This window comes from Blennius ocellaris (genome assembly GCF_963422515.1).
Source record: "Blennius ocellaris genome assembly, chromosome: 1".
Lineage (NCBI taxonomy): Eukaryota > Metazoa > Chordata > Actinopteri > Blenniiformes > Blenniidae > Blennius > Blennius ocellaris.
In genome coordinates, this window is record NC_137650.1 from 19,523,430 (window position 1) to 19,650,187 (window position 126,758).

Below are 126,758 nucleotides of genomic sequence, written 5' to 3' on the forward strand. Positions count from 1 at the left end.
GGAGAGACGAAAGCTGCGGAGCCGATGCACGGTTGTTGATAGAAGCTGTGAAGACTTTTTTGTGGGCGTGAGAAGAACGAGAGGCAGCGGGAGAGAAGGAATGGACAAGACAAGGCAGGGGACACCTGACCCAATGAGCCCATGAGCAATATCCTTTACAAGTATGAGGCTCTCACCCTCCGTGCCTGAATTCAAAGGTGATCATTCAGGCGCTGAATGAGGATCAGTCAACAACAAGTCATGACGCCCCCAAGTTCCTGACTTTCCTCCTGTTAGGCGGGAGGAATTTTAGAATTAATTTGAACAAAGGACTGCTGATAACGTGCGAGTTCCGACTGGGTGGGGGGGGGGGGGGGGGGGGGGGGGGGCAAGGAAGCAAATCAAAAAAAAAAAAATAGGGGGGAGAAGGAGAGGCACAGTGAAGATGAAGCAGGCGGGAGACGGAGTAAAAATGCTGAATCATCTCAGTGTTTGTCAGCAGATGAGGGGGAAAGTAGGTCAGGGTGGTGGGGGTGCACTGGGCTGGGATGTTGAAATCCCCAGTTCACTTGTACAAACCCTTTCATCAACCACTTGCTTCCTCTCTTTTCCTTCCATTTACCCCCTCTCATCTTCCTTTCAGCTTTCTTTGATCCCCCCCCCCCCCCCCCCCCCCCCCCCCCCCCCCCCCCCCCCACCACTCACCCCCTTCCTCCATGCTAACAGTAATTGATTGTTCTTTCCCAACCAGCAGTAGTGGACTGTGATTACTTCCACCAAAGAAAAAAAAAAAAAAAGGTTTCACATGCTTTCAGGCAGTCTACTTGGAGGAAAACACTTTCATTATGATATTCATTTCATTAAAACTGCTGTCATCTGTGAACATCACAGCTTCTGGTGTTTTTTTAAAGAGATAATAGGGCAGACAATTAAAGGTCTGAGTTTTTAAAAAAAAAAGAATGATAAAAGTTGTTAATAGCATTTGCAAACGTTGGCTGATTTACACTAACATCCCCAGGTCAACAGTGTTACAGTGCTGGTAGTAAAACAGTACGTTACCTCATACCAGGCGTGTGTGTGTGTGTGTGTGTGTGTGTTGAGAAGGTCTGTAAATGTTTTCTTTCCCATAGAAGGAAAAATGTTTCCTTTAACTTGGCGGAAGGTGTGTTTTTTTCTCTCAATGGGAATCCCATATGGATGTGTAGTCGGAGCAAACGCTGTATATTTAGGCTGAACTGAAGTTGTATGGATTCATGTATACATTATAAGAAACCTGCCCTGCCAATTGTACAAGTCGATGCAAGCTCAAACATAGAAAAGTGGCATATAGAGCTGAAAAAAAGCCTAAAATATAATGCCCCCGTTATTCTTCTCAAAAACTCATTCTCCGCCGTCATGTGGAAAGTAGAAAATGTAAACCATTCAATGCGGTCTGAACAGGAATTTAATGCCCTAAAGGTTTTTGATGCATTTTACCACTGGTGTGTTTATCTGTCTGCACATTGCAAAGCATATCGTGTCATGACGTGAAATGATCAAACTGCACAAACCTTTTAAGAGACGTGCATTACAACAAGCACCGTTATTCATGCTGTTGAGAAAGCAGCCCTTCTCCCAACTGAGGCACATTTGGCAATTGACAAATAAAGAGCAATATGTCGTCCCAATAATTAATAAGTGTTTTCACTATGATTTGGCAAAATGCTTGAGATGTGATTAATGAGGATAAGCTAGAAATCATGAGAAAATGAAAAGTATCCAATAATACAAGACAGATTTGAGGATTAATTGGGCACTCACAATGTTCCAGTTTCTCTCTCTCTCTCTCATAATCTATGAGAGAGAGAGAGAGAGAGAAGAGAGAGAGAGAGAGAGAGAGAGAGAGAGAGAGAGAGAGAGAGAGAGATATCATTTTAAGATATTTGGTGATTCCTTCCTTCCAGTTTCTTAGAAGCATGACTTGGGGTTAGCATGGATATACTCAAGATGTAAAAGGACTTAAAGATAAGCATATAGTATTTCCTATGATCTAGGTTCTGGGGGGGTTCCTGCCTTTTTTCTCTCTCAACCGTTGTCCAGGATTGCTAATGTGGAATTGCTGGGATATTTGAAACATTTTATCAGTATGCTGAATACCCCGAAGAAGTGGAGGAAATATATGTGCGACATGAGACATTGGATATTGACAACTGAGGCTGTGAAAACGTTGGACGTGACAAAGCCGTTAATGTCTTTCAATAGTTAAGACCACATTACATTACAGTGTCGTGATTTTCCGACTGAATCAAACTGCTCTCTTATTTATCTACTAAGTCATCATACCCATACTGTGAAATACTCCAAAGTTAGCAAAAGAGTCATCCGTTAGTATATATACATTTTAAAACACTGTCACTGATATACCAAAATAAGCACTGTATTAGTTACTTATTTTTAAAAAAAAAGTAGTGCTTTAAAACTTACAGTTTATTGTTGAATTAGTTAGTAGGAAAAGTAACCTATGAATTACTTTTAAATGTCCTCCTCAAGTTGGAATATCTGAATAATGGAACAACACTTGCCTGTGATACCTCAGCTGAGCTGTCAGCACCTTGTGGTTATTCCAGTGACTGATTCACTCATTGTGTTCAGCTGAAGTTATATCACTTACCCAGAAGTCAAATGGCGGTGCAGACATGTTATTTTTGGTCTCTTCCCGATAATAAGTCACTGTTTAAAATCCAATATTTTCTGCTGGAAGTGCAAGGCGGGTACATTCTTTAGTCAGCATTAAGACCCGTTTCCTGAAAAGAAACTGATTAATGATCAAATAACGCCAAGAGGCAGCAGCAAAACAGGTGAGATAAACTACCAAGATGCGGACAGCTTTTATTAATGTAAGCTGAGGATAATTTTGGGGGGACTGCAAATAAATCACAACGACCATGAAAAAAAAAAAGGGGGGGAAAAAAGGAAAACGGACTAAAAGCTAACAGCCAGAGAGAGACAGCAGCTCTGCAACGGGTTTCATCTACAACAAAAGTAACGTCTTTTAGAACAAACTTCTGTCAAAGTGAGCCATGGAAAGAAACAACAGATCCAGTCGGATTACAGAAGTCAAAGTTTTGGTGTGTAACGTGGGCACATGCCTTCTTTTTGGATATGACACATCTGGTTCTGTGTGGCTTCTCTCTAATGAACACACACACACACACACACACACACACACACACACACACACACACACACACCACACACACACACACACACACACACACACACACACACACACACACACACACACACACACACACACACACACACACACACACACACACACACACACACACACACACACACACACACACACACACACACACACACACACGACAACTAATGTGTCTCCAGCACGCCCGGATCACAGGAGCTCAGTTTTTTTTTGTGACGTTGAACTTCACAGACGTGTGCCGGAGTCGCAGCAGAGGAACAGACACAGGGACTTTTAATGAAATCTAATTACACCGTTTGGCTCTCGTTTCTTTTGCTTTTCTGCCAAGACAAAAGCCTCTTTTTTTTTTTCTTTTTTTTTGTAATTGGATATGAGCCATTTGAAATAAATTGCTACCTCTTCATCATTGCAGCTTGTCCCCAGAGACAAACAGAAGTCTTATTTTGAGTTACAACCGACAGTTTCACTTACCAGACACTGACATATTAGAGACCTTTATCATGATCAGGAGGGGCGCGTGCTGGATTCTCTCGCATATTCCTCACACTTTGGTTCGGGATCATTAGAGAAGGATTTTATGTTTCATATGCAAGCAAGAGCTACCCGTTTAATATTTCAAAGTAAAAATAATCACTGCTGAAGTAGAAAACTACTTTTTACTTAAGCAACTTAGGCCTGTCGTTTGAACCTGAGCCGACAACTATCTAACAGCAGAAGTAAAATGTCCACATATAAACACCACTTAATATAGTCTCGGATTACGTCAATGAAAACAGAGACGGTGGCAAAACTAATGAAAATGTTAAGAGTTTTTGCCTCGGGTGACGTAAAATAAGTCATTGTTTGAATATGGCCGATGAAGTTTTATTTTGGACACTCCCTCCACACACACACCACACACACACAGGCAGTGTGTTTGAGGATTACTGTATGCCCCTCACTTACGTTTTGTTTTTCTTACCTGTGCTTATTTCTGAGATAGATCCAGACTGTCCTGCTCCGAAGCTGAAGTTCAAATCGCAACTGAATTATTCAGGGCGGGTGGGCAAAGTCACAGCGAGGACACAAACATACACCTTCAGCACCATTTTCCAACAGAAGACATCAAACCAAGTTTGATGCTTACTCCTGGTACACTACTATGGGAAGAGCCATGAGTTGATTTTTGAGAGCAAGCGCCGAGACATCTGCCGACGGCAGAATGCAAAACAAGGACTTCCGCAGGAACATAAACACTCTAATGCCACAATTTAACTCGATCCTGCCATTATAGTTTTGAGGGTGTAATTTCATTTAGCTGCATTCATAGATTTTAATCAGTCCTCTGACAGCAGCGGGCCACACAGACGTCGCTGCTGGCTGTTTAAAGGCTGCAGGTCCACATGCCGACGTATTTCACACGGTGTTTGGGTCAGTAAATTCCAGGCAGAGAGCGACTGCGCGACCTGCGAGGGGCACCGCGCACTCTGAAGCCGCCCTGTCGTTAATGGACGGCGGTGGAAAGAAGAGTGACGGTATGGAGGAGAGACGTGACAGGCAGGTGAGGCAGGGTGTGTCAGGAACAAACAAAGCTGACAGCCAGCAGACTGAGCTGTTACGGAGCAACGGTTCAAATGTCCACAGAGAGTAGCAGGATGCAAGGGCTCACGGGAGACAGGGATACCGACCACGATACAATCCCCCCCCAAAAAAGTCACATTATAGCTCAGGTCCATTGGGATGAACCTGCATCTGCAGAGAGCACGTCATCAGTCGACTTGGCTTCACCTCTAACATGATATTTAGGCTCCAGATTCGAGATGACGCACGGCATGGCAAGGAGAGAAAGCATTGCCAGCTATTCCAGGCCAATCCAGCTAAACTTGTTAGATTGCTTGAGCTATTCTTAGCTCATCTGTTTGAGATACAACCCAATCAAATCTGCTCTGCCCCCACTGGAAGTACATATAAATCAAACCTACCTTTTAAGGCAGAACTGCATAAGAGACACAGAAACGGGCAGAGCGCCTGCTGGCTCAAAGAGCTCACGGTATTCAGCTACTTTCTTTACAACTTCAGTGGGCTAGAGCCCCAAAGTGGGTCACTGGCATGCTTTTTTTTTTTTTGGGGGGGGGGGGGGGGGGGGGGGGGGTCCGTACATGGCAACAGTATTGTGTTATCTAATTGGTTCCCGGAGTGGCCCGATACAAAAAAACTAAAGAATGGGATTTTTTTTTCCTTCTTCTTCTTTTACTAAGACCCAATACAAATACTACAAAAAGGCAGGTTTCTGTGTGAACAGGGAAAAGAGTATTTGTGAGAAAAAGAAAGCAAATATCCAGGAGAGAGGGGGGGAAAAAAGTAGAGGGACAACAGGGAAGAGGGAGAGACCGAAGGAAATCATTGCATTACAATATGGTTTATTGGAGGCAAAGTGAAATATGGATGGAGTTAGAAGTCCCGGCAAATTCAACACACGCTTATACACAGAGTGACGTGTCAAACAGTGACAGACTGACGCTGTGTGACACGTCAGGGGAAAAGGACTACTTCTACATTTACAATTCTAATCAACATGCATTTGTTTCCTTGAAGTAAGTAAAATTTCAATTTACACCTGGTTCGAATTCAAACAGCACAATGTTCTGTAAACATCCAACGTACGGTAAATATTGTGACAACCGTATTATGCATTTGTGCTTCAAGATAATAGTGCTTTTTTTTTCTCCTGTGTTTGATTAACAACAATACTGACTTTTTGGTTATGTTCTTCTTTTAATTACTATTCCCTTTGTATCTATAGTCCCACCAGTAGTGTTTTAGTTGTGAGCTGGATGCTCATTTATTTTGGTGAATTGCCAACAATAGAACTGTTCTTTCGTATTAAAATTTTTTTTAAATCGGTCATACTGAATGTGCAGAGTGTGAATGCACAGTCCATGGTAATATAATTGATGGCAGTTCTGTGAGTCCTTATGTAAGTCCTCTCTGAAGATACTGCACTGATAAAGGTGCAATATATTGTGAATCCCTCGTTCAATTATACTTGCAAACAGCCATCACGCTAAAATTCAGGATCAAATCCGTAATTAATCATTTTTGGGGGGGAAATTGGCTCGCTGGTTGCCCATGTATGCTGTATCTGTTTAATAAAAGACTCATAAACTTACTCCTCTGATTTGTAGTGACTGTTCTTCTCAAATTTGTTCCAAGTATGTTTTCTAACAAAAGCAAAGTTAATCATAGTCACATGGTTGAGTCAGAATTTTATTGTTAACTTACAAATAAACAGGTTTTGTTGCCTCTGTGTGGGGGGAAAAAAATGCTTTTGTTGGGGATCTTGATGGGAATAGTCCTCGTTCTTCTGGTTTCGTACTTTAGTCACACAGAGAAATGTCAAGCAACGTGTCCAACAGCTTCACTGCCAGTTTTACGAGCGCTGACCTGCTGTACTCACACATGGGATCAGTCGGACATATGTAAACTTTGCACTGGGTGATAAAGTTTGCTTTACATGTGGTTGAGCTCAGTTCTGGATTTCCACACACTTCTCCCAGGTAAATGTCTCGAGAGCGTGAGTGAGAGCAACCCCGGTGACATGATTGTGAACTAAAGTCTACATCCTGTCAGGACCCCACCTTTCTTTGATGAGCACAGCCACAAAACTTTCTTGCCTCGGGGGTTTTTGCGTTTGTCGTGCCTGGCCAACCGCACCCGCCCCGCCCATAGATTTCCTTTTGGCTCTTAGACTTTACGTTGGGACAATTAAAATTTTTGCAATCACATGGTTAAACCTCAGCGTCTGCAGTGGAGTGTGCCACGTCAACAGTTCCACGGGCCTCTCTTTAACTCCTCTGGTACAACCATCACCCGCAACAGGTCTTTTCAGAGGCACCAGGCTTACTTCTGTAGATAATGAACTAATTAGCTGATAATCCCAACACAAATGCAGACCAATGCGAGATTTAATCTATTCGTCATACTTTTGTTGTTATAGCGGAGGGAATGTTAAAACAGGGGTGAATACTTGCCGTCCAACTACCAACTGTGTTCAGGCAGCATTGGTATTTTTGACATGAACTGATGGGCACAGCAGGTTTTTAAAGAGACAAAAGTATTTCCTCCTATAAATCACTGTGCACTCCTTCAATTACAACTGGGCGGCAGAGTCCTGAGGCAGCAGAACCAGTCTACCGTTGGGGAGACGTTGGCGCGCGGAAACCTCGGCTGACAGGATCTTTGTGTGGAGCTTCAGATAAAATAGAGGGTTTCTGGTAAAGCGGGCGCATACTTTACCAATGCTCAGAGTGTATTTTTATACAGGTCCGCGGTTTCTGTCACCAGAGGAATCTACCATACAGTAGCAGTCTGTTTTTAACTCCAGAGTAGCAGTGCTGTCTCGGGAGTCTTTTTTTTTTTTTTCTTTAAATGTGATGCAATTTTCAGGTTTTTTTTTTTTTTTTTTTTCGCCTTCGGTTCTTTAACTACTTGAACAGTAACCTCCCACTCCTGCCACTTTGAAGCGTTTCAGGTCAGACACAGCAACTCAACTCTGAAGGCATGTGTGGAAAAAAAAACTTCTAAGATGCCAACTGGTGTAATAAGTGAGTAAACGCAAAAAAAAATGCTGACATGTCCCTTGGAAGAGAATAACCACACATCCAACCTATCCTCATCTTTCACGTCTAGCCATTCAGTCATGAGGCATTGTGTACTAAAATAGGAATTTCTACCGGGCTGAAAATGTAGGAATGAAGCTGTAGATGGTGAGAAATGTCTTTCCAAGAGTTGTCTTCTATTTATTTTTTTCCCTTCTTCAGATTTTCAGATTCCTCTTTTTTTCTTACAGTTGGTGCCGAGTCAGCACCTCTGTTTCCTGAAAACCATTTCAGCATATCGTAAAAGCAAACTTTACAAGCACCTACTTTACAAGTATTGGCCGGTAGCATCACAAACTTCACTGTGGAATCTGGACCTGGGTTTTTCCAAGAATTTCTACATTGCGCAGCTGCCTGCGTGATCGGCGTACGAGGTCACATGAGGCAGTAGCGACAGCACTTCTGACAGTGTTGTAATTTACTCCAGCTGTTCCCAGTCGAAGAGAAACTTACAGAAAATGCTGCAGCAACTGTGGCCTCATCTATTGAAGCTGCTGTCAGTGAAGAAATTGCTTGACAGCCACTGAAAAATGGTTGGTGTGACAATATAGAAAGCCTGGTTCATTCATCCTGTCAGGCAGATATCAAAACCCAAAGATAGCAGCAGCGACCAGGTGCTTCACAAATCGCCACACAGAGAACCATTACAGCTTTGGGGTTTTTCTTTTTTTCTTCAAATATAATAGCTCTTCTTAGTGAAGCTAAAAAGAAATGCCAGTTTATTATTGAATGGCCACAATGTGGTACACAAAGACAAATTAACACCTCCTACAAACCTCAGTTGCAAAAGGGAAAAAAAAAAAATCGAAAAACCTACCACTTTTTACAGAGCCAGATAACCTTAGGACTTTTTTCCATATAAAAAAAAAAAAAAAATGTTTTAACACAGCAGGAGCTTTGCTGTGTTGTTCCGACAGCCACTTGACATATAAAGCATAAAAAAAAACCTGGACTTGATTCATATTTTCTCTCTTAAATGATACCGTCCTTATAAATAAGGAGAAAGCACGAGACAGTGTTACAAGATCGTGTTAAATGAATCACGCCGTTATTAATACTGCATATGACGAACAGCACATATAAACTAATGAGCATAATTCATAGTTTAACAAACTAATCTTAAATACATCAACAGATGTAGTTAAGGGGAAATTTGTTAAAACTATTTCATTCTTATTCTGGGTGTCAATAATGCAAAAACATGAAATACTTTTTTTGAGGGGAAAATGATGAGTAACCAACAGCGTGCGCCTCATTCAAGGCCGTGGCTGATGAGAGCCGTCAGCCTCAGCCTCCTGTGACCCAAATGTGACGGGCGCTCAACACGGCTACTGTGAATGTTTCGGGATGAGGAAGAGGTGGGCGGCCATGGTGAGTGTTTGCACGTTCAACACATGCTCTGTTAAACGTGATGATTGAGCGAGCAGTGGTAAGTAGCTCAAAGCCCTGCAGAAGGAGCAGATCTCAAAAAGGAAGCCCGGCATAAAAAAAAAAACATCTACAGGCTTGATCCGGTACACCTTGGCTTGTCTTCTTTTAGCCTGAATTCATAATACGTCTGCGGTAAAATCACGAAGCAATTACTGCTTCAGATCAGATACAGTTCTTTTCACCCTTTAGTAGCCAATTATAATGTGAAAAGTAGATCCAAAAATTAAAGGCAACGTTTTCAAAACATCGGGCAACAACTTCCCCAAGACAGATTCTCAGTTTACTTTCAAGAGTTTTATATGGGGAATGCAAACAACTTGTATTCTGCAACTGTGTCTGAAAACTAGTCTTTTGAAGTAACACTGATTTGGGAAATCATGTAGATTAAATAATGTAACCGACAAAAAAAAAAAAAAAATGTCATCATATGAATGTATACGTGTATATTTGTACATACTTAATGATGTTTGGCAATTTGCTTTATTTATTTTTGTTGTTTTGATATGATTTGATGTTCTTCTTCTTCCATTTACGAACCTCCTTGTTTTCTTTATTTGTTATTGTATAAATAAATTAAAAAAACCACACGAGCACATGCCTTCCCCCACGAGGCCTACAGTATGTGAACGCCCGAGTGAGGCCTCATAAACGGGAGCACAGATCACTGCTGACCCGACTTGACGAGCTCTGAATAGTTTGCCTATCAGTGACAAATTGAATAAAAGAGGGCTGCTGTGTTTTCTCCTGATGGTAAACTAGAAAACAGCTCTTTGAAAAGCGTTCGTCTCGGCGCCCGTCCCGGGAACAATGGGTCTTCCTCGTCTCTTTCAAGCTCTCCGTGAATGCTCGTCAACTGGCAGAGAAGAAAACCCTTTAGAAGGGGGGGGAAAAAAATAATCCACTTTAGAGGCACGCATGGATGCAACATGCTGCTGTGTTGAGCCACAAGGACTCTTCTAATAACCGAGAGGCGACACAGAAGAAAAGAAACACGCCATTAAAGAAGTGAATAAATGATGTTCTCACTCGGCGGATCAGGACGCAGTCAAACTGGTTGCCAGCAGCAAAGGGAGAAAACCGCTTTGACTTCCACAGACTGAACACTTGCGCTCCCCTCTCTGGGGCTCCGTCTATTTAGAAAACTATTTGTCGTCTTTCTCGGCCATGTGTCAACGCTTATCTCCTGCCATCGACACAGCTGTCCGTCAGTCCGGCCGTCGCGAGGTTCCAGAGCTGGCAAGGCAGGCAAAACCCGCTCCGACTGCTGGAAATAAAACCTGCCAAACACACAAAACACCCCAATCTGGTTTTGGACGCCGTGGCGGGCTTTTCCCCCCTGACTCAACATTTAGTTTCTCTCCATTTCCATGACTGCTCATTTTCGCTTGTCTTTTCTCATAGGAAATCATTAAAGTAACTAAATGACTGTCGGCCAAGTCCTTTACTTATTCACCTATTAAGCGTTTTCGTCTGGCAGCATAAAACTAAAGGTGTAGCAGATTTTCTACTCAAATGTTTCGCTCATTTCGATACGACTGCTCACTAATGACAGACAGAAGCACAAAAAAAGGAGGAGGATTTTCATTTGAAACCGACGTCAGTGATATTTTATAATTGAAATCACAATGGGCCCCCCGGGGAGATCTCAAGTTGCTGCTTCACAGCCAATTATGTGCGTGTTAGATCTGTGCTTGGGTCTAAATTACACTTCCCTCACCAAATTTAATTCAATTTGATTTCCAGCTGACCAGATGATACTTCTCAAACAGAAGATCTGCACTGAAAGGCAACAACATACATGATGCCATTCCAGCAGAGCGATACACGCTAACGCTATCAGGTCATAAGCAGCATCATTATCACTTAATGATCCATGAATAAAAGATAAAAAAATAAAGTGTTTCTTATTTGCTGAGCAGAGCCACTCGTGTGGTGACAGACAATGTAAGAGCAGATTGCAATTTCATTGAAACACCATCTGGTTGGGCTGTTAAGCTTATTCCTTTCGAAAAACAAAGACGCCATTAGATTCGCATTTAGAGAGGAAGCTCAAGTCAAGCTGAACCTTCAGGACCGGAAAATAAGAAATGTCTGTAAAAGAGCAGCATATAATCAACACTAAACCTTAAAAAAAATGACTTAAAAAAACAAGGGTCTCTGACAACAACACTGTGTTTCACTAAACATTTTCACAAAGTGTTTTTTTTTAGATTCATGGCACAATTCAGTTGTACCATGCTCATTTGTACCGCCCAAACATCGACACCAAGTCGGTTTAAAAGACGGGTCTTGGTCTGTTTCGAAACTCTGAATAAAGTTTGATTGAAGCGTGAACATAGCAAACTTACCAAAGAGCTCCAAAGTAACAGGCTGTTGCTTTTTGCTTGTTTTTTTGTTTTTTTTGTGACAATGCATTTAATAACATAATTGTTATAGTCTTAGCTGAGCTGAAAAAAAAAAGACCCAACACGCATTTAAGCACTCAGAATTGTCGTGGAAGTAAAATCACAGCATGCTCATAACAACTGCTGCCTCGTGTGTTTCCTTCATTGTTTCTAATCCGTGAAACGGGCAATACAGAGAAACAGCAAGTACGAACACCATCTACTATCGGCACGTGGACTCGTTCAGAAATGTATCAGACATTCAACAGCGATCAAAGACTTCAAATTTGAGAAACTTGCCGTCGTTTACATCTTCAATGTCAGTTGAATTGCGTCAGCCATCTATAAAAGTCATCGGCACATTGCGTAGTGAGACTGGTACAAAGAATCCGTGCGTGCGAACAATTTTGTCGACTCCTTTTCAAATATTCAAGAGGCACGGTGGAAAGAAATTCACACACTCAAAATTCAAGCGTTTAAAAAAAGAGGCGAACATAAATACAGCTCATACAACTGGAAGATGAGCAATGACGAGAGGAAAAATCTAACCCAAAATCATTCTCACTGTTTGCAAATCTGCAGTTTTCCCTGACAAGGACCTGTAGTTTTGTCTGACTTGGTCTTACAGATCGTTTTAACCAAATAAGAAAATCAAAGGGTGCCCATTGAAACACATCTGTGCTTTCATAGTGCTGTCAGGTAACTGTAGGTGACTCTGATCTCTCACACAAACACAGTACCAGTTTTCCCCCCCCGCCCCCAGAAAAATGCACTGCCAGCGGTCCCTCGAGCAAGGCACCCGTCTGCCCCGCACGCACATCTGTGGAGCTGTTGAACCAAAACAACACAGTCTCTCTCTCTCCCGAGACTCTCGGTTTACGAAGTCATGTGTGAACCCAGATGTGACTGCGAGGCAGCTTCTGGGTTCAAAGGGATCTTTTTTATTTTTTTTTATCATCGTCCCCACAGAAAAACAACAGTGACACAACTTATTCTTTCGCATCTGAGTTCAGACCCCCCCGATTCTGTCAAGCATCTGTCACGAGTGATTATTATTTAATGGAGTGCGAGCGCACATAGAACAACGGAGGAACACAGACGCACGAGCACAAAGCATCAATGCTTCAGACAAAATCCGTATCTCCGAGACGGGTTCAGTGCCCGGTGATTCCCCCAGATTAATTTAAGCCTTTTATCGATTCAGCGTTTGCTCTATGGAACTGCATTTAGTTAGTTAGCAATAATGGATCTGCACGCTGGCTGAAATTACATTGTATTTTTGGCATTACGAACGTATCGAGCTGCCGAGGCCTGAAGTGGATCCAACGCCAGAGGTCTATAAGCCCGATGATTATGCTGCAGTTACAAAAACAACGGGAACTGAACACATGTCATCAGTGTTATGGGCAAATCTCTGTCTCTGTGCATTTTAGTGGAACTGTTCACCAGCCTATGAAATTGGAATGTTTCATTTATTTAAGACTTTTTTTTTTTTTCAAAGGGTTTTTCCCCCAATCCGATGCTCAACTCCAAAAGGGATCTTCAAGTTTCTTGGCAGAGATATTGAAGGCTTGGTGTGACGCTCCGACACAATTCAACAGTAAAGAGAACATCTGATTATTAAAACGGATTTTTCCTTCCCGATATCACAGACAAATTGTTTCCGTTTGAGGAGAACGGTTTTTATTTGTTGGTCACGTTTCAGAGATGGTTTTGATTCTGAATCGAGTGTAAGTTGTTTATATTTCACATACCTGCAGTGAACACCGAACAGCTAGAACTTTACGACCAAAGACAACTGCAGTGACCAAGACGCCACCAGCTGAACAGATTCAGGAGAGTTGGACAATTTTGATGGTGAATGAGTCAAAACAAAAAAAAAAAAAAAAAAACAGCTCATATAGAGGTTTCTCAAGTCAGCACGGGAAAATATTTGGTCCAAGAAAGGAAACGCAAATCAATCAAGTGGAATTGTCACGGGCAGCCATGCACACATCTTGGTACAAGATATCAGACACCTTCACAGGTCTTGTGCAGCTGAACATACACACACATTACACCCATTATTACAGCTGATGGGTTTATCCTGCATTGTGTGCTGGAGTCAACTGACTTTTTTCATTGTGTATTGTGTCGTACCTGGTGCATTTCCAGATCCAACTTGTACACTAAATAACAGGCCAACGATCCATCCAGCAAAATGACAATCTCATAAAACAACACTGTCACCCCTTCCCCGGCTGTGTGATTTGCAACTGCACCATTTTTTTCCACCCTTTTTTGGGGGGTTTCCAGCCTTGCAAACAGAGAAAGTCTCCAAGCCAACGAGTTCAACGCCTCCCGGATGAAAGAGGGATGTATTGATAAAGCCGACGTTGGAGACGCGCACAGACGTGCAAAAGCCGAATGCCTGAAGCTCCAGATAACACAAGGCTGTAAGTCACTCGCAACGTTTAGCCCAGTCAAGAGTCCCCCGCTGAGCCTCCTCTCCCCTCGCCTGATAGCTGGGAGAAGAAGTCACTCCACAGCCCTCCACCAAAACAACAGTCAGTCAAAGCTCCAGCTACAACATTGAGAAATACACACACCTCTGGTTCTGTTGCACTTTTAGGTGAAAGCCGAGTCCGTCAGTATGAACTGACTGCTTGCTGATTTGTTCTGGACTTTTTCACACTTGGAATTGTTTTGGGGCCAATTTGGGGTTATTTTTCTTGGTGAGAGAAAAGTTGCACATAAGGGGGTTGCGTGTGACGTGCCTCAGCTTGAGAAAGAAAACACACTTACTCGACAAATGCAGTTTGAGTCCTTGGTGTTCACAGACGACGACTTGCTGAGTGAAGCTCGAGTTTGGTGTTGCTTTTTTTTTTTTTTGACTCAACGCCAATGTCATTTATCTATTGTTTTACTACAACCCCCCCCCACACACACACCCGAGATGACCGTCTGATAAAGCAGGAGGGCAGACTCAACGTTAAGTGCTGGCAGGAAAATACCTCTAAGGTCTGGAGAATGAGGAAGCTCTTAATGGGGCGCCCTGGCGAGGCCGCAGGCTCATGTTTGCAACATTATCCTCCTGTGTACGATGGGGCACCGACAGATATGTGGGTTTGTATCGAGTCCGGCCACTGGGAGTCTCCAAAAGTTTCTGGTCATTTTACACACCGTACGTCGAGTATGACACAAGGAAGAAGAAAGATTCACCTTCGGTCCACCAGCTGAGCACCATGGAATTTTATGATAGGAATAGATATTAAAAGTTCTCATTATTAAAAAGGAGAAATGCATTTCCAATTTCCAACTGCAGGAGTGTGATAACAACAAAATGAAGGCTTTCACATAAAATGTTTCAAGAACCACCTAAGTATTTAAATAAACTCAATAGATGTATCAGTTGTCGCTTAAATCGATGTTTATACTAAAATGAGGTTATTTGGTTTGCATTTATAACTCATGCAAAACACACCGAGTCAATGTGGTTGAGGGCAGTCAACTTTAAAAATTTGGAATTCAAGATGATCTCTGGGTAAATTCATAACTGAAAGACAAATTGCACTTTGAAATCTATGAATCCAAGACACAGGGAACATTCTGTGCAAACATTTGTTCTTGACCTTCGGAAACAAATGATGAGGTTTCTTTTGCAAAAGCAAAGTCTGTCAGAAACGGAAATACTTGATTATTTATTTAGACAGAAAGTATATGTATTGGAAAAAGTGTCCTTAAATGAGACTTTTCAGCTGATAACAGTGGGAAAAGCCATTTGTTGGGCACTTTGATCAAAGAGCTTCAGTAACACCAGAGTGTGACAAAGCTCAAGAAGCAAATTGAACTTGCTGATCGGGAAGAAAGACTGGTTTGTTGTGTTTTTTTTCTCACTTTATTTATAAGAGGGTACTTCGCCTTCGGTGTGGAGACTGAGCTGCAGGACTCGAGGCTCGGGCTACACCACATGTCCGTGATCGGCAATGACACTACAACTTGTAGTTTTGTGAGGCGTCGCATCGGATTGGGACACCAGAGTGTGACCAGTGAGAGGAGGAGGAGGAGGTGGTGGAGTCTTGACTGAAGCGTGGGGATGCAAAGAAAAATACCCTCTGTGTTGAATGACGCTTCAAGGTTTTTGAATCAGGTAATGTTCTCATAGAGCCACTGCTCGGTACTTCCAGATACAATCGTTATCAACGGAATTGTTGTGGTGAAACACCCGGTGAGGAAGAGTTTCGTTACACGGCAGAGGAGGAAAACCTAAATCTGTTGCTGATGTTCAAATTGTTAAGTTTATTTCGGAAACCTTTGGCTTTTGAACTGCAGCATAACTGGGCAGTTTTATCAATGTTGGAACATTCATGAACGGCAAAGTGGAACGAACGGCAGAAACATTAAAAGAGCAGAGAAAACCCTCCTGTAACACTGAACGTCTCCAACACAAGCTGGAACAAATGCAAAACTTCCCAATCATCAGGAAGACTGAAAACTTTGTATTTGATTCTGAATGTGTCTCTCAGGTCCATCACATCCAGTCCATCTGTTCAGAGGTTTTATATGCAAAGTGTTGAGTGCCTCTATAAAAAAAAAAAAAATTCACAAAATGAGACTTACAAAGTTTGTTTCAAGATGGCAGAGAGAAATTATTATATGCCTGTTCTTTTGAACGTGGGGGCGGACATGAAGGGGAAAACAACACTTTACCTGTCTGCACTGCACTTGTGTAAACAGATTAAATGTCCCTTTGTATGGCGACGGCGGCCGGGTACAGCCCATCATCCATATTAATGCTCCTGGCAATCCTACTCCAGAGAAAGTTGCTTATCAAGGCATGTCAATTTGACCCCTTTAAGGACCTCAAACACACACACACACACACAGGCGGAGTGGAGCTATCGGACTAATGGAAAAGTAAAAGGGCTGCTCTGGTTGACTGGAGCAAAGCAAACACAGTGAGACAGATACGACAAGACAAGAGACAGGTGGAATACACATGGGGCGTTCACACACACACACACAGTCAGTCAGTCACTCTACTAAATCCAGCAGGGCAATAGAAGCAGTGCAGTGTGCACAAACCACCCACGCAGTGCACTTCATCCATACACAGTCCGATAGGCTGCCCTACATTACGCAGGCCCACACATCGGGTTGGGACTGGATTCTTTCCCCCCAACATCTAAATGAGAGGGTTTCTCACACACACCAACACGGGACGTCGACGTGTTAACAGCAGCGCCATGCCTTAACTCTACATGTGACCACCTGGAGGATGTTGGAACTTTCACGCATGGCGTCCCCCTGCATGTACAGGCTGGGTGCATCATGAATGGAATCCCAACCTCGGGTTAACACAGAGAGTTCACCTCTGCTGTCGGCCAATGTGACACACACACACAGCAGAGACACACAAAAAGTGGACCGACTGTCAGTTCATTTAGAGAAGATTGGCTAAAACCTAATCCACACGGATACCACATCCCTGTGATGAACCCTGTCGAGGTTATAGGGGTGTTTTGTTTTTTTTATAAACCATTTCATAGGCGTGTCTATTCAAGTTCTTTGCTTTGCTTTTTACTGTGAGATGATTCTTACTGGTCTTAAAACACAGATTGTTCTTTGTTTTGTTATGTGGGTTTTTTTTTAAGGAGAGGAGGTCTAGTCCTCCACCATTTCATCTTTAAAAGAGTAGAAATAATTGTTAGACCATCTTCTTTTGCCGAGCAGTCAGTCCTCAAATACTGTTCAGCTTTATACCTTTTGGACAAGGAAATGTCTTGAATTCTAACATTGAGCTCTAAGGAGGACAGGCACTAAAGATTATGTCCATTAATGATCAGTCTGCAGCAGATTATGACTTCCCAGAATCGAATGCCATGCTTGAGATGTCTTATTTTATCCAGACGTCAGACCAAAAGCAGGAGATGCTTTATAGGGGAAGAGAAGCTTCAAGATGCTTCAACTTGAACAGTGTTGTGACTATAAGTAATGACAAAACAATACATGCTTATTTATAAAAAAGGAATAATAAAAAGTCCTGTCTGTGAATAAAATATGTTGCTTATTACTGGTCCATGCTGCAAAAAAAAAAAAAGGTTGGGGATGACTGCTTTCGATTGTACCTGGGGATAGTGCAGCCTGTAGGACTTACAGTCTGAGTAACTATTACTAAATAAAACTTATAGGCATTTCAACATTGACAGAGCAGGAGCTGATCAAAACTATTTAACAAACTGCTTCCTGGAAAGTCGTGGCCCAAGGTTATCATGCACCCTCTTAAAAAAAACACGTGTCTTCATTACAATATTGTAGTTGGACAAATCTGAGAACACTGGATGACCTTAGTGTCTGAAATGGGTGTGAAACACTGGTAGGGACAACATATTCAGCTCAAACTGACAGAAATCACTGCAACACAAATCTGAATCTCAATGAATAAAAATAAAAAATTAATAAAAATAAAACCTGCAGATTATGTGAGGATTTGCTCCATGGATGTTACACCAGACTACAGTCACTTGAGCTCATCAAATAACAGGAGGAATGTTTTCAGACGACAGGAGGAGACAGGGGGGGTCTGGAGTCTGAGATAAACCGGGGCTGTTCTCACTGCCACAACACAAACAAATAAACACTGTCAAAGGGCTACATTTTAAGATAAAGCCCAGGCAGACAGCAGAGGGTGGATGAGTGGTCGAGCCCGTTGTTAATCTGTACACTTCCTGATCTGGGTTGATGTCTCCGGGCAGCGGCAGCAGCTCGCGCTGACGTGATCTAGCGGCTCCAACCCCCCCCCCCCCCCCTAACCTCCTCCACCCCCCCAGGCCCTCACAGCCAGGCCGGCAGCCTCCTATCAATAATAACAATCACAATCCCTGCTAAAAAATCTCTAGCGCGCTCTCACATCATTCCACGCGGCCACCGTAGGCAGTGGTGAACGGCAGCTGGCCGGTGTCGGCTCCGCGGTGCCACAGGAAGGCAGTCACCGGCGCGACGGGAGGTCCGTGCGCAGAGACCGGCCGGCCGGACACCACTCACCCCCCCCCCCCCCCCCCCCGTCCACACTCATCCGCACCAAATCGATGCCTGCACACTGACACTAGCAGGCCTTTTTATTACATTCCTCTCAACGTCGCAAAACACCAGCGATCCGCGGAGGAGGTGGTGGGGGGGGGGGGGGGTAACAAAAAAAGAAAAAGAAAAAAAAACCCGATCAAAATCACACCGCTCCATCTTCGCTTTGTCCTGGAGGAAAACATCCACAGCGACACTGAAACCGGAGCGATCGAGCCCGAAACGAGCAGCCGAGGAACGGGAAGTCCTACCTTTCGGCTCAGCGCTGTCCCCGAGTAGAAGTAGTAGGCTATCCCCAGCACCCACAGCACCGCGAAACACAACATTATCCTTGATTTCCTCCGCATGGCTGCCTGCTTTTTTTCCCGACCGACCGCCCGACCGCCCGCCCGCCTCCGTGTGTCGCGGCTCTCCGCTCGGCTCTCCGGTCCCGGTCGGCTGTGTGTCCGCGCAGGGCGCTTCAAGACTTCGTCAGTCGGTCAGGGGGAGCAGCGGAGGGAGCAGGAAGCAGCAAGCCAACATCAGCGGGGTTAGAGGGCAAAGGCGAGCCCGACTCTAATCCAATCAAACACCGGCACAGGCAAAAAAAAAAAAAAAAAAAGCCCAGGGAGGAGGGCTCGGGGGCTGGCCGCGAGTCGAGCCGTGCCGTGCCGCGCCGGTTTCCCTTGTCCGATCGGGAGTCCCGGCAGGAGCGCTGCGGTTGTAAACGCTCAGTGGCGTGTTTCGTGGCTGCTGGAGTGAGGGGAGCTCTGCTCATCACGCTCCGCTTGTTGTCGGTGTTGCAGCCGCGTTGCGCCCCAAAGGAGCCGCCAGGGGCGCCAGAAACACCGGAGCGGCGCGTGAAACGGCTCACGACAAAAGCTCTCGTGTGTCAAGCTTCCACTGGCGTGATAAGAACCAGATTACACACTGCCAGGGGGGAACGATCTGACCCTATAACCCTTTACCTTATCCTTATTCTACTAACCCCCCCCCCAATGTGACGTGATTCTACTTTGAGAAAGATAAAGTCCTCACTTGGTATACAAAGTCTGACACACTCTTCTACCCCCCTATATGTGCCTTCCAGTTATTATTAGTTCTGTATTGTATGTTCTAAACACAAATCTGGAAAAAATGACAGACCACCTGTTCCTACTTGTTCAATTTTTCTTTTCATTGTTCTGCTGCAAACTCAGAGTTTCCTTGCTGGTTTATGCTGGATGTGCACCAGAGAAACTAACCAGCGTGAACCCACAAGGAAACGATATTTCTGTTTGAACAGGTGACCTGTGTTGATATTTCACCTGATCGTTCAGGTTCCCTTCTGAATACAAGGATGCACAACTGACTGAACAAATGCCAGATATGAAAATCAGGATCAAAATAAAGATTAAGCTTCGATTTCTATCAAATCTCCCTTTAAAATTGATATTATTGCTTCCATGCTTCGTGTAAAAGCAGGTTATTTTTTTCTTTCTTCTTAAGGTTGATGTCATTCGTGGTTTTCAGAACTCTGGACATTTCACATACACTTCAACAATTTCTTATTTTTTTCTTCTTCAAATGTTCACATTGATAGAGCCAGTGGGAGCTCATCATAAATCGTGGCTAAAAATTAGGTTTGAAGTTCATTCTTGACTATCGCAAAGCAAACTCCCCTCAAGGTCCATCTGATATTTTTAGGCTTTGGATTGCAGCCAAATAAGCAATCTGATGGCATTGCCCCAGAGTTCTGTTTTTACTACTTAAATCATCAATCAAGAAACTAATCTGATGATTAATCAATGAAGACATTAATCAGGAGTCTGCAGCTTTAAGCAGAATGTCAAACCTAATAATCGGCCATATAGAGGTCATTATAACCTTCCCACTGCATAGGGCTGGAAACTAAAGGCTTATAAAGGAAGTTTAAAAGAAGTTTAAATTATTTCTCATCATCAATATTTTCATGTTGCAATGATGCAGTTATGAAGACAGGTGTAGATTTTGGCCATAATTTCTCTTTCTCAGACAAACTTTGACAAAAAGTTGTGTCTTATAGGCTCATTCTGAGAAACTTTCAGGTTTGGCTTTTTTTCTTCTTTTTTTTTTAACAGGAAATTCTTTATTTTCTAATTCTTTATTTCAGAAATTCTTGAAATATTCACTAGGAATATTGTGGGCAGTGCAGCATTCGCATCGACTCTCAGCTCTCGCCAGAGCTCAGCTGGAGCGCCGCAGGCTAAACTCAAAGGTCCAGTTCATGTTGTGGATGGCTCATTCAGCCTTGGACTTTTTTTTTTTCATTTTAATGGTGACAAAATTAGATTTTAACTGGAAAGCAAAATGCCCCACAGTCAAATTGGAAAAAAAAGTATCAATACACGCGTTGTGCCGTACCTCCAAGAAGCTCCCAGTAGTATTACACACTCTATATATATATATATATACACACACACACACACAGACTCTTTCATTGCTGCTCTTGCTGCAGTGTCTGAGAAGAGACTTTGTGTGTTTGTGTTACCTACAGTAGTGTTAGAGCATGGATGGATAGAAGTCAAAACTTTGAGGGAGAGGGCTGGCAGAGAGAAGCAGAGAAACAGATGTGCAAATCTGGACTCGCAGGGGTAGAAGAGCTGTGCCGTTTGCTCTTTGCCTTGTACGGCTGTTAGGAAGGCCTCAAATTATCTCTAAAGAAGGTCAGTTTGGCTTTTACAGGATTTTACTTGTCTTCCAGATGTATAGTTTAGAGACATACGTACATGGCCTAACTTTCCGCAATAATATCACCAATATATGCCCATGTATTAAGGTTATCATTTAAGTTTATAGTCACCAATGAAAATTAATTGTAAATCTTTAGGTTATTGGAGGAAGTCGCAGTAACCCTGAGTAAACTCACATTCACACAAAGGACATAGCAAGGTTGGGGTTTGTAAGTAGAGTAATGAAAGTGAACAGTGCTATGCCATGTTAAATATACTGTTCAAAAAAAATAATTAAAGAAACACTTTCGGTGTCATTAGAACATCGAGTCAGTTTAACCTCTGGGATATTGATCTTGTAAGTTTAGCAGTATAAACAACCCCCCAAAACAGAAACGATTTGATGAAGGCCACCGGCTGATTGACTTGATTGAGCTGTCGTGCTTCATGCAAAAGTATCTGACTTCACAAAATGTCACAGATGACTGAAAAATGCCATCACTGACATGTCAGACTCAAAGCCTTTCACACTGACATGCTGCATTTATGCTCCATCTAAACAGCAAGCTCCTTTTTTTTTAATCTTCAAAAGAGGGTCTCTCTTCAGTTTTCAAAGACCACTTGTGAAGGAAAGGTTAAAAAAACAAGTTACATATCCGTCTCAACAAATCTCCAACTTCTATGATGCCTGCCGTGGAAGAAATGTGTCAATGTTTCCAACACCATTATGTATGAACTGTCAACTATATTCTCATCTTTTAAAAAGTCACTAAACAATATTAAGATTTAAATTAATAAACAGTGAAATACTATGGCCCTCCACTTTCAGTCCATGTCAGTAAAGGGATATTGACTATCGTATGTTCCTATAAAAAAAGGCAGTTTTGGAACAATGCCCATTTAAATGATCATTTCAAAGCATGAAAACCTGAGCCGTCTTTCGCAGCCTGACTTTGGCATTTACAGTTTCCTCGTTGTTTCCAGAGTAAATTAAAACAATTGCCAGCTCAGTTTATCTGTACTATAAACCTTCTCAGGGGTGAAGCACAGTGACAGTGTTGAGTTTCTGTGCCTTCATTAATAAAAAAAAAACCAAACTCTGCAGGTACACCGTTTCTGCAGCTGTACACACGCTGCATGTACCACTAAGCCAGTCAATGGGGTTGCAAGATAAGAGTATGTTTAATTGGGGATTATGATAACAGTGATGGGAGCAATTCACATCCTCACAACCTCATAAAATATCAGATTGTCAATTTAAATGTGATTACTTGTTTATTACACCATTTGGCATTTTGGGCTTCTCCTTTTCCGAAACGCTGACAACAACGTTGAGAATAATCATCTCTTTTACAAGTGTGTCCTGGAGAGCTGGAGAGCGTATCAAAGATGGCTGGATATCCGGCCTGATCCCCGACCGTACTCATCTGAATGAAACCATGAAATGTATGCAAACTTGAGGAAATTAAGCTGCAGCTGTGGAAATGCCTCTATTAACCAAAGGACTAAAATAACAAACAAACAAAAGGATTTACAAAACAAAATGAAATCACACACGGAGGCACAGAGAATATATTTAAATCATTGTGTTCCGCTAGAAAAACGTTTGAAAACATAGTTCTTGCACGTCGACAACTGTCAGCGAATGTTAATATTTTCTATTGATTCTGATGATTAAATCAATATTTTATTGAAAACAAAAATATTTAAGTGCGAAGTCTTTCAATGTTTCCATCAGTCAGTTCTGTACAGACTGCATCAGTGCAGCACAGTAGCTGATCCGCCAGTCAGACATGCTCTGCTGTGAATCTTACCTGTATTTGTACAACGTGGTGCAATAGTCCTTGAAATGCAAGTCTGTTTACAAAAAATCCTCAACACATTATGAAGCAACTGACATCAGTTCAACAAGGTGAAGTTGAAGGTAGAAAAAAACAAACCCCAGCCTTTGTTTGAATGTCGCTGCTGATGACTGGAGATTTATTGCTGTGCTTCACTGCTCAATTCAAAGAGCTCAATTCAAAGAAATCCTTTACCGACAACTAAATTCATACAAACAAGTAAATACGGTCCCTTCGACGTAAAAACAAATCCAACGGTGAACCTTGACAGGAGCAACTGTGTTTACACTCTTATGTACATCATCCACAAGCTGTTACACAAGGTTCTCTACTCGAAAGCAGAAATGAACACAGGAAGAAAATGTATTCTTGTTTAATCAAAGTGACGGTCTCCAGGCAGTTCAAACGGTGTACTTGTCCTCTCCTTGCCTCTGTGTTTTGTGGTAATGGGTGTAGCTGCTGTACAGCTCATTAAACACTTCTCTGACTCCCGTCTGCAGCCCGGCCATCAGAAACTTGATATCTTGCTCCTTACACAGGTCCAGTATGTAATAGACACCCTCGGTCAGATGCAGCTTCACATCTGGGCGTAGGGTAACCTAGGAGGCCAAAAACAAAAGAAGAAAATAAGAGGGCTAATATGAAAGCTGAAGGCATCAGAGGAGATAATTGGGGAACAGAGAACTGTGTTTTTCACCTCGCGGAAGAATACGAGGTCAAAGCACTTTTTATGATATCGGTGTTTGGCTTTTTGAAAATCTATCTATTGGCTCAAAGGCCGTGGTTTTCTGGGTCAGAGTAAACCCATTAACCTGCCTTATTGTTATGGTAGGATAGCTCTTTATTTGGCAATACGTGAAGGGAAACATATCAACTGATGCAATGTTTCACAGAATTTTGGCTTTTCACTTATCCTTAAGTTTCCACATACAGAAGGATCAAAGGGTTTATAAACACAATTTAAGGTGAAATACGTGAGGTTGAGATTATGAACTCGATATAGTATTTTTTACAACAGAATGTGTAGAAACTGTTGCAGAGGGTTGTTCACTTCTTAGAAATCAGCCTTGCTACTTTTTACTTCTGCTTTCAACAAGTTGGAAATCGTCAACTTGTAAGTATACTTTAATGTAATGGCTATTTTGCACACAATCCATGTTCTATGTCTGAATTACTAGGGGGGGGTGGATTTACATAGAAAAAGATACAGACTGTTATGGCATTCAGTCATGCAGTGGCATATCTCAACAAAGGATAATACATTTGGATATGAAGAGCAGAACCCCTTTGTGGTCGAGGCCAAGATAACAACATTAATCATTGTTCTGCATAAATCTGAACAACTTCTCTTTAATCTGTTCAAATCCGATTGAAGAGTGAAAGATTAACTCAATTCTCAAATGTCTAACTTGAACTCTAACTTCATCAATACAGCCAAACTCTACTGGACGCTTTAACTGTAGTTCCTTTCATGTCTAATAACACCTGGGTGATAAATGAAGAGTTCAATTCCAGCAAAGAGCCATTAGACTCAGACACAAAGAATTTCCTCCGACTTAGAGCGTGGGCCATGTGTTTGGAAAGCTCCATTAAAAGCCAATGCAAACCCAATTGCAGTATTATATGACTCACAAAGGGATCAAAGACTCCAAGCCACCTACTTCACACCAGTTCTCTCCGTCTGAATTCATGTCTTCTTCTCAGTGCGTAACTCTACTGGAAAGTGCTGACTCAGGCTGGTGGCGTCATGTTAAATACAGTCTGGCAGTAGAAAGGAGCCACACTCAGGAGCCAGACGTGACTCATTGTACTGGGGTAACATCCAGCCCAAAGCTTTACTCCAGCACATGGAGTTAAAGTAATCCGGGACCTGTTCGCTGAGATTTGAGAACATCTACGGTTGGCTAATGGAAATGCCTCCCATCTCCCCTTCGGAGCGTCAGCGTCTCCGTCACTGAGCTCAAACGGGTATCAGACAAACCAGGCTGGATGAAGGGATCAGCTGAGATTCTGCTACCTCATCCACACAGTGTGTGTGTGTGAGAGAGAGAGAGAACGCATGTGTGTGTCAGCTGTATAAAATCACAGGGGATGACAGACAGGTTTGGAAAAGGAACTGTATTGACTTCATGGTGCAATGACCATCTGTGATTGTGTATGTGAGGTGGTGTGTCGACTGCTCCGTCATCACATCGTAAAACCATAAGAATAATTTTCCTGTACGTGTGTGTGTGCGCGTACCTTCTGCAGTTCTGTGACGTACTGAGCCACCATAAAAGCTGACAGCATGGTGAAGCTCTCGGCTGCAGTGGCAATGTGAGAATACATTCTCTCGATCAGTCTGGCGCACTGCACGTACACACCGGTGCCTGAGCAAAACGGAGGACAAAGTTCACTTATCAAGGTGTTGAGAGGTGCACCATCACATATTATGAAATGAAACGTGATAACAAACAAAGAGAAAATAGCAAATCACAGAAAAAACAATTAAAAAAAAAAAAAAAAACTAATCCAAAAATTAACAATACTTCCAACACTATGCTCCCACAGCACTCTTATTATATATAAACAGTTTCCTCAATAATAAAGTATTTCTGTCCTTAAAGAGGCCTACTTTTTAGATCGTTTAACCTGAAATATGTGTCAACATCATGGGGATTGTTTTATTTATTTTTTTCTACTTCAGGGACGCTGCTGCTACTGCTGCTGCTGCTGTGGAGTCAATATCAGATGCTGCCAACAGAGCTGAAATATCACTGGGCACAACTCAGGAGTGTCTGTCAACTCCACTTTGCACAATGCAGTCTTGCTATAATGCTATTGTTGTCAAGCATCAAACCAGAAGCCAAACCTGTTTAGGCAGCAAATGCAAGTCATTTACCAACAAATGTTTTATACGATATGAAGAGACTTTTCTTGGGAGGTTTTAAAAACATGCCTTGATAACATGACCAAAGTGAAGGAGCAATCAGTCGCACAAACTATGGCACAAAATGTCCTCTTGTTTCAACACCTCTTATTTCCATGGTAATTCTAGCCAATAGGACAAGACCCTGTGAGTGTTACCTGGGTCTCCATCTCCCCTCTGCCGACCCTCCTGCATGATGGACGCCAAGAGGCGGTGGAATACATTCAAGAACGACGGGGCTGCGTTCAACACCACCTGGAAGCACGGGGAAAACTGTATGGTCAAAACAATCAAACGAATCTTCGACATATTAGTTCATACTAATGAAGATGGGTAAACTCCTGACTGCCCGGAAACATAAAAATGTGAAGTTTTGAGTTGATACTGAAAAATATTTAAAGAGTTTAAGTCCCGCATGTTGAAAACAGAACTACAGTATAAAATCTGCCCGACATGCTCCTAAAATCAATTACACCATTTTAACTGTTCAATTGGTGCAATCACTAAACACACACACACATACACACACACACAGAGCTCACAATATGTGAAACTTGGGACGCCCACGAGTTGCATTTCTGTTTATATACCTCCCTCCTCTCCGGCCGCTGTCGAAGGCCTGCAGGAGACCGAGGGTGGGCCGGAGAGGCGTGCAGAATACAAACGAGCGGGGGATGATCTCACCCACTCTGGTTACCATTTGGCAATGGTTTCCATCAACCTAAACCACCTCAATGCCAGCCTACTCTGCATGCCAACTTCTCCTCTCCCATCTCCAGCTCACAAACTCTTTTCCCACTTTGCTGGAGGAATTTCCCTCAAAACAGCACATTCCAATAAAAAAAAAATCTTTATCACCAAATTCTTCTCTCACCGCCGTCTCGATTGTCATTCCTCGCTTCCTCCATAAAAGTCCTCCAATTTCCTTTCTCGACCTGTTGTCTGTTTCTGGGTTTGTGGCCCCCCCCTCCCTCCCTCACTCTCTTTGAGACTTCTTGTGTCCTTACAAACATCTGATATCAGTTAACTGGAGCTCGGCCTGTTTAACTCAGTGCAGTTGTGCTCTTTCTGTACTGCTCCGCCACTGTCACTTCTTTACAAAAGAATAGTCACATTATGCAAAGGAATTATCACAACACCACCAGCAAGAAGCCAACTCTCGACTGTAAACGTTGATATCAGCTTATAAAACTTGTATGATAGCACATACTTGAGAACTTGATTATCATATGGAAACAATTCAAGAGAGATGTTATGAGGTTTTCAAGCAGCTGCAGCATGACTGCAGAGCTACAATATCCATTGGATGAATGATACATTCCTGTGGAGCATCCTACAAGCTCTGCAGGAGTATAAACACACACACACACACACCACATTTTCCTCTAACCATGGACTGAAACAAACACGGATAAGCTACAAGATTCTTCTTTACAAATGAGCAGCAAGCTTGCGTCACAGGAAAGTCGTTAGCGATCTTTTTTAAGAGGTGTTAACATTTCCTTACTCAGAAGCACTGTGAAACAGAACACAAATTCAATAATCGCCAGCAGGTTGTCTTATGTCTCCAGTTGCAATTACTCAACAGGAATACCTCGATGTGACTTATTCACATCTTTAAATGATTTAAAAACAAACAGGAAAGCCTAGTATATGCTGTGTAATACTCATACTGTGTGACACTATAAAGTGAGTACACTCTGGGATTCAACAGTCATAAGGGGCTTTTAAACGATTGAGTAACAAGCGAATAAACTCTTAACTCTCCTCAACTCTTATCTGGAAGTGTGTAGGGAGTCTGTCAATAGTTTTTTTCATCGATAAATTTGGACTCTAGCGCCATCGTAAAAGCAGAGTTTGACCCCTCCATTGTTACTCTCAAAGTTTGCCTCCTCGTTATTTCACCTCTTTAGACACTAGTCTATTCATTTGTGTGTCCATACCTGCGGGTGACACTGGAGGATGGCAAAGAGCGCCTCATGAACAGCCAGGAAGGCCGACTCATAGACCCGCGGGGTCGTGTGGTTGAGGGGCACCGACTGCAGCGCTCCGAGCACCAAAACCACATGGTGAAGGTTGGGAATGAGCCCCTCCCCCTGTCGAAGCAGCGTCGTCGCTGATGTCACGGTGGGGAGAGTGAAGGGAAGAGTCAGCGAGACGTCCTGACTGGATGTTCTTACAAGAGACTGCAACACAGAAAAACACAAGTACTGACTGAAAGAAATAAACAGTCATGCTTTTAGGGTAATTGCTTTTAAGTTTATGGCTGGAGAACTCATTTTCCAAGATAATTTAAACTTTCAAGATCTACTTTGTGATTGTCTAATATTATTATAACTAGTCCTGCATTCGAACAACATGAGGCCTGAGACAGAAACAGGAGGTATGTGCTGGATGCCATCTGCGGAAGCCTGAGCCAGCCAAATGTGAAATGTGCATCTCAGGTGACTTGTTGATCATATAGCGGTTACGACAAGCCAGTAACAGGTGGTGGACGCTGTTATTTGCAAGCCCCTAACAGTTTTTTTTTTTTTTTTAATGAATTTCAAATGCTTTGGATGGCACTGGGGATGATGGGAGTCCAGGAGCCGGTAGAACCACCAGAGCACGAGAATGACAATAGATAGAAAATAAAATAATGTCAGCACAGCAGCACACAAGAAGACCCACATCAAGGAGCTGAATTCATTTGAACCATCATAAAGATGCCTCAGATAGTACATCAATAAAGATTACCATGTGTATTGTCTCAAAGAATAAAATATAGAATTAAAGTATAATAATAATAATAATAATAAAAGTAAATAAAAAAACCTCACATATTAAACTGCTGATAGCTGCTTCATATAATAGTTGTTGACAAGTTAAGCCTCAGCATTTACTGTCAAATATTCCCAGCATGGCTCTGCCCCCTGCTTGTCTTCACATTGATGTGCAAGTGGGAAGTGTCAGTTTATGATTTTACTGTAACTCCGGGAAATGTCTACAATATTATGATAGCCATTTCGCAAGGAGTACAGAAGATCTTACTCGGAGAGGGCACTTTAGTTTATCAAGATAAATTTTATACAAAATTCGGTTTCTTTGGCAGCTAAACCAGTGAATCAATACATCGTTTAAAGTCAGCAGCTACAATTTCAGCATGTCTTTAAACACTGGGTGAGAAACCACAATCATGAACTACTTTCCCCCATTCTAAAATATAGTCAACACCCCTTGAGTCTAAATATATAGACGATTTACTGATCAAATATTTAACTTTAATAACAATCAAATACCCGAGTCCATTCAGACACAGGTGTGTTCATCTATGAGTGTGCATGTCTGTTGTGAAATCGATGCCTTTACTCGCTGTCTGTAATTCAGTACGTGTCTGTGCATGAATGGGATTGTGCAGCTTTCTCACCACCATGGCAGATATGATCTGGGGTGCAATGAGCCACAGTGCTTTAGAGCAGCTCTCCGGTAGCTGACAACAGGACAGCAGCTTTATGATGATTACTGCAGATAACACCTCCTGAAAGACAAGTCGGCAGGGGAAGAGTTACAAAACAGTTCATCGTAATATTTCACGTCACAGCTTTTTAATTGATATAAATTAACTTTGCATTTAAAACGTGACCATAGTCTTACCAAAAAAACTACATAAATTCTGTGAATTGGATTTGGCCCTCACCCTGTAGTTTCCTGCTCCCAGCTTGCTGATGTCCAGTCCATCTCTGACCATCAGCAGCAGCACGGTCAACTTATCTGCTGAGCTCTTCTCCAACAGTTGGCACAACAGCTCCTGCACAACTGGCTCCAGCTTACAAACATCCTCCTCAGAGAGCCAAGGAGCTAAAATCAAACATGTTTAAAGGGTTAGGGTTAGGTTAACCCTAACAGAACAGACACAAATGTTACAATATCAGAATTTTTTTTTTTTAATAATATTAATGCAAGAACATTTGATTCTAGAGAACCTTTTATTAAACTAAACAGCAGTCACCGCAAACTTGAGCGATGCACTTCGAATTATATGTTCAACACAAAACATCAGTTCATTTTTTTTTATGTTTACTTCTCTTAAATTCTGTTTTTCTATCACTATGTTGCAGAAATGCCAGATCTACTTCAACCAGACCAAAAGCATCTATAAACTTAATAGTCCATGTGCTATGCAAGACAATTGAAAAAAAGAAAATGACAAGACGGGAGATTGCACAAGTTCAAGTGATTTTCTTCTCAATGTAAACACATTTACCTTTCAGCAGTCTGTGCACATTCTGCAGGATCTGAACGTACGCTTCCTCCTTCCCTGCCTTCTTCACCTCTTCTTGCTCCTCCATTGGTCCTCCTTCCGTCTCCTCCACTGCTTTATAAAACGCCGACAGAAAATGGAGAGAGGAGACAAGGAAATCCATGGGTCTAGGAGCGGAGCTGATTTCTCTGAAGATCTGGTGGCAGAAGCCTTGATAAAGGCTCATGTGAGACAAAGTGGCACATTCCTTGTTCTCCTCCACTGCCAGTGAGGACAGCTCACAATGAAGCATGACCGTCACAACGTCCACTATAAAGGCTTGACCAAAGATGCAGGCTGGCTGAGGGGCAGCTTGTTGCTTAAGTACAAACTCCACAGTCGGTCCGAGTGAAACATTGGTTCTTGCGAGCATTTGGGTTAAAGTTTGATCCACTTGCTTGTATCGTCCCAGGTTTGAGGTCATTGCCTGGGAGAAAGAAGCCATACACGCCAGAAGAAGATGAACAGACGATATGGATGCTCCTGAACTGGGTACTGTACTTTTTCTACTTGCCACTACCGCACTGGACAGGTAGGTGGTAAACTGGTCCAGGTTGAGTCGAACACTGCTGTTTCTGGTTATGATCAACTGAACCAAAGACTTTATGAAGTCTTGTATTGCCTTGATTAAGTCCAACCAGTCGGCAGGACACGCGGCTTCAAACTTTGCACCGTTGCTATGCCAAAGGAGAGACGCCACAGATGCCTGCAGTAGAGTGGCGCCATGGATAACCTTCAAAACACTATGGATGTTTCTACCCCCCAGAAGATAGGCCAGAGTCCTGAGCAACCGTCTCGGGAACAGAGTACCACCGTCAGATTCAGGAGTGCCATCATCCATCTGGTCAGGCTGGCTGGAAGTGAAGGTGAGCAAGGAAAAAAGGAGGAGGAAAATTGAGGAGAGATCCTCCGAGCTCATTCCGTCGGGATTTAACTTGGTCAGGACTTGGAGAATGTTTAGCAGCTCCTTGATGTTTGTGTCACTCAGCCGTAGAGACGCCTCTCCAGTTTTACTGGCTGCTTGCACGTCCTCCACCAGGGTCTCATTGTTCACCAGTGTCGACAAAGAGTGACTGACGTTCCTCTCTGAAACGCCAGTTGCTATCTCCTGAAACATCTGGAGGGTCCGGCAAACCTTCAATGGATGTGCTGCCTTGACCTCGTGGATAATCCTTAGTGCTAAGGACTTGACTACGGCAGAGAACAGTGAGGGCAACTCGGGAAGAACTGAACTTTGGAGTAACTCTGAAGATATGAGGGACACAGTGAGACTGCCGGGCTGTTGATCTTCAGATTGGTGGATTTCTCTCCCCAGTAGGGAGCGAACCAGCACATCTGCTATGCAGTCTATGTCTTCTGCACTGAGGTGGGAAATGATCAAAGGCAAGTTGGATAAGACATGATACCAGTGTGCTACAGGGTAGGAGCTTATATTTAAGCTACCCATCTGCAAATCCCACTCCTGCTTTCCATCCAGACGCATCTCAAACTCTGGTTTAGCTAAAACGAATTGAGCTGCTCTCTGCAGCAGTGCTGCAGTGCTGGGTTCACCGAATGTGGCGCTATCCATTAATATCTTCTTTATCTGTTGTAAAGTGAGGAGCTTAAGGAGCAGACAGCTCATAGGGCTGCTGCTGGGGGAGGGATGAAGGTGTGCTGGCGAGATTTCCCCGGATAAAAGGCACTCTATGCGAGTTACGGGAAGAGAACTGGGGCAACTTTGGTCTCTGGTTGTTACTGCCGAGTGGGCTGAGTCAAGAGACGAGTATTTGCTGCAGTGGATTACAAAGAGAGTGTCCACTTCTATCAAGGTGTATCTGAGTAGGAGGGCAGCCTCCTGAGTCTGCTGTTCCCATAGAGATCCTTTTTTAGATTGTGAAATCTTCAACACTTCTTGGTTCAGGCACTTTTTGTCATTTCTTGTTGCATCGTTGGCTGAACTTGCGTCTGCTTCCTTCGACTTCTTTTCTGTCACCAAGTGTAACTCCTGGACTAACTGCTGCATGCTCTCCATCATGCCTTGACTCTGTCTGACCAAGGGGACTGGAGAGGAATTGTCTAAAGTCTTCAGATTGAATAAAACCGCATGAAGCAGCTGACTAAGGGAGGAGAGTTTCAGAGATGCATCAGTCTTCTCTTGGTCGTTTGGTTCTCCATCAATCTCCATCTTCTCAGCATCGGTTCCCTCCTTCAACAGGTCCGGCAGTATAAATTGCCTGATGCTCGTCAGCACTAATGAGCAGATCTCTAAGACCTGGGATTGGGGTATGCCAAGAAGACAAGTCCTAAGTGATGTGGAAATGCCTTCAGGTAGCAGAGGAGGTCGAAGGTCGTCGAGAGCAGGCTGACAGATCACAGACACGAGCTCGGAGAAGAGACGAGACAGCTGACGGAGCTTTGCGTACGTCTGGAGGAGGCTGCACACCATGAGCTGTCGGTTAAAAGAAATACATTTTTATTTTACTTACTGATTTATCATTTGTTGATTTTCGGAAACATTTAAACTGCAACATATGATGTGATTGATGAAAATCCGACCTGTCTGGCTCGCTGCACTCGTGGCTCCATGCATTCAGCATTGACCCAAGCTGAGGATAAAAGCTGGTCCAGGTCCGGTTCCAGAATGAGATGATTGAGATTTAAGAGCACCTTTAAACAGCGGTACCACGATGGTATGCTGAAAATTAGAACAGGAAATATGTCAAAACCACTGCAAGGCCACTTAAATTATTTGTCAACATTATCTTGTGCGAATGGAAATTTTAATGAGACAATAACTTCCAAACAGGAAAAGTCGTTTGTTACCTTGGCTGGGCTTCGTCGAAGAGCAGTTGTGTCAAGGACCTGTAAAAGCCGAGTTGAACCTCTCCGTGTCGTATTCTGTCTGCAGCGACATTGTAAATATCAGCTGACAGAGTCTGGCTCAGCAAGGACTCCACAGCCAGCAGAGCCAGACTCCAGCTCTCTGGGGAACTGAGAGAGAGCGAAGGTGACTTCTGCTGAGGGCAAACCGAGGCCAGTGGCTCTGCTGCTGCGGTTGAGGCTGAGTGCTGTGTAAGACGGAGATCTAAAACCGGGACCAGTCTGGTGAGAAAATAGAAACACAGCATCTTGTTCTCGTCCTCACCTTCCCCCTTCACTTTCCCATAACTTTCCAGAAAGAACTTAAACAGCAGAGACAAGCTGTTGGACTTCACGGGGTAGTGAAGGGATGGCTCACAATAGCCGTGGGCACCGAGTTTGCAAAGTGCTGCACCGACTGGCTTCAAAGGCCCTTTAGCACTTCCAGTAGGCCGTTTGCCAGAAACCTCTTTGGCTGGAAGAAGCTCATCCTTGTATAAGTTCAGGAGCTCAAAGGGAAAGAGAGCTAACTGGAGGATCGAGTCGATCTTGGTGCGCATGTCTCTGCACAGCTGCTGATGGAGGCGCAGGTGAGTGTGAGCAGCTGTAAATTCCCCAGAGGTCAGCAAGTGGCGGAGCAGCGCCAGTGGTTGCATCAGTTGGTTGGTGACCATAGTGAACACTCGGTTCGGGTTTGCTTGTTGTCGCTGCACTGACAAATAACACGACAACACTTGAAGCAGCACGCCAAACAAATTTGGGGATTGGAGGTTTTTCTTTGGCTTGGAAGGGGCAGAGATTAGCTCAGCTTGGGAATTTTCCAAATTAACATCAGGTTCAGCTTGAACAAACTCAGAAACGAGTTCATCTTGATTCATCTTCGGCTCGTTTGTCTTCTGGCGTCCTGTCAGCGATGGCTGCTGCAGCTCTCGGCAAGCCAATGAGCAGACCTTGGCCAACAGATCGACCATAAGTTCATACTTGGTCGTAAAAACAGCCGACAGTGCAGGAGAAGAGACAATGCCTTGACATACACTCAGTATGGTGGTCACAGACACCAAGTGCTTAGAGTCAGCGTTTGTACAGTCCCGCAGGCATTCAAGCAGCATCTAGAGGTATACAGAAGGCAAATGTCAATTAAATTAATGACAATTTAAGCTGCTTTTTGTGATGTAGAAAGGAGAAAATTCTATCAATTAACAAATTATATAAGAAATGAGGAAAAATCGGGAGTTCCATAACAAATGGGATAATCTTTTCCTAGTCTTCTGGCTCTTTTAATTAAATATACAAGTACCTGTGCCATGTTGAACCTCAAAGTGATGGTCTTTCCCTGCTTCAGGTGAGACTGGAGCTTTCGGCTGTGAAGCACATCATCAAGGTAATGCCAAAGGCCTTCCAAAACATCCTGGGAAAAGTCCACCTTCTTATTGTACTTTAGTGTCAGGGCGTGAGTGCACCAATCCAACAGAACCTAAAGACAGAAACGGTCAAATCAGGCAAGCACAGAAACAGAAAATAATTTGGAATGAAAATGCAGCAAGTCTTCAGTCATTTTCTGTACTTGGCCTGAGTGTACAGTATTATGTGACTAATCATAATGCATTTATGTCCGGTATGTAGTGGTGTTATGTGTTACAACAATTTAGTAATTATCTTGTCGGCACTGGAGCAGAAGAAAGAAATGGCTGCCAGCAGTGCTGGCATTTCACAAAAGAAATGCCATGATCTCATCTACTGCCAGCACGTTTAATGTTAATGTATCTGGTTTGTCAAACATTCCACCTTCCTCCCAGAATAATAAAAAAAAAACACCTGTATGGAGGGTAAACTGGCTGCAAGCTAAATAAATAGTCATTGTGTGGCTCAATGTTCACCCCTGTGATGGATTTGCCCAAGATCCCATCTCCCTTGTGCTTCATTTCAACTAGTGAATCACAATGATTTATGAACATGTGTCAGCAGCTCCCGTCACCTGCTCCTTGTTAGGCAGCAGACACTGAGACGATATCCAGGCAAAACGTGCCAGCTTCAATTTGTCCTCCCATGGAGTCTGTGGACTCTTGAGCTTCAAATGGATACCTGAGTAGATGGCTGCCATTGCTGCAGCTGATGCTACTTAAAGCTGCACGGTCCTAGAGAGGGAGCAAGTCAGGAAGAGCAATCAAAAACAATGACGGGTCATAGTATGAGACTAAATTAACCGAAGACAATGCAAAAGACACGACACATCAAGGGATGGAAATGTTGGTTAAAATAGAAAACGTGAAAAGCGATTCGGACCCAATGGAGATCTGATTAGCTGCTGTTTGTTGAGTTTAATGCCGGTGAGAGCAGAAAGAAATTTGTACCATTTCTATCATCCGTGCCTGACATGCGCTCATGCTAAAGGAAAGTAGCTGGACCGATAGCGCAGCAACTATGTGAAGAAATGTTATGAACGGCGCTGCTCCGCGTCTATGTGCAGAAAAAAATCACCGCTAAGACTCATACTTAGATGTTTTGCAATACTTACATGCAGTTTTCGTCCCCCTTTTCACTTGTTAAAACGTCTACTTTCACATCCACACTTGCCTCATGTTGTCAGTCAGTGAACTTTCACCTTTCACCTCGCCGGCCAGACTCAGCTAATCGAGAGTCGATAAAAAACAATCTAAAGAGCGGTGGTTACGTTTTACGTAAATTTTGGACGGATTTCTGCATAAACAACGTTTTTGATAATAAAACATCCTTATTATAACTAAAATATATTCGAAATTAGAGAAGCAAATAATTGAATACTCAGAAAACGTACATTTCATTCTTATTTAGCTAAGAATTGTGTTTCTTCGCGGGCTATATGTTTCTGTTTGAGCTTAATGAAAACGAATCATATAACTTCGACTATAGTTTTTAATCAATACTTTAGTTGTGTATTTATTATTTAAAACTCTTGAGAATTGATCATCGCTTTTCAGATTGGAGCGCGATTGGTTCTGTCTGGGGAAAGTTTGCTTACATGGGCAGCCATTGAATTTCCGTCTAGGAGGAAGAATATGGTGTGTACAACAAACCAGGGTCACCTTTCCCACTTCATTATTGTCCCGGGTACATCAGATCCGTGTTTGTGAGAAGACTCGGTGTCGGTGAGTTTCGGGGGGGGGTGGGGGGCTTGTGTCCGGCGCCTTGGCGGCAGATGTCAGTGACAGGCTGGGTGTTGGTAGCAGTTCGGAGATAAGAGATAAAAGTGGGCTAAAGGCGGCTGTGAGGGGCAGATAAAACCAACAATAACGGTTAAAACTCGGACATGGAGCAGCCACAAACTCTCCAGCTGGACCACTGAGGACTCATACACCGACATGTGTCCTTTGGAGGAATTAACAAGCATCGAGACTTTCAGCCACTGAATCTGAAAAAACAACAACAGCCCAAAATTTGTGTGTTTTCAACAACTTTAAAAAAAAAAAAAAAAAAAAAACGGAATATGCGGCTTTTAATTGGCACGTTGAACTGCACGCACTCGGCTCGTTTGTTCAAGCTGAAGCTAACCCAGCCCAGGACGTTGTGGCTGGAGCACCGACCCGGCCTGTCCGCCGCCGCCTCCCCCCGGAGGAGGAGAGTGTGGCCCGGGGTCAGGGCCACGCTTCACCCGACGCAGCCCGCCTCTCCCGGGCCCTTCTGGTACCCTCACCCGGTTCGCTGTGTGCTCGGTACACACACACCTGTTGCCTTCGCCAGCTCCTCGGCCGCCGAGTCAGAAAAGACCCCCCAGACACCCAGCACGGTACCCGTGGAGGATGTCAAGAGGCTACTGGGTCTGGCTCACCCGGAGAGATGGCGCCTGGCCGGTAAGAACCCCTCCATAATAAGTGGGGGATCCCTTCATTTCATCTCACCAAATAGCACCCAATATTATTGACGAGGAGCCTCCGGATTGATAAAAAAAAAAAAAAAGTCATTAACTGGTAGTGCAAGAGTCACCATCTATTGTCCAGGATGAGTTCAGGACTTTATTCAGTGCAAAAAAAAATCTCCCCGGATCAAACAAAAGAAGTCTTTCATTGTCCCAGAGCAGGTAAATGTCAGAGATAATAGTGAGATTTCTCATCCTCTTACCTCACACATTGTGTAAACTGGGAAAAAACCCTTATAATACCTTGTTGCGTCATCATTTCTCAAGAAGGAAATGCTTTATCTTTAGTCTGAACAGGTCGTTTATGTGTTTAAAGTCCCTCTCTTTGAAAATACTTTGGAATTCTCTTGTAGCTTCTCTCATCATTTCTTCGATTGATTGGAAAAAAAAATAATTGAAGGAATTTAAATCTCCTTGCTTTTTCTGCATAGTTTAGATTTGAGTGTTGCAAATAACACATGTCGTCCAAATAAGATATTCCAACACCAATTCAAAGTACATTTTTTCTTTCTTTTCACTATTTATGAAAACAATGAATGTATCTTCTTTCCCGTTCTCTCTTCTCTCTCTCTCTCTCCCTCTGTCAACCCCAGCTGCCATCGGCTTCCTCACCGTCTCCAGCGCAGTGACCATGTCCGCCCCCTTCTTCCTGGGCAAAGTGATTGACACCATTTACGGCGGTGGCACCGACATGGAGACGATGACGGCCTCTTTAACATCACTGTGTCTCATGCTGACCGGAGTGTTTCTGTGTGGCGGAGCAGCCAACGCTGCCAGAGTCTACCTCATGCAGGTCTCAGGTGAGATTAGCCCCGGGAGTTTACTCTGAATGCAGACACACTTCCATTGAAATGGTAAAAAAAAAAAAAAAACACTGACCTGTTTATTTCGTCAAGCATTTTAATGAACTGATCAAATGTGGACACGTCTGTTCTGTTTCCACTCTAGGAAAGAGTCATTTTCATAAATAACTGGCACATGTGCATGCGTTTGTTATATATGAAGCTCCCTTTGTTGAAATGTTGGGGGTTATTTTTAATTCTTTTAAACAAACAATTCACTCTTTGTTTTCTTTAGCAATATAGCCTTTTGTTCATAGAAATGTATTATGTACAGTGTCTAGAAATAGTTTAATCTTATAAGTCTAAAAATAACTGACAAACCAATATGTTTCTAAATGATATTGTAATTTATTTGAGGTGCATTTGTACTGTAGTTACTTGTTGCCAGTAATTAGATTTTCTGTTTGTGGGCAGAATGAATAGGTGTGATTGAAGTGGTTGTTTTTTTTTTATTGAAGGGTCACCTTTCCCAATAAAAGGGAGGCATTTTTTTAAACCATGATATACTACAAAATATGATTTGAACCAAGTGTGTATTTATCTTTTTTACTTATTTTTTTTAATATTTAATAATATGCATCGAAACGAGCTCTGTTCTGAGAACTCAAACTGTACATCTTCTATCAGTCAGAGTAACTCATCCATTCTTATCTGATGTCTAAATAATCCGTGCTGATTTCTTTTCACCTCCTTCTCCTTCACTTGTCTTTCCTCTCCTCAGGCCAGCAGATAGTTCGTAATCTCCGTGCCTCTGTCTTCTCCTCCATCCTCAGACAAGAAGTGGCATTTTTTGACAGGAATAGGACCGGCGAGCTTATTAACCGCCTCTCGGCGGACACAACGGTCGTGGGCCGTTCAATCACCGACAACCTGTCAGACGGGTTGAGAGCCGTCGCGCAGGCAGCTGCTGGTGTCAGCATGATGGTGAGTGTGGCCCGCTGAATGGTCGTCTGAATGAGGGGTCATCCTACATTATTCATGGATGTGTTATGTGTGTGAAAATTGAATATTCTGATTTTATTTTTTTTTGTAACAAAACAAGCTTGCTGAGAATCCTGTCACCCTCAACACTAAAACGTGCCTCCTACAGTGATTAACAACTAGAAAACGATTGTATCGGTGTGAGAAGTGAGTAACGGTACGACGTGCAATCCCTACTGTGACGCGTCACTGAGTTACGGTTTAATTTCCCCAACTCTAAATCGTCACGCTTCAGTGTGGCAGTCTTGCTCATCACCCTCTGGTACTCACACAGAGACAGCCTTCCCACTCACCGTACTTTTATTTGAACTCGAACTCAAAGCATACCCCACAGACACGGCCTCTTTCAGGCTTCGGCTTGCTGTCCTCCCGCTCCGGCAGCCCCCGTATCCGGGAAGCTCCGCCTCCCCCGGGTCAAAAGGCGAACTCAGCATCTGATGCGAGTCAGGTATGCCGCCTCGCCTGTCTGCCACGTTAAGTTGTTCGGTAATACGACCGCGACCAGTGTCGGCTGCAGGGGGGGGCAGCCAGTTTTGTCGCAAGGAAGAGCCGTCAACTTTGTAGACAATTTCCAAAACGTCTTGTCTTTCCTGCTCTTTACTTTGACGTTGCGCTCGGCGCTCTGCAGGACTGTCGTAAAGCAGGTTCTCCCAAGTACTTCCGCGTCAGTACGAGGAAACGGCTACGTTCAGGTGAAGGAGTGCCTCGTCTTGCTCAATCTCTGCACACACAAAAGATGTGAGTCAGACACTGTTTACGTTTTTGTTATTTTTAGAGTTGCTAATTAAAAGTATATCAACTAAGCTTCTTTTTTTTCCAGTGCATTAGTAAAACCAGGTGAATTCGATAGTTGAGATGATAAACGGATTGGAACTGGCTTCATGAAATAAAGAAAAAAATATGTCAGAGCATAGTAAAACATTTCATGGTGCTTTCCATTACAAATAAGGGAAAAGTTGTATATTAACAGACGTTACGTTCAAGTGACTGGCACTTTCTTGAAACTGAGGGTTTAGTTGTTTACGAGGGTGGTCAAAAATCCAACAAATGAAAAAGAAAAAATTCAGGTACACTATTTGAGTCCCTGACGATTGTTTCTCGTGTTTTAATACAAGATGCTTGCGGTCAGGTTCATAGAGAAAAGGTGTGGTGAACATTTTTCAGATCGATAAATATTGTTGCTCTTCACAGTTCAATGATCTTTTGTTTGTGTCGTACATCACGAAGTCTAAAATAATCCGTTGTGTTTATTGTCACAACAGAAGTCAGGTAAGCACACATTAAAAATAAATGAGTGGGTGTGGTAATAGTTTGTTCTTTGTCGTATTTAGTAACGCAAACAGTTCTTATTATTGTGACCGTCTTTTGATGCACATCTCCACTACTCCGTCATTTAAAAAAAAAAAAAAAAAAAGTTCTTAATTCCTCCGTCGTTTCCATTGATTGTTGCTTTGCCATTTCCCTCTGCTTCTCCAGTTCTACGTTTCCCCCAGTCTGGCGAGCTTTGTGTTGCTGATTGTTCCTCCCATGGCTTTACTGGCAGTCGTCTATGGCAGATACCTGCGAACCATCTCCAAACGCACACAGGATGCACTTGCACAAGCCACACAGGTACGCCCACGGCCCGGAGAAGCGGCTCAGAACAATATTGAAAGTGAGATTGAATAGTTGGGTTTTTAATCACATTTCTTAGTTTGATCAGTTTTACTTAGTGTTTTCGACATCATTTTAAAGAAGCTCTGTTTAAATAACACTGCTGTGCCGTTTGTTCATCTCTGTCTGTGCGCTGAATAATGTGCCGTGCGGTCACTTAATTAAATCGGCGGATAAAGTAAATTTGCTCGTCCCTTTTTAATTTTCACTCCTCAAAGTCGTCATGCAAAGCGTGTGTTTGTGTGTGTGTGTGTGTAGTTGGCGGAGGAGCGAATCAGCAACGTGCGGACGGTCAGGGCTTTTGGCAAAGAGCTGTCAGAGGTCAACGCATACATCCAGAAGGCGAACCATGTCCTCACACTGGCCCAGAAAGAAGCCGTATTACGAGCTGGTTTCTTTGGAGTGGTGAGTGCTTGTGTGTGTGTGTGTGTGTGTGTGTGTGTGTGCGTTTGTGTGCCCTCATGCAATCCACCTCCACACTGGAGAAACGAGACGTTACACATTGCCTTTTGAAACCCTGTTTCAGGTTTGTCACAACACCACATCCTTATAAAAGAGAAGCTTCATCGGTTTAAAAAAAAAAAAAAAGGTTGTTCATTTATCCATGGAGACCATATAAAGAGCACAAAGGTCAGTCCTGAAGAGCCAATCCTGTTCCACATCTTTCTGCCTCAGCACACCTGCTTTTTATTAACTGGCTCATGATCAGACTGTCTCTACGGCTCAATGCCCACCAAGCTTGTATTCTTTAACATTTTGCACCAGTTCAGCTTGGTTGTATGTTAGGTTATTCTTATCCGAGGGTTAAATACATCTTACTTGATTACACACCGCTGTGTCAGTGATGATACATGAAGTGATATTGAAAACCTTCCTTGTACTGGATTGATTCTGCACCACGGTGTCGACAATAAACACTAAAGACCAGACGGCCTTCATGGAGAACTCTTTGAATTTGACCATTTTGAACTTGGCAAAGCTAATAAATAGGATGTTATGACGCAGGATGTTTACAAAATGAAGTATCTTTATTCTTTGTCTCTCTGATGAGCTTTGTCTGAAATGTCTGCACCAGTGGTCCTTCTGAGTCCGGATCCTCCTCTGATTCATATCTCGACCGGTAATTAATATCAACAGGTGATAAACGGCTCTCTGTCCGTGCTTCGTGAACTGTAGTTTGTAACCGATGCAGGGAGAGACTGGAGGCTAAACTGCCCGTCGGGCTCATCCGGCAGGTTTCCAGATTAGGCAGTAATCGGCGCTGTGAGAGGGAGAAGCAGCGACGCCAGACGCTGCGCTAATCGAATCACACCGCGTCTGTGTTTTCCAGACCGGTCTCAGTGGAAACGTCATGATACTGTCGGTGCTCTATAAAGGAGGCCTCCTGATGGCCAGCCAGCACATGACTGTGGGGGAGCTCTCGTCGTTCCTCATGTACACCTTCTGGGTGGGCATCAGTATAGCAGGTAACGAGCGCTTATTGCTCTGAGGGTTTACGTCTGTGCCTGCCGTTTCTTGTTTCCTAACGGGTGTGGCGGTTTTGTTCATTTTAACCTGCAGGTCTGAGTTCGTTCTACTCCGAGCTGATGAAGGGTTTCGGTGCAGGATCGCGACTGTGGGAGCTGCTGGACAGAAAGCCCGAGTTCACTTTGGATGGTTGGTTATAGAGACATTCAGAGCTCCTGTTTCTGTTTATCATTTGACTTCAGTCAACAGCATACGCAATCTTGAGTCGTTCCTTGGAATGTGAGGATTTTTATCTGTTGTAATTGCACGTTAGCTGGGAATCCTCACACATCTTTTAAGCTTTTTATTTACTCTTCAGCACAGAATCTACAACTCATTAGTGTTTTATACGAGGTTCATTTTCATTTTCAGTATCAACACCTTTCTTGGCTAACAACTTCAGTGACTTTGAACAAAAGGATTATTTTGCCTCAAACAGCTCTTGACAATATTACTCACGTCTGGTAAAATAGTCTTCATCCTTGGTTAAACAAATCATGTTTTTTTTTTTCCCCCTTCAGTATAATGGCCTACGTCAACAAAGTCCACATTTTATTTTTAGCCTAAATTGGAGTACAGTTGAAATTTGTCGAATATCTAATATTTGGTTCGGGTTTTTTTGGAATGTACATGAATACTAAGACCAGTCCTGTGAAATTTTGACAATATGTAAGATACATTTGTTTTCATTATGATTATTGTTTTAATTTTTTTAGCCCCCAGTACTCGACAGGGCCTCATGTCCGTCTTTGTCTGCCGTTTCTACAGAAGGTCAAGTCATCGCTCAAGACCAGTTCAAAGGCCAGCTGGAGTTCTGTGACGTCACCTTTGCCTACCCAACACGTAAGGAGGCGCCTATTTTCCAGAATCTCAGCGTGTCGGTCCCACCCGGCACCATCATGGCGATAGTGGGGTCCAGTGGATCGGGGAAATCAACCCTGGTGTCACTGCTGCTCAGGCTGTATGACCCCGATACTGGTGAGAACAAGCTTTGTTCTTTTTTTTCTCCCTTTACAACAACTAGCAATTAATCAGTCGAAACTGGAAATGAGCATGGCTGTACCAGATGGTGATTTAAAAAAAATTTTTTTTCCCTCCTATAAATGACATCTGTTCTCCAGGTATTATCACTATCGATGGTCATGACATCAGGAATCTGAATCCCTGCTGGCTCAGGAGTCACATTGGAACCGTCAGCCAGGTAATAAACGTGTATTTGAGAGTAAACAGCAGGTACAATAAATCCACTGGACAAGGTGTGTACTTAAGTTTATAATAGGTACCCAGAACTAATAGATTGCGGTTGTTTTGTTTGTTTGTTTTTTTTTCCTCCTCTCCCTCAGGAGCCGGTGTTGTTTTCCTGCTCTGTGAGAGAGAACATCGCATACGGTGCCTTGGACCCCGCTGCTGTGACCACAGAGGACATCTACAGAGCGGCCCGAGTGGCAAACGCCTACGATTTCATTCAGACGTTTCCTCTGGGCTTTGACACCGTGGTGGGGGAGAAAGGAGTGCTGCTGTCAGGTGAGGAGGCTCAGACATGATGCAGAGACGAGACAAAAGTCCTTTTCTTTTGAAATCTTCAAAAAAAGACTTTACGGGTGAGCATTTATTCTGTGGCCCACGTCTTTCTTACTGACCTCTTCACGGGATCTTTGACCAAAGCTTTAAAGTAGTTGACTTCAAAATGAATTTCAGATGTTGTTCCTAATTTTATTCCATGGAGTTTTTCTTCGTAAATATAAGTCATATAGCTGTAAAAGCTATTCATGATTGGCTACGGGCCTACGTGTATATTAGATACCATTATAATATATATGTTCATATAGATTACTTGTGTGTTTGTTTGCCAGGTGGTCAGAAGCAGAGGATAGCCATTGCCAGAGCTCTACTGAAGGTAAGCACAGCAGCATGTTGTTTGACTGATTAACCCAAAGGAAAAAAAAGCGGCACACCTCTGCTAATCAACTGACCGGCAGTTACGTAGTATTGTCCCATTATATTGCCCCCTTTGGTTGTTTATTAACCAGGTTAATAGTGAAACAGCTGATACTGGTCAGGCTGTTGTCAATTTTTGTCGAATCACTTAAAGGAACGTCATTTTAAATGTAATCTTTTAATTTCTAAGAACCAAATTTGAATCTAAAATGCTGTTTGCTTTCCACAGAATCCGAAGATTCTGCTTTTGGATGAGGCGACAAGGTGAGCTATACAGGAGCACCACTCCCATTTATCCATCTGGACTGGTCTTTAGATTAATTCTGATACAGCCCTGCAACGGGACTTGTGGAGATTGTGTTGCTGTCAAAGGGCAGTGATAGAAAATCTTCAAAATCCATCAATGCAATTGGCAGGGGAAGTTTCAAGAATTTTGACTAAAAACACTATTGTAATATGTTGGAAAGTTAAAATCTGAAAAGCTTGCCCATAGTTCATAATTTGTTCCTTTATTTTCTCATAATGGAATGCATTTTCTTACTGGATTTATGTAAAAAAGCTCGAGTGCATTTTTTGCTCAACATGCATTTCTGATGCTTTAACTAGTCTTTCTGTATTGAGGCCAAAACACCAGAGTCGTCTTTGTATTACGAGAAGTTTCATAGTGTTTTATTTTCTCATCAGTGAATTGACTCCATAATTAATTCTCAAGCTGCGCCTATGTCAGTGCTTAAACAAAATCTAACATTTAATCTGTGACTGTCTTTATCCGATTGATCAAAATGTAGAGAAATACAGAAGTACAGTTTGCTAACCTATTTTTTTCTTCAGTGCACTGGATTCTCAGAACGAGTTCCTTGTTCAGGAGGCATTGGAGCGTCTCATGGAAGGTAGATCTATCAGTTCTCATCAGTCATTCTGTGATCAGTAGATTTCGGGGGGGCTTGTTAACAATTGACCGTGTTTGATTTTTTATTTTTTTTTTAATGCTTGTGACATAAGTCACAATGATAAACTTGTCCTTTCTCTGGTTTTTGACGTGTAGAGAATATAGACCGTTGGTTTTTTTTTGTCAGTTATTATGACCATGCGAAGTATGAAACTGTGAACCAACTGGTTTGAAAGTTTAAAACATCTGGCGAAGAGGCCGAAAGACTGATGACAAACAGGACCGTCGAGCAGGATTTCATTCTCATTTTACACCTCGTGATAGTAAACCAGCTTCAAATACACATTGGCCTTTGGCTGCACTGATCCTGTGTGTATGAAATACAAAGGAAATCGGGAAATACCAGTCGTACGCTCTCATGAGCACATGTGTCACTCACAATATAACATCGACAATTAAGAGAGTCAGACGTTTTACTATCATAGAAAATATGAGCACATTTATAATGTGATGGCAGCAACACTGCTCAAAAATCCAAAAAAGGACAGAACAAAGTACGTTAAATTGGTACATTAAGATTTAACTCGTGCAGGACAGAGAGTGCAGCAATAAAAGTGGTGAAATGTTAATAAAGCTATTCCCGTTGCATACCTTGTCCTCGAATTTTAATGGAAATTAAGTCTATATGTATAATCTGTATAATAATCGAGCTTTTCATTCGTCTCTGCTTTGTCTGCCCTTCCTTCTCCTCATCGACAGGGAGAACAGTGATGATCATCGCTCACCGCCTGTCCACCATTAAGAACGCGGACCAAGTGGCTGTGCTGGACCAGCGGCGTGTGGCCGAGTGCGGCCCCCCCACAGAGCTGCTCGCAAACAGGCAAGGCCTGTTCAGGAAACTGATGGAGAAACAGGCCTTCCTGCAGGAGGAGCAGCAACGAGCCCTGCGCTGACGGGATGAGAGGAAGCACAGATGAAGGGAGGACACAGGTGATGAGGTCAGTACCTGGGGGGGGGGGGGGTCCTGGGCTTTCCCCTCACAGTGGCTTCAAACAACCTGTAAACCTGCTTGGACATAAACAAAAAAACTGAAGTAAAACAGAACTTGGAACTCGAATGAAAGAGAAGAATTGGTGATGCCAGTGGGAAATAAAGGGAGTTTTTTTCTTCATGACTCTGCCGGGAAAGTCTTCTGTGAGGAGCCCCAAACTTGAAATGTGGATCGGGAATTGAGGAAGAAGGAAGCCACGGTGAGGAAAACCAACAAGAGACGAGAGGACAGGACGCTCTGGAGGCTCACTGATTTCGATCTTGTCATGTCCTGCAGTTTGAAAAGAAGAAGATCCGAATCCTCTTCAAGCAAAATTTAAGAGGAAACGTGCAGAAGTACAAATGTGACAGTAAATCCCGTTTCACCATCCTATCACTTTGTTTTCACAACAAAACCAAAAAAAAAAAACAGATGAGTATTTATACACTGATAAATGTATATTTGTTTATGTATGTGTGTCAGTTGAGAAGACTTGAAGCTAACATGAAGAGCCTTTTATTGTTATATTCAGAGAATATGAATGGAAGCAGCTATAATGTAGTGTCAACACTGTGTTGTAAAGCAGAACTGAACACTAGTCTAGATTTTGATTGAAATATGCACATTTGTGACGAGACCTACCAAGCGTGGTCCGGAAAGTCGAAATGCTTGAAACTAATTCCTCCCTTCACCAGGGACCACGGAGAGGCATATTGGTTCACTTCTGTTTAGTTTCTCTTGACATCCTTCTTGTGACATTTGCTTTTGTGGGTTCAACCGACAGCCAGGAAACTGCTAAAAACTGTGTGTGTGTGAGAGCTGATGGAAGTCTGCTGAATGGGCTTGTCTGACGCTCCGCTGGTTTGAAGTGTTTGGTAAGAGGGATGTGTGTGTGTGTGTGTGTGTGTGTGTGTGTGTGTGTGTGTGTGTGTGTGTGTGTGTGTGTGTGTGTGTGTGTGTGTGTGTGTGTCACCTCAAACAATCCTCCCTCCATTTGTCCTTCATTATTTGATCTCATCTCCATTGTTACCTGCAGCAAACCACAATGTTATTTAACTGTACCAGCGAGCGGCTCGAACGTACGACACCACTGCCGACTGCATGCTGCATTAAACTCTTTGTGTGTCCAGCCGCTGTGATGCTCAGTGTTTACAGGAAGTCCACTTGGCCGGCCTTAAATTCTATTTAAACAGCCCTAAGGCAACGTCCGTGTTCGCCGCGGTTCCGCTAAGCCACATAAATATTATAGCTGGCACGAAGAGGTCGACTCAGAAGAATTTCTGTGAATAAATTTGAGCTGGTTAGATGCTCTCTTTACTGCTTCCTGGGAGGTGAGAGCTTTTCAAGACGGATTCCTCAAGCTCTAAATCTCACTGCACTGAAGATTCGGTTTCTTTCGAATTCCTCCTTCGGTTGTCCAGTTCAGTGGGATCGGCTACAATCTGATGCCAATTCAAGTGCAGATGCATTCATAACAAGGACTAAACGCATTTGTTCCAATTACAGTCTTGTTTAAATGGGAAATATTTAAATGAATGTACAATATAGCAGAAATTAAAGCTACCATAATAGTTATAAACCACAATATGTGACTTCTGAATAATTGGACTATTTACAAGTTTGACCAGTGAGTCAAACATTTTCATATTAGTCGTCTAATACTGACAGACTTGTACACTGTTTTTCTTTGTTTCGTCGTTTTTCTACGACTCATTGAAAACAACGGGCCTTTGAACAGTTTTGCCGCCGGCAGTGTATCAGAGGGAACGACAATTCACAGAGTTTCAGGAGAAACGAATCCAGCTTTGATTCTGGATGATTTCTAGAACATCATGATGTCACTCTCTAGTTAGTCTCTGTGTTCTCAGCAGAATAGTCTCCTTTTTTTTTATGTCAATCAACATATTTGTTATATATATTTGAATATCCCCACCAAATGAAATTTTTACATGATTCACATTGGATTCTGGTGTCACTGCGACATGTTAGATCGAATTTCAGTGCTGGGTTTTATATCAAAAGCTGCCTTGAACCTTGAAATTATGTGGAGTATTTCTTTCCCTAATCTGCGACCGTTGACAGTGAATGGAAAGATTTTTTGGGGGAGTTTTGCCACTTCACTCCAAACACAAGAAATTATTAAAGGTGCTGAACAGTTTGTCTGCTGTTAAAAGATCTAAATGTTGACACCAATCAAATGTGGCCGTTTCTTCTGTTTTTAGATGTACGTGATCATAAATATTTAATATTTGATAGATTTTAAATGATGTACGTGTCCCTTAAATTATTCTACTTTGTGTAAAAGATAAATAAAATACAAATATTGATACTTTTCATGTGGTTGTCTTCTGTTTATTCTCACGTCACAGGCACTTGAAAGCAAAGGGAACAAATCGGAGTGGCTCCACTGCCACTGTCGTGTCACCACACCTCTGGAGCACAACATAAATGATCATCTTGTTCTCTCTTATGGTCGTGACGTTGATCTGTTTTGCCCCACGACCCTCTGTTGTTCAGGCCACTTCCTCATGTCATTTCAATGTACATTATCTGGCTTCACCCGGGAAGAAAATAAGATACACGAGATGTCTGTCGTTCAATGATGTGACCAAATTCAAGGAAATTATCCCATCGATATTGACTTCAGCTCCATCTGTGTGTTCTCGTCACGGCCAGGCAAAGAACCATGACCAAAATGGAAACGACACTGGTTACTGGAATGAAAATCTGTTTCGTTTAACCCAAAAATCAACTGCGATGAAGAAAATATAAATGAATGGGATGCGATTGTCATCGGTTATCAAACTTAACATAACCCCAGTCCGGTTGATTAGGTTGTAGACGGAGCAGCAGCTTCACTCCACACTCGATTCTATCGGACCTGTGAAGATAAAAGCAACTCAGAGGAGCTGAGCTTCATGGTATAATGAACAATTGTGAACATTAAAGAAGGCATTACAAAAAAAAAACTGAAGGAAGTGTTTTGTGCTGCCTGGAGAGATAGTTTTTTAATCTATATATTAAAAAAAATAAAGTCCTCAAACAAATTCAAAGTGCTTTCTACTTTGCCTTAACAGAAGAAAATAAGAACAACTCCAGCTTTCTCTTTGTCATCTGATCTTCCTGCCCCCATCCGCCCGCAGCAAGTGGATCTCTGCTGAATTGAATTTTCTCACAAGAGTGCTGAGCACAATGCCACTTGGCAGCCCAAGTTTGATTGAAATGAAATAAAGTAACCGCTGTTATTGCATATTTTTTTATTTGCTATTTGTTTTAGAGCTGCAATTTCATTCTTCAAATGGGCCGAGTCCATTTGTGCGCTTCGGCCATCAAGAGACAGTCCAGGTTTTTTTTTTCCACAGGTCCCTTTGGAGGAATGAAGTGCCGCACCCTGGTGTAGTGTCCGAGACTCCCAGCAGGGGGTGCTGCTGCCCCATGCACTGAGCTTGGCTCCACGCTCACTGCACGCAGATTCAGTGACGTGAACGCTCATTCTGCCCACTGCACTCCGAAATAAAGCCTCATGCTAATGATATGAGTAATGTGTATTCAGCTGTTGGTAGGTACACTGTGTGGAGAGTGCCATACACTTCTCTGCAAATAGACTCCACTTTGTTCCCCCTGCTGGCACGCGGACAGCTACAGATGAAAGGCTTTATCCCTTGTAAGAGTACACCTATGAGGCAGGTTGAAAGTTTATCAAGTTTGTTCAAGAGAGCATCAGCATGGACCCCTGCAGCAGTCGTGTGAAAAGAAAAAACACCTTCATAAAGGCACAACAGACGAAGAACCTTCCTGACATACATTGTCTTTATTTAAAATATGTATGTGGTTGCTCAATCTTGACTTTTGATAACAAAATAGGGTTCAAAGTGGTTTGACTGTTTCTCCGCAGACTGTATGGCCTGTGGGTCTGCAGCTCCACAGCAGTGGTGGCCGTGCAGCAGACCAGCTGCCGCCCCGGCCATGCACAGGTTTGTGATTCCGGTTGCATGTGCTGCTGTCCTCCTGCTTCTCTCTTGAAGCTACTCCTGGCTATTTGAGGACCTGCAAGGAAAGACGGCCTCTGACCCTTCGTGAGCCTTATGCAACAGCGTGCTCAGCCCTTATTGATCATTGGAAAACATTACAATAAAACCTCGTGTTTTTTTTGGAAACGGAAATATAAAGACTGGAATGTAACCTTCCATAATGACACGAATAAATCGATTCATGCCACATGCACCAACAGCCATGTTAAGGGATCTAAGGAGGTTGCCACGGAGTTTCCAGGAAGTCATTTTTTGGCAAGGCAAATTGGCAGTGCGAGGCATCCCACCACCCCGAGGCTGATTCCTCTTAAGTATGAGCACCCTGCTTGTTGCCTGTGTCTTCCATACTGTAATTCACCTCGTTCAGAGCATTAGAGTAACACCTACCCAACAAGACAGATTTGTTTAACCACACTGAACACAATAAAGAAAAGGCCAGGGCAGATTAAACATCTGACGTTTAATCGATTTGGTTAAGCATGTGCAATGTTACCTTTCCATTTACACCATCCACAGTATCCTCAGTCATTCTTCACTGCAACACTATCTACAGCAAACTACTGAAAATCTCCAGCAAGATGTCCTCTCTGCTCTCTCTTTAAAAAAAAAAAAAAGTGTACAGTACAAGTTGGGCTCGCTGACGCACTTTAAAAGGTAGGACGCTTATGTACGGCGTGAGTATTGGTTCCAGCCATTGAATGCCAGAGCTTGTGCTATTCTTACACTTTCTCTCACACTCTCTGCTCGCATGAGAGTCTTTCTCAAATTATTAGCTCGAAGAAAGAAATGAATAAAACGTGACAGAGTGAGTAGCCTTAATGACTAAGTGCGATCTGGCAAAAAAATTAATAATAATCCAAAATTCAAAAAAGCCTTAGTTTACCTCCATCTTTCTATTATTAATAGTCACCAACTTAATACATATACAAACATACTGTTTCCTGTTATACTCCACTGTCATCTCCACTACTTCAACACTTAAAAAAAAAAAAAAAACACATGTACATCAAAAGAAAAAGCAAATCTTGTGGTTTCCAAAGTCTCTCGTCAGCCGGCTCGGCTTCACATCTTCTGAGAAGTCAAACTCATACTCTGTGCCACCTGCCTGCCTCTCTTGCCCTTTCACCTTCCTCTTCCTCCTCCCCCTTGAGGAGTGTGAGAAGCTCTCAACACTCCTCCCCTCCAGTCCATCTAACCTCCCCTCACCTCCCTCCTTCCGTCCACCTTCCGTCCCTCCTCCTTCCCCCCCAATGACTGCCAGCCCCTTTACATTTTAGGTGTTTCGCGGAGCCTCAGATCCACAGTGGCTCACAACAAGTGCATAAAAGTAGCTCAACCTTGTTCCGCAGCCCCTCCAGTCTCAAATGCCCCCTCCCACACACACACACACACACACACACACACACACACACACACACACACACACACACACACACACACACACACACACACACACGCACACACACACACACACACACACACACACATACATTTCCATATACACACGTATTATTTGTCATCCAAAGTAACCTCACCATTTGCTCTCATCCATCAAAACCATCAATACCACTCCTCTCACTCATATTTTATAGACATGCCATCAAAATAAGATTAATTTCAAACTGTTCATCATTACAGACCACGACACAAATAATGAGTGTGTAATGCAGTTAGTCTACATTTACACAGATGGAGTGAATGTGTTGATTATGACCCTTTGCGTTATTGAACACTGTGACATATTAAAGCTTTTCTTTGCTGCTGCGAGATACATATTCTATCATCTCTCACACTGCCTAGAAATTTAAAAAAAAATTAATCTAGTAATGAATGGAAACATCTGACCATCCATATTTCATATTGGTGTTGTTTTTCACATTACAAAACTAAGTGAACTTCATCAAAATGTCTCAATTTTGCACATTTGAAAGCTTGTGTTTCTTCAAAAAAAGACAATTTTATTGACTCCAAGTGCCATCAAAGTTGTCACATCCCATTGCCAGTTTAAATCTCACTCTTCCATAATCATTTGTTTTGGTTTACCAGCAAATAATGTCTTTTTTGCACACTTTTACGTGCCATTCCTCAATTTCTTTGGTTTTCTCATTAGGACTTTGGCACTGCCCTCTGTCACTCCTTTTGGTCTCGGCAACACATGCACTAACATACATGTGCACACATTTGTCACTCACACACACACACACACACACACACACACACACACACACACACACACACACACACACACACACACACACACACACACACACACACACACACACACACACACACACACACACACACACATGCTCCAGCTCCAGCTCCTCCTGTTAGAGTTATAATTAATCCAACTGCTCTAGTGACAGAGCGGTGTAGCCCTGACAGATAAGGTTTCAGCTGTTGGCTGTTCAGACTGTGTGAATATCAGGCCATGCGGTTCGCAGAATGGAAGATTTTGAATTGAAATAATTGTTTCTTTGGTTTCATAATTCAATTAAGACTGCAAGTGCACCATGATTAACAAGTCTGATATCAGCCAACTGGCTCTATTAGCTGGTATCTGCTCAGAACCATCGCCAATAGGTGTATTTGTATCACAACATGCTAAACAATAATATGAGGCCAAAGATGGGCATGCAGATGTACAAAACTCCTTCAGTTATTAAAACACAGATGGGGTGCTTGTAAGATATTCAGCTTGGTAATCTATTATGAATTTGTATGATTGGAGGATTGGAATGCACTTCAAAATATATATCTAAAAAATTTGGACATCCTCAGTTTTTCTTGAACTGCAATAACATATCAAGCATCATAATGAGAAATTGAAGTCTTAATTGGGTTTGGCAGCCCCCTTAATGGGAGTCGCGTGGGTTATTGGTTTCGGCCCGTGGCTCTCACTGTGGCCTAAATCTGTTCAGATGATCGAAGCGTTTTCCCATTTTAAGGCTGGATGAGGCCTACTAGCAGCAAATCTATAACCCTGCTTGGTAGCAACTGGCGTCTCCCCTAGAAACCCCCCAGTGGCCCGCGCGCTCCTTATACGGCCCTCGAGGTGGGCCCGCGGGGCTCGATGGGAGGTCGAAGGGACAGTTCCATATATGGCGCGCGCTCTCACCCGGTCGGGGCCGCGCAGCATCACTTCTGATCCCCTCCCGAAGCCCGATGAATGGGGCGCTCTCCTTCCCCTCCGAAGGGGGCGCGCCTCCCCCCACCACCCCAATTCCTCGGCCTCAGCCTGTCAGTATCCTAATATGGCAGAGGGCTGGGATCGGGGCCAGTGTCGAGGTTTGTGAATGGTGGAGCTGGGGTATAAAAGGTGGACGTTCAGCAACGAGGACCGTAGCTGGTTCAGCAACAGCACTGGTTGGGTCGATCTCTCCGAGCCGCAGACACTCCTCAAGGTAAGACCCTGCGAGGACCTGCCACCCAGCCTGGGTGGGGAACACCAGACTATAGATCGGAAGGGAAGAGCCAGTGGAGCCTTACTGAAGCAAACTCCAAGGGAGGACCGCAGGGGATGGGGATGAGGGGGGCCGGGACAGAGATACTAGCGGAGGCATCACGGGCAGCTCTACCGAGGCCCTGCAGATTCCGGTAGAATGACAGGATTCATGTGAAGGCGGAGCTGATTGGTCATCTTCAGAGGTGTAACTCTGAAAATCAAACCAAGGAAAAAAAAAACAAAAAAAAAAACGCAGAATAGTTTACTTCGAATTGATCGTGTGATTCAAAACTTGTAGTTCTTGTTTGATTGTTTTGTTTGTTCGTTTGTTTAAATATTTTTTGATTTAGTTCAAAAACTTTTTGTAAGTTTTTAAGTTTATGCTCTTTACATTTCTATTAAATTTACCATTATCGGGCCTTTTCTAATTTTGATCAGAAGATAATGAACGTTACAGCTATTCAATAATAGTTTCTTATTATATTTTGTATGTTTTAAATCTCGACTGCTCACGTGTAATGGCCTGGTATCCGCGTTATGGATGCGCCCTGCGCAATGTTTGGCCCCGATCGGGTTCACGCTCTCTAGTAAATGTTACAATTATTTTTGAGTGTTTTAAAATAAAATACATGAAACCTGGGCATGGGCTTATAAATTGCGAAGGGTCCGGCACTTAGTCTGGGTGGCATTTCTCTCACATTCAATACGCAGCGCCATGTTGACGTGATTCGGTGAATTGACTCTTTCCTCCCTTCTTCTCTGACAGAAGCCAACATGTGTGACGACGAAGAAACTACCGCCCTTGTGTGCGACAACGGCTCCGGCCTGGTTAAGGCTGGCTTCGCCGGAGACGATGCCCCTAGGGCTGTGTTCCCCTCCATCGTCGGCCGCCCCCGCCACCAGGTAAACGACGAAGAATTTACCTATATAATAGACATTATCTAATAGCTTAGACTCAGGCGCTTAAAGGCAGAATCATTTCACACCGACTCATTTCAGTGTGTTTATTAAGGCATACATGAAGATATGGTTGCATTTGAACAAATATATAAAAATCAAAACGTTATTGCACTACTTTGTAGAAAATATTGTTAACATGTGGTTGATCTGTTTTGTTTTTTTAATTATTAAAAAAAACAGACACTCCCAGTAATAGTTCAATTATATCAACGAAATACGAACTATATACTGAACCACATGAATTTGGCACCATTTACCTCGAGCAATGTGGCCATTGCAGATTTAGCACTAAGTTAGTCACTGGAAGAGAGTCAGTCTAACAACTGCGGTCTTTCCGTGACCGTTATTTGTCTACGTCGTTATTTGGCACATTTACGCAATGGTCACTATGTCAGTCCAAAGACTTTAATCCGATCATTAAAAAAAAAACCTACTTCATATATCTGTATGTGCTTTCGAACGTCCCCGGCTAACCTTTTCCGTTGCCTTCCTCTCTCTCTTTTCCAACTTCAGGGTGTCATGGTCGGTATGGGTCAGAAGGACTCCTACGTCGGCGACGAGGCCCAGAGCAAGAGAGGTATCCTGACTCTGAAGTACCCCATTGAGCACGGCATCATCACCAACTGGGACGACATGGAGAAGATCTGGCATCACACCTTCTACAATGAGCTGAGAGTTGCCCCCGAGGAGCACCCCACCCTGCTCACTGAGGCTCCCCTGAACCCCAAGGCCAACAGAGAGAAGATGACCCAGATCATGTTTGAGACCTTCAACGTCCCAGCCATGTATGTGGCCATCCAGGCTGTCCTGTCCCTGTACGCTTCCGGTCGTACCACTGGTGAGGCTGACAACAACAAACACCTGACACACACGACACAGACACAGCTTCCAGAATATATATACATTTAACAAAACAGCCAGACAAAAATACAGTTGAATTCCAACACATAATATGGGCTACACTACAAATTTGACATTTTCCCGTTATTCAATTTACGCACAAATTTTACCAATTATGTCTCATACTCCATACAAATCTATCAATGGGACGACTCCAACATTTATTACATTTACGCAAGACATTTACGCACATTTAACCAGTCTTGATGACTGATGTTTGTTATAGCCTGTGTGGCTTTAGATTATCTGTCAAATATCCATTTACGCACATTTTACGCACAAATCTTAAACATGCGCTTTTTCGTCCGGACATTGTTGACAATCCTTTCCTGCCTCCTTCTCAGGTATTGTGCTGGATGCTGGTGATGGTGTGACCCACAACGTCCCAGTCTATGAGGGTTACGCCCTGCCCCATGCCATCATGCGTCTGGACTTGGCTGGTCGCGATCTGACCGACTACCTGATGAAGATCCTGACTGAGCGTGGCTACTCTTTCGTGACCACCGGTGAGGAATTCATCACAAGAAAAAAAAAAGAAAAAAAAACACTCCCTGAAATAACTTTTAGTAGAAATACAGTATAATTAATAATAACAATTAGTTATTATAAGATTACATGTTTAAAATTGCATCAAAACACTCAAGTCAGAATTGCAATTTCTAGAAAAATAAACAGATCCATAATTGGTACACGTAGGTCTACTATACATGTATAATATACAAATATTTTCTTATATGCATATTAGATGCAACTTAATTGTCATTACTTTGAAATGTTGATTAGCTGATGCAAAGATGCAGTAAACTGCAGTTTATATGGCAATGATGGAGTATCAATCATAATAATAATAATCATAATGTGTTCTTTAACAACATGTAAAGTTTAACACAATCACAATAATTCAGACAATTTGAAACGTAACTCTAACCCTAACCCTAACTACGAATTGGGGTTAAAATGTGACATATAAAGGGGTGAAGAGAGAATAGCATATTGATTGTCTATTAAAAGCAATAAAAACACATTTGGTTTTCTAACTTGCAGTGATAATAATTCAGCATTACTTTACATTTGAATCGATCTGAGCTATTCAATTTCAAGAGTAAAGACAAGTAACTAGTTTTAATTAGAATGAAAGTTTGGGTATTTATTTGTATACATATTTTACGCAAGATGTGACAGCCGTGCAAAAGAAGCACATTCTACAATAATTGCTGTCATTAACCGCTTCGGTGCACGCTGTATGTGCCAACCAGATTGGAAATTAGACACAGACAGACACTAACTGCCGGTAGTTCTTTCCTTTACGCACGCGGCGCGTACTCGCCGCTATTTAGCACTTTGAATGAAAATCCCTCAACTTGTGCCCCAACAGCTGAGCGTGAGATCGTGCGCGACATCAAGGAGAAGCTGTGCTATGTGGCTCTGGACTTCGAGAACGAGATGGCCACCGCTGCCTCCTCCTCCTCCCTGGAGAAGAGCTACGAGCTTCCCGACGGTCAGGTCATCACCATTGGTAACGAGAGGTTCCGTTGCCCCGAGACCCTCTTCCAGCCTTCCTTCATCGGTACTTCACACAATATATTTTTTTTTTCCTTCACAATTTAACAGACATACATGGGTTTCCCCGCTCACTCTGTGTTGCGCCCCTCTTGACACTTGTCCATCTCACCTGACCAGGTATGGAGTCTGCTGGCATTCACGAGACTGCCTACAACAGCATCATGAAGTGCGATATTGACATCCGTAAGGATCTGTACGCCAACAATGTGCTCTCCGGTGGTACCACCATGTACCCTGGTATCGCTGACCGTATGCAGAAGGAGATCACCGCCCTGGCCCCCAGCACCATGAAGATCAAGGTACATATAAATACAATATGAAACTTATTCAAAGCAGACGAAAGTGTTTGGCGCACATTTACGCACATGATTCCACTTGACTCACACATCCTCCTCCTCCTCCTCCTCCTCCAGATCATCGCTCCCCCCGAGAGGAAGTACTCCGTCTGGATCGGCGGCTCCATCCTGGCTTCCCTGTCCACCTTCCAGCAGATGTGGATCTCCAAGCAGGAGTACGACGAGGCAGGCCCCAGCATTGTCCACAGGAAGTGCTTCTAAATCCTCCACCAGCACCACCAGCTATCTGGAGATCAAACAAGGAGGAGGAACGAGCTCTGCTGCACAGCAACACTCTTCTGTCAATGGACTGTCTGCCTGCGCTGTTGACATTATGCATTTTTTCATCATCTTAAAATCTGCATATTTTTAAGTTGTCTGTTGTCTGTGTTTGCACGGAGAAAGGCTGTGAAAAAACACCACTGAACCATGCATCCACCAAAAAAAAACTTTAATAAAAAAAATAAGAACAACATGTTGCCCAACACATGTGAATGTAAGTGTATATACATATTGATAATTTATTAAAGTCCATTATTTGGTATTTTTGCCCCTGGCCTTGTTTCTCTTAGGGAAAGTTTTCTGGAAGACGATTGAAAACAACAATTTTGTGGGGAACTTTGAACAAGGCAATGCCTTAATGAAGAAGAAGCAGCTAAAACAGCTATTTCCCAAGTATTGGGATACTGGCTAATATGATGACTCATTTATTCCTTCATTTATTTTTCTAACTGAAGCATTTGAGTACAAAACCCGCCCACAACCAGATCAGCTGTGCAGGGAAAGTTTATATTGGAAGTTCATCCCAATTATGGTGGGCAATTGAACTAAAACGAACTAATTATACTATATTAATCACCAAACCAACACAAGATGCAGTATCGGCCTCTAGGGAGCTGACGGGTAAAAACAACGACCCACAGTGGTGATACATCAGCTGTGGGATTCGAACCTGCACACCACCGACTTCCAAGTCCGCTTTGACTCGAGGCCACAAGTGCCAATCCATGTCCTTCTGCATCCAGCTCCTGTCAGTTGGAGGACTGTGCGAAGGGTGGGGGGTGATGGGGGTAAAGAAAGGTATTAAAAGCGGACAGACGACACTTTTAGGCTTTGGACAGTCGGAGTTTGACTTGTCAGGAATGCGCCACGGCAGCAGCAGAAGAAGCAGCAGCAGCAGCAGGGAGCGACTCAGTGGCATCAGACACCTGACACCCATTTACGCGACATCCCGGACCATCTTTAGACAAGACCAAACCGAGGGTGGAGTGTCCCTGCAGACCGGACCCCGTATAAATAGAACCTCGGCAGGTTATCGGGGTCTGTCTGGAGGTTAAAAAGCACAAAGGACAGGCAGACGGACACACGGACAGACGGACAATAAACCAAAGTTGGAATATTAAGATAAACAAAACCTGTTTCGCTTATTTCTAAAGAGAAATAACCTCCATCAACTGGACATGTGAAAACAACACGTTTGATTCTTTATGTCCTTGTTAAGACTCATCAATAACACAAGTGTTTCTCAGCCACCCCTGAGAGCATTCCTCACATCCCAGGTCGGGCCACCTGTTGCGGGTGTGTGTTGGGCTTTAAAAAAAAAAAAAAAAACGTCTCGAGGCGGGCGGAGCCAATCTTCTGGCGGGGGGACGCGGTGGGGGCCGGCCCGTGAGGTAACCAGCCTCAGCGTCGTCAAACGCCATCTGTTCCGCTCCGCGTCCGCGAAATCCGACCCTGGTGTAAGTATATTCTCCTGCGCACCAAATTAGATCCTCGCAGCGCAGGATCGCCCACCGACCCAGGCGGACCGTGTTGGTTGACGGGGGAGGCGGTGGTGGATGATTTGTTAGGGAGAATGAATTCACGAACGCAGGGTGGGATACTCCCGCAAAAGGCGGTCGCGACAGGCGACCATATGTGTACCGTATTACCGGATGATTATTAAGACAAGCTTCACGTGACGCAAACACTTTTGTGTCTCCGGGGTGTGCGCGTGTCAGGCGAGCAGGGCAAGCGACAACTAAATAAATGACGTATTTAATGGCGTAACGTCGACAGTTTTGATTCTGCACATGAATATTTTAATGCACTGGGGGTTGCATGGTCGCTTTATTTGATCACTGGAGGAGCTTTATGGGCCGACGAGGGCCAATTGTGAGGTTATCGATAAGAACGTAGAGGTTGCAGCTGACCTTTTATTTGGACATACGCTCGAGTTGCCGGAGCCAATCAGAGGACGCGCTGACGATGACGTCATCGCGTTCAAGCGTCCCTGTAACGGTTGTCACAGATTTCTGTGGGGACGGTGATTTATTTTACCCTGCCCCAGAAAAACGAAGCTGATAAAACATAGTGGTGGCATATATTTTTTTAAATTATCTTACAAACGCGATATTTTATTTCGCTACAGACCCCCGGGAGGTGAACCAACCGCTTTTCTGCAGCTGCTCCTCCATTGGTTTGATCCGCGGACACGTTCAGTTTAAATGTCTGGCGGCGAGTCGAAGAGAAGGAAAACCACAGGAGCACCGCAGGTACAAACCTGGTTTATTTACACTCTTCAGAACACAGAGGGGGTAAAAAAAAAAAAAGAAGCTTTCTACTCGACCAGCTATTCCTCAAGGTTTGTTTTTTGAAAATTATCTGTTGTGACGTTATTCTGATCGATGTAGTTTTAACTCCACTTCACTGTAAACAAGGTAAGGAAATACTGTAAATACTTATATTACTGTAAGTAAACATCAAACATCCCATCGAAGAAGAACAACGATGGAAAACTATGTCTTAAAACGAGAGCTATTTTTGAAAAGAGGCCAGGAAATTTCAGAATTAAACCGAGACTCATTTAACCAGTTATGATCAGGACCTGGACCATTAACCTGACTTTTCAAACAACACGTGGATTTTCTTCCTGGAAAGAACAGAACTAGATCAAGATCCTACATTTTGACCCATGGATTAATTTACCTTCCCCAGATTTAGACCTAAACTCGGTACTTGGCCCTGATAAACTACAATCTCAAACCAGATCCAGACTATTTTAAATTAAACTCAGGCTCCTTAACAAAGAAATTAAAACTTTACACTTTTAATAGAAAATATGTTTACTTTAAGCTGCCAAATGTTTTCATCTGCTTTCATTAGTGTTGACAAAACGGACGGTTTAAATTATAGAAATATTAACACATAAGCAAGTTGGCCAATAAAAAAGTCTCACAACAGGGTTTTGTTTTGTGTTTTCCGAACAGATATGATGGTGACCAAAAGGATCCGCTCGGAATACATGAAAAAGTTCAAAGATCCGAAATGGGAGACTTACAACAAATGCTACGAGGAGATGCTGAAGTACAGAATGACCCGCAGGCTGCTGGAGCACACGCACAACCCCTGGTTCTGGAGCGGCTCTGAGAGCGACTCGGACTCGGGGGGAAGAAGCCCTTGCGCCGCTCCCGACAAGAACCAAGTCCAGTCGGCCGAAGCTGGCGGCGACGGAGCCGAGGCCGAGGTGGAGGAGTGCGAGCAGGCGAGGGTGGACAGACGGCGGGAAGAGCAAGCGAGGACCACGGGGGCGGTGCAGAGACTTTCTATCCCGAATGAGGCGGACGAGAGTGTGTCTGCACTGCACGGTAACTATGAATTATTTACAAATTGCAGCCCATATTGGGGATTTGTATCATGCTGCTTGACATGTTGCAATGTGATGTTCACTCCTCAGGCTCGCGGCCCGAGGGTGCCGACGAGACGAAACGACTGCAGGACGAAAGAGGCGACCAGAAAAGAGGCCGCAAGCAGACGACGTCTCTCAACAGAGACCAAGGTGAAAATTCAGTTCAATGCTTGGAGCTGCCGTTCAGAGAAGCTCTTCTCTCCCTCCCACCGCTGTGTTGAACGTGGCCGCGACTTTCTCTCTCTTTTAAAGTGAAAGTGGGCAGAGGACTGCAGCCGCCGCAGAACAAATCCACAAAGCAACTGTGGCGCTCCCAGCGGGTCAGACCGGCCGCCGCCCGTCAGCCCAGGGAGGAGGGCAAAGACGGCAGACACGCCTTTGCTCTGTACGGCTCCGGGGAGAGGGACGCGGACATGGCGGCGAGGAAAACTCACAACGTCGGCCCCGCGGCGTCAACGAAGGAGGTATTCTCCGCCTGCGCATGTGTTACCGCTTCTCCGTCGATGGAAGGAGGGGAATCGGTGGGGCTGACGTTTCTTTCTCCCGGCAGATCCACGAGTCGGCTCTCCGCGCCCGGACGAGGCGGGAGGTGGAGCGTCAGATGCAGTCGCAGCGCAGCGAGCGGCGGAGGGCCCGGTCCTCGGACCCGAGCAAGACCCGGAGGGCAGTTCAGCCGGAGTTCAACCCCTGGCTCACCGAGTACATGCGGTGCTTCTCCGCTCGCTCCCGATAGGGGCGACAATGTGGCATGTAAGAGAAATGGCGACAACAAGAGGAGCCGTGACAAAACCGCCGTGGATCCATACGAAGGCCGCCGTCCTCATCGGGTGGTCGGGGGCGATAACAAGCTGAGGAGGCGGACGTCACTTGCAATGGCTTGTTCTTCAAGGTATTGTAGAATCACATTTAAAAAAAAACAAACTGAATTTTATTCAGTACAATCAGAAGAAATTCACAGGGTAAAAGACACTTTTGAACGATATTTTGTGGTAAATGTAGAATTAATGGACACACCTGCATGAAGGGTGCAAAAAAAAAAAACCCTCAATAGATTTGTATACAGCCATATATTGATATCCCTTTAAACACGTGCAGTATCAGGTGTCTATATTTCTATTGATATATCACAGCACGGTGCACTCACTGGGGTTATGAAGGCATACGTATAATCGCATCACATCGTGGCTTAACCAACACAATGTGTTTTTTTGTAAGGTTCTTGTGGCTTTTGGTGTGGATTGGGTATTTTCTTCTTTGTGCCGAGTGCAAAGTATTGACGGGCGTATAGAAAACCATCGGGCTCTGCAGATCTGCAGCTTCTGATTCAAATGAACTGCCGTCAGCTGGTTTCTCTCTCGCTTCACGAATGAATCCACTCAGACTGTGTCTCGATAGGTTGCAAATCACTGTTCACGGTGTTGTGGTGGCTGCACTTGCTCATAATATTGTGGACACTTTGATGTGGTGGTGATTTAAAATCGCTTTGTAAAAGAAAAAAAATAGATTTTAATGTGATCAATATGGTGCTAATAATAACTTTTACAGCCAGTAGATGACTGCGGTTTTCTGTTGTTTCCGCTGTTACGGCAGTGTTGTTGTTGTCTTTTTTTCACCATCAGAAAAAATGTAAACAAGAATTTTAGATTTTTTTATTTTTTTTAAGTACAACTCTCAGAGGTCCAAACTTTTTATTAAATATTCCCCGGAGCCAAATGAAGAAATGTTAAGGGAGGTGATGTCAAAGTTCCATCTCGCAGGAAATGGATCGTTTCATATTTTGACTAAATCAAACAGCACTTTGAACGAGTGTCGCCTTTTTAAGAAACATTTGTACAGAATATAGCATCTAATAGAGCTGCTCTCTACTCTGGGACACCTGATCCAACTTTAAATGATGATGGATGATATAATCAGTGACGTGCCAGCAAAAAAAACTGGAAAAAAGCCATTTCATTATTCGCTTCTGTTGATATTGTTGACGTGACTCTTTGATTGTAAAGTAACGGCCTCACCTGCCTGACGTTTATCATTCCGCACACGTCGTTTCAGCCTTGGTTCTGTATTGAATGACATCATTTGCTTTGTACTAAGTTTTTTGAGCTTAAGTTATAGTGTAATTATAGTTTTGTGCCATATTGAACTTTTTGAGAAACTGTATTTGAGTCGATGTTGTATTATTTTTTTCAAATGTGGGACTTTTTATACTCTAAGGAGTTATGTGAGCAAGGTGAATTATTTCTCCAATTATTATATTTTCATGTTGGCTTGTTACTCAGAACAAATGTCATTTTTGCTGCGTATTCTTTACAAACTGTAAATCTGTTGTGATTTTTTTTTAACCCCAAGGAACCATTGCTTTAAAGAAATGATATCATTGGAGACTCTTCTTCATATGTCATCGTAAGTTAACTGCTGGTCCTGAAGGACCTGCCTACGCCAAGATCTTTAATTAAAAAAAAAAAATCTATAGAAATAGGACCAAAAAGGCATCAGAAATGCTGAAATTATCCATCCAGCCTGATTTCGGTGATTGAAATGAATTTGTAACCACTACAGAACTGTACAGAAGTGCAAATGTTTACTTACATGTAAGAGTTGTGTGTACATAGTAAATGATTTAGAGAACAGTATGTGGGCTTCGTATGTGCAACGTTTTTAATAAATCACATTTGCTTCTCCCATTTCTATCAAATCAATTTTAAAGAGTTTGAACCATTTTATAGTGGTTATTTTGTCCTCGATTTTCCTTCTGCGACCAGAAGCTCACATTTATTTCACAAGCTTTGAATATTCGGGCTTCAAAGCTTAGAAAAAGACATTTTTGATTTAAAAAAATGATGAATTCCAAGCCTGATTTGAAGTTTTTTGGTTTTTTTTTTATTTTAAAAACATAAGCTTTTATCATACACAATAAATTAAAAATCTATGATATTCAGAATGCCAAGATAAAACAGACAGACGTGGGTACAGGATCTGATGACATACACACACAACAACCGGATGTCGAGCAGCAAAAAGCCACCACCAGATATGAGACGCTACGATATTCTGATATGGGATCATTCTAAGGTGTCTAATTTAAGAATGTAGTCTGAGGGTTTAGAATGTAAAAAAAAAAACAAAGCATACATGAATCGTTGGAAGTGGTCACAGCCAGCGAAAACACACAAAATTAAGGTCGTTTTGTTTTCGACAAGCAACTTCCATGTTTTTTTTTGAGGTGTTTCCAAAACGGGAGACAAAAAAATAAATAATACACACAGGAAACCACTGCTTAGAAGTTCAAATGCATTCAGTTGGTGTCGACACACAGCGGTCAGGTCAGGTTTTGCATGTAAACGGGCCGCAACTATGAGAAATGCGTGTCGCAACTATCATTTTTTGACTTCGTGAGGTGGCTGTGCCACTTTGACTCCACTAGATGTAACCACAAACGAGTGCGTCAAATCCCACCGACTTCTCAATACAACTCAAGCTTCCTCCTTCGTCAGTTCCATCAGTTGACGCCGTCAACAAACGGTAACATCTGTATTCGTGCTGATAATCAGACACACATCGACTTGTGCCATTTATAGATTTACACATTTTATCACTGCAAATAGCACTGTTCAATCCAGTCTGCAAGTCGAGCTGGAGCCTCAACGTGATCATACAAACCCACCATGGAAATGCTGTTGAATATGACATCTTCAATAAACATGTAATATCTCTTCATAACGAAATACTCTTTGATATTTTTGTGGGAGAAAGCATGCGTCGGACTATTTACAGAAACACTGTACAGTGTGGTGCTGCGGGAGGAGGACAAAAAGGGGGAGGGGGGGGGGTGTAAACAAGGCAAGAAAGGCTGGGGTGGCGGGCAAAAGCTAAAGTGGCATGACAGCGTGTGGACTGGCAGCTGCATTGCGCGGAGACCGGAGAGGAGATGTGGATCAGGCGGACAGGAAGTGCAGTCGGCAGACTGCGTGGAGTGCGTTTGAGACGAGTCAATCGGAGAGCAGGGGGACACCGACGCAAGTATCACAGAAAGAGAAGGGTTTTTTATCTTGAAAATAAAGAGTAAAAACTATAATATAGACTCTGTTTTGGTTCAAAGATATCTAAGGGGGGGGGGGGGGTCTTATAAGTTTTAGGCTTAGTCCAGGAAACGCATGGAACTCCTCTGACTAAGGTGGCTGTCGTCTCTGGTTAAGAAAACAAACAAGGATCCTCCAAATTATTAATACAAGTAATTTATCTAGAAGGAGCAGAAATCCAAAGGGCGTGGTTTGATAAGGTGGGAGGAGGCTCTGATCGGGGAGCGTTTGGTCCAATAGGAGGGTGGCCAGATAGAGGGCGGGCAGTTTCTGGGGTGGGGGGGTCTCAGGAGCTGCAGCCACGACAGCAAAGGTACTGAAGGGTCCGTGCAAAAGGTCAAAGGTCAGGAAGGAGTCTCCAGCATAGCGATCTAAACCCAACGGAGGCGGGTCCTCCACGGCTGATCTTCTCCTCGGCTTCACGAACCTATCAGACACACACACGTGAAATAGTTGCACAGACGCTTTTGACTAGTTCCACGTGCACACATTAGTAGCTAGTTTTTAATTGGGAAAAAAAAAAAAGATGTTAAAGAGACAACAAAGACCATGTGAGGTCACAGTGACCTTGATAGAAATCTCAATATTGCGTCTTTAATATAATATATTTCATAATGGATTCTTGATATCTGCCTATATATATATATATATATATATATAGCAATTAAAAAAAAAAAACAAGTGTCCATTTTAGAAATACCAATTGAAAAAACAACATGATGAAAAGTGTGACAAAATATGCTGTTTGTAAGGAATGAGCCAATCCCGGCATCGATTATAAACCTGAATATCACTGAAATCTAATCACTTCAAGGTTGAAAAGGACAAAGCCTGTGGGTCAGATCTTATTATAGACAACAGGATTTACAACTATGCAGTAGTTTGTGCGAAAGAGAAGAGAAACCTGGAATTATTTGGACTGGAGAAAATGCCACCCAAACAACAACCTTGCTGTTCTGAAGACCCGGTGAGTTCCTGCTGCAATAGTGATTTGAACTTGGATCCACACACTGATGAACACACGGACAATACACACACACACACACACACACACACACACACACACACACACACACACACACACACACACACACACACACACACACACACACACACACACACACACACACACACACACACACACACACACACACAGACACACACAGACACACACACACATGTGACCAAGAAGATGATACACCAAAGAAAGTGTGTGTTCAGAAATGCCTGAATATTAATTTGTTCATGAGGAGCAACATTGTGGAAGTACAAAGAGCCACATAGGAACTGGAAGAAGTCCCACGTGCTCTGAATAGACAGAATTATTCATTCCTGGAAGCAATCTTTTCATAGATAATTACAATGCATGCATCTCACTCACGCACCCCCGTCATTCTGTCATGTTTCTTCTTCGTTTTTTTTAAAATTATTATTCAAATAAATCAAAGATGTCCTCGAAACCCCCCTCGCCTCCCAAGTCTGAAGTCAGACTGCAGCGTTTTTTTTTTTTTTTTAAATCACCAGATGAGTGACACGCAGGCGAAGGCAGACAAGAGCAGAATATAAATTCTGCTCCCAGTGAGAGCGTGTCGCTCCGCCGGGTCACAGAACGACACCGCACCGTTTCCTTAAAAAGCTGGACGCCACGTTGGGAGAGCACAAACCTTTGTCCGTACGTCGTCAAAAAACGGGGACGCGTCCACTAGCAGCCACACTCCTGGGCGCCCTGCGGCTGGGCACGGCGAGGAGAGCGGAGCTGTCGCAAGGCCGCGTCGCCGTATTGAATCCCCGAGCCCATCCTCTCTGGATCCAGTTCCCCTGCAAGACAAAACAAAACAAAAAAACACGAAGACAGTAAATTTTCATTGCGAGACATTAACATTAAATGCAAATAAGTTAAGTCTATAATTGGTATCCGTTCATTATAATATACATTTTTACAAATAAATACATTTGCAAATGGTGAAGTCGCTTGACGATTATGGAAAATGTCTGTAACACTGAGTGACCTGTGCTTGTGATAAAACCGCGGTTTGTTTTCGCTGAGGCCTGCTGTCAAAACCTAAGCCTTTTTGTTCATCTCGTTAGGACAGGAGAGGATTTAGAATCCGGCGGGGGGGGGTTTACAGGTCCTACCCGACTCTATCTTGTTGAGGATTTTCCGGGCACACTGGACGAAGGCCTCTTCAACGTTTTCCCCCGTCAGTGCGCTGGTCTCCAGGAACATCAGCTCTGCCAAAACGGACAACGGAGAGTTCAGTTATTTTCCAAGTCAGTTTCCACAGAGCGGCACGGGCGACACGCAGTCGTGAATTTTTTTTCTCTTTTTAATATAGTGAAGCGTTGGCCGCACCGTTCTCCTGAGCGAAGCGCGACGCCTCCAGGAACGTGACCTCCCGGTCGGCATCCAGGTCCTTCTTGTTCCCGCACAGGATGATGACGATGTTTTGACTGGCGAGCATCCTGGCGTCACTCAGCCACGTGGTCAGGGCGTTGTACGTCTCCCGGCTGCAGCGCGGTAAGGAATCAAACAGAAAAGTGTCAAGAACGACATTACCGCCGAAGAGTCGGGGGAGAAGGAGTCATACTCTGCGACACCTGGTGATGTCGTAGACCAGCAGGGCTCCTGCTGCTCCTCGGTAGTAACTCCTGGTCACCGATCTAAAAAAAAACAACAACAAAAGAACACAGGAGAGGATATAAGTACAAGAAGGCAGTATGCACAACAATTAAAGCTTATTGGATGTTTTAAACACAATTATTATTCTGTGTTCCACTTTATTATGATTTCTACTCAAAACATCCCCAAGTTTCTGCCTGCTGATAAAATCCATTGCAACAACCAAAGACAATTGTCAATAATGTAATAACTGACAATATAATTTACAGCCATACATTAGGAGGACTGCTGCATACTCTTGCTCCTTGATGAATGAATATGACTATCCCATCCATTAAACCTATTTCCATTAAGCAATCTGCTCAAAACTTTCAAAAAAAGAAAAAACTTTTATTTTCTAAATACTCAGCTCTATTTATTTGATTCCATATTTGCTGCAGTTATTAAATTTTTGAAAGAATTATTTATTTATTTTTTACCTCACTGAAACAAGACAGCATCATTACATTATTGGCAGGTGTTACACTTTTCGCCATTATTACATTGTTACGCCCCATTCATGGAGTTTGATCAGTCTGTGTTTGAATTCTATTGGTATATTTCTACCCAAGTCATTGACGTTTGGATTGGGAAAACTCCACATCTTATTTTTTTTTTGGTCACAAAGTTCTCACAAAGCAGAAAGTGCAACGACTTAAATTAACTTCACAGCAATCACTGCCACCCGCATGTGGGCTGTACAGGCCTGAACACGTCGGTGGTCAAGAGAAAAGGCTGATTTTGGTGTCACTACCTGAATCTTTCTTGTCCTGCAGTGTCCCAAATTTGTAGTTTGACCATCTTGTTTACCACACTGATAATCTTCGAGCCGAACTCCACTCCGATGGTGTGGTTGGATTCATCCTTAACTGCAAGGTCAAATAAAAATATGGAAGTAATAAATGAGACACGGTGTAATTAAATGTGAACAATGTGACAACCTGATTTATTTATTTTTTTTGGTGTTGTACTGCTTACTCCTTTATTACTCCATGTTATGCAGTTAATTCTTCCAAGGACAGAACAACATTGCACACCCACATTGGAAATAGGAAAATACTGAATAGGCAGAGTTGCACATCTCTGACTTACATCTCTTCTCTATGAACTGATGAAGCAAACAGGATTTGCCCGTTCCGGCATTCCCGATCACCAGAAATTTAAACAGGAAATCTGCGGAGGGAACAGAAATGACAATCAGCTGAAATCTTACCAGCAAGCAATAATAGCTTAATCAAATAATATATGGGTAAACACAAACATGTTTAAATGAACTATAATACAAGCCAGTTTAGTAAATGTCATTTCTACAGGAAGATCTTCTCAATAGATTGTGTACAACTTTTCAAAGGAGGTAAATAGGTAATGCCTGTGTGGCTTCCTTATATCAACTTTCCTAGTAACATGTCTTTCTCCATTTATATATATGATATTCGTGTCAATATTATAGTACACAATTAAAATGTGTGAGTATATAAGATTTGTATTTGTTTGCAATAATTGCGGGGGGGGGGGGGGGGGGGGGGGGGGATTGTGACGATGGAGCATTTATCTATTTCTTTCCAACACCTGGGACACTGATGACAGAGAGGCTGATTTTACAGCTCTGTTCCCTGATAACCACGTAAATGAGTTACATTTAGAGTTACACCACTTTATAAAACGCATAAAACAGCATTGTCGTAATCACCTTATTGTGAAAAAGTCCCAATAAGACCCCTGGTACTTAAACACTAACCATAACTAGAAGATTAAAATCAGTGTTTATTGCCCTGGGAGCACAGCTGTGAGCTGGATGGTTCCCTAACAAGCCTTAAGCAACAAAGACCTAATAACACTAAATAGTTATAATAAGTGGAAATCATATTGACGGAGTTAATGATAATACTAATTGGTCAATCCATTACTAGGTCAATCCAGCATGTACAGTGACAGTAGTTGGAGATGTAAACATGGCACTACATGAAACGACCACAGTAATCGCGTCACTTGAGGAGGCAGATGAATCTGTACGGTGACAACAGAGAAATCCGGAATATTCCGAGGTGACCTGGAGAAGCCGGGACAGCCAGAAACAACCACACGGGTCCGGCTCCCCATCGTCCCCTCTGCAGCCCCGCAACCGAGGAGCCAGCCTCCCCCCCTCCAGGCTCTCTAACCCCGCGAAGAAGCTCCCGGAGCCTTAGTATCTGTGGATGACGGGGGTTTGTTTCCTGGACATGACACGGTACTTTGGAGGCCAGTGGCGGCGGTAGCAGGAGCCCGGGGCTCGGTTAGCCCGTCGGCTATGTGTTTACCGTGAGAGAGAGAGAGAGAAAAAAAAGGTCCGGGGCAACACCTGCCTCATCCCAGCGCTGCCAGGCCGCCCACAGCTCGCCCTCAGCGGGGACACTCTACAAGCTTGCTTACCGTAAGACTCCGACATCGTCGGGGAGGCGGGTTATGACAGCAAACAGGACGGGAAAGGTTGGAGTTGACAGGTGGAGAGCTAGCTAAGAAGATGCAAAATAGTCCCGGAGATGATTTCCGCGGATTCCGGTTGATTTGTCCCTTCCGACTTCCCGTTACGAGGCTTGTGTGACGTCAGCGGAGAGCCGCGAGGGGGCGATGTTTAACCACTGGACCGGCAGGGAAGGCAAATCCGGCCCGAGAGAACTGCACAACTGCATGGAATTAAATAAACGTGACTTCTTTCTGAAATCAATTATCAAATGTTTTAATCAGCACTCAGAGCAGATATTTAAGGAATTGTTTCAACACGTCAGACTGAATAATATTATTTTACATCCACAGTCAGAATCAGAGGACAAATTATTATTCAACAATGACGTATGACACACAGATGAAAAGTGGTTATCTCTCTTAAGTTGTATTGAGACGCTCAGACGAGGCGTGATGACCGCCTTGTGTGGAATTGGCTTTGACACTGCTGCGTCTTCTCCACCAGGTGGAGGCTGCTTGAAACACACGCACACTAACAATGTGTCGCGTCTCCAGAGTCCGGCAGGTGTCGCACTTCTGTTCAAACGTTCACGAAACCGGCAATAAACATTACCAGAGAAGAAGAAACGACGCCTCGGCTAGTCAGTTAGCTTAGCTGCAGTAATTAGTGAAATATGGCTGCTGTGCTCCCCATCAGAGCACCCTGTGACAGCAATCCAGCGACACCCGGAGCACAGTCTTTAAAGGTGATATATATTCTTCCAACAAAAAGGCGTGATTGTATTTTTCCTGTCTCCGTCGCAGTGGTCGTTGCCCAGCTCAGCTAGCGGCTAACGGCCGACCGCCTCCTTCATTCGTGAATGGTAGCCGTTAGCCACACTAGCTCCACACCTTTGTTTCCAACTTCGCTGAATGATCTGCTTACGTCCATGGTTTGTGTTTATCTGATGTAATGTCGGGGCTTGTGCGCTTTTTCTAGGTGTCTTACTGAGTAACGGCATGTAAAGCGCCAGAAGGCGATAATGAGCGGTTAGAGTACGTTTGCTCCTGTTTGGTACTGCCTGACTTAACAGACTGTAAACCCATGTGTTTGTTTTGTTTTTGTTTTGACAGCTGGGTTCTCTCTGTCTCTCTCTGTCTCTCTCTCTCTCTCTCTCTCTCGACTTGTGACTTGATCAGTGGTATTAGGGAGTGACTATACATACGGATCAAATCTTCATTTCATTTGACTATTTATAGAATTTTTCATTTAACCTGATAGGTCTACAGAATGGACCTACAAAAAGAAAAGAAAGAAAAGGACGACTTAAAAAAAACAACTAACCACTAATTCAGAGTGTACCTGTCCTCATTTGGTACACTGGAGTTCAGGAGATGCCTCACGTGTTGGTTTAGTGACTGTGAAAATAAAAATGTATTTAATAAGTCAAACTTGTATTTGTTGTGCCTGCATTTCCAAACTTCAGCTGGTTACATAACATATGTTGTCATATGACAAACTGATGCTTGGTCAGCATCAGCTTAAAGTATCTTGACACCTGGAATGCCACTTGTGTTTGAGAAATTAAATATTCTTTGTAATAAATTACCTGACAATGGAATCATCAATCCATCTGAGAATTTCTCAGTAGAAGGACCTGTGGCAGGTTCCCATGTCATTCTCACTTTACTGCTTCATACTAATGTATGAGGCAGTAACACATTTGAAGTTATTTTTGCATATCAAGAATGGTCACGAGAAAGCATCTAGTGTCTTCTACATTTTTTATGAAAGAAAGCACTGCATAAAACCTATTTTAGGAACCTTTAAAGTGTGTAAATGCATATTTGGGTAATTTCTAAAAATTTTTTGTGATATTTCTTTACACCCTTTAACAATCAAAAAAATTGTAGGACGTTGGCAGAGGTTCTTCACAGAAGTTTGGTATCTGAACTTAAGCTGGTCTGGTAGAAATCATATTATGCTATCGAGGTTAAAGCAGTTTTATTTTTCAGGAGGATGCCACTGAAGAAGAGTCCAATGATGGCAGCCAGCCTCCAAAGAGAAGACGAATGGGCTCAGGAGACAGCTCCCGGAGCTGTGACGCCTCCAGTCAGGATCTGGGGTAAGCAGGCGTTATTCCTGATGTATCCCAATTACAATATATATCCGTGGGAAAAGTAGCACGTAGCTTTACAACACCATGACAATGTCACTCATAATGTTTTTCATTCCTTGGGGGGAAATATTGATTTTTTTTTTTTTTTTTTAATCCCCAACCCCTGCTGTCCTTCATCTTCCCTTCTACTCCCAGTCCAACCTATTTTCCGGCAGAAAACCTGACGGAGTACAAGTGGCCGGCCGACGACACCGGGGAGTATTACATGCTGCAGGAGCAAGTCAGCGAGTATCTGGGAGTCACATCATTTAAGAGGAAATATCCCGGTAAGAGGTTTTGCAAAGAGCCAGAAGAATCATCTCAGTATCGGATCTTTTTTTTTTTTTTAATCGAAACGTTGTCCATTTCAGAATGCGTGACATCCTTAAAGAGTATGATGTCATACTGTAATGTTGTAATGTAACTACAAGCCAGTCATGATGCTTTTTTGTGTGTGTGCGTGTAGATATGGAGAGGAGAGACCTGTCCCACAAGGAGAAGCTCTATCTTCGTGAACAAAATGTCATCACTGAGACGCAATGCACTCTGGGTAGTTACCAAATTCTGTCCAAACTTAAGAAAACACATATAAACCTATGGCGTGCCTCCTCGGGAGAGTGTCCCGTTTCAGCCTCGGGTGACCGCTTAATTATGTATTTTGTTTATCTCCAGGTCTGACGGCTCTGAGGAGCGATGAGGTGATTGATCTCATGATAAAGGAGTATCCCACCAAACACGCGGAGTATTCCGTCATACTGCAGGAGAGGGAGCGACAGAGAATAGCCAAAGAGTACTCGGTGTGTACAAAACTGGGAAACTGGAGCCGATGGTTCTGAAAACGCGGCTGCTACACCCTCCGGCACATGTTCATGTATTTAGTACAGTATCTCTTGTTTTTTTTTTTACAGCAAATGCAGCAGCAGAACCCTCAGAAGGTGGAGGCCAGCAAGGTTCCCGAGTACATAAAAAAGGCGGCGAAGAAAGCGGCAGAGTTCAACAGCAATTTTAACAGAGAGCGTATGGAGGAGAGGAGAGCTTACTTTGACCTTCAGACGCATGTGAGTCCAAAGCGAAATGATGCACGGTGGAGTTCGGAGCCTCTTGACAGACATTTGTTGTTTTTTTTTTGCTTTCCCAGATTATCCAGGTGCCTCAAGGCAGGTTCAAGGTGCTGGCTCCGGAGCTCACCAGAACTGGGCCCTATCCCGTGGCTCTCATCCCGGGACAGTTTCAGGACTACTACAAGAGGTACGTTTTTACTCTCGAATAAAAGTTTGACTCGCCGTCTAAACGGCGCTTTAATAAGCGCTGGGTGTCGTCTAAATAAAGCGCCCTCGTGTGAGTATCTTATCACTGAGGTCTGACCAACAGGTATTCTCCCAACGAGCTGCGGTATTTGCCGCTGAACACGGCTCTGTTTGAGCCTCCGCTGGATCCAGAGCTGCCGGCACTCGACTCGGAGCCCGACTCCGACGATGCGGAGGAAGGAAAGGAGGAGAAGAAGAAGAACTCGTCCGTAAGACTGTGCACAGCGACACGGACATGCACGCTCTGTGGGATTGTGATCAATCACAAACACCCTGGTCGTGTTTCCAAGTTTTAAAAAAAAAACATTAATTCCTGGACTGTTCATGAAACCACTTAAAATCTCAATTGCAACAACCGTTAAACCGAGTTCTGTAAGAACAACACCTTCTCATACAGACTTGTTTTTTTACTTCTTATTTTTATTTCTTTTTTTTTCTGTTTCCCGTCACTCCACAGGACAGTTCTTCAGGCAACGCGTCCGACATGGAGAGCCAGGAGGGCGGAGGCGGGCACAAGTCCAAGGCCAAAGACAGGACACCGACGCAAGGCAAAGATGGCAGCCAGCGCCATCCTGCCTCTCACAAAGCCACCCCCGGGTACAAGGTAGAGGACAAAACCACCTGAACTCTTCTCCAACAACAGCAGCAGCACTTTTCTACCCCCCCCCTCCCCTCCTCTTTCTACTACCACTTCCCTTACTTCATCCATCCCGCCACCCCCTCCCTAGCTTTCTTCACTTTGTTCTCCGGCTTCTACAGTTTGTCAGCTTTACAGCCCAGGACAACCTGATTCACACACACTGACACACACACACACACACACACACACACACACACTTGGGGGGGGGGGGGCCCTGTCTTCAGTTTTTTTGATTGCCACGTGGCTTTTTGCTACTTTGTACCAGACTGTGAGCAATAAGAACATTTCGAAGGAACAGATCACGTGTTTCTTGTTCACCGCACTTTCACCTTTTTTTGTTTTGTTTTTCAGTGAAGACAAAATTTAAACTTTTAAAAAGTTTTTGACTTTTGATTGTCTTCAGTATACCTCTTGTCTGTCCTCACTGGTCCAAAAAAACAAAAAACTAAAAAAAAACTTCCAAGACAAATAAGTGGATGTTTTAGCTGCTAGTTTTCCTTTTTAATTTTTGAAAAAGCAAATACTTTTTGTTACTCTGATATAGAAAATATAAGCCACATGCAGTCTGTGGTTGCTTTTGACTGAAAAAGTAGTTGATGTTAACTCTTGACAGTTTTAACATTTTTTACCTGAAGTCTTTGACACTTAACCCAAATGTTTTAAGTGTGTGTTCGTAAAAAAAAAAAAAAATAATAACATTGATTTGTCGATCAACCATGTGATGTACTGTTAATGTGGAGAAGTATCAGAAGGGGGAGTTTGACACGGACGTTCCCTGCCTCTATGACGCCGCCTTGGGAGGAGAAAGCGGACCTTGTTCACACTTGTTGATGAGCTGAGCCGGAATCGCTCGGTCCATTGACTGTCTGAGCCTGACGAGCCACCCATCAGCTCGCTCCCGTCTCACAGCCAGTACTGAAATATCTCTCCATCGGTCACTTTCCGAGTCGAGGTTTTGGGATGTCGAGCATTATTGATGACGCGTTACCACCTTCTTGATTCGTATCCACTTTTTTTTTTTTTTTTTTCAATTGACAAATCCTGCAGAGGGAAAAACGTTCCCCTCCGCCGGCGAAAATATGTTGAGTCGTCACCATTTGCGGGTGGCGCACTGATCCTGGGTGTGTCCAGTTAAGACTCAGCTCAGCTATTGTGGTGTGGACATGGTGGCCCCTCTCATAACGTCCGGTTTCCAAGTTCCAGTGTGTTCACGTCGGATTCGCTCTTATCTTTTGACGTTACTTCAGTTCATCAGGTTATTATTTTTTTTTGCATACGGACATGGCAGAAGCATGTTTTGTAGCCAGAGTAAAACACGACAGCCATGTACTCTTCATGAGAAATTGGTTTGCAACGTGGTGTACATGTAACAACTTGCTGACGGTGACGGGACATCCAATGTGTTTTGTAAAATTGTGCTTCTTGATAATTTGGCTTCAGTAAGTATTAATGTGGAAGCGTAGGGGTTGAGACATGCAGGTACTCTGTTTAGTCGTAGACGTTTCCTTTTCATTTTTGCCTATTTTGGTAACGTATTGCAAGATTGCAGAATGAATGAAACGGCGCCAGTTTGTGACGGTAAAACACCCAGCTACTGCTGCGAGCTGATTAACGTTACTTCGCTCTGGTCTGGCTGCCATCCACAAGGACCCCGCGTTGGTTCAAGGTGACCTCATGATTAGTCTGCTCATAAATAAAAAAAAAAGTAAATATAATTGAAGCTGGAAATACACCGACTGTTGGCTGACTGCTTCTAAAGGGGTGGTTCACTCAGATATACGTTGCATGTTAAGTATTTATCTGTATTGCGCCATTAAGCATGTCATCATAGGTTTGGAGAAGTGAAGTGAACACTGCCTTTCCTTTTAGATGTCTAGATAAGAGATTATGGACTTAAATTCGTCACATTTAAATGCAGGGTTGCATTAAAAACAATGATATGGCACAAATTTACCACATCATTTGATTGTCAAAAAGTCTGTATTTGTGAAACGGTGAATTTGAGTAATAGCAGAGTTGAGATGACGAGAGTTAAATTTGAACATACATAAGACATACTTACACTGGGATACATTATTAAATGTCCTTAAAAGTAAAAGTGAGTTGTTTTTTTTTATATGATCCACTGGTGTAAAATCTGTGGAATCAAGTCATAGATGAGTCGTTAGTTCAGTCTTAATAAAAAAATCCTGCTTCAGTTGGTCTGCATGAAGGTCCCGGCGGCCAAATTAAACCTAATGTGTTTGATGACATTAAATAAAGTTAAATTAAGAAATTAAAATGGTGCCTGAATGTTAATCTTCTAAGAGGATGCATAAAACATACCACTTTTCAGTTGATTCAGGTCATTTCTAATAAAAAAGGTTTTTTTGGATTGAACCTCATGAATTGCTTGGTTCCACACGTTCAACACTTTACTGTGCCAGCGTCACTCACGCGATCGTCTCAGTTCATTCATTCATTCATTAGCCTTTAGTTTAGTCTGGAGAACCGCATTGAGATTGACAATCTCTTTTACCGTGTTAGAATTGGGTCCGTTTTTGACGTACCCACGAACTTTTGAGTGACGCGGCGATCTCGGCAATCCAATCCATCCTTCCACCTTCTATGCCACTTCGCCCTGTGCAGGTTTCACGGGGCGGTGGAGCCGATCCCAGTTTGCTATTTGGGGGGGGGGGGGGACAGGACACACCTGGACAGGTCCTCCAGTCCACCGCAGGGCAAACACACAAAGACTTGTCATACACACACACGATCACAATCATATCTCGGGGCAATGTAGAGCCACCGATTTTACCATCACAGCAGGAAACCCCACATTACAGACATAGTTACAGAAACAAGTGCTAGAAATGTGGACAAGCAATTCAAGGGTCCGTATCCATTTAGGGTTTTTTTTCCCGTTTCTTGTGTTCCTTTCCTGCTGCTGTCTTACTTTTTGGTTTTGGTCTCTGCTTTGTGTCCTGTTTTTAGATATTCATCATTGTCAAATCATGTGTTTTACTCACCCATAGTTTTGTAAATTTTGTGGGCTCTTTAGTGTAATCCACTGTCTTCCTGCCAAGGGACATTTTAATGAAGGATGTCGCACCCTGCCTCGAAGTAACAGGATGTAAATTGAGACTCAAACGGCCTGATTTCTTTCTCAGGAAGATGTGTATTGATCAAGGACATACTGCTATACAGCTTAGTTTAAGTTAAATTGCAGCCTAGTAGTAGTAGAAGTAGTAGTGTTCTGGACACCTCTATCAGTGATGGATTGATTTTAAACTTTTCACCTGCCTGATTTTAATGTGTGATATCCTGATTGAAATGTCCTTCAAGCTTCCCGTCTCTGTCTCTCTGTGTCTGTCCTTTCTGTCGCCTTATGAAGTCGGCTGTAAGTTCAGAAAAAAAAAAAACCCTAGTCAAATGAATGCACTTTTTTAAAGCGAACTACTGAAGTGGTAATGAAAGCTTATCGAGTAAGAAGGGCCCTGAGTAATGATTGTGCCCAACTACAGAATGATTACAAATCTAGTGGCAGTCAGCTAGTTTAGAAATTAGACAGCATTACCAGGAGAAAACATTAAAAAAAAAAAATCTATTAAAAAAAAAAAAAAAAATCTATTAAAAGTTTGTCTCCTTGAATGTTAAAAAGCAGATGCTCCTGTGTCAATGTACAAGTTAACAAGATGTCTTCTTTGTGTTCATACCCTGAGATATATTGAAATCTCCCGGTACAATGTGCACCAAAGTGTTTATTTGCCATCTTTTAAACTGTCCTATTAAGGAAGTTGTGTAAGTGTACAAACCAGCCAACTTATCCGTTGTGTGCTGAGCCCCTAGAAATCGGAAAAATCCCCTTCATTAGTGACGATAAGGTTGTTTTTTTTTTTTTTGTTTTGTCCTGAGCATTAAAAGTACTGTATGTTGCTGTATTTCCATGACTACAGGATTACCGTGTGTGTGGTTTTTATAGCATTATTCTGCCCTTGCAGCCTAAGGTCATTCCCAATGCTATATGTGGCATTTGCCAGAAGGGTAAAGAGGCCAACAAGAAAGGCAAGCCAGAGGCTCTCATTCACTGCTCCCAATGTGATAACAGCGGTAAGTTCACACACTAAAATGTCTGAGGACAGTTTCCCTGCTTCATGTCACTGTGTGTCAGCACATTTCTCAGTGTTTTGTAGCGTTTACACCATCTTAAGTTTGTGTGATTTCAGGTATTATGTGTCACATCCAAGCGTTTCCATCTCTTACAAATATCTAGCACAGGCTATTTAAAAAAGTGGATGCTTACTTCAGTGTATTTAGGCCTGTTCACACAAGTACCTTTTATTTGTTTTTGGCGTGCCTCTCTGTACACGTGTCTCCCTGCCTGTGCGCTGTAGGCCACCCGTCCTGCCTGGACATGAGTGGGCAGCTGGTGTCTGTGATCCAGACGTACCGCTGGCAGTGTATGGAGTGTAAGACCTGCACGGTGTGTCAGCAGCCCCACCACGAGGACGAAATGATGTTCTGTGACAAGTGCGACCGAGGCAACCACACGTTCTGCGTGGGCATGGACTCCATTCCGAAGGGTGAGTGGACGGATGCACACAGCGCATTGTGTGTATGACAGCAACACACACAGCAAACACTTCCAAGTTGTGTGTCAGGAAAGTGGAGAGATAAAACTTGGTGGTGGTGGAAAAAAGTTTAAAATCACTTTACCTGCTTGCTGTTGTGTGTTTGTGTTTCTTCCCTGCTGTAGTTAATGTCTTTTTATGTCTGTGTCCTCAGGCCTTTGGGTTTGTGAGGTTTGTGACAAAGATTTCAACACACCGAAGAAGAAAGGAGCCAAAACGCCAAGGAAGTCAAAGTCGGCTCAAAAATGAGCGACATTATCATAATAGTATTTTGACCAAATTCCACATATTTGTTTTTAGTTCAACTCAGCGCAGAAGGTCGACGAGCTTAAAACATCTACATCAACATGCTTTGTTGATACGACGACAAAGCAATTTATTTCAAAACATACCAACTATTCATAGAAAATGTATTTCCTGTTGATGAACAGCTCTTTAATTCCCAACTTAATCTGGTCTGTGAAAGATGACGCCACAAGGTGGCTCTATAATCAATATGATAATGATACCTTTGCGTTTCAATCTTGTATTCCATTGGTCTGTGATACACATCAGACATGAATCCACATAATGCGATTCATAATTGACTTTAGCAGATTTGTGCGAGTGATGGATTAACTGAGCTTTAGACATGAATATAAAAAAAAAAAAAAAACTTTCACTGAAGTCCATCCACATTCACTGCACTACAACCTGTGACCTCTCAACAAAGGGTACAAGAACATTTCTACTTCTACAAACGGACGAAACTGCCAGGAAAATGTTTCCGTGTGAACAATGGTGCTATTGATGTACTACTGAGACAGTCGAGGTTAACGTGAGTTCAATTATGTAAATCAATTTCCTCATTTTGTATTTTTTCTTTTTTTTTTCAATCTTAATAATTTTACTTTCCTTTTTAATAATCTTGTATTTAATGGGGCAGGCTAGTAAAGGGCAATATTATTTACTGATGTGGTGCTTCTCTTCCCTATGTAATGAAAACAAATAGACACACTGGACGACCTCATGGCTGCACAATCTTCCACTTTTGGAAGGAAGTCTTTATTATTAAGATGAAAGTGTCTCATCATATTCACTGTTACTGTCTTATAAACTATAACCACTAATTACATTTAGTTGTAATTACTCGGAAATAGACATTCATCAGTGTGGTGATTGTTTGACAAAAGTTTTGAATTAAAATTTTTGTCATTTATGGAAAATGTGTCTATTTTGTATTATTCTACAGTAAGCTTGTGGTTTAAGGACTATGTGTTTGTAATAATGTCATGATTGCTTAAGATTGCCAAGTTGTTGTTTTTTTTTTTAATAAAAGCTACTTAAAAAGACTGATGTATCCCCTTTCTATTGTGTATCATGTTAAATTGAGGACTGTCATTTCATAATTTATAATACAATTATCAGGACTGAGCAACACTATTCAATATTTAAAGAAATGCTAAAAACCAATCAATTTGTGTTCTTGGAACATGAACTAAATTGCATGAATCATGTTGATGCTGATGGTAACAGTTGCATGTTGCAGTCAATTTGACAAGTTAGATCTGTATATTTATATTTTTTAAAGAAGACTAATTGTAAATATTGCATCTCGTCTGTGTCGTAAAACTACTACAGACAAATATTTAAGTTTGTTTGACAACTGTTTTCATAGAAGAAACTGCATCTCTCATTGAAACTGCCAAATATTGATCCTTTTATCTTAAAATTTTTTTATTTTCAGATGATGATATGCTGCAGTGGGTTTAATTACTGTGTCCTCACAAGCCATGGGAGTTCTTGGATGCCCTTTTCTCACAAATCTGAATATTCCTATGTGTCTTTTTTGGGGGATAACCCCAACAAAAGCAGTAGTGGCTCAAAAGCAACATCTGCTTCTCACATTTTGCAAATAATTTCTTGACATTCTTTAATTATTTTTTGTGATGATCACCGAGTTGTTGTTGTCCAGCTTTAGCCTCACAAAAGATACTTTCTCAAACAATTAAATAATGAAGGATCTAATAAAGTCTCTCATAACTACAGGCATATGAAAAGCACATTCGTTTACGCTGTTGCTGGCTGCTTACAGGGACCTGCCTTTGGGGGCGCTGTCGCACAGAAACCCCGTGAATGGGCGCCTGTTGTCAAAGTAAAAGAAAAGGCTACCTTATCACAGTGATACAGCGAGTTTGAGAGTCGTAGAAATCGTCTCGTCTTCTACTTCCAAGATGCTTTCTGCTCAGACTTTTGGGGATCCTGGAAAGATGAAGGAGTATCATTACACCGGGCCAGTTGAACACCGGTTCTCGCCGTACGCTTTCAACGGAGGGTCAGTGTGAATTCTAAACTGGCGATGTGGCTTAGCACGCGAGCTAACCTCCACTGCTCTATGCTAACGAGCTAACCTTCTTAGCAAAGTTTGCGCAAACAAAGCAAACGTTTGGCGGCAGAAAAGTCGGTTGCCTTTTATTTCACGTGTATTGTATTAGTTTATCCGAAAAGATAAAACGAATTTCACATGCCAGACACAAAGCGTCCATGAGCAATCACGGTTTCAGTTTCGAATCGGTAGCTTAGCCTTGGTTAGCGGATGGAAACAGTCAGTTTTCTGTGTGAATTGCGTGTTTTGTTTTAATGAGTTTACCACTCCGTGTTGTGTACTTTCTCAGGACTGTACTAGCTGTTGCTGGTGAAGATTTTGCCATCGTCGCCTCAGACACCAGGCTGAGTGAAGGCTACTCAATCCACAGCCGGGACTCCCCAAAATGCTACAAGCTGTAAGTGCAGTCACCTCGCTGGAAACGTCATCGTATGGAGCAAAGCAAAATGCTCGTATATATCTTTATTTGGTCTTTTACTGACTGTCAATTGTAACTTTGATAGCGATCATTCGAGTGTATTGCATGTAGTTGTTGTCTTTACAGTCACTTCAAACACACTAATCGCCACTTTAGAAGTTGTAACCCGCCATCTGGTTTGCATGCCTCTGCTTTTCTTACAGGACAGACACCACAGTCATTGGCTGCAGCGGTTTCCATGGCGACTGTCTGACTCTGACTAAAATCATCGACGCCAGACTAAAGGTGAGCTGGTTTTGGTTTTCACTTTTTCTTTACGCCCCATTTGTTCCTTTGAAGGAGTGCACCACATTTCTCTGCAGCTTGCTTGTTGTTGTTATCGTCATGTGATGTACGTCCCTCTCCCCTTAGATGTACAAACACTCAAACAACAAGACCATGACCAGTGGAGCCATTGCCGCCATGTTGTCCACCATCCTGTATGGCAGGAGGTTTTTCCCGTACTATGTCTACAACATCATCGGAGGACTGGATGAAGAGGGTACATACTTATCATAATTAAAAGAAAAACAAAGCGTTTTCACATCTATATTTAATAAAGTATGGTATTATGTGTCAGTTATTCTTTGGCAGCACACACGATGCCGTAGATTTTTTTATGTTTAGTATCATATGATTATGAAGCAGTGTTGTTGTGTAACACTTTTACACTGTACTTAATGCAGGCAAAGGAGCAGTGTACAGCTTTGACCCAGTGGGCTCCTACCAGAGAGACACCTACAAGGCTGGAGGATCAGCCAGTGCCATGCTCCAGCCCCTTCTTGACAACCAGGTACAGAACGCACAGGCAGCTGCACACCATGCTCCTATCTGGGGTCCTTTTAGTCTCACTAATTCACCCGTCAACTTCTCTGGCAGATTGGATTCAAGAACATGGAGGGTGTGCAGCACGTTCCCCTAACTCAGGACAAGGCAGTTCAACTGGTCAAAGACGTTTTCATCTCGGCTGCAGAGAGAGACGTCTACACTGGAGATGCCCTTCGGATCTGCATCATCACGAAGGAGGGAATTAATGAGCAGACTGTACCACTGAGGAAAGACTGAGGGGGGAGGGGATGAGCCATTTGTCTGCCTCTGGCTTTCTCTTCGGTCTAATTGTTCCACTCTCACTCTGCTGGTTTGGTTGTTTTACTCACATCACGCCTCCTATAACAGGAGTGTTGATCCAGAGCTCTGGAGTGGTTTACCTTTCTTTTTTTTCCCCCCTCCACACACTGGCAGGTTTTCTGAAGTGTTCCTCTTCTGTTATCAGTCATGGTCAATTAATTTGACTCTTAATCAACAATCCTCTTCTGAGAACTAAGTTTTTCACTTGCCCGGGCTTAGACGCCGGCTCAGTTTTTCTTTTTGTTTTCAATCAGTACATGCTCTGCTATTCTTTTTACATTCTTAATAAATGAAAACATTAAAAAGAAGTCTGCTGTTTTTATTCTTTGCATTAAGGTAGTGAGTTTAGTCTAGAAGAAAAATGGTTCTGATTTTACTGTTAAAAACGCTACGATCAGTATCTTTTGGGTCACGACTGAAAGAATGAGATCATGGATACAAGTGGCTGAAATAAGATGGATGGAGTCTTTGTCACAAAGGAACTAAGTGTGGAGTTGGGGAACCATAAAGGATGGCTACTGAACTGTGAATATTTAATAGATCAAACGTGATTATGAATGTGAGGTAACTCCTTTTTCTGAAACCAAAAACTGAGGCTCCACACTCCAGATGTTTAGTGGAAGGAAACGACGACGCAGTGTAATGCCTTTTTATTCATTTTTAATATCTCAAATGTTATGGGCAACAAGTGTTTTGCTCAACAACTGCTTCAACAACCAAAGATTCCCTCACACACACAAACAAGAGACAGAGACGGGAGTCCTCAGGCATAGTACTGAAGGTTCGCCTTCTTCTTGGCCTGGACCTCCAGGATTCCCTCCATGTAATCCTCGTGGTTCAGCTCTGTGGCTCCGCGGCGCAGCGCGATCATGCCGGCCTCCACGCACACGGCTTTGCACTGCGCTCCGTTGAAGTCGTCGGTGCAGCGGGCCAGCTCCTCGTAGTTGACGTCGGGACTGACGTTCATCTTGCGGGAGTGAATCTGCATGATGCGGGCCCTGGCCTCCTCGTTTGGCATGGGGAACTCGATCTTCCTGTCCAGGCGGCCCGAGCGGAGCAGCGCAGGGTCCAAGATGTCCACTCTGTTGGTGGCAGCGATCACCTGAAACAAACGGCACGACATTACGGTGGTTCAACCGTGGCCCTTAAAACACACATTAGATGGTCAGTGAAACTTTGCATTTAGGACTCAGTCCTTTGTGCTCTGTTGACGTTGCATTCTGTTCTATTTGAACTTCTCTTGTGTACTTTCACTACATATATAGCAACATGGGATTATTTTGAGACACGTATATTTTGGGGTTTGGCTTCACACTGCTGGGAGTTTGTTGACATCTAATATTATCTGACAGAATTAATACAATTCTACAACTGCTATTGACAGTTATAAACTCAGAGTAAATTGACATTGTGAAAAAGTCAGATTTTGAGAACTCCACAGGTGTTAAAACAGTTTAAATGACGGTCGCATCTTTACCTTGACCTGCATGTTGGGCTGGAAGCCATCCAGCTGGTTGAGCAGCTCCAGCATGGTCCTCTGCACCTCCCTGTCTCCTGCCTTCTCACTGTCAAACCTCTTGGTCCCGATGGCGTCCAGCTCGTCGATGAAGATGATGGATGGGGCCTTCTCCTTAGCCAGGGCGAACGCATCTCTCACCAGCTTGGCTCCGTCTCCGATGAACATCTGGACCAGCTGTGGACCCGCCAGCTTCAGGAAGGTGGCCTTGGTCTGAGCAGCACAGGCCCTGGCGAGGAGGGTCTTTCCAGTCCCGGGGGGTCCGTACATGAGGACCCCTTTGGGAGGCTGGATGCCCAGGTTTTCAAACTTCTCCTTGTGATTCATGGGCAGGACGATGGCCTCCACAAGCTCCTGGATCTGCTTGTCGAGCCCGCCGATGTCGCTGTACTGCTCCGTGGGACGCTCGTCCACCTCCATGGCCTTGACCCTGGAGTCGTACTCGGTGGGCAAGGTCTCCAGGATCAGGTAGGAGTCTTTGTTGACTCCCACCAGGTCCCCTGGCTTCAGCTTCTCGGCGTCCACCAGCCCGATCACCGGCAGGAAGTACGTCTGCCGAGTGGAGGTCTTAATGACGGCGCACTTTCCTTTCCTCTGGGAGTCCAGGTCTACATTGGCCCCGTCCTCCTCTTGGTCGTTGGGGTCCACGTCCAGCAGCTCGATCACGTTGGACACCAGATACGGCAGCGTTTTGTTCACTTTGATTTTCTCCGTGTTTTCTTTGATTTTATCCTTCATGGCCTGCAGCTCGTGGGTCACCCTCAGCACCTCGCTCTTCATAATCTTTATCTCGCTGTCGAGGAGACGAGTCCGCTGGACTATCTCCTCCGTGGACATCTTTAAGACTTCTTCTCCGATGCCATCTTCCACTTCGTCCCAAACTGACTTGTCACTCAGCGACGCCATCTTTGCTCTAACTGCCGTGACCCTGGACCCGGAAGCAGATAAAGGCTCCACTTCCGGTAGTAGCCGCGCAGGACGCATCGCGAGCGTAACAACTCGCCGAGCTTACAATCTCGTTTCTGAGCTGCTTCAGAAACTGTGCTTCTAACAACTTGACGCGTTGGTAAGTCGGTTATAAATGGGCCGTTTCCGTGTACTAATTCCGAAGTTACGAACAACTTTTAGGTGCTTAACATGTACGTGTTTACTTTATTTACAACGCGTTTAGGTTTACACAGTTTCGTTGCAGCGCGCCGAAGTTCGCCTCCCATTCGTGGTGTCGTACTGTGTCTTGTAGTTGTGACTTTAATGCCTGATGGCTGGACCACTAAAACAAACATCCAAAGAAGAATGCACTCAAGTGTTGACCTTTACGTTAAGAATTATAAATCTATATTGCAGACTCTTAGTCCATATAAAAACGCATAAACCGTGAACACTATACAAGCCAAACGGCAAACAGACATCAACAATTAGTCAAACTTGGACTAGTTAATCACAGAGAAACATTAATAGAAATACTGAAATGTGATGCTTTGTTTATTTTTTTATACATTGAACCACGTTCAGTTCATAATCGAGCACAAAAAGGGCAATTGAAATGCAGTGTTCTACAATAGTAACATTATTATTTCTATGGAGAAAACAAAGTATCTGTTTGTTACTGGGTGTGAAATCTTCACGTCTATGTGATTCATACAAATTGAAGTCGGGAGTTAATTGCATCTGAAACTGGTTCGCAAGACTCTCGCAAGTTGTATTCGATTTCTTTTTCGGAAAGTGTTTACCGACTAGTTAACAAAGGTCGGAGCGACCGATTCCCGAATGCTCCGTTATGTACTTTCTGTGTTCTTGCTCCCAATTGTGCAGGACTAGTTACTCGTAAAACCAAATAATAATAGTGAAATTCAACGTCTGCCCCCGCTGTGCCCGGGATAGTCGTCTTTGTGCCTTGTCACTAAGGCAGGCAGACGAATAACCCACAATCAGGGCACTTCTTTGGAGTGTGTAATGTTTGGGACATATATGCTACAAGGAAGTACTGCAGACCCTGGCGCCACTCGCCGGAAGCCAACTTCAGTGTCGCCTCTATCGGCTGCTGCTCTCGTTAGCCTGGCTGCTAACATCAGCTAGCTGGAGTGTCCGTGTGGTTTTATGACAGAAGCTTGTCAAAAAAAGACTGAAACACTTCTTGGTTAGAGAGAAGTTCACCCTCTACACGCTCACAACAAAGCGGGTTTGAGGACGTGTTGGAGGCCCAGTGAGTGGACGAGGCAACAGAGGCGAGGTTAGCGGAGGATTGAGTTGGCGCCACTGCTGCAGAGCCTCGTCAATGTAGTGAAGAGATGATAGTGAATGTGCATTTTTTTGTTTGTTTTTTTAAAACATGTTTTCAATAAAATAACAAAGTTCTCCTTCTCTTCAGGGAAATGTCGGTCGCCATCTTGGATAAATAAACATATAGAGGGTGCTCCTGCAGCTTTTTCTTTTCCCCCTCCAGGCTGGTGGTTGTTTCCAGCAGAGAAACAAGACTCGGGGGTTCAGCAGAGCGAAGCTCCTACTCCGAGTTGGTGCCTGCTGTTTGGTGGCAAGGACTAACTGGAGGAGTGAAACATGGACCAGAACAACAGTATACCTGCCTTCCAAGGGCTGGCGTCCCCTCAGGTAAACAAGGCGACCCGCCGTGTCTTCGTTCGGACATGTCAGTCGTTTCACTTTCACGACACTGTACTCGATAAGTCCTTTGTTTTCTGCTCTTTGTTGTACTTTTCTTGATGTGACTTCAGTTTCAGCCCAAACCTCCTGCATTGTACTTCTCTAAGGCAGCACAAATTGGGACTTGTGTTTTTGCAAATTTTGTGTTGTCAAACATTGGTTGGACAATGCATGACCCACCATTAAACACTATAGCAGGCGATGTGAATGTGCTGTTCCTCTGCCTCCAGTCTTCTGTCATACGGAATCTTTTTCTGAGATGTGCAGTACGGCGATGAGTGTCAACATTTTTCTCCAACCGAGACACAAAATGTGATTGACTTGCTCTTTGACCTTGCCGCAGGGTGCCATGACTCCAGGCATGCCCATCTTTAGTCCCATGATGCCATATGGTTCGGGTCTGACGCCCCAGCCAGTCCAAAACACCAACAGTCTGTCGATACTGGAGGAGCAGCAGAGGCAACAGCAGCAGCAACAGGCACAGCAGGCGCAGCAAGCCAACACAGGTACCACACACCATCGGGTTGTATCCCCCCCCCCCCCCCCCCCCCCCATTTATTCTGAGAAATCTAATGTTTCGTCCCCCAGTGTAAATAATCTCTTCTGGTTGTAGAACTGTGAAATAATACGGTCCATGTTCTTCAGGCCTTCCAGGTACATCAGGACAGACGCCTCAACTGTTCCACTCTCAGGCAGTAACGGGCACCACCACCACAGCGCTGCCAGGAAACACCCCGCTTTACAATAACCCGCTCACCCCCATGACCCCCATCACGCCGGCCACGCCGGCCTCAGAGAGCTCCGGCATCGTACCACAGCTACAGTATGTTTCATGTCCGGATACTTTAATTTGTATTGGGGAAAGTTTTGCCCAATAATTATAGTTTTCCATTTGTTTTTTTTGGTGTTTTTTGTCAGATTTAAAGGTTTACCAAACTCTTTTTTTTTTTTGTTATGCTACGATTATTAAACTTGATGTTGAGCTGCTCAACAGTTCCTCTGAAAATACTCCTCAAAAGCTCTTCTCCCTCTTTCGTTCTCTCGACATTCAGAAACATTGTATCGACTGTAAACCTCGGCTGTAAACTGGACCTGAAGACGATCGCACTGAGAGCCAGGAATGCAGAGTACAACCCGAAGGTGAGAGCCGCTGGCGCCACTGGAAGCAGCTTTGTGTTGCTCTCTTAGTGCCACTTGGTAAATCTTTCAACCTTCAGAGCCTGATATTCTGTTGGTTAGCAGAATAGTACCTTTTAAATGTTTATCTTTATAAGAATTTCCGATCATATTATCAATAATTGTTCTCCATTGATCTGTCATGTCATTGCTACTCACACTAAAGGAACTGAACAATTTTAAGCAGATTTCTATTTTAGTTGTAAAAAAAACAAACAAGTACTTGATATTATTATATATTTTAATAATCTGAGGTGCAATGGAGCTGAAACGGTTGATTTTTTCCCCGCTTGAATTCAATTAAGGGAGAACTATGGATTAACGTGTTTTGACATAATTTCTTAGCGTTTTGCTGCGGTCATCATGAGAATACGAGAGCCGAGGACCACCGCCTTAATCTTCAGCTCAGGGAAGATGGTGTGCACCGGAGCCAAGAGGTCAGATTAGAGCACATTTGCTCTTCGCGTCAGTCGTTTATCCATTTCTAAGTATCGTGACTTCCATTGTACGGTTTCTCCATTGGTCTTTTTTCCCCTCCCCAACAGTGAGGAGCAGTCGAGGTTAGCGGCCAGAAAGTACGCCCGCGTGGTGCAGAAACTCGGCTTTGCCGCCAAATTCCTGGACTTCAAAATTCAGAACATGGTTGGCAGCTGCGACGTGAAATTCCCCATCCGGCTGGAGGGCCTGGTCCTCACACACCAGCAGTTCAGCAGGTACTTTCTGCTTCATTCAAACACTCGCAAGCGTCGAGCGATTTGCGAGACTGTCGTCCACCAGACGGTGACGGGTTTTTTTGGTTTTCTTGCAGCTACGAGCCGGAGCTGTTTCCAGGGCTGATCTACAGAATGATCAAACCCAGAATCGTCCTGCTCATCTTTGTGTCAGGAAAAGTGGTGCTCACAGGTAAGAGTTGTGTTACGAGTCTCCGTTTGTGTTTCGCAGTGGTGCCGACTTCACGCCATATAACCGTTTCGATGTATCCCCTTGTCAATGTGTCATTGTCTTTTTGTTTTATGGAGTTTTAGAATTGGACATCATGATGTAATAATGTCTGTTTTTGTTTTTTAGGTGCCAAGGTTCGAGCAGAGATCTATGAGGCATTTGAAAACATTTATCCCATCTTAAAAGGCTTCCGCAAGACGACGTAGAGTCTGCAGCTCCTGTTTTTGTTTTAAGTCAATTTTTTTTTTTTTTTTTAAAGACTCACATCAGATTGTCCTCCTTTATTGATCTGTACAGAAAGTGGACCTCTGGTAAAGGTTTTTGAACGAGGACTTCATCACTTGTGACGTTTTGCCCCCGAGGGTTCTTTTGTCTTTCCCAGAAGCAAGATGTCTACTCTGTTTTTGGATCGCATCTCTCGCCACGTTTAAAACTTGAACCATTTCCATTGATTTTTTAACAGTTGGTTTGAGGAGGTCATTTTTAGGAACCCCCCCCACCTCTACGTCACTTCCCTGATTGTACATAAGACTGTAAGAAAATGTACATGTTGATTTAGAAAAGAGGCAATCTGGCTGAGAGTGCTTCAAGTGTTATTTTAAATAGTTTTGTACTTTGCATTTTTAACAATTGCTCGCTCTGCTTTTAATTTGTACCAAGGCGTGTCTGTCTCAAACTGTCACAGACCCCCATCGGTCTGCTTTTTACAGTTTTATGCTCATTTTCTACATTCAGATCCATCGTCTCCATCGCACACTACTTAATGAGTGATTCATTTTGGTATCAAGTTGACACGGACTTTAATTTGAAATGTTTTAAATGTTAAACAGGTCGTTTGTTAAATTCAATAGCTCAAAGTCCTATTTCCAAAGTTTTCATTCACCTGTTGGTTGGTAAAAGTTTGAATTATTGAAGCACTTCATGTCCTTGTTTCTTTTTGACTGGATACTGGTGAAAATTGAGTCATTTTTTTTCTTCCCCCCATTCCCACTGTAAGTAGGTGACTGTAACCCTGAAGGATGTGTGATAAATATAAAACATTGTATCGTACAGATTTTCTTTTTTAAAGTGTCTCTTTTGTATTTCTTATGTTTTATATAAAATGTATGTAGGAATAATTTGGGAGCTCGAAAGAATGACTTAATAGATTTTTATTTTTCTAAGCCATTTGCTCCGACACACAGATTTGACTCTAATAGCACTTTTCAACCGGCCGCTTTCACTGCTGCGTTGAGGATTTGAACCACGGATAATAACGAGGAACTTGAGGGGAGCGGAATAAGGAAAACCACATTATTTCTTCTTCCATTTTTTAATTTCTGTTTGCAAAGGGCACCCTGGCATTTTAATGTGATTAGAAACTAATAAAATAGACAATTTTTGGGGGTTCTTTGGTATAGAAATTTAATGTGATAGCAAAGCAAAATATTTTCTATTCAGCTGATAAGTTCCTGTAGTAAACACCGAGGATGTCAATGTCTTTGTATTTAGGTATAATAAAAATGGCGGGATGAAAAAAAAAATAAATAAAAATCAGCGGTTAAATGAGACTGAAGCCACCCAGACTGAGACACAAAAACATGTGTCCGCCTCTCCCTGACACTGGATCTGGTGAATACAATTACATCCTGGCACAATGGCACATGTGAAGTCATTTCAACTCGGGACAACCGTCACCGCTGCTGCAGATGTTTCTCAGTTGAAGTTGAAGCAAAGTCAATCGAGTGTCTCAGCCGGCCAGGACGGAGAGCCTTTTTCTGTTTTCACGTGTGTTCAGTTTGTGTGTGTTTGATCTGAGCTGAAGTCCTGTTTCCAGATGAACTCGGAGCAGTACTGGTCGTCATGGTTACAGCTGGAGGAGCATGTGTAGATGGCCAGAGTCCCCCAGTCGATACTGGCTCCTGTAGAATCCACGCACAGACGGTTTAACAGCTGAGGCATCACCTGCAGACACAAATACAGTGATCACATGTCCTGTGTGGAGGAACGTGTAGAATCTAAAACCAAAATTTTTTTACCCTTTTAATAAATCTAAGAAAACATTTCAGACATAATTTCAGTTTATTGTATGTTATGCTGCAGATTCTTCAGTTTATTCCCCATCGTAAACCGTGGAAAGAGTCTTTATAGGTTTCCTGACATTACATTATCGCACCCAGGAATTACAAGTAGATGAACATAACTTTTGCAATCATTTATACGGGTGCTTTCAAATATGGGTCAAGATCTGTGAGGTGGAGTTTCTTTTTCTTTGAAAACCCCTTGATTTGCAGAATTAAGCTGTAAGGGTGAAATTACACATCAGTTATGATGAACAACATGAAGAAAAACGTTTCCATGGTAACACGTTGACATTTCAAGGTTGAGAACGGTGAGAGGATAAAAGCTGAATATAAAAATGATGAGATGAGGGAATGCATCAGTAGCTACCTGAAACTCAAAAGTCCTCTTTGCGCCACAGATGCATGCTGGGATATCCTCACCCGAGGGGATGTGCTGAGAAGAGACCCACACGGCAGAGCCCCCTCGGCTGTATCGCACTACCTTAAATGTGACAAAACACCCAGTGACGTACGCTGATGAGGAAGCCTCAGTGTTCCTCACGCGGTGATTCTGAGTTTTTACCTGATGTGGTTCTGCTGCAATCTTCTTTTTGAAGTGCTGGAACATTTTGCTGTCCTCGGTCTCATGCAGAGCCATCTCCTCCAGGTCCGCCTCCGCGAGAGCTGACGGCGAGCAGAGCCATCATTACATTTAGTCAATTATATAGCCACTAAAATAGAAACTATAATATTGTAACAATATAAACCTACTGTCAGCTATAGAAGGACCATCTGCGCTCTTCTGTGGACTGCCTTCCTCCTCTTCTTCAGCCTCATTTGATTCGTCTTTCTCTTGCACCTCCTCAGGCTCGGTGACGAGCTCCGTCTCCGGGAAGAGGAGGGGACATATGGCGCTGACTGATGTTTCTGTGTCATGAGGCAACGTCTCAGCTGTAAACGCACTTCAAATGTATGAAGGCCCGAACTGATGAGTGCAATACACACACCTTGACTGCAACAGTCCTTCTTGTGAGAGTGTTTCCAGTGAAGCGTTTGGTGATGTTTTCCGCAGTACGTCACAGAGTGACAGCGCGAGCAGGCTTTGTTACCGGGACCACCACACACCCAACACAGTTTAACACCCGAAACGGGAAGCACATCCCGATCTTCCTCCGGACCAGTGGGCGATTCATCCTCTGACGAAAGTCAGAAAGGAACATGTAAAGATCAAATATTATGCTCGTCAGACATTCCAGTGCCGCATCTTCAGTTCAAACCGAAATGCTTTGTTCTGTCACACATTAACTACACCTTGAATGCACGGAAAATATAATAAGCTTGAAACCCATGCACAAACCTGGAGGAGGGTTGTAGTTGTAGAATTCATTCCTCCTGCGCAGCTGACTTCTGAAAACTGATGGTTAAACATCTTGGATGAATATGAGCCTCATAGCAGGACAACAGAATCAAGGTGAGAATGAGAGATGCGTCAGTAACGGCGACAGTCACCTTTCATGCAGTTGCTGTTGTTGCGTGTGTAGCACTCAGGAGTTTTGCAGCAGAAGAGAAACAGAGTCCTGTGGAAACACGTCTCCTGACCGGATATGGGTGCATACAACTGCAGGAGAAAGAAAAAAAAAAGTCAGATCAGAACTATTTGATTGTCGAGCCAGAGATTTTGCATTACGATTTTCAATCATATATTTTTTTTTAATACTTAAGAGTTTTTTTTTCACATCAACACAGGGAAATGCAGAACATACAGAAATATGAACAGTAGAACAGCTTCACAGTACATCTCAGTTACCAGCCATCGTTTTTCACTATATCTCTAGGTAATGAACATTCTTATGGCATTTGTAAAAGAGGCTTTTTTTGTACAGCAATTTGACTTTTAATATTGTACACAGGTAATGCATGTATGTGTGGGATGAGGGAGCAAGTGGGGGCGACCTCGTATCTGAAAATATGTCTTGAATTTAGTCCATTTTGCAATGTACAATTCCTTTAGCAGGCATAGAAAGAAGGTCAGTCTTTCCATCTCATGAATCTCTCTATGTTGTATGGCATCCTGAATGTGTATATATTGTACACCCTTTGGTGTACAATGTGTTGTGTTGACATGCATCAAAATACTCAATGGAAAGTTTAATAGAAGCTTGAGGAATGCCATATGTTGTATTATATTCATTGGAACAATATTCAGCTATATTGACTCAAGTATTGTCTGTCTTTACGAAACGACGTCATACCATGTTTTGAGTTTAAACTGTCTTTAAAATAAACATGGCATAGTATTGTCTTTGAGTTTGTGCAAATTCTTGTTAATGTAACCTGCAGTAGCTCAGAAGGTGATCGGATCCCTGTAAGCCCCCCCTCTTCCCCTCCTCCCCTCCTCCACTGACCTGCAGCAGGAGCACCATGGGCTGTCGGCATGTCTCACACTCCAGTCCGGAGCCGGACGGCAGGCCTCTCTGGCTGAGCCACGCCGGCTTCCCTCCGACTTTACTGGGGAACTGCGGGGAGCGCAGCCGCCAAGCCTCCGCCTCCTCTAGGAAACCCAGAACCACCTCGGCCGACGACATGACTGCGAAAACAGCTTTCTGCACCAGAGACTTTGCTGCTGGCGCGTGTTTGTTTGGTTGCAGGTCTCAGATGCCGGGTACAGCTCCGATAACAGTCCGTGAAGAAACACCGGCCGATGTACGAGGTTCCGTTGTGCTGGATACATGAAATTAATAACTTCAGGAATTACAAACGCTCGGTAATCCTAATAGCGTAAATAGCCATTAATTATGATCGTCGCCACAATTTCTCTCAAAAATCCCATAATCAAAAGTGCGACTAAGTTAAATACACGTTATGTCATTCAATTACTGTTTACAATTGCATGTGTCCACCAGATGGCAGCATTGACCCACACTGAGTCAAACTGTATGAACCAACTGTGATGACGAATTATGACAACCTTTCATATTCTATATCACTTTATCCAATTTATCCAATTTAGAGTTGTTGGTAGATCCCGATAATCAATTTCAGCTGACTATATATATACACATATACAGTCAGAGTGTACAGCCTGGACAGGTCACAGCCCAACAACTTGCAAACACCGATAATCACTGATAATCACATTCACACGAAGTTAGTGTTTTCATTTAAACCCATTAACCTCAGAAGCAGGGTCTTTTTTTTTGGGGGGGGGGAGTTAGAAAAATTCGCTGAGTAAATACCGTCCCGGATTCGAACCCATGACCATCTCGTTTGAGTCGACGAGACCACGACACTTATTAACAACTTCCAGACTTTCGGAAAATGAATGCATATAAAAAGAAGCTGTATTATTATTATTATTATTATTATTATTGTTATTATTATTATTATTATTATTATCATCATCGGCATTATTGAGAGCGCGCACACACGCACACGCACGCACAGACAGTGACGTCATTGGGGGGAGCTCGGGACGGTCTGTCCGTTGGACGTCTGGTCTCACAGAGTAACGGTCGGTCGTTGTTGCCTCTCTGCTCTCTAAAAAAAACTCAGTGTTTAATTAAAAGAAAAAGAGAAAAAACGAGGAAACTTAATCAACAATGCCGCTGAAGCGAACGGCGTCTCGCTGTCAGCTGAGCGGCTCGAGGCAGAAGTTGAAACTTGTCTAAGAGAAAACATGGACAGCGGTCAGAAGAAGCGTCCGGCAGCCAGCGACGCCCTCCGTCCAGCAGACAGCCCGCTCCTCCGTGGGAGCCCCGCCGGGATGAAGCGCCGCTCACAGCGGGACTGACTGACTCTCCTCCCCGCTACATGTCGCCCTCCTCTCCGTGCCTCATGCCTCCGCTGGGCGACGGGGGCTACAAGCCGGCGCCGCTGGTCCCCGCGCCCCCGCCCGTGCCACCGAGGAGGGTCCGGAGTCGGGGGGACCGGGGAAGCGGCAGGACGCGGCGGTCCGGATCCGGATCCGGGGCGGCGGGAGCCGGGGCAGCCGAGAGGCGGGTGAAGTGTGTGCTCGTGGGGGACGGAGCTGTGGGGAAAACCAGTCTGGTGGTCAGCTACACCACCAACGGGTATCCCACAGAGTATGTCCCGACTGCCTTTGACAACTTCTCAGGTAAATGATCTACGTGGTTTCTATCCGTTATTGTGGCTAAAGTTCTAATCTAATCTAATCTAATCTAATCTAATCTAATCTAATCTAATCTAATCTAATCCAATGTAATGTAATCTCTACATATGTATAAATTGAACCATTTGTTGCCATTCCTTTGAATATAAGGAGGAATCGTTTCATTGTATCCTGGTGATGGTAATTACTACTTTGTAAACATTACCAATTGAAAAATACGACCTTATGTCAAGTTTGTATTTAGAATTACCTCCTGGTTTTATCTCACATGACTGTTCCTGACGATGTGTGTGTGTGTGTGTGTGTGTGTGTGTGTGTGTGTGTGTGTGTGTGTGTGTGTGTGTGTGTGTGTGTGTGTGTGTGTGTGTGTGTGTGTGCGTGTGTTTCTGTGTGTGTGACAGCTGTGGTGTCAGTAGATGGACAGCCAGTCAAACTCCAGCTCTGTGACACAGCTGGACAGGTTAGTGGACTCACTTTACTTACACACACACACACACACACACACACACACACACACACACACACACACACACACACACACACACACACACACACACACACACACACACACACACACACACACACACACACACACACACACACACACACACACACTCACACACAGGCACTCTTAGAGAGAGAGAGCAGCAGCAGCACTATTTCCTGTCCATTCATGCTGGACACAATGCCTCAGACAGGAAAGTTATTCTTTCCTTCGTTCTTGTCTGAGATTCATCCAGAGACATTTACATTTCCTCCTCCGAACCTCTCCCAGTGTTTGACAGCAGTGAGTGTGGCTCTACAGAGGAAACAGGAGGAGACAGAGATGGATTTGTATGACCTGCAGCAAGGCAGGATGGATGTGAAATGTGGATGCTGCGGTTCCCTGCTCGCAAAACGCTTTTTAAATTAACCTTTAAAACCTTCAGCATCAACACACAACAATGAGTAGTGACAATACAGTTGTACCAGCACAGCATTGTTCAAGCCTCAAATACCAGACAGCTTTTTATATAAGATAGCAACACAGTTCAGGACTCACATAGATCAAAACCAGCTGATAATGGGTTTTGTAGGACAAAAAAAACAAAAAACAAATCAGCACACAGGAAGTGGTGTGATTCGCTCTCCTTGTGCTGCTGCTGCTGATGTTTGTCAGAGAAAAGATAATAAAAGACATGTACATAGGGGGCGTGCTATAATTTGTTGGAAGATTCCAGGCAATGGCTGTCTGCTCAAAGAAATAAAAGTCTAAACACACGTCATGTCTATGCCTTTGAGCTGGAGTGTGACAAGCCACAGTCAAAACACAGGGATGGCTGCTGCATTAAACTCACAACAGAAAACACAAAAGCTTTTTTTTTTTTCAAAAAACGAACAGTGCGAGGACAAATAAAAAAAAAAAAAAGGTATTTCACAAATTAGCCATATATAATATAATCTTTACTCCCATTACTGTGAATGTAGTATGCAGTCAACATGCCGTAATTAAAGAACCACTTCACATTGTGTTTTTATCACGATGGCAGCCAGTCCTCATAGGATGACAAAGTGAAAGGGAGTATCACAGGCACAGGAAGGACAGAGATGAAGGGAAAGCCTGGGAGGAGGGACCAGACACAACTTCACAGTTTTATCATCTATAAATAAAAGCATGAGATTAGGCATTTCACTTTCTTGCTTACACTGTGAAAGAGGACGTCGGGCCTCAGACATTATCTTTCCTGCTCTTCTGGCGGCACGAACATCTGAATTTGCTCAGTTGTTTCCCTTTCAAAATGTCTATCGTCGTATCACTTATTTTGTTTGTCGCTCTTCCGCTGACAGACAGATTTGATAGGACGTACAGGACAGAGGAAAAAAAAAAACAGTGGTAGATTAACATTCGTTTCACTTTTGACACCAGCAACATGGAGGTTTGGTGAATCAGGGAAAAAATTGTCTCTCTGTTTCTAACTCGCTCTCTCTCGCCCCCTGACCTTTCCAGGATGAGTTTGACAAGCTGCGTCCTCTGTGTTACACCAGTGCAGACGTGTTTCTGCTGTGCTTCAGCGTCGTCAGTCCCGCCTCCTTTCAGAACGTCCCTGAGAAGTGGGTGCCGGAGATTCGCAGGCACGCCGCCGTCGCGCCGCTCGTCCTCGTCGGGACACAGTGTGACCTCCGGCAGGATGTGAAGGTATTACGGACGCACGCTGTGCGTAAAGTCGCTTCAGGTTTAATCTTCAGTGCTCGTTTCCAAATCCACGTAATCCTTATTATAGTTTCAGGCGTTTACATGAACTATTGCCTGTTGGAACGACATAACTTGGTGGAGCTGCATCCTAATGAGGGTATTAGTATTTATTTTGAGTTACTGTTTCAATATGTTTCCATTAGGCAGCTAAAAGTATGTATGGTAAAGTTGGATCGCCACAACTTAAAAGTATTTATAATGAGTTGTCCAGTAAATTCTTTTTAAACAATGTCCGTAAAAGGAATAATAAAAAAAAAACACATTCATATATTAGACAATCTTGTATAACAGCTCCAGTGTCTAAAGTATCTATACGAACACAATGTGTTAGAACAAAACCATGACTGTCAACATGTTCATGAGGAAGGAATTAAATTTAAACAAATAATAATTCAATATTCAATATCCCTGTCAGCTCGCTGTATCTAAGAAGCTGGGAAAAGAGGGTAAATGATGTCTTACTAAATAAAACGAAGAAGAAACCAAAAAAAAAAATGCAGCTCCGCAAACAAAAACACCCCAAAAACCTCCTCCCTGATATTGGATGTTGGACTGAATTAACAGTGAAAGAAATATTTCAAATTGGTCTTCTATTTTGTTGTTTAAATATCAAGTGACTTGACACACGCATCAGACTGGCAGGACTAACGTCTTCTCGTTTGAAGATATTGTCCAATTTGAGTTGGACTTTTGGGTCCTTGCTCTGTGGAGTTCCCACGTTCTACTGGGGCTTGCATGATCAATGGCAGATTTACAGTATTTATATTTGTGAGTTCAACGTTGACGTTTTACATATAACCCTCCTCTCCCAAGTGATCGTAAAAAAAAAAAACGTACTATAGATGTGATGGCGCTTTTATCTTTTCAGGTTCTCATTGACCTGGCCAAATACCGTGAGCGGCCCGTGGACCCGTCGGACGCCCGGGACTGTGCGATGGAGATCGGAGCCGTGGCCTACATGGAGTGCTCCTCGCTGACCCAGAAGAATCTCAAGGAGGTGTTCGACACGGCCATACTGGCCAGCCTGCAGAACCACGGCTCCCAGAAGCACCTGAGGGGGAAACAGAAACGTCGCAAGAAGCAGAGGCAGACTCCGGACAAGATGAAAAGTCTGTCCAAGTCGTGGTGGAAGAGGTACTGCTGTGTGGCCTAGAGACCCCCCCCCCCCTCGGGGGGTTTTCATCTGGCTGCCGGGGTCCAACGCCCCGACCCTCCATTCATTTGGATCGAGTGATGTTTTTTCGGAGCTGAGTCTGGACACGACTTTGTCGTTCTCTTTAAAGGAGCCTGTCACGGGCCCGGACTTCGGTTTTGGAACTATCAGATATTTGCTTTTTTTCGTTACTACTGAGCCTCCAGTATGAGCCGCTCTGGGCAGGAGAAGGTTCGTCTCCGTCTCCTGGGATTTCAACTGGTGTCACACTGTGCTTTTCTGGAACGAGCAGGATGTGAAAATACTGTTTAGGTCTTAACTTGGTTGAAACAGGAACTTTCAAATCTATTCACTCTGGGTTGATGGTGAAAACCGTCCCAAAAATCTGGATTAATGCAACCTTGTTATGCAGTATGAAAGAAACTGGACTATCTTGTAGATATAAATGCTATTATGAGTGACTCCACTTTTTATCAGTCTTTTTAAACTGTCTTCTTGAACCACCCAAGATTAGAAAGCTTTTCAGGTTTAAATAGAGGAGCCCTCACAACAAGCATCGTCACTTTGGATTTCTGAACAAGTGCAGCTCTTTCAGGTTTGGTCTGATCACTTTGTAGAGCGAAGTCCGGCTTGTCTTTTGTAACGTGCTTTTCTTTGTGTTTTGGCTGAGCCCAAGCTATCGATTAGTGCATATCAAACATATCCTGGGCAAAGAAATGCCGAACAACAAAACACTTTAAGGCTGTCTGAAGGTCAAAGTCATAAAAACATAAAACACTTTCTGTCACAGCGAAGGACCTTCTTGATTGAGAAGACGTAGACTGTCTAACAGTGACCCCACCTGGGGTTTCCATCGAGTAGCGCTGGAGGTTTCTATCTTCCTCCATGAAGTCATTGAGGACAGAGCAGTTTGTGAAATGAAGTGCTCCTGTTGTCGTTTTCAGAAAGGAGAAGCTTCTGTAGTTCATGAACTCTTTGTAACTTCTCTCGGTGTACTCGCCTTGTGACTTTCCCAGTCACTTTGATCTCTTTGCGTGTTTTCAAATCAACAAACATGACTCTTCTGATTTTTTTTTTTGTACAGCTTTGCGAGCTTAACTTGGAATTTATATCTTCTCTGTCAATGCAAAGTTGTGTTTACATGACTGTGAAACTCATGTCGTGAAATATACTGTTCACTCTTGTTTTGATTGAGTAAAGTTTGATACGTTGTTGCTTTGTTGCTCTGCGTTTGACCCATTTGCCCAAAATATAATCAGAGTGGTAACAGTATTTTGTCTTCCCACACTCACACTGATTATTCTGAGCTGTTCTCCTGTATTTCTCCAGAAACGTCTCGCTAGAAAAGACGCGTGGCATTCAAACACTCAGCTGACACACCTTCCTTTTGTATATTGTCGCTACTAAACCAAAAGCAAGTCCCACCATTGTGTACTTTATTTCTCTTCAGTGCCTTGATCTGAATGGTCCTTCGCGCTATAATCACTGCAACTGAGGAGAGCTGCTCTTAATCAGGCCTCACGCATCATAATTAAACGTAATAATCAGATACACTACAAAGATGATTGTACTTGTGTGTATTAACAAAAAAACAAAAACAAAACAAAACGGGTGAAACCATTATTTAACAGTTCGTCTTGAGTTTGTAAAACAAAGTGAAAATGCCAAGCGTCATGCTTTTCATCTTATACACTGTCAAACAAGGTCTCGTTAGATATGTAATATCTCAATGCTGTTCTGTGTCACTTCAGTGATCAGCAAAACAAAACAGCGAAGTGATTTCTGAATTTCCGACTGTGTGAAATGACAATTAGCCCAGAGCTCAGGATGCTGTTTTTGAAGGTAAAAACCCTGCTACTTTGATCAAAATGGAAGTGACATATAGTGTGACGAGCTTCATTTCTTTTTTGGTTTTCTTTGTGTTTAGAATTGAGTGAGCTGCCTGAGAGATTAAACCTGAATCTTTAAATACATCACGAAGGAAAAAAATACATGACTATTTCTTTCTCCTAACATCAGTTACAACAAATTAAAAAAAAAATAAATGAATTTGATTTTCACTCATCATTCGGTGGTGGTTTCCCGGATCATGTGACAGTAACAAGACGGCCATGTTGGAGTGAGACCAGAAGTTGAAGTTTCACCCACCTTCCTAATTCTAAGCTTTTCCCATTGAATCCCTCTCAATACGAACAGCGGAGCTCTACCGTCTCAAACTGACATGAGAACCTCATGTAAACTTCACGTTGACTCAAAATGCTGGGTCATGACTAACACAGAGCCGAGGCTGTACCTTGGTTTGAACGGTGGGCGAGTCCTGGAGATGTTTGCTGGCTTTCTGCTGAAGATGTTACAGCTGAGGCTGAATGGCTTCACTGTATTGCCGTGACTCTCAATAGCAAATGCATTGTTTCTTGCAGGGGGGGGTGTGTGGGGACGGCATAATAGGCTACTTGTCTGGCTGTTTGTGTGTAGTCTTGGCTGATGTCAGAGTGAAGCAGGCTAAAGGTCACTCAGACTCTTATGATAGCCAGCAGTTCTTCCGTCAGCCTTTTACTTATTGTGATGTCTCACAGTAGTTTCGCTCGCCGCATACAGGAGGACGCCTCCTACTCCCTGATGAAGTTGTGTTTCGTTATCCACTCAAGTGTCAAACTCATTTTAGGTTTGGGGGGGGGTTCATACAGTGTCGTCCTGGTTGATCTCGATCTCTGAGTTGAGCCGCTCTGCTCTAAAGTCACTGCGTAGTCACTGGATGCTGTACGCCAAGCCACAGATCAACAGTCACACAGATGGCTGCTCACAGCAGGGATGCCCTGTATGGCCCACGTATGACTCTGAATGTAGAACAGAAGGGTTTCTGGAAGTGAAGCAACGTGTGTCAAGTCAGTCACAGATAAGACGGTGTCAGAGTTTTGCAGAAGGTAAAATGAAGCTGCAGCATGTTGGGGGCAGGCGGTAAGTTTCCAGGGTTTAATTAATGTCTAGAAATGTTGTATTTCATGAGATTTGAAAGATACCCTGTCACTGCTTGGCCGACTTCGACAATTGCAACAAAATGCGTTGACAGGGCTCTACCCATAGTGGCCAAAAATGTATTTAATAAGAAACAGATGTTTTTGCAGAATCATCTGCACGGGTGACTCAAACATGAGGCGTCAGTAGGCCTGTGTTTACTCACTTGAATAGAAAGTGACTTATCCAAACATGGAACCGCTCCGAGTCCAAGCTCAGAAATAAAAGCAGCCTCGGCTCACTGTAATGAAATCACTTTCATGCACAGTCGGACTTAACTGGGCACGAAATTCTATTGCCAGTTTCATTCTCACGTTGCACAAGATCTTCCCAATCAATACTGCGAGTGTCAATATATCAGCGGAAAGTGAAGACGTGTGTGTTTTCCTGAGGTCGATGTTTAGTGGGGCACACCTGAGCTCATCCACACGGGACACCAGCCTGTTTTGTTTTTTGTTTAAAAAAAAAAAAAAAAGACATTGTAATAATCTTTTTTTGTTTGTTGACATTGTTACAATCTGCTCTCACTGAGTTCTCTACTGATGTGAGGGTGTTTGTTGAAATGGGATGTTTTTGTACAGATGTTTTCTACCCTGACAAATAAAAGACTATTTGGTATGATGTATGCAATGTTTTGTTGATTTGGCGCCGAAACGTGGAACGCGTGTTCAGATATAACTGCGGGATACGGAGCTCAAGACTCCCAGGTCTGCAAACACAACAAACATGTTTTCATTTAGAAATTGTTTGAAAGAGTTTTCTCATGTTTACCCTTTATGTGTCTGCATGGGTGTTTTTGTTGTTGTTGGTTTTTATTTTAAAACACAATTGTCTCCGTAAAATCAGTGACTTGTTTTTAAGTTGTTGTTGTTGTTGTTTTTTTAAAATACCGTGTCACTTCAGTTGGTTGTCTGGTCTTTCAAAGACGAACATGTTCCATGTTGTTTTGGCTGGAGTTGTGTTCTGGAACAATGATGCATCTTTGTGATAACTGAGTGCAACCGCCATGCTGCGCTCAGCTGATGAACATCAGGAGAGAGAGGGGGCAAGATGTGAGCGCGCGCACACACACACACACACACACACACACACACACACACACACACACACACACACACACACACACACACACACACACACACACACACACACACACACACACACACGCACACACACAGAAGGCCTAAAGAAAGTCATCCAACTTCATACTGGATCTTCGTAAACAGACTCTCTGCTTCCAGCCCTTCATGGTTATGCAAGAGCTTTATTTTGAAGGATGTCATGTGACATTTGGTTAGTGGTCTGTCTTGGCTCTTGGAGAGAGAGAGAGAGAGAGAGAGAGAGAGTGTGTGTGTGTGTGTGTGTGTGTGTGTGTGTGTGTGTGTGTGTGTGTGTGTGTGTGTGTGTGTGTGTGTGTGTGTGTGTGTGTGTGTGTGTGTGCTCCCCACTTAACCCTGACCCGAGAAACAAACCGTTTTGCTCAACCTAACAACAATTAAGGGATAACGAGGGAACAATGTGGAGCTGTGTGACTTTTGCTGCAATACCAGAAAGATTATGGCATCACCAAGCTCTAGTTTGGTGAAATAGTCACTTTTTTTTGTCCAATCTGTGCAAAAACTTTAAAAAAAAAACGAATTGCAAAGAGTACTAAATCCAATCAGGTCTATTAATGAACCATGTGATAGACAATTCACAGACACGGAGGCTGAAACAAAGAAATGCACCACTGACTGTCAACACATGGCAGTACAGCAATGACACATCTGCTGGCAGGATTTTTTTTAAATCTTAAAAAACTTTAAAGTGTCTGTCCTCAAATATTTCCATTGTTACAGTATTATATACAATTCTATTTATCTAAGATTCTATTTATGTTTGCTTGTGTGAAATGCCTCATATTTGCTTGAGAGCATCACCTGAAATCTTCAAAACAAGAGGTTTCATCACTGTTATAATGACAAGTCCTGATGAAGTAGTTGATACTCAGCTTGATACGCATGTTTGTGAAACGCACACACGAAGAGAGAAGCCAGCACTCAAAGCATTGGCTTGAAGGCTCTGTTCCAGCTCATTTTATAACTGTGTGTGTGTGTGTGTGTGTGTGTGTGTGTGTGTGTGTGTGTGTGTGTGTGTGTGTGTGTGTGTGTGTGTGTGTGTGTGTGTTACATAATATAAAGCGCAGGCAGAGTGAGAGTGACATCAGTACTGACTCTAAATGAGCAGAGTTGAAATACAATCTCCACTTTCCGAACAAAGCTATAAACCCAATCAATGTGTGCAGACAGCTGCTGTGTGTGTCTGTGTGTGTGCGTGTTCCTAATAGAGGCGGCAGTTTAGAGAAAGCGAAGAAAAGAGTGTTGGAGGGCGCGACAGATGGGGAGGAGGAGAGAGAAAAACACCAACAGAAAATGTCTATAATCCCATAGAAAATGGTAAAGAAGAAGTGAGAAACACAGGAAGCTCCTTCTGTTGCATTTACGAGCCCGGGTGTTTCTGTACATAAAGTAATCTGGAGTGATGTTTTGTTAAAGTTAAATTCTCAGCTCGACATTAACACCAACTTATAACTGACTATTTCAGTTGCAACTAATTATGTACTTTTAGTGGTTTCTACACTCTTGGGTGTGTTGTCGTTACTTTTACATTCTTTATATTGATATAGCTTTTTTGTTTAACCGAAATGACAATATTTTACTAATGTAACTTTGCTTTGTGACTCACTGGACTAAGATGTTTTGGTTCAAAATGAATGACTTAAGTGTCTTGAATGGGGAAGTTAAATTCAAAATATTATATTGTGGTTTACATGAATGCAAATACAAACATACCAGAATCCAACAGATGGACATTGTTGAAGTGTTTACTGAACAAGTGAAGCTGCTGTTTGAATTTTTTTTGTTTTTTTTTAATCTCTATTCATTCAGCCTTTGTCCTCACAAACAGTCTGTTTGCAATTTTTCCCCCTCTCTTATCGCTTTGTTTCTTTTTCTATACTTTCCCTGTCATGCACACATTCATTTTTCACTGAAAAACAAATGCCCATTAAGTTCCCTTCATCTACATCTTCATCACATTTTCCCACAGTCCTTGTGATTTAATAGCGGCCCTAAATAAATTCAAGCCTATATGTTTTACAGCCGTCTTGTCTCAGCTGCTTTCTTGCTCCTTCTCCTCATTTTTGTTCTAATTAATTTTTCTTGAATCTGTTTCTTTAATAAACAAATGTTATGCCAAAGTTCTGCAGGACTGACAAAGTGTGCAGCTGAGAACATCAAAATTGGAAACTGGTCTAAAGGTAATTCAAACAGGCTGAAATATCATGTGTGGACCACCCAATTAACTTTATGTGAATTCACTTTGAATCAGACAATAGATTGACCCCCCAGTGCTGACAGTTCAGCTCATTTGCGCTTCAAGATCACAATAATTCATATTATTAAGACATCCGGGTTGCTGAGAAACAGTGTGACGCACGCAGCTTCTCCCCATATCAGATACATACATGTAAGGCTGCAAACAGCTGAACCCTCTGTCTGTCGTACTGCACACTGAGTGTATGGTCAATATGAAAATCTGACATCACGACTGCAGTATTGCCACATCTTTAAGCAATCAGCCAAAGAGAGTATAGACAGAACTTGATATTATCTTTTTTGAGAACCGTGTTGGCAGAATTGAATAACATTTACCGAGTTGTTCAGATTTTCTTTGTGCATGTTTTAGCGGCAAAAAAAAAATGCCGCCCGGAGTTGCAGGAAGCCAAAACCACGGTGGGAACTGCAGGAGTTCAGTCAACTTCGTGTAGCGTTAGGAATGATAAAGCTAGAATTTGTGTGCCGAAGATAACAGGAAGGCTACAAACACATCTGTCGTACACAGTCTAGACGGGCCCACACAGTCCTGAGAGAAGGGGTGTAATGAAAGTAAAAAAAAACAACAACAAAAAAGCAGATCGAATGTAGAAAATGGAATAATGATATAAAAACACAGTGCTTTTCACAATGTAGTCGAAAGATTCTGACATGATCTAATACAGACAAAATGAAAAAAACCCAAAACGAAACAACCTCATAATGAATGTTACAGATGTGCCACCTGCAAGGCCTTCCCCCCCCCAAAAAAACCCTCTAAACTTAACATTTCAACAGATATTTTTTATAAGGAAAATAATGGATTTCTGGTAAATCACTAAAACGTACCTCTTGGTGTGAGTTTTACTTCACTTTTCAAGATGTTTTTGAGAGTATTTTGGTCATTTAATCACTACGCAGTGTAGATACAATTCATCACCTAAGCTATAAAAAAAAAAATAATACAGTCAGCAAGAAGACATGTACGTCTGCAAATCACATTCTGCCTGTTCTTGAAAGAAAACTGATACTGATAGATAAACATGCAGACACCAGCAGACAAACTCTTCTAAAAGTGAAGCTGATGTTTATACTCGCTTATTGAGTGTCAGATATTTTTTTTTCCCTATCTGATTTTTTAAAGGTTTTCAGATTTTTATTTTTACGTCTGTCTCTAAAACTAAAAGCGTTACATCTTGTATCTTGGAAGACTTGAGGTGAGCAGTGAGAGGACAAACATCTGATTTGAACAGACACTGGAAGATTGGTAGAATCTGTCAAAGATACTGAGAATAAAAAAAGATTTGAACTTTTATTTCAAAGTAATAGTTTTAAAGAGTCATCTTAAAATACAAGACTATATATTAAAAAAAAAAGGGGTGAGGTGGGGGAGTTGCACACACAAAACACATGTACTGTACACGGCAAACACACAAACGCAAACACACTTCTGGGAAACAGGGATTAGTAACTGATATCGAGAGATGGGAAAGTAGCCTCCCTCTGTGGCCTCTAAAACCAGATGTAACCAGCTGGCACACACACACACACACACACACACACACACACACACACACACACACACACACACACACACACACACACACACACACACACACACACACACACACACACACACACACACACACACACACACACACACACACACACACACACACGCATACAGTGACCAGCAGGCTCGTGGCCAGAACTTTTGTCCTTTTCTCAACTTGTGTGAGCCGACACATAAAGGAGAGGGAGGCCCAGCTTCAGCTGTGCAGAGTTCAAAGCCGCTGCTTCAATGCGTCTCCAGCTAATGAATCTTTTGCGATGGAGAACACCGTCTCCTGAAAGGTCTCGGACGGGGACACTTTTATTGCCACTGCTTTAATGAAACGTTTCAATCTTTTTACATCACAAATTGAAACGGCAGAGAACCGAATTCTATGTGTGCGTGTGTGTTGGTAAAGGTGTGAAGAGCTTCTTGTGAGATGGACGTGTCTGTTTATTTAACTACATGGAGATGGTGGGGGAGAGGTTGGGTGTGTGTGTGTGTGTGTGTGTGTTGTGTTGTGTTGTGATGTCGAAACAGTAACTGAAGGGAGTCGAGATCATCTGACAGACAATAAGTCATCAGAGATTGAGACTAAATAAAAAGGAAGCCGACGTTCGTCTGTTTTTATGTTGTTGGACAGAAAACATGCAGACTCAGGTTTTTTTTTCACAACTATAAAATGTGTGCGTTTTTCCAAGCCTGGGCAACCTTTTAATGACTTTTAAGTCTGGAAAGCCTTTCAAAAAAAATGTTTTTTGTAAGAATCAACTGAGCCGCCATTATTTAATGACGGCCAAAGGTTTTCCCTCTGAAACCAAAAATGTGTTTGTAAAACTATAAAAAAAAAATTTCTTCATGATGTAGTCTTCTTGTTTTCATAGTGCAACATTACCATTGGATGCCACGGTTATTTTATTTTCACAGTCAGTATAGAGGAACAATATTGCCCTCAGTAATGCCCTTCTTCTGAGGTCAATGTCTCCAGTTGAGGTGAGGCTTTTTATTTCAACTGTTTTTTTATAAATTTTGCATCCATTATAAATATCACACACAGCACATTGCACATTATAGACATTTATGTGGCCATAACAGAACACAGGCTTCCAGCATAGGGCGTATAGGAACGCAGTGCAATGTGCTTGATGGGGGACAATTCCCCCTTAACAAATCAAGAAACCCAACAAAAAACATATAAACAAATATAAACGAAACAAGAATAAATAAAAAAGATACAATTCCAAGTAGGTTACAAAATGCAACTAAGAAGGAAGGGGGGGGGGGGTGAGGTGGGGCTTTTTGTTGTTTTCCCAATTCAAAATGTCATTTTAAAATTGCTTTTTCACACATTAAATGTTATTATTTTGGTTGTTCTCTGATCTTGAGGCAGAATTTCAGTGGCAGTGAAATATTTAAATATTACCTCAAAAGCTAAAAACTGAGTCTTATCAAAAAACCATCCAAGCGCTATGATATTGCTAAATGACAGCTCTGTCATACATTTAGCTGGTTAAACATTCAGCAGCAGTCATGAGACGTTAGACGACTGTTCATATGACCAAAGTTGTGCCGCATATAGACCACAGAGCTTCTGCTGTTGTACTACGATGGTTTTCCAACACAGTCACAAGAGGCTTTAACTGTGATATTAGTCCAAATTTCTACAATCACAAGCTCTTCAAAGAATGTTCACAAACTTCTGTTCTGCGTCAAAGCAAAAGTTCAGGTTTATTCTCGTTTTGTTGGATAAACAAACTATTAATATGAGTCTAGCAGCAACAATGTGTGTGTGTGTGTGTGTGAGCCCTGAACTTTCTCACCAGCACAGAGTCGATATCAAGAAGCACAATCTGGTCCCCGTCTGATAAAACAGCTTTCTGAATACTGACAGTGTTGTCAGTGAAAACCCTCAATCTGGACTCTTCAAAAATCTAATATAAACAAGATGGGGAGCGAGTTGATTATAAGTTAGTAACATGTGTTGTAATTGTGTAATATCTAAAATATCTGGAGTCGACCGTGAAGTTCAACATTAAACGGGCAAATACAGAAAGTTTTCATGATTGGTTCCAGCCTGAGTTTGGATGATACGTAGAAGATGGATGCATAGAATGATGAATAGATAAATGAATGGGCGAGTTAAATGATTTAAAAATAGCAGCTACTGTTTTGTGTATAAAGCACACAGATATTCTGTGCGATTGTTGACATGTATGTTGTTTAAGTGGCTCGACTGCATCCCATCGATGTCATTGGTATATGGTCTGGAAACAGTTCTTCATTAAATTACAGTTTTAAACAGGAGACGAATGTTTAAGTGTATAACGACTTCTCAAAAAAAAGAAGCTGAAAGAATTATTTCTAACTAAAAAGGTGGTTTCCTTTCAAATCTTCATCACCCATGAAGCTTTGAGTAAGAAAAATGAGATCAGGAAGGAAGGAACAAAACTGTAGAGAGAGCGAGAGGAAAATCTATTTTGGGGGTAAAAGGGCAAAGATGCAGAGAAAACAGAAACGTGGCCAGGGTGAGTTAAAGTATAAATGTGGCAGAGGAAGACACCATGTTTGATGATGTAAGAGCAGCAGAATGTTCACTGATCAAACAGCTGCTTGATTCTCTTATCTCTGACCGCACCCAGTGTGTGTGTGTACAGGTGTGAATAATCACCCGTGTGTTTCAGTTATCTGCTGCCCGCCTGAACTCTGACGCAGTTGACATGACGTCTATATTCACTATGTTTTATTAAACACAGACCAACGCTTGATCTCTCCCATTTGTATGTAAATCTAAACTAGTGTGAAATGTTAACGTATGTATTGTATAATACCATGTGGGTCTGGACACGTCTGTTGAAATCTGTTGAGAACAGACAAGAATGGGGGGGGGTGTAATCAGAAGGAGAGGAAAGGAAAGCTCAGCAAACAGAGAGGAAGGAAGAGGAAGAGGAGTGAAGGGGTGAGCAGGACATCACGGGGGTCGGAAAAGAAAAATGGAAACGTCATTATAGAAGTGACGGGTGAAGAAGAAAGGACGGACGTTTTTTTTGTGTGATTATCAGTTTATGCAACACACACGCACGATATGTGTTTGATAGAAGTTGGTACTTTCTGCTGCCAGAAACTGGTCTCTCGCTCTCTCTCTCTCTCATTAATCAGTGCTCTACGACTTCGATCCTGCTAAAAAGGGCAACATGGTTAGTCTTTCCTCATCAGTCACAAGGCACAAGTCAGTAATTTGACTGAGGGGGACTTTTCCAAGAACAAAACTTCATGAGGGGGGAAAAAAAGAAGGGACGTGTTTCATCCAGGAGAGACGCTTTGCATGGACAAACCAGCAAAGGTGAAAATGGCATCGGAGACAATCTGGTCGATACAGTATTTGATAGACGAGAAAGATCTTCCAAACAGCTTCCATACGGGCCAAACCTGAACCTCACAGGCTTATTATCGTATTATTACAACGGTTCTATGTCACGTGCATCATGACCACTGGAAATATCTACAGTAAGAGGAATGCAGATTAGAGGTGTGCTCCTCTGGAAAAAAAAATAAATAAAAAAATCCTCAATGTTAACTATTTTTGGTTGCAGCACACATTTTAACTGCACTGCTGTGACCACTGGAATGTGTGCCTTTGTGTGTGTGTGTGTGTGTGTGTGTGCTCACATCTCCCAAACTGCACCAAGCAAGAAGAGGATATGAAAAAAAAGGTTGGAAGTTTAGATGAATGCCTGCAGTGGGTTCGGGTTAGGGTCTCGCTTTCTATATAGAACCTGTTGGCGAGGCGAAACACACACAGACGCACACACACAGGTTCAGCTGGATTCCTGTGGTTCTCGTCCACAGCCATCAGTCCAGTTTGGAGACAGAAACGACAACACACAGCCGGACCAGGCTGCCATTGAAGCTCCAAATCAGCTCGGAACAGCGGCCCTGAAGGACAAAACGTCAAAAAGACGCTCGACATAAAATCGTGTGCAAAGTCACCGTCACAACCGACACAAACACAAGTTATGGTGCACCTTATGTCTCTCTGAACATGAGAGTGATCACATGGACTCATAAAGCTCAGGAAGTAGATAATCTGCTCTCTGGCGACAAAAAAACATCCTGTCAGTTAAAGACCAAGAGTTAAACCAGTTTGTGTGTGTGTCTGCAAAGACATTTTTAGATTCCAAGGACACTGTGCGTTTCCTCCCTTGCTTTCTATTGTTCGTGCAGCGACGGTGGTCGTTGAGGAGGGGAGCGATCACCACATCACAACGACTGGGAGCCACGAGGCCGTCGGGGCCTCCGAGTCTGTCCACGTTTCACTTTACCGCTTCTGTCCATGTGTCCTCTGGAAGAAAAAAAAAAGTAATGTAAATAGATTAATAATTTTACTAATTTGTCTCTTCTGTTCCCCTCAAAGTGTGTGAGAGCACGAGGACAACCGTGAGCTGCAGTTCAGCAGAGACAAAACAAACCTGAAGACAGACCCGCGTTTCTCTCTTTCTCAGCACTTTATCCACCATCTTTGCTGCCATCTGGAGGACAGAAAACAGTGACGGCAGAAACTCACCACAGGAAACCATTTTATAAAAGGAAAGAAATACTTCCATTAATCCCACAGGGAAATTCTTGGGACTCTTTGTTCTACCTACAGCAAATTTCAAATCAAAGAATAAGACAAGTCATACGAGTGGAAAAAGAATGTTTGCAGGGAAGCCGGATGTAGAGTCCCTATAACCACATAACTTCTCCTTTGACTGCTACTTATCCTGACTGATCTGACAATTCAATTCAAAAATCTGTCCGCATGTTGGAAAAAAAAAAAAAAAAAAAAAAGACATGGGATCGCAGTCGGTATTATTTAAAAAAAACAAAAAAAACTTTATTTGTATGTATTTGCATACTGGTGTCAAAGGAGTATGCAGATTTCACATCGACTTACAATTACAAAGAAAAAGCAAATATTTTTCTTCAATTACAAGTATTGAAAAAAACTATGTACAGAAAAAAAAAGGGGGTATGATGACAAGGTAATACACTACAAACAAACTTAAGTCACACAATGTTTTAATTGAGGTGTCTGCAAATTAAAAAAAAAAAAAAAAAAAAAAAAAAGAGGAAAAAGAATTCTAAATAGTTACACTGCCTTGGTGCATCCGGGCAATAACTTGCATTTCCAGTGAGAAACATTACTCTTGTGCATCCTTCCCACAGTCCAGCATGAAGGCGATTTCAGAGTGTGCTCACAAAACTGCTTAAAAAAAACAAAACAAAACGGCCGGAGAAACGAAGTCAAAAAAGGAAGAAAAAAAACAAAACAACCGTTGAATGGAAACACTTTAGTTAAAACACGTCCTCGAGTTCATTTTCAAAAACGATGTTACAAGTAGGAACAGTCAACCAACAGAAGAGTCCAGGGTTTCCAATGGACTTTTCTCTCTCGATGGAATAAAGCTCACAATTGTTCCATTGCCAGATCTCATACAGGAAACGTACACTAGGCTCTAGAAACCCTGGCATTATTATTATTAATAGAATCTTTTTTTTTTTTAAATCCCACCCAGAAAAATACAGACTTTGATCACAACAAGACAAAAAAGCAGAAATGATAGAAAAACCATGGCGATGTTTAGGGGTTGTGACCGACGAAACGAAGGGTAAAGTCAGACACACGAACGAACGAATTGCCCCTCAACAGATGGCGCTCTGGGGGGGAACTAAACATTCAGTGCAACGCGAGATGAGTCGTCGCGACGCTTGAGTTTGGGCGACGCGGGACGGTTGACGCCCCGGCACTATTTCGACACGGGGGGAGGGGGGTTGCTGAGCCACGTTTCTCCTCTTGTGTTCGTGTGTCAACTCGCACATCAAGGGAATTTTAGGATCTTCGTGGCACTTTTGGCTGCGCGGCACTCGCCGTGGCGCAGTTTTCGTGGCTTGAGTGGAGAACTGGCTGGACAGTCGGTTGTCAGAAGTGGATCGCTCCCTTTGAACTGACCTCAAACCAATAAAAAAAAAAAAAAAAAAAAAAAGCAGCTGCAACGAAGAGCAGAGTTGACCAGTGGCGGGAGCGCGGCGCAGTCTGCGTAGACGGTGGAAAGTGCACTACAGATCCTCTTGCAATCTCAACTTGGTTACAAATGCATGGAAAATGTGCTTTTTTTTTTTTTTTTAAAGTATGCCTTTGAATGGTGTGTCTGCCTCTTCTGAATTTAGGGACTAAAAACGTGTCCAGTCACTCATTCACTGGATCAATAAAAAAAAAAAAAAAAAAATCAAAAAATCAAAAAATCCCTCTGTAAGGGTGTGTTTAAGTGTAAATCCACCAAGAGCAGAGCACTAAACTATCCTGGTCTTAGTTCAGCTGATCTTTGAGCTTATAAGCCTCCATGTCGGTCCCTGGGTGATGTTTGTGGTTGTCGGGTGAGGGTTTCATCTTGGAGGGGAAGAAAATGTCTCTCTGGTGAATGGTTGGGCTTCCCCCGGGACCAGCCGCTCCATCCCGGGTTTTTTTTTTTTTTTTTTTTTTTGCTGTTTAGTCACTCTTTGCTTTTTTGCTGTCATTGCCATTCTCCTCCAGCGAAGTACCTTCTGCAGCCTCCGCCGGCTGCTTCCTCTTCTTTGCGTCGTCCGCCTGAGCCGGGGACGGGTGGGGCCGGAACGTGACGATGACGCAGGTCATGTTGTCGCACCCCGTCCCGTCTCCGGACGTGTCGGGTGCCAAACAGTGGTCCAACAGCTGCAAGAAGGACAAAGTCGGGGTTTTTTCCCCCAAATTGAAGCATTAAAACGTGAACATTTTGGTTATAATTGTAATTTTTTTTTTTTGGCGGGGGGGGGGGGGGGGGGGGGGGGGGGGCGTCACCTCTTCCACGATGGATGAGAGAGGCCTGGCTTTGCCGTTTTGGTCGGGTTTGATCCTCTCGCTGATGAAGTCCACCACCTCCTGACTGCTCAACACATTCCTGCAAACACAGACACCCCCGTTCAAACACACACACCTCAAGAATCACAGCAAGGAAGAAATCTTTGGGATAAAAAAAACCAAAACAAAACCAGTGTGACAAACTGACCAGATTCCGTCGCAGGCAATAACCATGAAGTCGTGTTCCTCGTTGAGCGTTAGAACTTTGACATCTGGCATCGCAGAAATCATCTGCTCCTCGGCTGGAAGAGCCTTGTTCCTCTTGTAGAAGTGGTCACCTGAGGGGGGCGCACGGTGCAGGGTAAGGCGCGACCTACTGAGAGGATCAGTACAAATTGACAGGACCACGTCAAAGCCGCTCAACTACGTCACCTACCGATCGCTCTGGAGAGGTTCAGTCCCCCGTTAACCCGTCCGTCCCCGGTCACTTTGCCTCCGGCATTTTTGATGCGAGCGAGTTCCACCTCGTCCTCTGGCTTGTGGTCGTAGGACATGTCCACAGCTTTGCCTGCAGTGGGGCACAACCGGACCCTTTGAAGCATCACGCCTGTTCATTTCTGCTTATTCTAAACCGCAACCCCACACATGCTGGATGCCTTGATTGGTAAATGTTAAAATCGGTTCTCTCATCCTCAGTGTTGGACATTCGGTTGTAGAATATGATTTTGGTCTCTCAAGGTTCACGCCGGAAAGAGTACAACTTTGCCAGAAGTGCTTTGGACCTACCGTGTTCGGACACGACGCAGCGGGAGTCTCCGGCATTGGCAACGATCAGCTGCTTCCCTCGGATCAGAGCGACGACAGCGGTGGTGCCGCTGTCCGAGCCGGGCTGCAGATAAACCGGCATTAGATGCATCAAACCTTGATACGTTTTTATCAGCCCAGAAATTAGATTGTGACATTTTTAACAAACAAGCCACATTCGGGGATATTCAAAAGGAGCTTTTCTATACACGGAAAACATATTAAAAAAAAAAAAATTTTTTGAGGGTGGAAACATCATAAAATGTTGCATCAAGTTGTGTTTGTCAAGCACTGCAACTCTCATTCAGCCAGATTAAGTGTGTGACATCTCAGTAAAGGGAGTGTTTTCTAGTTTTATTTTCCATATGGATATATATGAAATTCTGCAATAGGCCAAAACTAGTCTACCTGTCCATGATGCATTTCTAAAGTCATCGTTTCTTGTGTTCATTATTATTGGTTTGTAACAGAAATTGACCAACAGAGATCAAGTTTCTCTAACTAACCAGTATAACTGATTTGCGGGGGGCAGTTTAACGGAGCAGAATGTGATTTAAAAATCACCTCTGATGGCCGAACAGTGGGTCATAATCAATAACACCTTTCATGTGTTTGTCGTTTGCAATTTCGGGATTAAATGCTGAAAAGTCTTTTTTTTTTTTTTTTTTTTTTAAATCAGATGAGTTCGGACAACAGAGAACTTTATCAAGATAAGAGCTGAGCCACCATCTTACACCCAGTAACTACAATGAAACCAACAGGGAGATGATTCAACTCCTCCCGATTCAGTGAAACAAAATGCTAATCATCCCATATTCATGCAACCAAACACGTGTCAACTGTTGATACACACCTCCTCTTTGCCATCCATTCCAGGCAGGCACATTTCCTCCTCCTCTTCATCCTCGGAGTCTTCCTCTCCCTCTTCTGTATCATCCTCTTCTTCCATTTCACTGCTGTCACCCTCTTCCTCTTCGCTCCCATCCTGATTTAATAATAAAAAATAAATTTTTTTTTTTTTTAATTGTATGACCTTATGAAGATATTCAGAGTAAACCTTCGCAGCCTAATGCAAACCTCTAATTCTGGTCTCACCTCTTCATCGCTGCCATCTTCTTCCTCTCCCTCCTCCGACTCCTCGCTGTCATCGAAAAACCGGGATTTGGAATCTGCCGCCGCCTTGGAGGGCAACGAGGAGCAGGAGGGACCCGCGTCTCCTTCGGCTTTACCGACCTTCTCCTCCCCGTTGGAGCTTCCAGACTCTGCTGGGTCGGCGGCTGCCGGGGAGAGACGAGAGCGACATGGTGGACAAAGGGAGCAAAGCGGGCGTGCAAGACTGACCAGACGAGAAGCTTCCAACACTCTATTAACTCTGCACGTTAAATAAGGCCCCCTCTTGGATCACTGACATAGAAAACTACGTCTTTGATTGTGAATACCTGCGGCACTGCCTTCACTCCCTCCAGTTCTCCGACAGGCTCGCAGCTTTGATCCACACGATGCCCCTTCACTTCCCTTCACTTTCCCGTTGCTCTCGTCCCCCACCTCTCCATTGAGCCCCTCTTGCTTCGGCTCCTCCCCGCGGTCACTTTTGTCTGCCGAGGCCTCGGGGTGCGGGCACGCCGCCTTCTTTGCTGCCGCACTGGAAATGACGAGACGGAGAAACCGTGAGTTGAGATTCTTTTAACATATGAATTGGTGAATGTTGGATGAACTGAGCTGTTGAAGGGAGACAAGTTTGCGGCCCTACTGTAATACACGGCGACTATTCGGAAGAGAAAGTGTGTGTAAATTCGGTATGTTGGAGGAGAAGAAAGTCATTAGCCATGTTTTCCTGCTCTGGAAGAGTGCAGCCTAATTCAACGGCGTACCTGATAGCAGCAGCGTGTTTGACGGCGCTGCGGTTCTGGCCGTAGCGGACCAACAGCTCCTCTATGGTCATGGTCGCCTCTTCGTGGAGCAGAGCTGCTTCTTCGGTATCCACTGGAAACAAGAAGCCACCCCCCGCCCCCCCCCGAAACATGTCAAATCAACTTTCATTGTCATTAAAAAAACAAGTTCTCTTCAGACCTCAAACAAATCGCCTATATCTTTGTTCACACGGGTTTCATGCCGTAACTTTTTGGATGGGCCACATTAAATTGCAGACAGGAAGTGATCAGTGGATGGCGACACGTCAGCACTGTACTTACGGTCATCCTCCTCTGCCACCTTTTCAGCCGGAGGGTCCTGGGTGGGCCGCCCAGCGATCTGCGTGAGTTCCTTGATGACGTCCTCCGTGGTCATTCTGCTGTCGACGGCCAAGAAGGCGTCCTCTAGTGCCTGCGGGGCAACGCGCACATTTCAGGACTGATGACGACCAAGCAGCCGGCCACGTTCTTCTGTGTCAACCCGACGGTCACCAAGCTGTGGCTTTTATTTCTTCCCCCTCACCTTTTGAAGTTTGCCATCTTTGTAGGTTTTCTGCTCTTTGATAATCTCAGGAAGATACTTTGAACAGTACAGAGCCACCTCTTCACCTGCATGGGAGGAGCAGGAGATATAAATTCTCAGGGTGGGTGCGTTTGTACACAGAGCGCTTAGGTAAGTGTGTAAAACCAAACAATAAAACGATGAACCACTGAATCAAGTTACAAAGACATCCACAATTATAAAAGACGGGGGCCGTCTGCCCGACATAAACGAGACAATTCTTTGCAATATGCGTTACCTCCATGTCCGTCGTACACAGAAAACATGGCCGTCTCCTCGTCAAACTCCGGGATACAGTTGTGAGCATCCTGGAAGACACGGATCACAGCGAATCTCAGTCTTGAAAGTATGCTACATGTTCATGACAAGCATGTTTGAGGGGATAAATGAAAGAGACTACAGACTTGTAGTATCGTCACCATTCCAGTCTTTTGTTTAACACCTTTATACCGTCAGGCTGTGTGACTCGCATAGTCTGCACCATTATTCCTTGGTGGGGTTTTGCTCAAAGCCGAGTGAAATACATGCTTAGCAACTCTGGACACGTGTGTGTGTGTGTGTTCTGTAGTGCTTGGGAAGATGGACGGTCCGAGTTGTCCATGTTGAACACAAACAACCCAGAGGAGGGAAGCTCCACTGTTTTAACCTGGGGAAAGTGATCCCTGGTGTCCTCAAGCAATAACCCTCACTCTAAGGCTCCCCATCTCAGCAAAGCACACACCAGCAGGCGCAAAAATAACGTGATCCAATTCAACATTTATCATTCGAAAGACACGAAAGTAGTTGGAGGAGCAGAAAGCGTGGCGCTTTCAAAATTGGACCAAAAGGCCAAATCTGATTCTCAAGACTAGTTGACACATCAATGCGTTTGTTGTCGAGCAGAAATCTCTTAATCATTAGGACAATGACCCTCAGTAACATCACTACCTTACACAATGTCAACGTGGTAGCCATTTTATAACAACCGTGTAGGAAATAACTTGTGGAGAAACCAGATCTTACTTCCATGTATGTGGCATCCACTGACCATAATAATAAAACTGTTTACCATCATAAGAGTGAATCAACATGTCACACAGTGCCAGCGAAAGTGAAACACGGCTCAGCAGCATACAGAAATTAGATGAAGAAGATGAACTGTGGAAATCACCGATCACAACTACAGCCGAAAAGCTGCTTCAGTACTCAAGAGAATAAGCCGCTCTGCCCCAATAACCCCAAAGTACATTTTCTCTTCATTCGGGAAACACTGTTCACGTTAAAAATAAAATAAAAAATGTTCCACCTCACCTCCATGGAGACCCGCCAGCCCTGCATGGCAGAGAAACCGTAGCTCATGTTGCAGTTGCCGCCATCGGATGAGGTCTTGGTCGTGCTAGGCTGCGACAGATATGCCCCCATGATCGTTGGTTTCTAATGGCTTTACACCTGGAAGCAAGGAGGCACACGGATAAAGTGATAAGACGTCGGAACCACAAGCAGAGACGCTCTTCTTAAGCTTTAACGTTGGTTTTACTTTTCGGCGGCTTTAAAAGAGACCGGGACTGGTGACGGTCGCGAGCTAGCTAGCTAACGGCTAGCAACGCCACAACAAAAAAGTGAACGCAACGGCGGGCTAACGTGCGCGAGCTAACAGCAGCGAACCCGGCTAAACTTCCAGCGGTAACCTCTGCCCCAGCCGGGCAAGCGACCGCGCACTCTCAACCGGATAAAGACGCAGCGCGCCGAGGGTCTGTTTACCGAGTGTGACGGAGCAGGATGAACTGGAGAAGGGGGTCCGAAAGAGGAAGATTCACATAGGAATGATTGCACGTGTGAAAACTGGAGCCGCTATCAACACAGACCGACGCCGAAAAGAAGCAGCGGCGGTGGCGGAAGTGCACACTGCACATGCCCATTTACGGCCCCGCGGGGGGCGTGGCACACAGTGACGTCACACGCCACAGGCGAGTTTATCGCCTTAAAACTTCAGCTTGCTTTACGCTTTTTGTTTTCTCCTCACTCACTATTTATCATTTACATAGAAGTTTTACAGTTATAGAACAAATGTCGACTTCATGTTCAATAACATCTACAAAATAAACCAACACCACCCATTTCTACTTGTGAATATTTTACTCCACATCATAGGTTTTAAAAAAACACATTCTCGTTTGGAAATAGCGACTTTTAAAATGAAAAATCTGAATCTATTTGCAACAACAATGTTCTTTTCACCTATATTGTTCACAAAGTAGTTTTGTACTCAATGATGTGCATAGTGTGAGTTGGTGTATTTTCCACTGTTCATATTTTAACTGTATCCATGACGTTCTAGGAGTTACTGGGCGTGGGGAGAAATACATTTGAATGCTGGTCAAATGGAAACTCCGCGCTGTAAAAGTTGGGACTTTTTATGTGTCATCATTCAACACAAAGTCATCATGTTAATGAATAAATGATGTTATTATTATTTTTCTAATGGGGAATGAAAATAGTTTAATCTTATTATCTGATTCTGTAATCTAAATATTATATTGGCTTACAGAATTTATTAGATTTTTTTTTATCAACAGATTTTTTTTATTAACAAGTTGACATCCGTTTTTTTTTGTGGCGTGTTACACTCTCCTAACCAGGAAATCTAACTTTCCCATCTGGTAAATTTCTAAGTTTCCAGCGATATAAACGCACAACGATATTTACATGTCGAATGTTTTATATGTATATTGACACACATTTTTATAAATCGAGCAAATGGAGACATTAGGCCTTTTCGTATTGAATCTGTTATTTTAGGTAATATAAGCAATGCTGACCTCTGACCACTTGGTGGCAGTAATCGTCGGATCGTCGCCGTTTGACATCCTGAAAACGGTCTGCACGCGAAGGAAGAAGAAGAAGAGACGTCAGCGGTTAAACATGGCGCGGGAAGCCCGGGAGGTTTCCGAGATGGAAGTTTGCGGGGAACTCTCCCCGTCTTCTCTGAAACTCTACGAGACGCAATTTTTCAGTTTCACCCCGCAGACGTGCATCCTGCGGGTGTGCAGCGCCTTCCAGGACTGCCTGTACGACATCTTACCGGTGGTGGAGAAGGTCTGCGTGCGGCAGCTGAGTAAAGGCGGGTCCGAGCGGGGCGAGGAGGAGCAGCTCCGGGCCCGGGCCCGGGACTGCAGCCGGAACCTGCAGCAGTTCCTCGACGAGCGATTCAAGCAGCTGGCCGGGCGGATGGAGGCGCTGCTGGTCAGCCGCTGCTTCACCGTGCCGCCGAATGTCCTGCTGCCCGAAGACCAGACGCACAAGAAGTACCCGCAGGACTCCCAGGTGGGTGTGGAATCACGGAGGAGGAGACGGGTGGAGCTGCTGCTCGCTCGGTAGAACAATAATAAGACCATCTAATGTCATCTCAGGTGTATCATTGCCTGTCAGTGGAGATCCTGCTCCCTCTGTGGAGCTCCACCTCCATCCTTTATTTACTATCTGTCATCAAGACAATCAAAAACAACTGTATAAGTGGTTCTACAATACATTTGAATATCGGGGGGAGATTTTTAGTGGCAACCAGAAAGATGTACACAAAACACAGTTTCTTATAACGATGGCTGAGTAGTAGGCCGAATATTTCCTGATCAAGCTGGAAGGGGAGAACCCAGGGAGGACTGACACTGGTCCACATCACTGACAACATGATGAAACTTTTAAATTAAGCACGGTCTGCAACAAGAGGTCAAGAATTCCACTATCCAATATGTATATCTGAAAGCACAATTTGTGTGCAAGTTGGAGTACCCAAAGAAAACCACGTTGGGCAAAGAAACAACATGCAAATTTAACAAGAAATCAATATTTTTCTAGCTCATTTTTGAATTGTATGATTACAAAACAAGTGTTTTCATGATATATCAAAAAAAATCCAGTATTTGTCTAAATTTATGGGCTAACAAAAATTTATTGTGGTCTCTTTATATTCAGGAGGTGCTGAAGCTTGAGTCGTCCCTGGAAGACCTTCAGAAAGCCTACGAAGCAGAGGTCTGTGCCCGACAGGCCCTGGTGGCTGAGCTGGAGGAGCAGAAGGAGGTGCAGGCCCAGCTGGAAGGCATCCTGGAGTGGATCCGGGATCTCCAGACGGCCTGGGTGAAGGAGGGTAACGGCAACTTCCACGAAAGCTTCCGACTGGTGATGGAGTCTGTGAAGAAACTGCAGGAGGCCGTGGACGAGGTGCTGCTCTGCAGCAGAGCGAGAGACTGAACTGGGCTCAGACTCACTGACCGTCTTGTCACACACAATCCCTCCAGAACTCATAAGAGTGTGTGATTTGTTAAGATGATGTACAAAGCCCACCGGAATACGTGTCGGAAATGTTATTCTGTAGATATTCATTAACTTTTTAATATTTTATTTGGAAGTATAAAGAACAATCGCCAATAAATAAATACTTTCAAAAGTTGATTCTGTGGAAACCTGTAGTCACACTGGTGATGCTCTCACCTCAGCTTAAATCTTGGTTAAACAAAGAAATTAGATTTCACTTGTGGTCCACTACACATTCAGTGATATTTTTTTTTTTTTTTTTTGAACTCATTGGATCAATTTTTGTAAACACAACTGCCAGGACTTTACAACTGTGACAAACTGCTGCATTGTTTCTGGCGCCTCGTCGGAATTCAGTCTTCTCTAAAAAGAAAACAACACTTCAATTTTTCTATTTTCCAAATAAAGGAAAGTTACAAAATGAGATTTGTTTAGGGAAAAAAAATGCTCACAATTCTTCATGTTCATATGTTATCCGCCGCCTTCCTGCAACAAGTGATGCCCACACAATAAATAAAGTTACGTTCTTGATATAATTGGAGATGGTGTCACGTGGTACGTTTTGGGGGCGATATTGTCAAAGTTTTATTTCCTTCTCGAGAGGGAGAGTCCAGCTCCAAACCACTCACAGTGTGGACATGTGGTTCCCAGCAGAGGGCGCTCTCGACACGTTAACAGCAGTTGTTCTTCTTTGTTGGTCCATATGAGTGCAGACCGGCCACTGGTTCAAATGAACGGATGCACGATGATCAGAAAATCTAACTACAAATACAAGTAGTGATATTCTACAGAAATAGTGTTTTAGGGCAATAAAAGTGGAAGAACTGTTTGAACATAGACCCTATCCCTATCTGGGGGGTAAAAAATGCCACGAAGCATTAAGGGTGCAGAATAATTGATAAATATGTGATTTCTCATTTCAGTATGGTTATAAAATAAGTATAGACAACAGTGCATGTTGGGTCCAGTTGTGTCAATTTGCCTAATTTGCCAAACATAATGGCAAACAATCAAAATCAGGTTTCTTGCAGCAAATCTTTATTAGTTCATCAATTCTTCTGTGAACAGTAACTTGTTTCTAATAATCGTAAATAGAAAATGTGCTTCTGTGAGCTTCTTCACTCTGAGGGTTGTGTGATTTTCTTCTTCACATTATGGAGCTCTTTGGTTCTATGCTTCTGATTGACTGAACAATTGATTTGTAAGCAAGTATGATTTCCAACCAACTTGCAAAACACTGGTCATCCATCCATATTCTAAACCAGAATATCCAGTTCATAGTTGCTTTCTGAAGCTGAACCTAGTGGGAATAAGTAAACAGGTTACATTACACTCTGCCCCCACAGAAATGACCCTTTTGAGGGAAGAGTACTAACCAACACTATGGAGGGATTACATCTGATGAACTTCATGTTGACTCATTTCCACTTGGCTGCCTGCGGACCGAGACTTGATGAAGACTTTCCTGCTGTCAGCACTCAGTGGCACACTTGAATATGCCTGTTATGTTCCTACTTTATCTGCTAAATGTGTCAGCTGTGAGAAATTCTGGTCCATTGTTTTTAAGTGGCGAGGACTGGAGCACAGCGTTGCCCCAGGCTCCAGTTTCTACAGGGATGATCAAATCATTATGGTTCATCTGAGTCCCAGAGCAGTTTGTAAAAAGCCATCTTTTCAAAACTGTTGGTGCTTGAATGCCTCATATTCAAACCAGACGATTTCATTTCTGAGGGTTTCCTTTAAAGCCTTCGAGAAAATTTTGTTCTTTAATCTGAAGCACGTTCAATCAGGAAACGAATACAGACGCTGATATTTGTTGGATGTGGAGTGAAATCCTACTTTTTTAAGTGCTTGTTATTGTCACGGGTTGAGTTTCTTGTGTGTCTGGTAAGCAGCCCAAAACAAAAACAATATAAAACGGAATTGTTTGTAGTCAGTAGGAGGCAGAATCTGCGTGTCATATTAATTCAATGAACCATGTGGTCTCACAATAGGGATTTGACACTTTTTTTTTTTTTTTTTTAGAATGAGCAACATGTCACTTTTCTGAGTATTTTTCCCATTTAGTTCTCAGGTGTCAACGGACCTAGTGGGATGCAAATCATGAAGCATTTGGCCACTTCAAAGGAGCAATGGAGTTTCTTCTCAGAGTAAAGTTAATTAAATAGGCTACAACAGCAGGATCAAACACGATTAAAGGCATGTTCACAATTATATGTTAAACATCCCCTCTGACCTCTCTGACAAGTAGATTAACATCTAAATAATAATATCTGTATTTCTTATAAAGTAGAAGACTCCAAACGCGGGGCATTTAAAGACTATCAGCTCAACTTGTTAAGTGTATACTAAGTGGCGTTGCTGAGGACACTGTGGTTGACAGGCCAAACAAGAAGAACTGGAGCTAAGAGAAAGTACATAAACAACAACAGGTCAAGCGTAAACAGTAAACATTTGCTTTAGCATTCTTTGAATGTGTGTGTGTGTGTGTGTGTGTGTGTGTGTGTGTGTGTGTGTGTGTGTGTGCCTTGAGAACTGATCAGTCCAAATGGAGAGGTGTGAGAGACACTTCAGTGTTTGTCTTACTTTGGTAATGGGACCACCAGCAGCAGTGACGATGACGATCCTACAAGATGTGAAGATGTGAGCGCATTCAGACTGTTAACGAACACGACTGGAGACCTCGGTGCAGGAATCAGACGTCCAAACATCAAGCCATTTGTTCAAAAAAACTGTGTTCACTAAATCTTGGAAGTTGGTTTCATTGATGTTTAAAATGAGCCATAAGGACACAAACACCCCCATTTGTTACGTGAAGAACAAAGATGGAAAAAGCACATTTGACCCTGCATACGACACACACTTCGAATTTGTAGAGTATCACAAAGGCACACTTTGTACATCAGCCTTTTCTAAGTCACAAAAATGAAAATATACTTGCCAATATTTGCGTATTTAATTATTTTCGTCTAAAATATATTTGTAGCTTGGATATAATTCTCACAGAAATGTTGTAAGGGGCTCTAAAACCTTGCTGGCATCAACCAGGTGACCTTGTTCACTAACTGCTAGCACAAGGCACCTTTTTAAAGCAAAGGGTCCAAACACATCATAATCTGTGTCCGTTTATTAATGTTTTTAATACATTTCATTTATCTGATATTGCGTTCAGTGTATTTTAAAATTCTATAATAGCTTCCTTCATTTTGTCCTGCATATATATATATATATATATATATATATATATATTTATTTTTTTTAATAGTAATTTATAAAAAAAATAAATCCATTTGGGTCCAGTCTGAAGATAATGCGCTTCATGGTAGAATGGAAAGTATAAAGGTTATTCTAAAATGAAAATATCATATAAAGATATGGTGAGCAAAAGCCACTGTGGGTTTTGAAAACAACAACAATGCATCTACAATTACTGTATGATACCAGAAACTTAGAGGAGAATGTAGTCTGTAAATGTCATTGAGTAAATTGTCATTTCCTAATGTTATATATAAAATCGATTAATGTAAATTGTAAAAGAGAATTTACTGCTACCAAATGTATTCCTGGGAGACCATTACAATTCAAGTTTAACCCCTCCACCCTGAAAAAAATCAAGCATTTCTCATAACAAATGCACACAGCAATACAAAATAATATATGATGAACCTCAAGGTTGCCACACACATCCATAATTCTGTTTTCTTTGATGTTTTTCCTAAAACCCAGAGAATAACACAATCAGCCTCTCATCGCTGGGACCTGTCCATAATTCAACTCCCAAAACTCAAACACATCTGTATTTTACATCAGTTCTCGCTTTACTTTCCCTTTCTGGCTTGAGTTCTTGGGTACCCACCTGTTGTGCTGCGATGAGACACTTCAAGTACTGAGTTACGTGCCAGGGGTCATTTTCAAATTCTTGTTCTGGCTTTAGACCACTATGAGTCTAGCTCTAAACCATACTATACTATACTATACTATACTATACTATACTATAGTCTTCCAGATTATTGATTTCAGCTCTACAGTTCCAGCTGTTCTTCTTATTTGCTGATCCAGATGATCAAATTGAGACATTTTGAGAAATGTTGGGGGCGGACATTAAATCTCATGAGGACAACAACAAGCTTCGGCAGCAACAATGAAGGCTCTTGATCTTGGTTTCGTGTGTGTGTGTGAGATCAAAACATGAACCACGTCCCTTGTATGTGTGCCTCCTGTAAAAGATGTTGCCAAACTCAAGGGGCAACAGCTGTTTGCATCTGTCCGCCGGTCGCACACACACACACACACACACACACGCACACACACTCCAGGGTTTATAGCCGAGGTCTGGCAGAGAAGGACGATGAAGTAAGAAGAGGAAACACACGTCGACTCTGTTAAAGAGTGGGTCAAGCACATGTCGCCTTGCTTTTAAAAAAACGGAAGCTGGCTGTGTTTGAGGAGCAGCAGGCCCGAGGAAGAAAGTGTCTTCATTTGACGCCGCGGTCTCAAGCTTTCACGCTGCCATCCTAAACAATTGTGGCACTCACACCTCATCAACACTGAGCTGGCAACGCTGATCACGTGTGAAATCAGCACACAGGGCGCATCCGTCTGTCCAGAACATCGCCTGAAAAAAAAATCTGACTCTTTTCTTCTTTTTCTCCTCAGTAAAATGGGATGGACACTTTTGGAAACTGGCATTATGATTTTCATTAATCTTTCCCCGGTTAAGTTGAGGTTGGTTTAGTTTTTGGATCGTGTTTGGGTCAGACACGTTGGTGTCAAGGTGACTGAGAGCAAATACATGATTTTTCGTAAATGTTGAAACACGCGTTTGTTATTTATGTTGTAAAACTGTGTCAATGTGCACTAACGTGTGTGTGTGTGTGCGTGTGTGTCAGCTCATGTCTCTACCTGTTTGAAATTTAGTTTGAGCATGTGACCTGATATGTGCACGTGAGTGAAGACAGCATATGGACAGTGCCCTGCTTCCTGTTGGGAGGGGAACGCCACGCTCTCTGTGAACCACAGTGTGACCTCTGACCTCTTAAGATCTCTCTCGCTCTCTCTCTCTCTCTGTCTCTCTCTCTTTCACACAGAATCCACAAACCCAGATACCTACACATATGTACACAGATACACATCCACGCTCAGCCTGCCAGCTGTCTTCAGTGACTGACCGTCCCACGCAGACACAGAAGGAGAGAGGAGGCGCGAGTGACAGTCAGACAGGATTGTTTTCTCGGGCTGTGAAAAAGTGACTCAGGAATCCACTCTGACTTTTTTCAAATCCACGTGTCACACTGCATGGAAAACGGCCCACCGCGGCAGAACCTCCGTTCCCTTTTTAAACGACTGTGTGTCAACGTGACTTTACAGGGAGAAGTAAAAGTCTCCTCTTTGTACACAGCAGTGAACAATCACAGGTCCAGCTGCTTGTTTTCTTATAATGAAGCAAACGACAGGCACCAAGCATGAGCTGTTTTTGTTTTTTAAAGTGGTTTTTTTTTGTGTTCCAACACCTCATTTTTGTGTGGTGCGATAGTCATTATCAAGTTTGCTCACATATTTAAAGCAGACCTATCAGCCAGTCAGTCTGTTGAATAAATAAAAATCACACCTCTTAATGACTGGAAATGAATGCCTTATCCTTTAGTCTGCTTGTTCTTTGAAAATATTTGTTCCTTTGTGGAAAGCTGTGATCTGGCAGTTGCTGTATTGATTGTGAGTTCATTGCTAAAATTGCAGGAAATCAACAGGCCGCGATAATGTCAAAGTCAATGTCCGAGGTTTTTTTCCAACTCTCCTCTCAAGACAATCAATATTCCACCAGGAGCTCAGGGAAACGGTGTTGTGACCTCAGTTTGGACTGCATCAAATACCGAAGCT

At 43.1% G+C, this 126,758-nt stretch overlaps 14 protein-coding genes across 18 annotated transcripts in view; 8 read left to right on the top strand and 6 right to left on the bottom strand.

Annotated features, from left to right (window-relative positions):
- Nucleotides 1-19,078, bottom strand: part of galnt2 (UDP-N-acetyl-alpha-D-galactosamine:polypeptide N-acetylgalactosaminyltransferase 2) — a 54,451-nt gene extending 35,373 nt beyond the window's left edge. The window contains exon 1 of the mRNA XM_080495990.1: nucleotides 18,950-19,078. Coding sequence (XP_080352116.1) covers nucleotides 18,950-19,045 — 96 coding nt within the window. The 5' untranslated portion in view covers nucleotides 19,046-19,078. The remainder of the gene's footprint in view (nucleotides 1-18,949) is intronic.
- Nucleotides 19,079-22,817: 3,739 nt separating this feature from the next.
- Nucleotides 22,818-35,845, bottom strand: urb2 (URB2 ribosome biogenesis homolog). Its single transcript, XM_080500974.1, has 12 exons — nucleotides 35,752-35,845; nucleotides 35,212-35,371; nucleotides 34,534-34,710; nucleotides 33,201-34,345; nucleotides 32,934-33,072; nucleotides 30,360-32,826; nucleotides 29,793-29,953; nucleotides 29,523-29,633; nucleotides 28,060-28,302; nucleotides 26,275-26,371; nucleotides 25,450-25,577; nucleotides 22,818-23,807 (listed from the first exon to the last, which is right to left on the bottom strand). Exons 2-12 carry the CDS (start codon nucleotides 35,335-35,337, stop codon nucleotides 23,610-23,612), a joined length of 4,992 nt encoding a protein of 1,663 aa, XP_080357100.1. The 5' UTR covers nucleotides 35,338-35,371; nucleotides 35,752-35,845; the 3' UTR covers nucleotides 22,818-23,609.
- A 434-nt stretch (nucleotides 35,846-36,279) lies between these two features.
- Nucleotides 36,280-46,933, top strand: abcb10 (ATP-binding cassette, sub-family B (MDR/TAP), member 10). Its single transcript, XM_080502047.1, has 14 exons — nucleotides 36,280-37,063; nucleotides 37,722-37,928; nucleotides 38,692-38,894; nucleotides 40,428-40,562; nucleotides 40,863-41,009; nucleotides 41,935-42,070; nucleotides 42,165-42,260; nucleotides 42,879-43,088; nucleotides 43,232-43,311; nucleotides 43,454-43,634; nucleotides 43,964-44,007; nucleotides 44,278-44,312; nucleotides 44,880-44,938; nucleotides 45,697-46,933. Exons 1-14 carry the CDS (start codon nucleotides 36,700-36,702, stop codon nucleotides 45,888-45,890), a joined length of 2,091 nt encoding a protein of 696 aa, XP_080358173.1. The 5' UTR covers nucleotides 36,280-36,699; the 3' UTR covers nucleotides 45,891-46,933.
- A 6,310-nt stretch (nucleotides 46,934-53,243) lies between these two features.
- Nucleotides 53,244-57,745, top strand: acta1b (actin alpha 1, skeletal muscle b). The gene is made up of 7 exons (XM_080494446.1): nucleotides 53,244-53,402; nucleotides 54,210-54,346; nucleotides 54,917-55,241; nucleotides 55,648-55,809; nucleotides 56,679-56,870; nucleotides 56,984-57,165; nucleotides 57,280-57,745. The coding sequence occupies exons 2-7, from the start codon at nucleotides 54,218-54,220 to the stop codon at nucleotides 57,421-57,423; spliced, it is 1,134 nt and encodes a 377-aa protein (XP_080350572.1). The 5' UTR covers nucleotides 53,244-53,402; nucleotides 54,210-54,217; the 3' UTR covers nucleotides 57,424-57,745.
- A 1,142-nt stretch (nucleotides 57,746-58,887) lies between these two features.
- ccsapb (centriole, cilia and spindle-associated protein b) lies at nucleotides 58,888-63,498 on the top strand. Of its 3 annotated transcripts, none has more exons than XM_080502153.1 (6): nucleotides 58,888-58,940; nucleotides 59,612-59,824; nucleotides 60,450-60,827; nucleotides 60,917-61,018; nucleotides 61,121-61,332; nucleotides 61,419-63,498. In XM_080502153.1, exons 3-6 carry the CDS (start codon nucleotides 60,452-60,454, stop codon nucleotides 61,599-61,601), a joined length of 873 nt encoding a protein of 290 aa, XP_080358279.1. In that variant the 5' UTR covers nucleotides 58,888-58,940; nucleotides 59,612-59,824; nucleotides 60,450-60,451; the 3' UTR covers nucleotides 61,602-63,498. The 3 variants fall into 3 exon arrangements, with proteins under 3 accessions (XP_080358279.1, XP_080358278.1, XP_080358280.1); XM_080502152.1 differs by having other exon boundaries at nucleotides 59,612-59,735; XM_080502154.1 differs by lacking the exon at nucleotides 59,612-59,824 and having other exon boundaries at nucleotides 58,906-58,940.
- A 157-nt stretch (nucleotides 63,499-63,655) lies between these two features.
- Nucleotides 63,656-70,161, bottom strand: rab4a (RAB4a, member RAS oncogene family). Its single transcript, XM_080498772.1, has 8 exons — nucleotides 70,013-70,161; nucleotides 68,696-68,776; nucleotides 68,358-68,472; nucleotides 67,543-67,605; nucleotides 67,298-67,452; nucleotides 67,081-67,176; nucleotides 66,609-66,762; nucleotides 63,656-65,371 (listed from the first exon to the last, which is right to left on the bottom strand). Exons 1-7 carry the CDS (start codon nucleotides 70,026-70,028, stop codon nucleotides 66,647-66,649), a joined length of 642 nt encoding a protein of 213 aa, XP_080354898.1. The 5' UTR covers nucleotides 70,029-70,161; the 3' UTR covers nucleotides 63,656-65,371; nucleotides 66,609-66,646.
- Nucleotides 70,162-70,665: 504 nt separating this feature from the next.
- Nucleotides 70,666-80,062, top strand: phf10 (PHD finger protein 10). Its single transcript, XM_080500431.1, has 12 exons — nucleotides 70,666-70,791; nucleotides 72,041-72,150; nucleotides 72,340-72,470; nucleotides 72,650-72,733; nucleotides 72,856-72,980; nucleotides 73,092-73,241; nucleotides 73,322-73,431; nucleotides 73,555-73,699; nucleotides 73,948-74,094; nucleotides 78,111-78,219; nucleotides 78,504-78,692; nucleotides 78,895-80,062. Exons 1-12 carry the CDS (start codon nucleotides 70,720-70,722, stop codon nucleotides 78,987-78,989), a joined length of 1,467 nt encoding a protein of 488 aa, XP_080356557.1. The 5' UTR covers nucleotides 70,666-70,719; the 3' UTR covers nucleotides 78,990-80,062.
- An 823-nt stretch (nucleotides 80,063-80,885) lies between these two features.
- On the top strand, nucleotides 80,886-82,998 carry psmb1 (proteasome 20S subunit beta 1). The gene is made up of 6 exons (XM_080513861.1): nucleotides 80,886-81,054; nucleotides 81,395-81,502; nucleotides 81,727-81,808; nucleotides 81,935-82,064; nucleotides 82,249-82,355; nucleotides 82,442-82,998. Exons 1-6 carry the CDS (start codon nucleotides 80,954-80,956, stop codon nucleotides 82,625-82,627), a joined length of 714 nt encoding a protein of 237 aa, XP_080369987.1. The 5' UTR covers nucleotides 80,886-80,953; the 3' UTR covers nucleotides 82,628-82,998.
- Nucleotides 82,999-83,340: 342 nt separating this feature from the next.
- On the bottom strand, nucleotides 83,341-85,121 carry psmc3 (proteasome 26S subunit, ATPase 3). Its single transcript, XM_080508897.1, has 2 exons — nucleotides 84,168-85,121; nucleotides 83,341-83,792 (listed from the first exon to the last, which is right to left on the bottom strand). Exons 1-2 carry the CDS (start codon nucleotides 85,110-85,112, stop codon nucleotides 83,454-83,456), a joined length of 1,284 nt encoding a protein of 427 aa, XP_080365023.1. The 5' UTR covers nucleotides 85,113-85,121; the 3' UTR covers nucleotides 83,341-83,453.
- Nucleotides 85,122-85,157: 36 nt separating this feature from the next.
- tbp (TATA box binding protein) lies at nucleotides 85,158-89,994 on the top strand. Of its 3 annotated transcripts, none has more exons than XM_080497392.1 (9): nucleotides 85,158-85,272; nucleotides 86,650-86,813; nucleotides 87,208-87,370; nucleotides 87,510-87,687; nucleotides 87,917-88,004; nucleotides 88,386-88,477; nucleotides 88,586-88,753; nucleotides 88,849-88,943; nucleotides 89,109-89,994. In XM_080497392.1, the coding sequence occupies exons 2-9, from the start codon at nucleotides 86,763-86,765 to the stop codon at nucleotides 89,186-89,188; spliced, it is 915 nt and encodes a 304-aa protein (XP_080353518.1). In that variant the 5' UTR covers nucleotides 85,158-85,272; nucleotides 86,650-86,762; the 3' UTR covers nucleotides 89,189-89,994. The 3 variants fall into 3 exon arrangements, with proteins under 3 accessions (XP_080353518.1, XP_080353517.1, XP_080353519.1); XM_080497391.1 differs by having other exon boundaries at nucleotides 85,175-85,272; nucleotides 86,575-86,813; XM_080497393.1 differs by lacking the exon at nucleotides 85,158-85,272 and having other exon boundaries at nucleotides 86,260-86,813.
- A 378-nt stretch (nucleotides 89,995-90,372) lies between these two features.
- On the bottom strand, nucleotides 90,373-94,598 carry pdcd2 (programmed cell death 2). Its single transcript, XM_080500238.1, has 9 exons — nucleotides 94,467-94,598; nucleotides 93,430-93,745; nucleotides 92,534-92,642; nucleotides 92,382-92,438; nucleotides 92,032-92,220; nucleotides 91,796-91,951; nucleotides 91,608-91,708; nucleotides 91,413-91,526; nucleotides 90,373-90,926 (listed from the first exon to the last, which is right to left on the bottom strand). The coding sequence occupies exons 2-9, from the start codon at nucleotides 93,607-93,609 to the stop codon at nucleotides 90,756-90,758; spliced, it is 1,077 nt and encodes a 358-aa protein (XP_080356364.1). The 5' UTR covers nucleotides 93,610-93,745; nucleotides 94,467-94,598; the 3' UTR covers nucleotides 90,373-90,755.
- Nucleotides 94,599-94,834: 236 nt separating this feature from the next.
- rhoua (ras homolog family member Ua) lies at nucleotides 94,835-102,157 on the top strand (the record flags this gene model as incomplete). Its single annotated transcript, XM_080500250.1, has 4 exons — nucleotides 94,835-95,138; nucleotides 95,555-95,613; nucleotides 97,141-97,329; nucleotides 98,255-102,157. 4 exons carry the CDS (start codon nucleotides 94,835-94,837, stop codon nucleotides 98,537-98,539), a joined length of 837 nt encoding a protein of 278 aa, XP_080356376.1. The 3' UTR covers nucleotides 98,540-102,157.
- A 9,213-nt stretch (nucleotides 102,158-111,370) lies between these two features.
- On the bottom strand, nucleotides 111,371-118,521 carry ppm1g (protein phosphatase, Mg2+/Mn2+ dependent, 1G). The gene is made up of 14 exons (XM_080511266.1): nucleotides 118,332-118,521; nucleotides 117,882-118,019; nucleotides 116,830-116,899; nucleotides 116,553-116,638; nucleotides 116,312-116,441; nucleotides 115,991-116,102; nucleotides 115,559-115,761; nucleotides 115,215-115,396; nucleotides 114,973-115,104; nucleotides 114,102-114,204; nucleotides 113,752-113,883; nucleotides 113,524-113,653; nucleotides 113,316-113,415; nucleotides 111,371-113,189 (listed from the first exon to the last, which is right to left on the bottom strand). The coding sequence occupies exons 2-14, from the start codon at nucleotides 117,990-117,992 to the stop codon at nucleotides 112,986-112,988; spliced, it is 1,695 nt and encodes a 564-aa protein (XP_080367392.1). The 5' UTR covers nucleotides 117,993-118,019; nucleotides 118,332-118,521; the 3' UTR covers nucleotides 111,371-112,985.
- An 815-nt stretch (nucleotides 118,522-119,336) lies between these two features.
- mis12 (MIS12 kinetochore complex component) lies at nucleotides 119,337-121,326 on the top strand. The gene is made up of 2 exons (XM_080501811.1): nucleotides 119,337-119,894; nucleotides 120,543-121,326. Exons 1-2 carry the CDS (start codon nucleotides 119,382-119,384, stop codon nucleotides 120,816-120,818), a joined length of 789 nt encoding a protein of 262 aa, XP_080357937.1. The 5' UTR covers nucleotides 119,337-119,381; the 3' UTR covers nucleotides 120,819-121,326.
- Nucleotides 121,327-126,758: the final 5,432 nt, after the last annotated feature.

Bases quoted from the DNA above. Each gene is read 5' to 3' on its own strand.
- urb2 (XM_080500974.1), bottom strand. From the start codon at position 35,337: ATGGCAGCCATCTACTCAGGTATCCATTTGAAGCTCAAGAGTCCACAG. The intron at 34,711-35,211 runs GTGACGGGAGCT...TTCTGTCTTTAG, and splicing joins TGCTGCCTAACAAGGAGCAG to GTTCTGTTGGATTGGTGCAC. The intron at 33,073-33,200 runs GTAACAAACGAC...TCTAATTTTCAG, and splicing joins TTCGACGAAGCCCAGCCAAG to CATACCATCGTGGTACCGCT.
- abcb10 (XM_080502047.1), top strand. From the start codon at position 36,700: ATGCGGCTTTTAATTGGCACGTTGAACTGCACGCACTCGGCTCGTTTG. The intron at 37,064-37,721 runs GTAAGAACCCCT...TGTCAACCCCAG, and splicing joins GGAGAGATGGCGCCTGGCCG to CTGCCATCGGCTTCCTCACC. The intron at 40,563-40,862 runs GTACGCCCACGG...GTGTGTGTGTAG, and splicing joins CACTTGCACAAGCCACACAG to TTGGCGGAGGAGCGAATCAG.
- acta1b (XM_080494446.1), top strand. From the start codon at position 54,218: ATGTGTGACGACGAAGAAACTACCGCCCTTGTGTGCGACAACGGCTCC. The intron at 55,242-55,647 runs GTGAGGCTGACA...CCTCCTTCTCAG, and splicing joins CGCTTCCGGTCGTACCACTG to GTATTGTGCTGGATGCTGGT. The intron at 57,166-57,279 runs GTACATATAAAT...CTCCTCCTCCAG, and splicing joins CCAGCACCATGAAGATCAAG to ATCATCGCTCCCCCCGAGAG.
- ccsapb (XM_080502153.1), top strand. From the start codon at position 60,452: ATGATGGTGACCAAAAGGATCCGCTCGGAATACATGAAAAAGTTCAAA. The intron at 60,828-60,916 runs GTAACTATGAAT...TTCACTCCTCAG, and splicing joins GAGTGTGTCTGCACTGCACG to GCTCGCGGCCCGAGGGTGCC. The intron at 61,333-61,418 runs GTATTCTCCGCC...TTCTCCCGGCAG, and splicing joins CCGCGGCGTCAACGAAGGAG to ATCCACGAGTCGGCTCTCCG.
- rab4a (XM_080498772.1), bottom strand. The intron at 68,473-68,695 runs GTAAGTCAGAGA...TTGACCTTGCAG, and splicing joins TCAGTTCATAGAGAAGAGAT to TTAAGGATGAATCCAACCAC. The intron at 67,453-67,542 runs GTGTCGCAGAGT...ACCGCGCTGCAG, and splicing joins CTGGTCTACGACATCACCAG to CCGGGAGACGTACAACGCCC.
- phf10 (XM_080500431.1), top strand. From the start codon at position 70,720: ATGGCTGCTGTGCTCCCCATCAGAGCACCCTGTGACAGCAATCCAGCG. The intron at 72,151-72,339 runs GTAAGCAGGCGT...TTCTACTCCCAG, and splicing joins GCCTCCAGTCAGGATCTGGG to TCCAACCTATTTTCCGGCAG. The intron at 78,693-78,894 runs GTGAGTGGACGG...CTGTGTCCTCAG, and splicing joins CATGGACTCCATTCCGAAGG to GCCTTTGGGTTTGTGAGGTT.
- psmb1 (XM_080513861.1), top strand. From the start codon at position 80,954: ATGCTTTCTGCTCAGACTTTTGGGGATCCTGGAAAGATGAAGGAGTAT. The intron at 82,065-82,248 runs GTACATACTTAT...TACTTAATGCAG, and splicing joins CGGAGGACTGGATGAAGAGG to GCAAAGGAGCAGTGTACAGC. The intron at 82,356-82,441 runs GTACAGAACGCA...CTTCTCTGGCAG, and splicing joins AGCCCCTTCTTGACAACCAG to ATTGGATTCAAGAACATGGA.
- psmc3 (XM_080508897.1), bottom strand. From the start codon at position 85,112: ATGGCGTCGCTGAGTGACAAGTCAGTTTGGGACGAAGTGGAAGATGGC. The intron at 83,793-84,167 runs GTAAAGATGCGA...CGTTTGTTTCAG, and splicing joins AGCCCAACATGCAGGTCAAG to GTGATCGCTGCCACCAACAG.
- tbp (XM_080497392.1), top strand. From the start codon at position 86,763: ATGGACCAGAACAACAGTATACCTGCCTTCCAAGGGCTGGCGTCCCCT. The intron at 87,688-87,916 runs GTATGTTTCATG...CTCGACATTCAG, and splicing joins GGCATCGTACCACAGCTACA to AAACATTGTATCGACTGTAA. The intron at 88,478-88,585 runs GTCAGATTAGAG...CCTCCCCAACAG, and splicing joins GTGTGCACCGGAGCCAAGAG to TGAGGAGCAGTCGAGGTTAG.
- pdcd2 (XM_080500238.1), bottom strand. From the start codon at position 93,609: ATGTCGTCGGCCGAGGTGGTTCTGGGTTTCCTAGAGGAGGCGGAGGCT. The intron at 92,439-92,533 runs GTGACTGTCGCC...TTTAACCATCAG, and splicing joins CAACAGCAACTGCATGAAAG to TTTTCAGAAGTCAGCTGCGC. The intron at 91,952-92,031 runs GTGTGTGTATTG...CTCATGACACAG, and splicing joins GAAGGACTGTTGCAGTCAAG to AAACATCAGTCAGCGCCATA.
- ppm1g (XM_080511266.1), bottom strand. From the start codon at position 117,992: ATGGGGGCATATCTGTCGCAGCCTAGCACGACCAAGACCTCATCCGAT. The intron at 116,442-116,552 runs GTGAGGGGGAAG...GTTGCCCCGCAG, and splicing joins AAGATGGCAAACTTCAAAAG to GCACTAGAGGACGCCTTCTT. The intron at 113,416-113,523 runs GTCAGTTTGTCA...CTGTGTTTGCAG, and splicing joins ATTGCCTGCGACGGAATCTG to GAATGTGTTGAGCAGTCAGG.
- mis12 (XM_080501811.1), top strand. From the start codon at position 119,382: ATGCTGACCTCTGACCACTTGGTGGCAGTAATCGTCGGATCGTCGCCG. The intron at 119,895-120,542 runs GTGGGTGTGGAA...CTTTATATTCAG, and splicing joins AGTACCCGCAGGACTCCCAG to GAGGTGCTGAAGCTTGAGTC.